We start from the raw sequence: 120393 nt of genomic DNA on the forward strand, positions 1-120393 counted from the left end.
TGGCTTGCTTCAGCTACTCGTCACCCACAGCAACTTTGGTGTCATAAATGATCTGTTGCAAACCAGGCCGTGGTGGCGCACTAATCCCAGCACTCGGGAGGCAGAGGCAGGTGGATCTCTGAGTTCGAGGCCAGCCTGGTCTACAGAGCGAGTTCCAGGACAGCCTCCAAAACAATACAGAGAAACCCTGTCTCAAAAAACAAATAACAAAAAAGCCATCTGCTGTAAGGACAGTAGTAACTTTCCCCGAGTTCCTGATGGTGTCATTGGTGTAGAGTCATGCTTCTGCTGCCGTGGTCACTAAAAGTACATTATGGACAAAGTAGTAGAGTCAGCTGCTGGACCTCATCGTGTATTCTGACACAGAACAGGGAGTGACTTGCCAAGGTCACACTGCTGAGGAGGGCCATCCCTAAGCTTTTACTTCATACTCCACACCCCAGCTATTGTTACCTGTCCTCTCCAAGGTCCCTCTATGCCCACTTCCCTGACATGGTGACTGCCTTCCCTAAAAAGCTGTCTTGCTGAGGATGGGGCTCCATGGTGCTCACCCAGAGTGCACAAAGCCCTCCATTCCATCCCAACATTACCCAAACGGGCATGGGGAATTCTAGCACTCGAGTGGTGGTGGCGGCGGCGGCACAGAAAATTTCCAGGCCATCTTCAGCTACACAATGACTTCAAAGACTGCCTGGGCTACCAGACAGTATCAAAAGGGGTGGGAGGGGACAGGTAAATAGTAAAGTGTTTGCTATATAAACGAGGAACTGAGTTTATATTCGCACTGGGCTCACTCACCACCCAGCCTGTCTCCATCAGTGAAGATTATAAACATTCTACCATGCCTGACTTTTTATGTGGGTTATAAATGTCACTGGACATTGACCTCTGGCCGGCCACACACACACACACACACACACACACACACACACACACACACACACACACACACACACACACACAGAGTGGGGTCTGGGAAAGATGTCATCAGGCACCAGATCTGAACCACGGGGACATTTGCTTGAGGTGCTGAGGCGGGACAGTGAATCTGAAACCAGCATGGGTTATGCTGAAAAGCCATGTTTAAAGGCTGGCGCATCAAATGACTTAGCAGTCCAGAGTACTTGTATCTCAAAAAAAAAAGGGGGGGCGGGGAGGTTTAGAGACTGGAGAGACAGAGACAACTCATTAAGAATGTGTATCTCCCAAGGAAAAAAAAAAAAAGGCAGCCAGGCTTTGGTGGCGCACGCCTTTAATCCCAGCACTCGGGAGGCAGAGGCAGGTGGATCTCTGAGTTCGAGGCCAGGCTGGTCTACAGAGTGAGTTCCAGGACAGCCTCCAAAACAATACAGAGAAACCCTGTCTCGAAAAACCAAAAAAAAAAAAAAAAAAAAAAGAATGTGTATCTCAGCCGGGTGGACCATGGTGGTGCATGCCTTTGATCCCAGCACTAGGGAGGCAGAGGCAGGGGGATCTCTGTGAGTTCGAGGCCAGCCTGGTCTACAGAGCGAGTTCCAGGACAGAGAAACCGTCTCGGAAAAAAAAAAAAGAGTACTTGCAGTGTAATCATGGGGGTCACAAGCCTATACCCCCAGTTGGGAGGAGGGCAGACAGGATTACTGGGGCTTGTTGGTTTTGGCCTAGTTAAGAAACTACAAGCCACAGCTTCAGGGAGCCAGAGCCCGTCTCACGTAGGTAGACGGCGAGAGGACACCAGATGTCCTCACGTCCTCTTCTGACTTCAGTGGGAGCCTACAGGTATGCCTATCTGCACACGTGTATACCATTCACATTCAAATCGTTTTTTGTTGTTGTTGTTATTGTTTTTCGAGAGTTTCCCTGTGTAGACCAGGCTGGCCTCGTGCTGGAACTAAAGGCGTGCACCACCACTGCCCAGCCCAAATGATCTTTAAAAAACAAAACTCTGCTTGCTGTTATGACCTGTCGTCATCCCTACACATTCCTCCCAAGTAATGACACCGATGTTCCAGCCCTCATTTTACTTAAGCAGCCAGAAGCAGATTTGAAGCAACCGTGAAGGGGCGGGTGGGGAGGGGAGGCCAGGCCTGGGGAGGGGAAGACGGGATGTATGTTGTTGGGTTGGGGGTCTGGAATCCACAGCCAGAAAGCCGGGGAAAGGCAGCTTGATCTCAGTGGTAGATTCCAAATTTCTGCCAACGGTGTACAGATGTTTCAAGATGGCCACGTATCTGCAGGCACACGACCGGAGGCATCCGCTTGCCAGGCTGGGTCGATGTGAAAAGCCCAGGTACTCGGGCCAGGGACCCTGGGCTGCCTGGGTCCTGCATTAGTTGGTTTTGAGCCCTGGGTTCCTGAGGGCTGACAGGGCGAGGCAGAGCTGGGCTGCATAGTAGGTGGTCATGGTCACTTGGCGGGCAAAACCCAAGGGTTGGATGAAAGCGTTCCAGGCCAGCACACTATCGGAGATGGTGAAGAGCGTACCGCCCCAGGCGGCACTCCCACCCCGGGCAAGGCTGCGCCACAGCATGGAGAACAGGATGAGCCCATAGGCCGACACCGGGAGGACCATGCCTGACTCGAGGTGGGGCAGGAGGAAGCTACCGTAGACCAGAGCGCAGGGGATGACGGACGCCAGGACTCCGGGCCGCAGGGGGGACAGGCCAAAAGCCCACACGTAGAGCACGTGGGTGGCAAAGAAGGCGGCCATGCCTGATGGAGAGAGGGATGGGGACCCAGTGAGCTTCTCACTGCTGCCTTGACCACCACCAGACCCAAAGGGACAGCGTCCCCAAAGCACCTGCTCCTCCCGCCCCGGCACTATCATATTCTACTGAGGTTTTCAATTTCTCTCCGCCCTTGGTTGTTCTCAGTTCCCAGAGCAATGAGCATGACCTTAAAATTCATACCGTGTCATGTGCTTGCTCTGTTCAAGTATCCACCAACTCCAAATGGCGTTCTGGGAAACCCTATGCCCTCGTATAACCAAACACTCTACTCCAGGCGCGGGCAACCCAGGTCCCCACACACTGTTCCCGTACCCAGGATGGACACGCTCCCCGCTTGCACACACATCCTTGAAACTATGCCTCAACGTCAGGTGTGCTAGGGAAATTTCTGTATACTCCTGCAATCCTAGCACTTGGGAAAGCTAAGGCAGGGGGACCAAGTTTGAGGCCATTCAAAGCAACCTGGACTACACAAATGTCTCAGAAGCAACATCTGCGGGCCCTGGTAGCTACACTGCAAGTTTCACTTTTCTCCACACCATCCCTTCCAACCACAGCCTGACCCTAAAGCCCTCGGAAACCGTGAGCTGCCCACCGGGCATCACTGCCTCCTGGCGTCTCAGGATCAGCCTGGTTCAGCCCAGTGGATTCTAGGGGAATCTCCCTATAACCCAAAGTTGTGTCCCGGCACTGGCTGACACCACAAGGGCCCTGGATGCCTCCTCACAGGGTCCCTGCTCACCATAAAGGAAAGCCCCAGGCCAGATGAGGCAGGCGTCTCCCACAGCAGAACACACTAGACCTCCCTGGAGGAGCCAGGGGTAGCTCCCACCAGGGGTCACAGCCCACAGGAACACAACCAGACACAGGATAGGCAGGCACTTCACCAGAGCACTGAACCAGGAGGGCTGGTCCTCGGGAATCCAGAGGACGAAGTAGACGACGCAGGAGACGAAGAAGGGGATCAGCCACCTGCGGACCTGTGGGTGCTTCGGGAGAGGAAGCTGCTCAGCCTCCCACCCTCAAGCCCGTCCTCAGGTAGGGGGTCACAGCAAGGACGACGGGAAATGGGACAGGACGACACTGGGCTCGAGACCAGTCTACGATACATAGTGAGGGCCTATTTTAACACCTGTCCCCCATACCACCCCGTGCCAGGACCCAAGGTGTACCCAGGTTGGACTTCGGGGACCAGGATCTGTAGCCACTTTGGTAATTTTGTCACTCAGGACAAGACCACAGTCCCTTATAGGACCCAGAGTCCTGGAAGGGACAGGGGATCCCAACCAACCCACCACACAGGGACTCACAGACCCTAGGGCTGCCCACGCTGCCAGGCCTGAACCCACGCCCTCCTCATAGGCTCTCACTTGGTCTGAGAAGAGTATCTTCAGAAGCAGCCCCTCTTTTCCAGGATCCATGCTGAGTGGTGTCTATTTAGGAACCAGTAGCTTCAGAGGGCACAGGGGAAGCCTTTTAAGGTTACACATTAATCCAAGTGTCCTGTGGACTCTGGGACCGATAACAGGGCTCACCCAAGGCCTGTTCTTCTCTGGCACTTGCTGATAAAGTGCCCATCAAGTCTCAAGGGTCCCTCCACCCTCCACAGCCCCTCCCCCGCGTATAGAAGCCTGGCCACCTCCTCCTCTTATAGGCCAGCCTGGGTGGACCGCCCATTGTCCTGTGACAAGCCAATCAGAAGGGATAATGCAGGGTTCCACAGAGGGCTACCTACCCGTCCAACCAACCACAGAGAACAGCAGGCAGGAAAGACTCCAGAGAAGAATCCTGCCACAAACACTGTTGAACAAACCCTGCCCTGTGCTTGATGTCATATTTCTCACAAAGATGATCACTCTCCACTGTACGGTTGCTGTTCTATAGCCTTCACATGCAGAAGATAGGTACCTACTTGGTGCCAAGTGCCCAGCTTACTACTAGGTTCCTTAATAGGGCTACTTCAATGTGTGCCTACTCCCAAGGCAGCTGCCTGCCTCCTGTCCCACCTTTTTGGTTTTTTAAGACAGCATTTCTCTGTGTAGTCCCATCTGTACCAGAACTCCCTTTGTAGACCAGGCCGGCCTCCAACTCATGTAAATGCGCCTGCCTCTGCCTCCTGAGTGCTGAGACTAAAGGCGTGTGCCACCATGCCCAGCGTTTCCCATCCCCTAATGGCAGAGAGCCCAGCTACAAGGTCCAGGGACCTCTAGTTCTTCCTCAGCTAAAGGAGGACAGAGGGAGGGGCTGTGAGCTGACAACACGGCTCTTACCCTGATCTGCATCTCAAAACAGGGCCAAGGGAGTTTTCCTAACGTTCTGCCTGGTGAGCATAATAAACACCCCCACTCCACTACACACACACACACACAGATACACACACAGACACGCACAGACACACACAGACACACACACAGATACCCACACACACCACCCCACACTCACCAGTGCTATCCCAAGAAAACGTGGTTCTGTCTAGGCCATGTGGAGCATATTCCCAGAACTCAAGGTCTGACACCAGGATTCTTCAGCTGTCTTCCTTTATTTGTATTTGCAGTATGAAACACAATCCCTGCACACGTACTTGCACACTCACGCCAGCCTGGGGGAAGGAGCTGGGACAAGGCCACTTGGCAGCAGTGCTGGAACCCTCAGGGCACTGGGCACCCAGAATCTCCGGTTCTGGCCCTCTAGGGATGTTGCCAGGGAAGCCCTGCTCTCCACGGCCAGGTCAAAGTGCAAGGTCTGAACAAATGCATGGCCATCCGGGCCTAATGCCCTCTGTTACACCCCAAGGTGGTCCTGAGTGAAAGGCTGGATGTGAGCATCTGCACCAGAGCCCGGGCCAGCAGCCTCAAAGCCCAGCGCCGGTCCCCGCTCGACAGACGGGAGGTTGTGCTTCAGAGCCGCTGACCCAGCTATAGTCCTGGCTTCCTTTCTGACTCCTCCCTCTCTGTCTCTCACTCACTCTCTCTCTCTCTCTCTCTCTCTATATATATATATATAATATATAATATACCTCTCTCTCTCCTTTCTCTCTATGTGACTCTCTATCTTTATTCTAGGAGACAAAGCTCCATAGTTTCTCTTCTCAGTGCAAATGGGGTGGGTGAGGGCATCTCCCTGGCACCAGCCTCCAAACTTTGGAGTCCAGAGGAGAGAATGCAGGATATGGGGTAACGGGGGAGAGGGCCACCAAAGGACCCATCCTGCCCCACCGGGGGATTCCATGGGGAAGAAAGAGGATTTGGCCACCACTGCCACCAGGCAGCTACCTGGAAACAGAGGGAGACACGTGTAAGGGAGGGTCCGCGACCCCACCCTGCCCGCGACACCAGGCTGCGGCTCACTCACTGGGAACCCGACGAGACAGACCCTGCTGGGGTCGAGCCATTGGGCATGTCAAGGGCCTGGGCACTGTTAGGGGAGAGAGGAGAACTGGAGTTACTTCCTACCCCATCAGCCCGCCCACCCCACACCTCCCGGACAGCCTAACTCACCTCTGGCTTTGGGGAAGCCCCAAAGGTTCTGGGTTCTTTCCCCCCTCCACGGTCTGGGGGGACTGCTGGGCCTCAAAGGCTGGGACAGAGGTAGAGGGGTCTCTGGTTGCACTGTAGGAGAGACCACATTGACTACTGTTAGATGCTTGCCTGCCGAGGCCACCGTCAATGGAAGGGCTTCCTCACAGCAGGGAAGCCTCTGAGAGCATGGTGGGGCTGCAGAGCTGCAGGCAGGGAGAGCCATGCCTCCTCAGCCTCCACCTGACAGCTCTCAGTGGCCACCCCCCTCCAGGACATGCCTGTGGTGCCAGGCACACTCCTGCCACTGTCCAAAACATTTCATTACTAAAAGGAACAGCCAGCGATAGGGGCAGAGGAGCTCAAGGTAGAGCCGGCCGGGTGCTGAGGACAACTAGGGACAAGAGCCCAGCACCCACTTCCGCGGGGAGGCTGGGCTTCCCCTTCCCCACCTCCCGCAAGCAGCTCAGGTAGGACACTAACGGTCACCTGTCCAAGGAGCTGGGGGCAGAGCGCATCCCATGCAGAGTGGCCTGGACATCCGCAACACTAACCAAGGCCTGGCAGGGGGCTGTGGAAGGAGAGATGGGCCGTATCTCAGCAAGCTGAGACACGGCCTTACTGCTGTCTTCACAACCCAGGTGGGCCTGAGGCAGAGCCCAGTGCCCTGATGGGAAAGGTATGGCCTGGCTCACCCAAGGGCTCTGCTACTTTGCTGCTATCTGTGACTTCCTGAGGTGCTGAGGGGGGTGTGGGGTCCTGAGACCTAGAAGGTAAGACACAAACTTGAAGGTGTGGCCATGGTCAGCACCCAAGCCTATGAGAGGACTAGGACGCAGGAGTGCCTCCCAGATGAGAGTCATGGCCGCCTGCCCTGCCCATCCATACCTGAGCTGTGGGGCACTGTGGGCTGGAGGGCTGGTCAGGATCTGGGTGGAGGACATGTCTGTCTCCTTGGAAACTGAGGGTCCTGTTGGGGCATCCGTAGGCACTGGTTCAAAGGTGGCTGTCCAACTTGGGCCTGTGGGAGGCGAGAGCATGGACAGAGGGTGAGCTTCAAGCAGGCAGACGCTGCACGCGTACCTGAGTACAAGCCACCACACACTTACCAGGAGGCTGAGGGCCTGGACTGGGGAAAGGGGCAGGGCTGGTCCTTCCGCAGGCTGCCGGGCCAGCCCCCTCGTCCTCATCCTCTTCCTCCTCGTCCTCCTCGTCCTCCTCGCTGTCTGTGCTGCCTCCGCTCCTGCCCCAGATACCAACTCATTAGGAGGCCGTGTAGGAGCGGCTACTGACCCACCTCCCCAGCCACAGTCCAGAGCCACAGAGCGGAGGACGGCCAAAGACGATGGGGACAGAGGCTTCCAGGGAGGTCCAGGGAACCCAGGGGGGTGAAGACGCTGGAGAAGCCAGCAAACAAGGGGAGTCTCAGCCACAACCACAAGAAGAAATGAGGCACCGACTCTCAAGTCACTGCCGTTACCAGTGTCAAATACACCCAGGTCTTTCCTCCTGACAACCATCCCCAAATAAAAGATTTACTTTGCTTTTTTTCTCCAGCTATAAATGCCAGGAAACACAGTTGCCATATTATGAGAACACCACCTAGCACCCTTGGCTGCTCTAAAAATAGTCTGAATAGCCGGGCGTTGGTGGCGCACGCCTTTAATCCCAGCACTCGGGAGGCAGAGGCAGGCGGATCTCTGTGAGTTCGAGACCAGCCTGGACTACCAAGCGAGTTCCAAGACAGCCTCCAAAGCCACAGAGAAACCCTGTCTCAAAAAAAGAAAAAAAAAACCCCAAACACAACAACAAAAAAAGTAGGTTGCAAATCTTTCTATTTTTGCCTAGTCTCAAATCTATCATAGTTTGTCTTGTTCACCCCATGGCAGACAAGTGAATTCAGTATTCTGGGTACTGAAGTACCAAGAACATAAAATAAAGTAAGTGACAGCAGTAAGTGTAAAACCCTACGTGATTTGCCAGTGCCTCAGAACAGCCACTGAGACGTAGCGTGAGGACTGGGCGACTTCTTAAATCAGCCGTGTAAGGCTTTGACTTGTGAGTTCATTAGAATAAAGTGAAGAGAAGGATAAACAAGGTGTGGTGGTACATGCTTGTAATCCCAGGACTCAGGAGGATGAGCCGTTCAAGGGCACCTCAGTTACAGAGCAAGTTTAAGCCAGCCTGGGCTATGTGATGATAGGTCTCAACAAAGCAACAAAACAAAAATATCCAGGGGAAAAAGAGAGGGATCTCTTTAAAAACTAACGCTAGATCTGCTACACTCTGTCACGTGGCTCTGGGTATACACATCAGGAGTCTGAGTCAGCAGAGAACAAAGGCACCTGCACAATTGTTTATGACAAAACTATCCACAATGCCAAGTTATAACATCAGCCTCAGTGACCATCAACAGAGGACTAGACAAAACATGATCTATATACAAAAAGAGGTTTGAGTTTCACTTAGCAATAAAGAATGAAATTTCGCCATTTGCAGGATAACAGACCACCATGTTAAGGGGAATAAGCTAGAACTTACAAAGACACAAAAACACGGCAGTTAGTTGGGAAGAGGGGACGGGGAGTAACAGGGCTAGAAGGGTTAATAACACATATTAAAATGTCATAAAAATCTACCATTTTGCACAGTCTCTCCAAACTTGTGTGTGTGTACACACACATACACACAGGCACACACACACACTCCCGCACACTCAAGCCAGTAGCATGGCTTAGTGAATAGCGGTGCCTGACGCCAAGTCCGACCACCTGAATTCAGCCTCTGGGACCCACACTGCGGAAGGAGAGAACCGAACCCTGGGGGTTCTCTTTTGACATTCCCAACCACACTAAGGCACTCGTGCACTCACACAATAAATAATCGTAAAAAGAAAACCACAGTAAAAGTCTGGGCTGTGTCACAAACCGGTAATCCTAGGGTCAGGAGGCTGCCTCAACAGTCTAGCGACAAAGAGTCTCAGATACAGAACCCTTCCCTACAGGGTGATTATAAAGATGTCAGCCACACTGCTGCCCATGGCAGGGAGGACAGGAGCCATGTGGGGTACAGAGGGAGTGGTCCTGATGCTGACTGGGAGCTGCTATCTGCCTACAGACACAGGGTCCGCACACTCATCTGTATGCATGCTACTCATCAATTACAAAATTTACACAAGCCAGAGGCGGTGGTGGCTCACGCCTTTAATCCCAGCACTCGGGAGGCAGAGGAAGGAGGATCTCTGTGAGTTCCAGGCCAGCCTGGTCTACAGAGAGAGTGCCAGGACAGGCTCCGAAGCTACACAGAGAAACCCTGCTTGAAAAACGATAAAAACAAATCAATTAACACAAATAACTTCTTCAAATCAAATCATGAGGTAACAGTTGGAGCTACAGGTCATACACAAGGTGGTTTTCATCTCAGCAAAAATCCTGACATGAATTAGTTTGATCACATTGAGTATCAATCTAAAAAAATAAAAAGGAGGGTGATCTATACAGAGCTGACGGACAGTCTGAGGTTTCATCTTCTCTCCCTCCAGGAGGAGGGGGGAGGGAAACCTGTGCGGCCCTACCTGAACTCAGGAGCACAGCTAAGTGACAGCCTTGTTCACTGTGTGTCCAAGTTGATTACTTTAACTGAGTCTCTACCGCTAGTGACCGAAACCACCCAACTAACATACAACACAGCTGGATTTTTCTCAGTCGCTTCAGCCTCAGGCCGGCACATTTATAGACCTCTGCATCTGGTGAGTGTGAGTGTGCACTCACCCTCAGGCATGTGTCTAAGTGTACGAACTTCCCCTGGCGGGGGAACTTACGAGGCAGGAGGGAGGAGGGAGACTCACCGCACCCCAGGGGGCTGGCCTGCATGGGATGCCCTCGCTGGCTGGCTGCCCTGCCAGGCACCGTATTCTCCATCTGACTCTGCTGAGCCTTGGCCCTCTTCCTCCTCCTCCTCCTCATCGTCGAACTGCTGGATCCGGTCCTTGTAGCATATCTCAAGCAGGTTGGCATTGGGCTGCGGGGCAGGGCAGGGGATGTGCTGCACAGCCTGCGTGACCTCCTCCCCCGCCCCCATCCCCATCCCCGGCCCCGGCCCCGGCGGCACTCACGTTCTCATCGTCAGCGTTTAAGGAGAAGGTGATGTTGGCAGTCTTGTCAAAGGGTGCACTGGGAGAAAAGAGAGGCACTGAGACGGGTTCGCCCGCACTTTGCTCACACGACAGACACACAGCAGCCCTCACTGCCATCAAGGTCACCTCCTCCCTAAGGCATCGTAGCCCTAACCCCAGCGCTCACGGACCGCTAAGGTCACAGAAGGTAGAGAAGGGAGTCGCTAGCTCATTCTCGCACACTGCACTTGGTTCTTTCTCACAATCGCAAAGGAAAGTGTCCTCATGTCTTCCCTAAGGCATACAAACACGGCTTCTGGGGCTGGAGGGGTGGCTCAGGCGTCAAACACACTTGGTGCCCTTGCAGAGGACCTGGGCTCGGTCCCCAGCAACCAAGTGGTGGTCCATGAACATCCATAACTCCCATTCCTGGGGACTCTGTGTCCTCTTCTAGACTCCACGGGCACCGTATGCATGTGGGGCACGCGCGCACGCGCACACACACACACACGCGCGCGCGCGCGCGCGCGTGCACACACACACAGAAAATACAACATAGCCTCCTTCAGATGCTCAGAGTCATGCAGGGGGCTCATGTAGGGTGCATAGACACACACACACAGACACGCACCCATACACACAGCGCGTGCGCAGGCACACTCACACACAGAAAATACAACACAGCCTCCTTCAGACACTCTGCAGGACGGTCTGAATCCTAGTATGTGAAGTAGCCTCAGAGACTCACGAGGCACTTCTAAATCTCACTTTGTCATCTGTAACATCAAGAAAACATCATCTACTTTGAAGGGTGTTTTTAAGGATTTACTGACAGTCTAGGTAAGAGTTTACACATCCATCCATGTTTCCTGATAACGACAGCTCTGGGGTACCAATCTGCTGTTCTTCACAAAGCAAATTGCTCAAATGCTAACCATGTCAACATGTCACGTCTGGAGACGAAATAGCATTGCTGCCAGGGTCCCACCGCTCCAACCATGAGGGTGGGACACCAGGAAGACTTAACTGCCTGAACTACCCAGGAGGTGCTGGCGGCGGGGGGCGCCTCACGGTGGGCACATGGCAAGCTCTCCATGTCTACCCCACAGTCACTTAGCACTAAGTCTCTTCCAGACAGCCCCACAGAAATGAAGTGAAACCTGCATATCTGAAATAGCCACATGCTCTCCCAAAGAACTGACCAGCTCACTCTCCTCCTAGCCGAGCCTGTGCTTTTCCAAGAATCGCCTGCAGACTGTTGCCTGTTACCCATCTTTTCAAGTTGTTTGACATAGTGTCCCATGTAGCCTACCTAGACTAGCCTTGAACTCACTATGTATCTGAGATGACCTTAGACTCCTAATTCTCCTGCCTCTGCCTCCCGAGTGTCGGGCTTACAAGAATGTGCCACCGCAACTGGCTTTATTTTTCTACCCTTACATGGTAACACGGATCACCTTGGATACAAAGGTTGGGGTTATTTCCCAAGGGGCTGGCAGTCTTAAGTTCATGAGATACCCAGCAGCAATATGGCCCATTCTTTTTTGTAATTTTTAAAAAGATTTATTTATTTATTATGTATAAAGTGTTCAGTCTGCACGCATGCCTGCAGACCAGAAAAGGGCACCAGATCCCACTACAGATGGTTGTGAGCCACTATGTAATTGCTGGGAATTGAATTCAGAACCTCTGGAAGAGCAGTCAGTGCTCTTAACCACTGAGCTATCTTTCCAGTCCAATATAGTCCATTGTTACAACCACTACACCAGGGAAGTGTCCTTAATTCCCCAAAACAAGAAACTAAGGCTCTCAGCGAGTCAGGAGTAGAGCAGCCCAGCCAACTGCTACACAGCATCGTCCCCTCGCTGACTTGACGTCCCCCAGCAGCACTGCAGGACACCTTCCCAACACTGCTGACACCCTAACTCTTATCTTGGTGGGAAAGCAGGAACAGAGCGCTGTCTTACAAGCACTAGTCACCCTACGCTCCATCCACCAAGAAAGCAGACACATCAAGACTCCACCGAGACCGTCACCTGTCACTCTGGCGACGCCCTCACCGTGAGGAGCATTGGTGTTCCGCCCCGTGACCTCCAGCGTGGGAGGGTCTTAGTCTAGCACAGGCGAACATTCAAGAGCACAGATGGGCTATGCCTGGAACACGGGCTCTGGCTGGGCCGTGGCGCACTGCGACCTCACACGGGGACACCCGCAGGCAGGCCGGGCACGTGCAGTCACGCGGCGGAGCCCCAACTCCACATGAGAGACACTCACTTCACACTTTCCTCCTGCTCCCCAAACTCCTCGTCGTTAAAACCAAAGTGGTCAATGAAGGCTGAGGTCATGCGTTGCATCTGGAAGTCCATGAAGGCCTACAGGGGACATGGGGGTCAGGGCCGGAGGGGGGCAGCCCTTCCAGACTCCTCCCACCTCCGCAGGCCCCGCCCACCTGCTGCAGCACGGCCTCCTCGGGGAAGTTGAACTCCTTGAGACGGTCGTCCTCGTCATCACTGGAGGAGTGCAGGTGGTGAGTGTTCACCTGGGCGGGGGCGACAGGACTCAGACAAGGGAGAGAGACAGAGAGAGAGAGAGAGAGAGAGAGAGAGAGAGAGAGAGAGAGAGAGAGAGAGAGAGAGAGAGAGAGAGAGAGAGAGAGAGACAGACAGACAGACAGACAGACAGACAGACAGACAGACAGACAGACACAGAGAGACAGGCAGAGAGACAGGCAGAGAGACAGACAGAGAGAGAGACAGAGAGAGAGACAGAGTGAGACAGACAGACAGAGAGACAGAGAGACAGAGAGAGAGAGAGAGAGAGAGAGAGAGAGAGAGAGAGAGAGAGAGAGAGAGAGAGAGAGACAGAGAGAAGGGGACACACACACACAGAGACAGAGAGAGACAGACAGAGAGAGACGGGGGGGACACGGGGAACAGAGAGACAGAGAGAAGGGGACACACAGAGACAGACAGACAGACAGACAGACAGACAGACAGACAGACAGACAGAGAAAAGAGGACACACACACACAGACAGAGAGACAGAGAGACAGACAGACAGAGAGAAGGGGACACATATACACAGAGAGACAGAGAGACAGACAGAGACAGAGAGAAGGGGACACACACAGAGACAGACAGACAGACAGACAGACAGAGAGAAGGGGACACACACACACACACAGAGACAGAGAGACAGAGAGACAGAGAGACAGACAGACAGAGACAGAGAGAAGGGGACACACACACACACACAGAGAGAGAGAGAGAGAGAGAGAGAGAGAGAGAGAGAGAGAGAGAGAGAGAGAGAGAGAGAGAGAGAGAGAGAGACAGACAGACAGACAGACAGACAGACAGACAGACAGACAGACAAGACAGACGCCGGATCGGGCCTCACCAGATCCACCGTGTTCTTCTTGTTGGTCTCGGCCAGGGGTCCCGACACGAACGCTTCCCACCGCTGCTGCTGATCTTCGGGCAGCTCTGAGAGCATGGACGGAGCGTGTGAGGCGGGTGGGCGGGCGGGTGAGCCTCTGACACCCCGCCTCCGAGCTGCACCCCCAGCCAGCCCCGTGCCTCACCCTTTAGCAGCTGGCCCAGTTGTTCGGCATTGGGCCCCTGCTCTGTGTTCTGCACCACGGCATTGGCCACCCGCGTCAGGTGGCCCATGTAGCCTTTCCGCGGGCCCCCTCCAGACCTGGTGGGAAGCGGAGGTCAGGGCTGGGTGACACCCCACAGCCATCCTCCCATGGCCCCAGGTGTCCCACGGGGAGGCAGCAAGTACTGACTGTGCGTGCTCGTTCTCCTCCCAGGAGGTCAGGATGCGCTCCACCAGGCGGCAGTGCTGAAGGAGCTGAGGAGAGCAGAGAGGAGTCGGCCCGGGGAGCAGCTCCGCTGAGCCCAGCAGCGGGGAGGGGCCCTCACCTAGCAGGCGCTGCACCAGGCCCCAACCTGTGAGCACCGGAAGAAGGGTGGAAGCCAGGGCTTCTCCCAAGTGCATCAGCACACCTGCTTTGTTATGTGGTGCGGGGACCGTCCCTAATGCATGATAGGCAAGCACCAACCGAGAGAGCTACATCCCAAGCCCCCACCCCTTTTTCCCTGAGACAGGGTCTCACTATGTAGCCTAAGCTAGACACAAAAGTTGGCATCCGCCGGGCGTTGGTGGCGCACGCCTTTAATCCCAGCACTCGGGAGGCAGAGGCAGGTGGATCTCTGTGAGTTCGAGGCCAGCCTGGTCTACAGAGCGAGTTCCAGGACAGCCTCCAAAGCTACAGAGAAACCCTGTCTCGAAAAACAAAAAACAAAAAACGAAAAAGTTGGCATCCTCCTCTCCTGGACTGGGATTGAGGTGTGGGCCAGCAACGGCCGACCTTAGCCTGAGTTTTTGACGTCTCACGTGGAATACACACCCCCACACCCACACGGCTCCCCCTCACTTGTCCCTAGTGTCCCCACTCTCCGCCGCCGAGTCACAGCCTTTCACTGGCCCTCAGCACAAACCCGTCTTCCCCAACTGTGTATCCCACGCCCGCCCTGGGTACGGACACTTCCAAGTGGGAGGCCTCAGGGAGGGTATGTCCCCAGGTACCAGGTCCCCAGAGGGAGGGGAGCGGGGGGCCCCAGCTTACGTGTTTCAAGATAGGGTTTGGGACGGGTGTCTCACAGCTGCTGTCTGCAGGGGGCCCGGAGCTCAGCATGGCACTCACGCACACCTCCACTTGGGCGTGCAGGAAGTTGTTGAATACGTAGTGGAAGAAGAGGTCCTGAGGGATGGGGGACACAGGCTGACGTCACGACTGCTCCGCCCACACCGCCACCGCCCTGGCCCCCCGGTGGCCCCCGCCCCTCCCGCGTACCAGCAAGGTGTTGGGCACGTCCAGCACCAGGAGCTCCTGCGTCAGGGCGGCAGCGTTGGTGCTCAGAGCGCTGGCCAGGAGCTTCACCACCTGCAGCCTCGTGTTACCCAGGGGCGGGGCCAGGCGGCCCCACGTCATCTGCAGAGGCTCCAGCTGCAGGGACACGGAGCGCTCAGTGCACACAGGGATGCTCCCGTCGCCCCCCCGGCCCCCCTCTGGAACCCCAGCCACCTGACTCCCACCTTGGGAGGCTCAAGCAGGAGCTGATGGAAGCGGGCAAGCCGGGGACGCAGGGCATGCAAGGCACCCATACTGGAGAGCGCATTATCCAGCGTCCCCTGGGCCAGGAGCTCCAACTGTCCGTCCACGCTGCTGAAGAAGTTGTTCATGGTCACGGCGTCAGACCTGCAGAGAGAGCAGGACAAAGGCATAGTGAGCCGCCCCGGCCACCAGGACGGGCCAGAGGGACACACCCCACAGCTGCGTGCGTGCCCTCAACACCTGGGGCTCTCTGCCAGGGCAGATGAGCAGGGCAGCGCCACCTCAGGCTGGCACACCCACCTTGGCCTCCTCGGCTCCAGGAGGGTCAGCAGCACCTGGATGCCACTGACAATCACAGACTGGCACTGCTCTCCCTCGAACATGTTACTCAGGAGCTGCTCGATGGTCTCCTGCCTGAGGAAAGGGGGTCAGAGTGAGGGGCCGAGGGCCAGGGCTCCCGCGGGACGGGTCCCTCCCTAGGCCTCAGCACTGGTCCTGCAAACGCACTTCTCCAAGGTGGCCAGCAGCTGGTCTGGCTCCGGGCTGTCCTGGCCTTGGATCATCTGCTCCCGGCTGAGGCGGATGATGTCACACAGGGACTGGGATGCATTGGAATGTTGCTGGGGAGTGGAAACAAGTAAGGATGTACCACAGGCTACCCGTCTGCTCCCGGCCCCTTTCAGAGAAAGGAGCCGTCACGTCACGCAGACACGGGGACACATGCTATAATGAGGAAGCCGGTGCCCGCGGCCTCCAGAAAGGAGGCCTCCACGTGTCCACATGCTATAATGAGGAAGCCGGTGCCCGCAGCCTCCAGAAAGGAGGCCTCCACGTGTCCACATGCTATAATGAGGAAGCCGGTGCCCGCAGCCTCCAGAAAGGAGGCCTCCACGTGTCCACATGCTATAATGAGGAAGCCGGTGCCCGCAGCCTCCAGAAAGGAGGCCTCCACGTGTCCACATGACGCAAAGCTCAAGCACACACTCGTTAACTGCCGAATGGAGAACAGAGCATGGTACAGCGACGACGCGAGGTGTTTGTTAGTCAGCCATGAGAAGGAGTGAGGCCCTGACCCATGCTACAGTAACAACCACCACCCCCACCTGCCAAGACACAGTCTCATGTAGCCCAGGCTACCCCCAAACTTTCCAAGAAGCAGAGAATGAGCTTGAACTGCTGCTGCTGCTGCTGCCTCCAGTTCCAGAGGACTGAGATTATGGGTGTGGCCACTATGCCTGGTTCGTGTTCATGTGATTCCCAGGGCTTCCGGGATCCTAAGCAAGCACTTTACCAGCTAAGCCCTCAGGCCCCTGCCCATCTTGTAAGGCACAAAGGGGATGTGGAGTTTGCAGACGTCGGCTGGCACTCACATTGTCATCCTTCGATGGGTGGATCTGCTCAATTAGCCGCTGGACAATCTTTTCTTCGTTGAGCCACTGAAGGAAGAGGGTAAGTTCCTAAGCCACACGCCAGCCCATCCCGCCCCGCCACCCCCACTCCCGAGTAGGCTCCTCACATTGAAGACGTCCTGCCGCAACTGCGGCCGCTCCACGCAAGTGAGCAGGCGCAGCAGGAGGTCCATGATGGCCGAGGTGCCGATGTGCCGCAGCAACAGGTCCACGAAGTCATCTTTCTTGCGCAGGAAGGACACAAGCTAGGGGCACAAGCTGTGTCAAGGCCCAGGGTCCTGACACCCGCCCGCCCGCCCGCCCTACGCCTCACCCCCGGGTCGGGAGCAGCGGGCACCTGGTCTGTCTTGCGATTGATGAGAATGCCCATGACCTTGCTGAAAAAGCTTGCAAGCAGTGGGTTGAGGCTGTCACCACTCTGCAGGAAGCCATAGAGCCGGTTCAGGAGGGACTCGTCTGCACCCAAGGCATCGTTGATCTGGGGCACGTCAGAGGTCAGGATCTCGCAGGCTACGCTGGGGTACCTGGGAAGTGAGTGCAGGGTGGGTGTGGGTGCAGAGAGAAGGTGGACACCCCACTTCAGCCCCACATCCAGCACGGGGCTTGGGGGAGGGGGGTCCTATGCCCAGGAAGGGGATCTTCAATTTCTTTTTTTGTGTTGTTTTTATGTCTATTTATTTCTATTTTATTACATTGGCGTTTTGCCATGGATGGCAGGTCCCCTAGAACTGGAGTTATAGACAGTTGTGAGCTGCCGTGTGGGTGCTGGGAATTGAACCCAGGACCCCTAGAAGAGCAGTCAGTGCTCTTCACCACCGAGCCATCTCTCCAGCCCTATCCCCGTCAATTTCTGCACCCTCCCTAGGCTTCCTTACGAACCCACTGAGGGGTCAGGAGGTACAGCTCAGGGCCAAGAGCAGCTGCTGCTATTGCAGAGGGCCTGGCTGCGATGCCCAGCACCTATACAGCAGCTCCCAACCAACTGTAGCTGTGAGTCCAGTCCAAGGGATCCAACAGCCTTTCCTGGCTTCCACCAGGACCAAGCATGCACCCTACACATCTGGTGACTCAGACGCACATGCACCCAAAACACCCATACACATGAAATAAATGCAAAACATTAGCCAGGTGGTGGTGGTGCACACCTTTAATCCCAGCACTGGGAGTGGGGGAGCACAGACAGGTGGATCTCTGTGAGTTCAAGGCCAAGCTGGTCTATAGAACCAGTTCCAGAACATCCAAGGTTACCCAAAGAAACCCTGTGCTCGAAAAACAAAAACAAAAACAAAAATAAAAAGCAGCCAGGCATGGTATCACACACCTTTTATCGCAGCATTCAGGAGGCAGAAGGAAGAGGATCTTTATGAGTTAGAGGCCAGCCTGGTCTACAGAGCGAGGTATGGGACAGCCAGGGTTATATAGAGAAACCCTGTCTCAAAAAATTAAGGAGGGCTGGAGAGATGGCTCAGCAGTTAAAAGCACTGTCTGTTCTTCCAGGTCTTCAATTCCCAGCAGCCACATGCTGGCTCACAACTATCTATACTGGGATCTGATGCCCTCTTCTGGCATAAAGTCATACATGCAGATAGCACTCATATACATAAAATAAACAAACTTTTAAAAATAAACTAAAATAAGCCGGGCGTTGGTGGCGCACGCCTTTAATCCCAGCACTTGGGAGGCAGAGGCAGGCGGATCTCTGTGAGTTCGAGGCCAGCCTAGTCTACATCATGAGTTCCAAGACAGCCAGAGCTACACAGAGAGACGTTATCTTAAACAAACAAACAAACAATCCACTGGGGCCCCCAGTCCCACAGCACATGTGCTCCAGCTCAGGCCAACTCTCTCCTTACCGTCCAAGCTAGCCCGGTGTCCCCTCCCTGCCCTCCACCCTCGCCTCCTCTTCTAAGACACGCTTGCGTTCTCGACACTCAGAGAGCTTCATTCACTGCTACGGGGGCCACCCAAGGCCCCGTGAGGACACAACTGCTCCAAGTCTAGCCCAAAACCATCGGGGAGCTGAGCCAAGAGCCCCGCCACAGCCAGCAGGGATGCCCCTCTATCAACCGCTCTCTATGCTGAATCTAGATCACAGCCCACTAGACGCAGAGGGAAGAGAGAAGACACGTGACAGACACCAGGAAGCAGGGGACACCCTACTGTCACAGACGCTGTCCCCGAGAAGTGCTATCAGAAGCAGCAAGACCAGACAGGCCATGGCTCTCCAGCGGACACCGCCTTGCTGCAGCCCTCATTGTCGGCTGTCTGGCTCAAGGTTTCCAGGATGGGAAGACAGAGCAGGGCAGAGGACAGCACAGCCAACAGGTCGGACGCAGGAGGCGGGGGTGAGAGACCAGGGAAGGGTCTCGTGTGAGCAGCAGCCGAGGAAGAGCACTCAACGCTGGGCCCGGACGCTGTGCGGTGTGCCTGCTCCTGCCTCACCACCGGGTGCTGCTCCCTGTGCCCACGCAGGGGGCACACACGCCTCCTCCCCTACAGAGCTCTCCATGCCATGGGCTGTGCCAGGCACCAAGAATGGGTCAGACAGGTGCAGACCCTGCCCTCCTGAAGCTCAAAATGTAAAAGGAAATTAATAATAACAAAACCCCAGATGCTCCTGCTACTCTAGACCAAAGAAAAGACACCTTTTCTCCGGGGCTTCAGTCAACCTCCAGGAAGCAATACTGAGAGGAGCCAATGACACACTAGGTAAAGGCAGGGCAGACTTGTGAAGGAGGCAGCGTGTTACGAGAGACTAGGAATCTGTGGTGATGGAGGTGCTCAGGGTGCTGCTGTGGTTCACACACACACACACACAAGTCAGGTCAGGGCGAGGCAAGTATCAGGTGAGCTATGTCCATGCCACTAGCCAGGATGAAACCCTACAGAGTCAGGCAAAACGTCGCCAGTTGGGAAAACAGCAACATATACCTGGGATCACTCAACTACTTCTTACAGCTGTGTTCAAGTCTACATCATCCTGACAAAAGACTGAACTGATTAAAAACACCAGGAAGGAGACTGAAGAGAAGGCCAGTAGTTACGCACGTTTAAGACTTTGAGGGGATGGTGGTGGTGCACACCTTTGACCCCAGCACTTGAGAGGCAAAGGCAGGCAGATCTCTGAGTTCGAGGCCAGCCTGGTCTACAGAGCCAGTCCCAAAACAGACAGAAACTCTGTCTCAAAAAAAAAAAAAAAAAGTGAAACAAAGCCTTGCAGAGGACTAGGTTTAGTTACCAGCACCAACATTAGATGGCTCACAACCTCCTGTACCTCCAGCTCCTGGGTATCCAACATCCACTGAGCTCCTTTGAAACCTACATGCATGTGGTACACAGACTCCACAGGCACACACACATAAGCACACACAGACTCCACAGGCACACACACATAAGCACACAGACTCCACAGGCACACATAAGCACAGACTCCAGATTAGGAATTCAAAGTGATCCTCAACACAGGAAGTTCAAGGTCATTCTGGGCTACATGAGACCCTATCTCAAAAAAAACAAGAAAATAAGACAACAACAAACAAGAAGAAAGTTTAACAATGAAACCAAAGTGACGGGGGGGGGGGGGGGGGGATGGGGAGGGGCGATGGACCCGGCTCCTCGTTGAGGTTAAAGGGTGAATGGGACTTATCCCAAGGCCTTGGATTTGGTATGTCTAGAGAATCTTTTTTTTTTCCGAGACAAGGTTTTTCTGTATTGTTTTGGAGGATGTCCTGGAACTAGCTCTGTAGACCAGGCTGGCCTCGAACTCACAGAGATCCGCCTGCCTCTGCCTCCCGAGTGCTGGGATTAAAGGCGTAAGGCGTGCATCACCAACACCTGGCATGTCTAGAGAATCTTATCACGCAAAGCTTTTACGAGAACTGGACCATGGAGGGTATTCACTGGGTGAGCTGTGACCCTGTACAGGGCCTGACCCTCCCTGCCTCACATGCTCGTCCCCAAAGCTCCATCACTGAGTGGAGAGAGAGAAGGACTCACTTGTAGCGTAGCCGCTCCTCACCACTGGCTGGGGGCTCCTGGGTGACCCAGGCCACCATGGCCTGCAAGTGGGAAGGCTGCAGCAGGAAGTCCAGGAGCTTCCGGTTGACCACCTTGCACTCCTGCAACACGTCCTCCTCGTCCAGAAGCTCGGGCAGGCTCAGGTCCTCCTTCTCCAGCAGCGTGTCCAGGTGAGAGCTCGGGTGCAGGTCAAACTTCCAAAACATGGCGCCCTGCGAGCAGGGGCGTATCAATCTGTCACACACACATCCCTTGCTGGATGAGACACAGCCGCAGTGACCAAGCACAGACACCCCTTCCAGGCCGCAGACACAGATCCCACACAGGCCTGCCTTGCACAGGAGCTCCACGGTACAACGCCTGTGCTCAACTGTGAGCGGCACCCGATCCCGCCAGGGAGCCCACCGTCTCAGCCTCCAAACTGCTCCCCACCCCCCACCCCGCCTCCGGCAGTGTAAGAAGCCACTTTATCATTCTCAGCTTGAGTGTGGGCCATCCAGGGCCTGTGAGGAAAAGCTACACAGCCTGCAGTGACCTTGGCCCCTCCCCACGAGCCTGTATCCACTGTCCAGTATCTGGGCAAGGACATCATCTGAACTTCTGGGTTCAGATTCGGTTTATTTGCTGAACAAATTCAAATGCTCCCGTGACCTCTAGTGCACAGCTGCTGCCCATCCCAGCAAATCCCCCAAGGCCGCCTGGTGAGGTGTGGGGTGGTGGCAGCCGGGAGAGAGGAAGTATGCTCATCTCGAGGCTGTGGCTGTTGCCTGGACACCACACACACAAACACAGCCCGGCTCTGCTCTCATCACCCCACACCCAGGCCTGGGACAGGAAAGAGGAAAACTTGGGGCTGGGGCTCCTAGAACAGGACAGTCACTAAGCAGGGCTCAAAGAAACCCATGATGGTAAACAGTTCAGCGGGAGAATGGAGTAGCTATGACTCCAGAAACCAGCTAAGACCAGAAGACCCTGGTCAGCATTGTCCCAAGTCCCGGACCTGCATCAATGCCTGCTCCTCTCAAGACGAGAAAGCTCCAGACACCATCAACAGAGCCAGCCTGTGCTACCAGCTACATGCACTGGATACACAGATCCAAGGCACTGCCACAGAAGCTGCCGTCACATCCCCCAGGATGGAAATAACTGGACCCCAGTAAGGCATGAGGCATCCCAGGACCTCAGGGGCCATCTGGCCCAGGGACAGCATCTGTGGGACTCTTGCTACAATGAAGGTCTGACCACAACTTCTGCTCTGCACTGTCTCCTTGCTGGCCTGCCAGCCACCCGAGCCAGCGAGCGAGCGAGAGAGGCCACTGCTGCCCCAGGCCACCCTGGATGAAGCCGTCCTAGCCAGGAGTGCCTACCGCTTAGCAAACAGACCCCAGACCCTCTCTCCTAACTGGCTTCCTCTTGCACAGACCTCATTATTTCCCCAGACCTCTGATTCGCAATCTGAGTGTGGTCCTAGGGAGAAGACCTCCTCCACCACAGCCAGCCAGAGTTTTCTGAAGAGATGGTCAGGGCCCCAGCGGACTGCAGCTGCTCTCAAGCACTGCCTGGAAGCCTACCCACTCTTGTAGCCTCCTTCTGGCGCATTCTTCACTCACCCCGGGCACGCCCCACTTTCTGTTTCCTAAACATGCTAAGTGTTAGGCTGCCTCGGCGGCCCTGTTCCAGCAGCTACCTCTCCTCATTCAGGGTCTCTTACTATGCTTCTTCCTTGCACAGGGGCTTTCCCAACCATCGAGGCTGGCCCAGTCAGCTCCCTGGCCCAGCCTTGGCTCACTTGCTAGAACCTGTACAGAGCTCACCTACTGCTATCCAGAAAGATTACCACACAACGATACACTTGTGGCTACATGTTCTCACAACAGACTGCCGGGGCTGGGGACAACTCAGTAGTTTAGACCACTTGCTCTTCCAGAGGACTCGGGGTTCAATTCCTAGCACCCACACGGCAGCTCACAACTGTCTGCGAACTTCAGTTCCTGGGGACCCAATGCCCTCTTCCGGCCTCCTCGGGCATGAGGCACACATGTGGTGCGCAGACATCATACGCCCACACACATAAAACGTAAAACCATGAAGACTACTCCTCTAAAACCTTCCTAGACTACTAAGAGCACACAGGATACCACCTAGCACAGACTCCTAGCCTTTAGCTGTGGATGCTCGCAAATGCTGGCTGAGCGACAGACAAGCTGCCAAACCGTGTGGTTACCAAGTTCCAGCCCCCGAGGCAGGAGACTGCCAGTCTGGGATTGATAAAATCCCTCCCACCCCTTGGCCCCATGCCATCCAAGCCAAAGGGAGGAAGTCCAGGGAGAAGGAGGCGCAAGGTCGCTCGAGGCAGCCTGGGAAGGGACAGGCTAGTCCCAGGGCCAATGCAGGTGCTGGGGGGCCATCCTAGAAGTGGGGTAGGACAAAGGCACCCCTGCTTCACAAGAAACACACGCTGTGTAGACCTCAAGGGACCCTTCCCACTTCCTCACTTACTGGCAGTCTCACAGGCCAACCAAGCACGTGTCACAGAAAACAGTCACTACAGAGCCCGGAAGAACTGACAGACAGACGGCAGGGGTGAGGCAGGCAGGTTTCCTGATCTGCGTATACCTACGACTAGAATCATCTCGAGGGGCAACCGCCACATTAATCATGACTTTACTGATTTCCGGCTGAAGACCACGTGTTGTGAAGCGGCAAGAGGTTGGGCTTGGTGATCGGGGAGCCTCTCTCCCACGGCAGTGAGGAGACACTAGGAAGGGTCCAGAAGAGACGAACATCCACCGTGACAGAAAGGACGCTGTGAGTTTTAAGGAACTAGAGGAACTGGAAATAACTTTTTAAGGGGACAGCTTCCTTTTGAGGTGATTTTTTTTCTAAATGTTTTAGCACTGAGCCAGGCACAATGGTGCATACAGTAATGTGAGCACTTGAGAGGCTGGGGAAGGAGGATCTAGGTGTTTAAAACCAGTTTTGACTACATAACGAGTTCAACGCCAGCCTCCGTAACCTTGTCTCTTTGAGGAAAAAAATAGCATAAAATACAATTAATCATGGGTGTGGGTACACTCGGAGCCACTGACTTGTGCTCTTTAAACAGATAAACTGGACGGCAATATGTCAACAAAACCGTTAATGAAGAAGCCAAAAGTGCCTGCTGACCTAGGAGAAGGAAGCTCGCCAAAGCTCTCATCCCTCACTACCGCCATTCTGGAGATAAGAGCGCCCCCTTGTTAAGCCTGCATGAGGCAGAGCATGAGGAGCCTTAATGGAGTCACACTGAATGGGCATGAGACAGAGGCCTTCCTCAGGGCCAGTAGGCTTACACTCTGGGCCCACCTAGGCCTGCAGCACACCCCTCACTGGGGACTGCCTGTCTCACAGCTACCAGTCAAGTCCTGGGCCAGGCCTGGCTGGAGAAGGGTCACAGAACAGAGAACGCATACGTGTGAGAGTTGACGGGGAGCCCAGAGCCGGGTGGACTCTTAGCAGTAGGGTTACTGGGAAGTGTGGAAGAGTTCCTCTGAGTATAGTGATGAAGGCCTTTGTCAGTGTGACCAGCAGAACGCCTGCCATGCAGAGGACGGTGGGCAGATTCACTAGCATGTGCTAGTAACGCTCTGCCCGTTTTAATAAAGTGGGGCCCGGCGCTGGGGAGACGGCTGAACAGGAAAAGGCACCTCAATGCCAAATCTGACGATGGGAGTTCTAGCCTGAGTCCCACGTGTGGAAAGAGAAGCGACTTTGCCAAGTGTCCTCTGATGTCTGTCTATGCACACGCTGCGGTAAAAGTGCGTGTGCACACACACACACAATAAATAAGTGCGATAAAGTGGAGCTGCTTGGAGAACCCCAAAACCTTCCTCCACAGTGGGCGACAGGTCAGGGGCCAGGCCAGGCCGTCATCTCCAGTCAATCCCAGGACCTACTCTTTCAGGGTTGTCTTCACACCAAGGCGGAAGGGGGAAGAGTCGCTGTCAGTTCCATTTGACCAGAGAATCCTACTTAGAAAAGGGACCCAAAGGAAGAGAACCACACAGCTACCAAGGGACAGACCAGAATCCATACGACATGGCCCGTCTCTTGACAGACACTCAGCACTCGCTTCTAAGACACCGAGCTGGAGGGCCCAGTTTACAGTCCCTCACGATCCCCAGCCCTGCTCCAACCTTACCAACCACCACCCTGTGAATAGGCTGGGACTCTCTCCCCAAGCTGGCTTCCCAGACAACTGGGCAGGGCGCCGCTGGAACGAGCCTAGAGGTAATGGTTGGCACGACGATCTTGCAGTGTCCAGTAGCCTCCATAGGAGTCTGGAAACCCAGATTATCAGGGAGGGACGCTGGTCGCAGGCAGGTCCTAAGGTAGCAGAGCAAAGCCTTCCACAGGCTGTCCTGAGACCAAGAGAGGTCTCAGGCAGTCACTACACCAAGGGTGACAGAAAAGCAGGGACTCTCAGCTTCTGCCCAAGTGTCTTAAGCACTTTCCTCAGATCATTCAGATACTCAGCACCACACACTCCGCCACCCCCACCCTGTGGAACTTTCAGCAACTCAAGAAAACGGAAGTGACAACCACTGGTTTTAGAGACGGTTTGAAAACCAAGACTGGCTGCTAACGGAAGGAAGGGAAATTATAAATGAGAAAGGAAGCCATTAGAAACGAAAGTCGCTGTCTCCGCCAGCTCTAACAGCTCTCTCTAGCTTCGTGCTCTCCGGGGTTGTTCTAAGGTCTCTGACAGTAGCTGTCCCTCTCAGGGGCCCCCCAGGCCCTGCACCTTGTCCTTGCCTGGCCCAGACAGGACCTTAGGGTGGTCCCCATCCTGTGCCCACTGCTGCTGCAGTCACCCCCGGAGCTGCAAAGCCTGCCCACCGGGAAACCATGGGCAGCTCCGGATCTGCCAGGCCTCCCAGACTTGCAGCACCCACCCGACCCTCCGCCTCGGGAGACGAGGGCAGAGAGCCCTTTGGGAGGGCCTTCAGGAGAGCCTGCATCAGGACAGACCCTCGGGCCACTGGAGAAAGGAAGCCGTGCTACCAGCAGCAGGCCTGCTAGCTCCTTAAAAGGCTGGGTGCATCATGCCTCTACTTTCTGGTGCCACAGCCAGCTCCTGGCCAAATCTGGAAGAGGGGCTTGGGACACTTAATACCGGGGATGAGAGGCAATAACAGCAAGCTAACCACCTCTGGGCAGGATCTTCAACGCGGCCTTCAGAGCACACCGGCACCCTGGCAAAGCAGGCACGGGGCTGCCATTCCGAGAAGGAGCCACGGCTAGAGGGGCCTGGCCACACGGGACAGGGAGCTGGGACTTCTCCAGGCTGAGGAAAGCCTGGAGGCTTCTGAGGGAGAGAACCCTCAGATCTCAGAACCACCCTCCCCGAGGAAACAAAACTCTGACCCAACCCCAGAGGAGGAGTAGTCAGAAAACAGTCTAAGGATGCTCGGCCAAGGCCTGGGGAGGAGACTTGAAAGCTTATGCTCAACACTCATCTCCTGGAGTGGTCACAGTTTAGAGGGAAAACCAGGACTTGGGAAGCTGACATTAGCCTGGGCTATATATAAAGCAAGACCCTACCTCAAAACTAAACTGAAAGTAAACTGTCAAAGACCTAGGTTCAAGTCTCCACGTGTGTGTCCACACTGGCCTCAGACTCCCAAGCTCAATTGATCCTCCTGCCTCAGAGTCCTAAGTAGCTAAGATTATAGGAGCATACCACTGCACCTGACCAGGGTTGGAATTTTCTCTCTCCAAAATGAAAACCAAGGAGCTAATTCCACTGAGTCTCAGTCTCCCCATTTGAGAAATGTCTTACAGATGAGATTACTGTAAGGCAGCCCTTCCTCGAGGAGAACTCACGAAACTAATGTGCACAGAGAAAACCTGGGTCTGGCATGGGTGTGTCCCCACTAAGCCAGCGCTGGGCACTAACTCTAGGCACCCAGGCCTCTTACCTCTCTCCTGCAGCAAGTCTAATGGCAGAAGCATTCAACAGTTGTGCCAAATTGGCTGCTCTCAGGATGGGGGCTGTGCCCTCCACCTGCCCTACAAGCTCTGAGTCTGACTACGTCCTCCTGAGACTGTCAGGCCTCTACAGTGACACCACTTCCTCCAACAAGCCGCCGCCGGCAAGCCTCCTTCCAAAGCACCCCCGTGGTCCCTCCATGAGAGCACACAAGCCTCAGCTGCGTGGAAAAGACAGGTCTGTCCAAGCACCTGCCGCTCTCGAGAGAAGCCACCTAGGATTGAACACGCTGCCAGACAGGGGGTTGGGGATACAATTCATTTGCCAAGGGGTCTGTCCAGCATGCACAAGGCCCTGAGTTAGAGTCCCAACGGTGGACCCCCACTGCCATCCTAACACTTGGGAAGTGGAGGCAGGAGGATCAGAAATAAGTCGCCCTTGGCTACACAGTGAGTTTGAGGCCAGGTGGATCTACATGAGACTCTGGTTCGGAATAAAAAGCAAAAGTACTTGTTGGATTAGTGGAAACTGAAGCCAGAGAAGGGAAAGTGATCTCTGAAGGTCACTTGGCCAGAGATCCCAAAGCAGAAAAAAAGGGGGGTGGGGAGGGGAATGAGGGTGCTCTCCATCCCAACAAAAGCAAGCAACCACAGAGGATGAACAGAACGGAAAATACACAGCAGTCCACATCACATAGAAGCTCAAAGTACACAAGATACTGGAGCTTTAAATAAAGCGGAGAAGCAGCGTTTCCTCGCGGTCTCCTATCAGCACCAATGGCATTTGGCCGGGACAGCCACTTGTGGTGAGGTCGCCCTGTATATTGAAAGACAAGTGAAAGATGGCTTCCTTGGGAGGGATATACACACACTGGATGTGGGAACCATACCCCCTCCTACCCCTCCTACCAAAGGGTCTCCAAGCGTTGCCAAATGTCCCCTAGGACACACCATACCTACTGAGAACCACTAAGACATTGACAATCAGATTATCATCTAAGAGCTACTGATGTGGGGCACTTGCTGGGCCTTACACTCTGTGGCAGGCATCTACAAACATTCCCTCATCCCCAGGAACGCCCTACACAGAGAGCCCCTTATACCAGAGAAACAGGTTCGTTCAGAGCACTCACGTAACTTCTCCAAGGACTCACCTACCACGTGAAAAGGCAAGAGCCAGGACTCGAACCCAGGTCTAACTCACAAAAGATCCTGCTCTAAATAATTTCTCATTATCCCAATCCGGAAGACTAGAGGGCCTGAGTCACTGAACTTGGGAAATTGATTCGAATTAGGCAAAGGTTACCAGAAAATAAACAACGAAAACCCCACAGGAGAAGCAATTTGAAACAGCTCAAGACAACTCCACCTGCATGAGTGTGGCAGAATACGGCAAACTCTCCCGTGTAAACTGTCCACATTAGGGATACAAAATGCACATACAGGCAGCTCCTACAGTGTTGTTCAAGCAATCAGTCCCTGCAACCTTGGCTGCTGACAGAACCTCTCCTCCAGGATTCGAGCAATCCTGTTGCAGTTTTACAGCCCTCAACCCCACACCACATCTGGCATGCAATGCAGCTTCCTTCCCAGAAACATCTTGCCTTCCAGGTAGGTGGTCACCGTTATGTGTCCACAAGAAGTTGCCTCTGCAAATTCAGAGTGATCAAGCCGGGCATTGGTGGCGCACGCCTTTAATCCCAGCACTCGGGAGGCAGAGGCAGGCGGATCTCTGTGAGTTCGAGACCAGCCTGGACTACCAAGAGAGTTCCAGGACAGCCTCCAAAGCAATACAGAGAAACCCTGTCTAGAAAAACAAAAAAGAGTGATCAAGAAGGACCCTAACCACCCTGGCCTGGCAGCATAAACGTAGAGAAGACTGAGACGGGACTGTTGAAGTCAATATCCTACTGGCTCTGCCGAGTGGGTTCAAAGCAAGTCTAAATAACCTAGTAAGACGCTGTCCGTGTGGTAGCTCAGAGCTGTCTTCCCAGCAGCAGGAGACCCAGGGTTTGAGCCCCTGCACCACCACTGAAGGGAGGAGAAGGAAGGGACCACCAGCCGGGTCCCTGAAGGCCCTGTGCCCTTTGACCTCTCACCCACTTCATCCGGGGCCCCTGACTCCTTCCGCGCCCGCCCACCTTGACATATTTGCACGCGCTGTTCCTTCCACCTGGGAAGCCCTTTTTCCCACTCTCCATCTCAGCAACTCCTCAGCCTTCCTCGAGAGAAAAGCCACCCATCCGGCCGGTCTCACCAGTCACCCTCCCACTCTGTGGCCCGCTGCCACGGCACCCCGGGTTAGCAACCATCATCACAGCACACGGTAATTGTGACTGTCCCGCTCCGGCCCTCGGCTGCCTCCCACCGCACCCCGGGGAGAAGACACAAGTGCCCGGGCCTTCTGCTGAGCACTCCCTCCCGGACCCAGCACACACCGGGACCCCGGGGGTGCACCGAAGAACAGTGGTTCCCAGGTGGCCCGCCCGCCACAGGAAGCCAGGGACAGCCAGGGACAGGACAGCCACAGCCAAGGTGACGAGAAACCTGCTTCATCTTGCCTTCCGAAAGGCCAAACAGCCCATGAGGCTGATGGGGGTGGGGGGGGGTGAAGAGGGGAGACGGGCAGGGGTGACAACAGAAAAGGGAGGCGGGAGGAGGAAAAGAGGAAGGCGCTCGCTCGAGTGGGGACCGAGGAGTCCCCGAGGGAGCTGAGTCAGAATGACAGGTGGAGGTGATGTCGATCCCTGTGGGGGGAGAGTTGGGGGGTGGTGGGCTGCAGGAAGGAAGGAAGGAAGGAAGGAAGGAAGGAAGGAAGGAAGGAAGGAAGGAAGGAAGGAAGGGACTTCGAGAGGACCCTCGGGGGACGAGGACGGCGGGGTGGGATGGATGACAGCGCGCCCGGCGACAGGAAATAAAGACTCGGACGACACTGACAAGCGGCCGGGAGACTTGGGAGGATACGCCGCGAGCCCCGGCGCCGCTCCGGGGGGGACGGAGGGGAAAGAAGCCGGAGTGAGAGCGGGGCGTCCGCGGTGCTCACCTGCGCGGGGGGGCGGCGGCTCCTCGCACTCGGGGCTCATCGGGGCGCCCCCGCCCGCCCCGCCGCCGGCGGCTCCGGCCCAGCCGAGGGGCCGGCTAAGGAGGGGCGGGGGTCGGGGCCGGGGGGTCGGGGTGTTGCTCGCGCAGGCGCCTGGGGCCGGAGCTCGCGGGCCCGCGCAAGCGCCGTCCGGTCGCAGGGGGAGATCCCCCTGCCTCACCGCCGATCGCCGACGAGTCCCGGGCTTCGCCACAAAAGTAGGCGCGCTCGTGCCACAGCCGGGCGCCGAGGCAGACGCGAGGCCCGCGCAGGCGCCTCCGGAGGAAGCGGGGGGGGGGGGGGGGTGACGGCGGGGACGGGGGAGTCGCCGCGGGTTACACGCACACGGGCAGACGCGGACGCGCCGGCGCCCGCGCGGCGGGAGGAGGAGGAGGAGGAGGAGGGAAAAGAGGCTCCGCGGCCCCAGCGGGTGCAGGGCTACCCCGAGAGCCGCCGCCCGTCTCCTCGGCCTCCGCGTCACCCCTGAAGCGGCTGGGTGTCCCCGGCCCCGCCGTCCAAGCCCAGGGGCCTCCAACGCACAGCCAGCTCCGCCACCGTCCCACAATGCCCCGAGCGCGGGAGGCCCCAAGAAGACAGGCTCCGCCCTCTCGCGGTCGCTCGCGGTGCGCAGGTGCGCGGCGGGCCGCGGGCGGGGCGGGGGGCGGGGAGACGCTTGCGCACTGGGGCCCGGCGCCCAGGCCCCGCCCACTCCGGAAGTCCGCCGCTGCCCGTGCCCGCCGTTGCCAGAGTTCTTCCTGAATAAAACCCCGGTGCGCCCAGCGCGCAGGCGCCGCTGCACCCAGAACCCCGTTTTCTGTGACTGCGTTCGGAAGCCCGCGCGAATGGTCTGTTTCGGGATCTCTCTCGCCCTGACCACTTGCCGCTCCGTGTCCTCCAGCCATACTGCTGCCTTGACTCTGGTGTCTACTCCCGAGGGATCCGTTCCGACTCTTTCTTGGTCCCCACCCGAAGCTGGCTGACCTCAGTTCCCCACTTAGGCGGCAGATGCCTAAGCGGCTTCCTCTTGTACCTGGGCGGTGGTGGCGCACGCCTTTAATCCCAGCATTCGGGAGGCAGAGACCGGCAAATCTCTGGGTTCAAGGCCAGCCTGGTCTACAGAGCAAGTTCCAAGACAGCCAGGGATACACAGAGGAACCCTGTCTTGCAAGGGATAAAAGGTTCCCTCTTGAAGAACAAAAATAGACATCCAGTTTACTGTTGCCAGTTGCTACACAAAGCTTTCTCTCTGTAACAACCGGGAGGAACCCCTAACGCCGCGATCCAGTCACTTAAGGGTTTTTTTCTAGCTCTTGAGCATCAGTTTACCCCAGTTTTCAAGCCCCCCTTCCGTGCCCATTTTAGACAGTCAGCTGTTAGGGACTAAATAAGTGCATGTAAAAAAGCCTACTTTTCCTTCCTAAAAGCGGCAGATTGGCACCTTGTATTTCGGGGAAGTTATGTTTGTGTGTATTGTCTTTCCGGGGACCTAGTTTTTTCCATCCCTTAATTCCCAAATGGCTTTAATGAACTTCTTTCACGGATTAAAACCTGTCAGTAATTTTTTTTTCTGTCTTGTCTCTTCGGGGCTGTGTGCTCTTTCTAATTTGTTGCTGGTGGTGTTCGTTTGATCCTTGTAGTTCTGTGTAACAGACCGTCACCTGCACATAAATTGTTAACACTAGTCCTGCTCCCTGTGTCTCCTTTTGAGTCTAGGACCCTAGCCCGTTGGACACTGTTACCCATATTCAGAGTGGGTCTCCTCCCAACTAAACCTTTCTGGAAACAGTCTCATAGGCACACTGGAGATGTGTTTCCATGGTGTTTCTAAATCCAGGCAACTTGACAGTGAAGACTAAGCTTCACATAAAACTTCCTCTAGGGATGGTGAGCTGCTTCCATGGGTAAAGGTGCTTATTGTGAAAGCCTCATGACCTGACAACTTAGAGCTGATTGCCAATATCCACGTGGTGGAACGGAAGACTCTACTCCCCACATGTTCTCTGACCCCCACCCTTACACACTCAAACAAACTCGTTTTGTTTTTTTAATTACATGCTGAAAAAGACAGGATGCTCTCAACACAGCAAAGGCAGCAAGATACAAGGAGACAACAGTTCTGAGGACAAGAGCAACACTTTTATTATCCCTTTGGTGACACCCTCCCCCAAGTCCTCTAGGCTCAGCCCTCCTACCTTCCATAAGAAGGTTCCAGAAAACAAAGCAAGACAATACGGGGGAAGGGGAAGAGGAGAAATACTTTTATTGGAAGAGCGATGTGGACGTGAGAGAAAGGGTGACACAAACAAGGGAGGAGAATCCAAAGGGCCAGCACCTTTCTCGGACCCTCCAGGGGGCTGCCCAGAGATGGGCTGGCAGGCCCAGGCCCGGGCCTGAACCAGGCCTGGCAATCCCTTGGGAGAGGGCGCCTGGGAAGGAGGGAGGCAGGAGGCCTGGGATTCCCACGGAGACAATGCAAGAAGCCAGCTGGTCTCACCGATCCATGCTGTCGTCCGTAGGGCTGGAGAAACAGGTCTGTAACAACTTTTCACAGAACTCCAGCTCCTCCTGGGTCAGGAGGAGAGAGAGATCCTGAGCACAGGGGCCCACCTGCCTCTAGGACATTCCGCAGCCGGAACGGCCCTCTCTACTGCCCTCTACCTGCCCACTCCAGGAGCCACTGGGCTTTCCTGGTGACCACTGCTCAGATGGAGCTCACTTGCCCTCCCTGATCATGGGTTCCTGAGCTTTGGAGAGAGAGCCTGGGGCCTCCCAAACTGGTCTGTCCTGGAATCAGCCCTGTGACTCTCATATACCCACCCCAGGTAAAGGTGCTGACCACCAAGCCTGAGGATCTGAGTTCAATTCCTACAACCCATGCTGTGGAAGTTAAGAACTGACTCCCACAAATTGTCCTGTGTTCCAGAACAGCCAGGGCTGTTACACAGAGAAACCCTGTCTCAAAAAACTAAAATAAAATAATAAATGAATGTAAACATTTTTGGTTTTCAAGATAGAGTTTCTACATAGCTTTGGTGCCTGTCCTGGAACTCACTCTGTAGACCAGGCTGCCTCAAACTCACAGAGATCCACCTGTCTCTGTCTCCTGAGTGCTGGGATTAAAGGTGTGCACCACCACCAATCAAATGTAAACATTTTAAAGCCGTATTTTTTATGGGGATATGTGAGGAATGTTTGTTATATGTCAGTATGTGTACACGCATGTGCATGCATGTGTGAAAACCAGAGGTTCCCAGAAGCCATCCACCCCGCTTTTGTGTGTGCACAGGTGTGCAGGTACGAATGCATGTGTGTGCACATGGGAGTAGACATCAGAGGTTAACAAGGGTGGCCCTCACCCACTTCCATCTCTTCCTCTTTTCTTTTTGAGGGAAGGTGTCACAATGTAGCCCTGGGTTGGCCTGGAACTCACTACAGGTCAAGTTGGCCTCAGACTCACAGAGATCAGCCTGCTTCTGCCTGCCTTCCCAGTGCGACGATTCAAGGTGTGCGCCATCTTCCTTAATTTTTGAGACACAGTTTCTCACTGAACCTGGAGTTCACTGATTCTACTGAACTTGCTGCACACAAGCCCCAAGGAATCTTCTCTCTTTGGCTCCTGAGTGCTGGGATTTTAAGTGTATACCTGGGATTTGAGCACTATGCCAACTGAGCCATGTCCCCTGCCTTAAAAACCTGTTCTTACGGCAGTGTTTGTAGTAGTGAGAAACTGGGGACAACCCACACCTCCTTTATGAGGCAGCCATCTCAGGATTTCAAGTTGGAGACTACTTTGAGCTAACACAGTGAGAACCTACCTAAAAACTAAGTAAAAAGGAGGCAGTTAAATTCGTGAGGCCAGGAAGCCATCCATGCAATAGAGCTATAATGGAAGAGAAAACCTCTAACACCAGGAGTCAAACCTTCCCTGCTGGGCAGAGTGGTGGGGGACGCCTTTCATCCCAGCACCAGGCCTGGAGAGATCTCTATATGCCAGGCTGGCCTCTACCCACAGAGATCCGCCTGTCTCTGCCTCAGTGCTAACCCTGCTTTTATTTCTGAGGAAAGAATATCCAGCCTTGTCTTTATTTTTGAGAAAAGTTTGTTTTGTTTTTTTTTTGTTTTCAAGACAGGGTTTCTCTGTAGCTTTGGAGGCTGTCCTGGAACTCCCTTTGTAGTCGAGGCTGACCTTGAACTCACAGAGATCCGCCTGCCTCTGCCTCCGGAGTGCTGGGATTAAAGGCGTGGGCCTTCTTATCTACTTAATTTATTCACATATTTAACTTGATATTTAAGGATGCTCATCATTTTTGTGGCACATAGTAACTAGTCAGTTTATCACTTTTAGCCAGTTTATAAAACAGTTCTTGCCGGGCGTTGGTGGCGCACGCCTTTAATCCCAGCACTCGGGAGGCAGAGGCAGGCGAATCTCTGTGAGTTCGAGACCAGCCTGCCTGGACTACCAAGCGAGTTCCAGGACAGCCTCCAAAGCCACAGAGAAACCATGTCTCGAAAAAAAAAAAAAAAAAAAAAACAGTTCTCACTTCCCGACTGACGTAGCACGAGGCCCACAGTGCTTGCTAATAGGAGACACACAGTGAGAGAAGGCAGGGCCAGGTGGAGCCCACCCCCCACCGCTTCTACCTGGTACTCCTCATGCTGCTGCAGCAGCTGGCAGCGGTGACGGAGCAGCTCCTCCAGGCCCAGCTCAGGCTCCCGACATTCTCGCACACCCTGGGGAAAGTCCGTCACTAGGCTGCAGGAGGACATGAGAGCAGACCTTAGGACCCCATCTGCAACAAAGACCACAGCCCAGCTCCAAGCCCCCCACCCCCCACCGCTCCTGCGGGAGCCGAGGTATGCCAGGGCCGATAGCGGTCTTGGCTGCCCATCTGGGAAACTCCAGCTGCGGCACATCACTGCGGTGAATACAGACTTCAGATGGTGCCTGCCATGATGTCTATGCTGGCTTCCTCAGGCTCCGGTGTGCCTGACCTTTGGACGCTGTGACATAATGCTGCCCTCTATGAAGTTCATGCTGGAGAATGGTGTGGGTGAGTTATTCTAAGAAATCTTACAGTGTGTTAAGTGCACTGACAACTCTCTACTGGGCAGCATTCACAGACAACCTCGGCGTGTTGAAAAAGCCCAGAACCCTAATTGGCTTCCCCTGTGTGCACCGTCAGAAGGGGCTCGCCCTCCCAAGCACTGTGGGGAAATGCACTGTGTGATCCCTGCTCCTCTCTGACCTGACCTCTTCATCTAGTGTTCTAGTACAGCAGTGAGCCAGGGCCCTGCTGCTCTTGCTGTGCGGACGCCATCCCAGGCCCCCTCCTCCTGGGGCCCCAGTGTACCTGCACAGGGCCCCAAGCACATGCTCGTGGAAAGGGCTGTGTTCTGTCCTCACAAGGGCCACCAGCTGCTGGACCATCCCCATAGAGCACAGGGTTCCTGGGGGGAGAGCTGTGGGAGTGAAGAGGAAGGCTCCCGTACACCCCCGCCCCACACGCCCTCTCAGGCAGCCGGCTCACCTTTGTGCTCGGGGTGGCCCACCAGCAGGTTCTGCAGCAGGAAGGCCGACTTGACCTTGAGCTTCTGCACCTGCTGCTGCATAGCCCGCATCAGCACAGAGAACCCATCCAGGCGGAGGAACTGCAGCAGCCCAGCCTCTTGCTCTCGGACGAGACCTGGAGGGAGGAGCAGAGCTCTGCGGTCCCAGTCACCATGGCCTCCACCACCAACACCACCACCAGCCATGACCATCACCACCATCGCGGTTACGACAACTACCAACAGCGTCCGTCACTAGCCGTTGGGGAATAATCTTTTTGTACACTGTGAAGATGTGTCTCTGCCGAGGCTCCTTCTGATCGGTTTACTAGAACTACATGACCACTAGCTAGGCAGGAGGCACAGGTGGGATTTCCAGGGAGAGAAAGGAAGAGAAAGAGGAACCTAGGCGTGCAGGAGAAGCAAGACACATGGAAGAAAGCAGGACAGGCAGTACGGAGGTAAGGCAAAAAGCCACAAGACAAAACACAGATTAATACAATCAGGCTAATTTACATTATAAGAGCTATTGGGACAAGCCAAAGCTAAGGCTGAGCTTTCATAATTAATACTAAGTCTCTGTGCCATTATTTGGGAGTTGGCTGGCAGGACAAAGACTTGTTACAACTATTATGATTGGCACCACCATCATCACTATGACCATCACCAACACCACCATCTTCACTATGACCATCATCAACACCATCTTCACTATGACCATCATCATCAACACCACCATCATCACTATGACCATCATCAACACCACCATCTTCACTATGACCATCATCATTAACACCACCATCATCACTATGACCATCATCAACACCACCATCTTCACTATGACCATCATCATTAACACCACCATCATCACTATGACCATCATCAACACCACCATCATCACTATGACCATCATCAACACCATGATCATCACTATGACCATCACCAACACCACCATCATCACTATGACCATCATCAACACCACCATGTTCACTATGACCATCACCACCACCACCATCTTCACTATGACCATCATCAACACCACCATCTTCACTAGACCATCATCAACACCACCATCTTCACTATGACCAAAATCAACACCACCATCTTCACTATGACCATCATCAACACCACCATCTTCACTATGACCATCATCACCACCACCATCTTCACTATGACCATCATCAACACCATGACCATCACTATAACCATCATCAACACCACCATCATCACTATGACCAAAATCAACACCACCATCATCACTATGACCATCATCATCACCACCATCTTCACTATGACCATCATCATCACCACCATCTTCACTATGACCATCACTACCATTTCCATCACCACTACTATCACCATTACTACAGCCATCAACAACAATACCATCACCACCATATCACTATTACCATCACCGCCAGCAATACCATTCCTAACATACTCACCACGACAACTGTCACCCGGCACCACCACCATTGCCATTACCATCACCACTACCATCACTTCCACCTTGAGTGCTATTGCGCCACGATCACTACCATCACGATGCATCATCATCACATCACAATAACCACCATCCTCACTACCATCACAGAGTTCATCATAACCATGTAGTTTACCCTCTTAATGCGTACAACTCAGCGGTTTTTAGAATGTTCACTAAGCAACCATCACCATCATTTAACTCCAGAACATTTACTTCACGCTCGTACCCACTCCCAGTTTCCCTTCTCCAGCCTCTGCAAAAAGGGTCTACTTTCTCTCGCTATGGATTTGCCTACCCTGGATACCTCAAATGAATGAACTCACACAATATGGGCCCTTTTATTTCTTACATTGTTCATTCAACCAAATGTTTAAGGCCCATCCATGTTATAAATTCTGTAAGTACTTAATTTCGTCTTACAATAGAGCAGTATTCTGTTGTAGGTATATACCACATTTTATGCATTATTAATTTTGACTTTTTACAAGTACTTTACAGATACAGGTGCTCTTGGGTTCCCATTTTACCTCTTTACTCATCCATCCATCCATCCATCACTTATTTTGGTCTTTTTGTTTGTGTACATGACCCATATGTATACATGTGTGTTCTTGTGTGTACGTGTGCATGCATGTGGAGGCCAGAGGTCATGTTGGATGCTGTCCAGAACCACTACCCACCTTCTTTTTTGAAACAGGGTTTCTCATTAAACCTGTAGCTTCCCCAGTTAGAGTAGGCTGGATGGCTAAGGAGTTCCAGGGACCAACTGATGTCTGGGATTACAGCCACAAGTCTCCATGCTTTTTACATGGATACTGGAGATCCGAACTCAGGTTCTCATGCTTCCAAGCATTTTACCACCGAATTGTTTCCCCAGACCTTATTTAGGTCTTAAGATTTCATACGTCTCAGTCTGGCCTCCAACTTCACATACTCAGCCACAGATGACCCTGAACTCTTATTAGTCTGGCTGTCTCCACCTTCAAAGTGCAGAAATTAGAGGTATACACCACCACACATGGCTTAAATTCCCATTTTACGGACAAGAAACCCAAGCCACATTCCACGAACCCTGGATGGGCCCCTATCTCTTCTCTGCATCACGAGGAAGCCAGAATGGCTGCCACTGCTCTCAACTGACAGCTGAGGTCATCGCCATGGGACACACTACTCCGGTAAAAAGCTACACTTAACTCTGCTGTAAGGAAATGAGCTGACAAGACAGGAAGGTTGAGACACACTGCTACATAACAGACCAACTAGAAAAGCTCCACGCTGGGTTCCAACTGCGTGGTGGCCCCCATAGGCTCAATGGGAACGGCACTATTAGGAGGTGTGGCCTTGGAGTAGGTGTGGTCTTGCTGGAGGAAGCGTGTCACTTTGGGGCATGGGCTTTGAGGTTTCAAATGCTCATGCAAGAATCAGTGACACTCTCTCTTCCTGCTGGCTGAGGATCCAGATGTACAACTCTCAGCTCCTTCTCCAGCACCATGTCTGCCTGCCTGCACACCACCATACTTCCGGCCATGACGATAATGACTAGACCTCTGAAACAGTAAGCCAGCTCTAATTAATTAAAATGCTTTCCTTAGTAAGAGTTGTCGTGGTCATGGTGTCTCTTCACAGCAATGGGAACCCTGAGACAGTGGCATTCTAGAAAGGTCAAACTACAGATCGGGGGGGTGCTGTCCAGGCAAAGCAGAGAGGATCTGGGCAGTGAGGTGACTGATGGTTCCATAATGATGGGCATACGTCACTAGATGTCTATCCAAACCATAGACTGCATGGCCCTGTGTGAACAATGTGCTTGTTCAACTTAAGAAAGGCGGGACTAGGATGATACAGGTTCATTTTATTCAGGGAGAAATCACATGAGAAACCGATAAGCCAGGATCAACACCCTGCTGCTCTCCGTGACCCGACAGGAACCGCAAGTCTGTCCCTGACCCAAGATTAAATCCCACAGGGTCACGTATGCACCTGAGACCATGCCTAAAAGGGCGTGGTCAGCACTGCAGGTGTATGTGGTAGATTTCTCACTACAGAACCCAATTTGAGCTACAGAACCTAGGCAACGACGATGTGGGTTATCAGCTGGAACAATGTACGTCTCGGTTGGAGCACTGATAAGGAAGGGGGCTACTCCTCCGTTTTGCTATGAATCTAAAACTGCTCTAAGCCTGGGGATACAGCTCAGTAATATAGTATTTGCAGGGCATGTATGTGTCCTGGGTTTGAAACCCACCAAGTTGGGCATTTCCATGCATGCCTGTAGTTTCAGCTAGAGAGAGGCTGAGGCAGGAGACCAGGAGGTCAAGGTCATCCTTGGCTACCTAGCCAGTTCAAGGCTATGCTAGCTCACGTGAGACCCTGTCTTATAAACAAAAGAAACAGGGGCTGGAGAGATGGCTTAGTTGGTTAAGAGTCTTTGCTGTATTTCCAGAGTATCTGAGTTCGGTTCTCAGACCCTACAACAAGCACTTCACAACCACCTGTAATTACGGCTCCAGGGAATCTGATGCCCTCTTCTGGACTCTATAGGTACCTGCCCTCCCAGGAACACACGCATGCATATACACATAATTAACAATAAAACAGCAGGATTGCTGCAAGTCTGAGGCCTGCGTGGGCTATATAGGGAGTTACACAGTGAATTCCAGTGTATTAATGGGCTACCAAGAAGGCTCAGCAGGTAAAGGCACCAGCCATCAAGGCTGATAAGCTGAGTCCAATCCCAGGAGCCCACTGTTGGAAGTGAGAACCAACGCCCACAAGTTGCCTTTAGTCCACCATACTTGTACAATGGCACACATGACCCTATACAAATGTGGTTTCTTTTCTTGGTTTGTATTTGTTTTGCTTTTTCCGAGACAAGGTATCTCTGTGGCTTTGGAGGCTGTCCTGGAACTGGCACTTGCAGACCAGGCTGGCCTCCGAACTCACAGAGATCCGCCTGCCTCTGCCTGGGATTAAAGGTATGCACCACCAACGCCCAGTCAAATGCTTTGTTTTGTTTTAAAAAAGGATCCTGAAAATCCAAAAGCAAGAGCCAGATGTGATAGCACACACTTGTAATCTAAGTATCTTGGAGGTGGAGTCAGGAGGATCACAAGGCCACCCTTGGCTACACAGCAAGTTCGAGAGTTCGAGGTCAGTCTGGCATACATAAGGCCCTGTCTGAGAGCGAGAGGAGACAAGACAGTGAGCCCGCTCAGAGGGTCAGAGCACCTGCTGCACAACAGGCTGGCCTGAGGTTAATCCTCTGGTTAGAAACAGAGAGCTGACTCCACAGTGAGGGCAATGGCACTCACCACCTCCTTCCCCATTAACACTGAGGCTTGTTTTTGTTTGTTTTGTTTTGTTTCTTGATAAGCAGCAGACAAGAGGATCTCTGAGTTCAAGGCCAGTCTGGTCTACAGAGCGAGAGGGACACAGAGAAATCCCATGGGGGGGAGGGGCGGGGGGAGCAGGGATCAAGTCAACAGAGGTGCAAGTGTGTCTCTCCACCCTTCCGAGTCCCCTCCCCCACCCCAGGCCCGCGCACACGCAGGACTGCAAGTGGCCCATCGCCGAGTCCTTCTGAAACCCTTTCTCTGAGGAAACAAAGAACCACTCACAAAAGTGAAGTGACAAGGCAACCAAGTCTGTGCCCTCACGAGAGAGGGCAGGAATGCAGTCACGTCCCTGCCTCGGGCAGTAGGAGCCCACGTGACCAAGCCCTACTGGTTCCTAGCACAGAGCCCTCGGAAGCAGTCACACAACACCATACTATAAAGCCACCCGAAGAGGGGCTGACACTGCTTGGCTCTACGCTTTAAAGCGGTTACGTGAACGCCACTTCAGGGTAAAATGGCAGTGTCGTTCCGGCAGCTCCCCCATATCATCTGCAGAGCCCACCACGCTGTGAGGCCACCAAGCCACGTGAAGCTTCTTGCCTCAGTCCTCAAATGCTTTGTGCAGCAGTGGCCACCTTGGAGACAGATAGCCAATAGCAGAAGACGTACGTGGGCTCAGAGACAGTATCACTGTCATAGTTCACTGCCCTGATGACCAGGACCTCATAAAGGACTACTGGAGTAGGATGCTCTTGAACCACGACCCTCAGAAATGGTGAAGAAAGAGAGCCAAGGCAGTCTAGTGTGCTGCGCAGAACCATCCGGGTGGTCAGTTACCAGGTACATACACACGGGCAGAGGAAGAGAGGCTTCGTGTGCATGTCTGCACATTACATGCACATGCACACACATAAAACACCATAGACCATACACAACACATACATCATACATCCACAACCCACACAAGACACCCATACCAAACACATCACGCCAACACACATTCTCATTCTCTCTCTCTCTCTCTCTCTCTCTCTCTCTCTCTCTCTCTCTCTCTCTCTCTCACACACACACACACACACACACACACCATGTACAAGAATGTAACCAGAGAGGCAGTGGTGGTACGCACCTTTAGTCCCAGCACTCGGGAGGCAGGTGGATCTCTGTGAGTTCGAGAACAGCCTGTTCTACAGAGTTAGTTCCACAATAACCAGAGTTACACAAAGAAACCCTGTTTCAAAAAAACAAAAAAACAGGGCTGGAGAGATGGCTCAGAGGTTAAGAGCACTGGCTGCTGTTCCTGAGGTCCTGAGTTCAATTCCCAGCAACCACATGGTGGTTCACAACCATCTATGAGATCTGGTGCCCTCTTCTGGCCTGCATGCATACAGGCAGGCAGAACACTGTACACACAAAAAATAAACCAACCTTTAAAAACACACACAAGTAAAATAGGGACTGAAAGCTGGCTCAGCAGCTGAGAGCAGTTACTGTTCTTTTTTTTTTTTTTTTTTTTTTTTTGGTTTTTCGAGACAGGGTTTCTCTGTGACTTTGGAGACTGTCCTGGAACTCGTTCAGTAGACCAGGCTGGTCTCGAACTCACAGAGATCCGCCTGCCTCTGCCTCCCGAGTGCTCGGATTAAAGGCATGCGCCACCAACGCCCGGCTGGAATTACTGTTCTTATAGAGAAGACTTAGATTCAGTTCCCATTACCCACATGGCAGCTCAAATCCACCTGTAAACTTGAGTTCCAGAAGATACCATACCCTTGGCTGGCCTCCTCGGGCACTGTGCACATACAGTGTATGTACACGCAGGCAAAAAACTCATGCACATAAAAAAAAATACAAGAAATAAATCTTATAATAAGTAGATAAAACTTACTAGCAGAACGCTTTTCAAGTCCCTCCGCACACAGCCCCAGGTCAGGCTGTAGCAGAGCTGGGGCACAAAGTCCTTTTTCTTACCCTGGGGCTGGGCTATCCTGTCTGGGCCATTAAGGCTGCCCTGCTCCAGACCCTCTCCCTCTCCAGGAAGGACTAAATGCTTCCTCCCTGCTGAAAGCCTGCCCTACCCAAGGCCCCCCTGCTCTCCCACCAGCCTCGGTGCCCCAGGAGCATCTGCCCTCCTGCTGTGAGGAAGCCACTGAAGACCAGAGCACAAGATGCAGGAGTGGGCACAGGCTCCTCCCACTTTCTCCTCTCTCTTTGTCTCTACCTCCCCAGCCCCCTCCCCTCCTCTCCACAGTCTAGCTTTGTGGCAATCCTACATCCTGAGATTACAGTCCACCCCTAGGATTGGCTTTACACATCCCGTTTCAAAGTCACCGTGTAACCGCTAGAGGTAAGGACCAGTGGGACCGGGGTGTTGGTCAGCTGGTGGTAGGATGCTTCCCTAGCATTCACGAAGCCCTGGGTTCGATTCCCTGCAGCTCACACCCAAGCATGGTGGTGCGTGCCTACAATCCCAGAGCCCTGGAAAGATACAGGCAGGAGAACGAGAAGGTAACGGTCGTTTTCTGGTACAGAGAGAGTTCAAGGCCAACCTGGTAAACGTGAGATTCCCATCCCAAAAATGGAAAGGAGCCAGGAGTGGTGCCACACACATTTCATCCCAGCACCCAGGAGCAGAGGCAGGAGAATCTCTGCGTTCAATGCTAGCTAGCTCAAGGACACCCGGGGCTACACAGAGAAAACCTGTCTTAGAAGAAAAGAAACAGTCGTCCTTGCAGAGATAAACAAGGAGGCGCTGTGTGTCCTTGCAAGCCCACTCCCAGATACATACCCTAAGAAAGGGAACATGTCGACAGGCAAGGCTTGTAACCCCTGCTCACAGCAGCAGCGCCCAAGGGGCTGAGACAACCCAGGCTCCCGCTGGCAGATGGACAGATAAACAAAATGTGCCGTGTTGATGCGCTGGAATGTCATTCAGCCATAAAAAGGAATGAAGTGCTGACGCATGCCACCACAAGGATGAGCACTATGCTCAGTGACAGAATCCAGACACAAGGGGCCACATGGGGCCCACAGCTCTGTTTACAGGGAATGTCACGGACAGGCAAACCCTCTGCAAGAGCTGAAGTTAGGGACATGGGGAGGGCCCGCTGCTTGCCGACAGCGTCCAGCTGGAGGTGACAAATGTTACAAAGTCGAAAGGGGGAGCACAACCTTGCAAATGCACTAAAAAATACTGCACCGTGTTCTCTAAAGGATGGATTTAGCTGTGCCTGGAGGCATGAGCTCTCATCTAAGCTACATGGAATATGGAGGGAGGAGGATGACAAGTCCCAGGCTTGCTTGGACTGTAGAGTGAGTGAGTTCAAGGCCAACCCAGGAAAAGTTAGCAAGATCCTACCTCAAAACAGAAAGGTAACGAGAGCCCGGGCGTACTCCAGAATGCTTGCCTGTCATACACAAAGCCCTGGGGTTTGACACCCAGAACCCCATAAACTAAGCATGGTGGTACATGTTTGCAATGTCAGCACTCCAGAAGTGGGGGCAGGAGAATCAAATCACATGACTTTAGGGGAGGCACTCATAAGGCCCCACCCCGCCAAGATACTCTAGTCCATGGGAGGAGCGGGTAGGAGGAACCATACTCCTCAGTGCTGTGGCCACTGCTAAACTGCCCTGGCTTGGGTAAATAAGCACCCAATGGAGCTCGTGAGAACGGCCCTAGTTAAATGCAGTGGAGGGGACTTCTTGGTAGATGAATCTCTGTGAGTTCAAGACCAGCCTGGTCTATGTGGCGAGTTCTGTGGCAAGTTCTAGGCCAGCCAAAGCTACACAGTGATAGTATCTTGAAAATAAATAAATAAAATTAAAAATAAACACACACAGGCTGGAGAGATGGCTCAGAGGTTAAGAGCACTGACTGTTCTTCCAGAGGTCCTGAGTTCAATTCCCAGCAACCACATGGTGGCTCACAACCATCTATAATGAGATCTGGTGCCCTGTTCTGTCATGCAGGCACACATGCAGACAGAACACTGTATACATAATAAATAAAATTTAAAAACATAAATAAATAAAATAAGAAAAATACACACACACACAAAATAGAACAGAGCTTGTGACATAGCTCAGCAGATACAGACATTTGCCACCAACCTGAGAACCTGAATTCAACCCCTGAAGCCCACATGGTAGTAGCAGACACATACACCGAATACATACATTATTAAAAACAAAGCCAGCATTAAACAAGTGCTCCCACAGTGCTGGTTTTCTTTCTGTGCCCACGCTGGCACCTACGTCTGAGCTAAACTTCTCTGTCCACGCTTTGGCTCCCTTGCTTCACAGGCTGTGAGGGTTGACAGCATTCCTTCAGAGTGTAGAGACACCTACTGAGGGACACTGTCCTGTCTGGAGAAGCAGTGGTTGTTGTAACCGGGGAAGGCCCCAGTGTCTCCAGCCCGTCAGCTCGGTATCCTACAGCAAAGGCATGGTCTCCAAGGCAGCAAATAAACTGACCCCAGATGGACAGAGGTTCTGATATGTGTGAGGTGCTCAAGTTGCACACAAGGTTACCCACCACCACTGCCCAGGTGCTCTTGGTCTCTGGCTCTGACAGAGGTTCTGATATGTGTGAGGTGCTCAAGCTGCACACAAGGTTACCCACCACCACTGCCCAGGTGCTCTTGGTCTCTGGCTCTGACTTCACTTCTCTGGCACCCCACACGGAGCCCCAACAAAAACGGGAGTCAAAGAATAAAGGTAAAGGAAGCACCCAACCCGTTATTCCCTGTGGCTCTAGCAAGCCCCAGCCCCTCCCCCAGCAAGCCTGGACACTCACAGGAGATGGCGAAGAGGGCCTTGACGCGTACCGTGTCGCAGGAGTCCCGGTCGAGCAGTCGAAGCAGCTTGCGGAGGGCACCCAAGCCCAACACCTGCTCCTGGATGGCTGCAACGTTCTGACTGCACGTACCGATGAGCTGTGCGGCCCTCCAGCGCAGCCCAGCAGCCCCGGCCTCTAGGTATCGGCCCACCAGCAGGTGCATGCCTGACAGCTGGCAGAAATCTGGAGACAGGAGAAGACAGAAAACTGTCCAAGGCCCCAGTTCACAGGCTGACCTATTTAGAAATAGCGTGTGAGAGCAAGGGCTGATTAACAGTGTTTCTGCAAGTGAAACAGGTCTGGGGCGAACTGAGGCTGTAGCTCAGTTGGCAGAGTGCTTGTCTAGCTCTCATGAAGTCCTGGGTTTGAGTCTCAGCACACGCAGCACTCAGGAGGCAGTAAGGTCACAAGTTCTAGGTCATCCTCGGCTACATAGGAAGTTTAAGGCCAGCCTGGGATACATAAGACTGTCACAAGCTGGGCAGTAGTGGTGCAGTCCTTTAATCCCAGCACTCAGGGAGGAAGGCTGATCTCTGTGAGTTCAAGGCCAGCCTGGTCTACAGAGTTAGTTCCAAGACAGCCTGAACTGTTACACAGAGAAACTCTGTCTCAAGAAAATGGGTCACAAAACAGATGGGGAGGAACAGGGGGGCACATGTTGGGAAATGTCATTCTGTAAATATGTGTCTGATTGGTTTGAATAAAGTACTGTTGGCCAATAGGGAAGCAAGATAGGTGGGACTAGGAGTTGAGGAGGATTCTGGGAAAGAGAGACAAATGCAGACACAATGTAGGCCACCAGTGGAGTAAGAGGTCCGGACCCTTTTCTCTGGTAAGAGAAATACGTAGATTAACAATTATGGATTAAATACATAAGTCAGAGCTAGTCAGTAAGAAACCAAGCAAACGGCCAACGGCTTCATAATATAGTGTCCTGTGTTATTTGGAGGTTCAGACAGTGCGGCAGGGCCCAGGCGACTGGTAGGGAAAACTACACTCTACAGGAGCATGCCTATAATCTTCTGAGACAGGAGGATGAAAAGTTCTGTGTGGGCTACAGAGGGAGTTCGAGGCCAGCCTCAAAATGCCAAATGAAAAGAGGGCTAGGAATGTAGTTCGGGAGCAGTATGCTTGCTTTACATGCTCGAGATCCTGCGTTCTGTCCTTATACCACACACGAAAAGCGTTCCGGCAGGGGACAGTCACACAGATATCATGAGTATTCTGAAAGCTACCCGGTATGCTGGTGAAAGCCTGAATTCCAGCACTTACAAGACAGAAACAGGAGGACTGCTACAAGTTCAAGATCAGCTAGGATATCATAGAAAGACTGCCTCAAAAAAAAGAAAAAAATCAGTAAAATAAAACAAAATGAATGAATGCACTTCAGAACAGAATTATACACTTGAAATGGTTACTTCTGCTTTGTGACTTTTTTTTTTTGGTTTTACGAGACAGGGTTTCTCTGTTTTGGAGGCTGTCGTCCAGCCTAGCCTCGAACTCACAGAGATCCGCCTGCCTCTGCCTCCCGAGTGCTGGGATTAAAGGCATGCACCACCAACGCCCGGCCCTTTGTGACTTTTTTACATTTACTCACTTATGGGGGGAGGGGGATACGTATGTCATGGTTCCATTCTGGGAGTGGTTCTCTCCTTTCACTATGTGAGTTCCAGGAATGGAACTTGGGTCACTTGGTGACACTGGACTCCCAGCACTGAGGTGGTAATGTAAGGAAGATCAGGAGTTCAAAGTCAACCCCAGTTACGCAGCAAGCTTCAGGGTAACCTGAACTGACTGAGAATTTGTCTCAACAATAATAACTAAAAGAATACAGGGGGGCTGGAGAGATGGCTCAGCGGTTAAGAGCACTGACTGCTCTTCCAGAGGACCCGGGTTCAAATCAGCACCCACAGGGCAGCTCACAACTGTTTATAACTCCAGGATCTAACACTCTCACACAGATACACACGCAGGCAAAACACCAATGCTCTTACACATGTGTACACACATGCAGAGTGCAATAAATTAAAAAAAGAAAGAAGAATATGGGGCTTGAAAAATGGCTCAGTTGGTTAAGAACGTATTGTTTGTTCTTGTAGAGGACACTGGTTCAGTTAACACCCACAAATAGGTGGGTAACTCCAGTTTCAGGGGATCCACAGCCATCTTCTAGCCTTCCAGGGCACCAGATATGCATGCATGGGGCATACATGTATACATACATGCAGACACTCACACATACAGACACAATAAAAATGCATAGCTCATGCCTTTAATCCTAGACCTTGGGAAGCAGAAGCAGGTAGATATCTGTGAGCCTCAGGACAGCCTGGCCTACAGAGTTCCAAGCCAGCTAGGGCTACATGGTGAGATCTTGCCTCATTGAATGAATAAACAAACAAATAAATAAATAAATAGGAGCCAGGCATGGTGGCGCTCACCTTTAATTCCACTCAGGAGGCAGAGGCAGGTGAATTTCTATGAGTTTGAGGTCAGCCTGATCTACAAAGTCAGTTCCAGAACAGCCAAGGCTGTTCCACAGAGAAACTCTGTGCCAAAAAAAAATAATAAAGATAAATAAATAAACAAAAATAAGTATGTTTAAAATAATAATAATAAAAGAATGTGACCTATGACCTGTGCCATGTCCCGCCCTAGAACCACAGACGTAGGATTCCTTTCTGTTCTGACCAGGATAGCACAATACTACCCCAGGACCACTCCTTGAACGCTTCTCAAATCAGGCGTAATCCCAACACACACTTCCGTCTCCGGTCGGTGCCGTACTTCAAGGTGGCCTCGTTTTATCACCCGACCCCAACTCCTCCCTTCCTATCTTCTACAGAGCGGCAGGAGATGGCCGGCAGATCAGTCTCGGGACTTCTCGGGAAGTGGCAGAACACACCTGCCACCAGTGACTTGGGGGGTAACTGTGGGGGGGGGGAGAGGCTGGGAGGAGCTGGTGTGCCATCCAGGAGGGGGCGTGGGGCGCCCAGGCCGGGGAGGGCGTGGGGTGGGGGGACACGGGGGACGGCACTGGGGTACCTGCTGCATTGTCCATGTTCTCGCACAGGTCTGCCAGCAGCTCTAGCGCCCCTTCACGCTCCTGCTGGTCGGTGGCCAGCTCCGCTTCGCCAGCAGTTGGGGGTGTGGCCTGGGACAGCACCCGGAGACAGCTCTTCATCTGCTCCACCTCCTCGCGCTGGCCCCGGAAGGCAGCCGACATGGCTTCCTGCAGCCACTGGCGTCTCTAGGGGAGGAGGAGAAGGGGTGGGGAGAGAGGCAGAGGTCTCTCAGTGACTACCCAGGCAGTGACATTAATACAGCGCATTGGAGAAGGCATAGTGGCCTCATTCTGTAGTGCAGTCTGGCTTCCGACTCACAGCAGTCTCCCTGCCGTGGCCTCCCATCGCTGGGGCTAAAAGCATGTGCTATGGCCGGGCGGTGGCGGCGCGTGCGCCTTTAATCCCAGCACTCGGGAGACAGAGGCAGGGGGATCTCTGTGAGTTCGAGGCCGGGCTGATCTACAGAGCGAGTTCCAGGACAGCCTCCAAAACAATACAGAGAAACCCTGTCTCAAAAAACAAACAACAACAACAACAAAAAAAGACTCTATTGTGGTTATTTGGGAAGCAGCCGCCAGGACTGGAAAACTGTCTACAAACACCCCAGAAGAGCGGGTTGGATCTTACAGGTAGTTGAAAAGGCCTAGCTCTAAATGAGGTTGGCAGAGCTACAAAAGTTCTTAGCAGAGAGGGAGAGACAAGGACTGAGAAGTGTAAAACTAGAGACAAGAAGGCTTAGTAGGAGACTAAGTGGTCCACGGAAGAGAAAGGTGATGGAGCTGATCGCGTCAGCATGTCCTTGTAACCCCAGCACTGGGGAGGTGGAGGCAGGAGGATCGGAAGTTCCAGAACAATCTCAACCATGTACGGATGTGAGAAACGGACAGACCCTGGGCTGTGAACAGAGAACGAACTGAACAGCTAAGGTGTAAGACGAGAAAGAGGAGTCAGAATGATGCTGGGACTTTGTCCTGACCAACTGGCAACAGAGGGGAGGGGGGACACAGACGTCAGCTCTGAGGATCTGCTAACACCCGGGGAAAACACTGAGAAGATGCCCTCACGGTTGGGGCAGAGGTCCTGGCACGCTCGCTCTACCAACACCCTGAGCGGGATGGTTCTGCATCGGGACGAGTGTCCTGAGAGCTACAGGAGGTAGCATCCCTGGCATGCACTTTCCTCCAAGTTGTGACACGAATGGCTCTACCCAGACGGGTGTGGCGCACACCTTTAATCCCACCCAGCACTGGGGGGGCAGAGGCAGGCGGATCTCTGTGAGGCTACCCAGGTCTACAAGATCCAGGTTAGCTAAGGCTGCTGTTACACAGAGAAACACTGGGGGGGGGGGAGTGAGGGAAGGAGGGGGAGAGAAAGGGAGGGAGGAAGGAAGGAAGGAAGGAGGGAAGGAGGGAGGGAAGGAAGGAAGGAAGGAAGGAAGGAAGGAAGGAAGGAAGGAAGGCTGACTCTACCTATTGCTAAATGTCCTCTGGAAAATTGAAAAAATTAAAGATAAACCAATAGAAAGTATGGAGAATGAAGAGAAATCAACAAAGGGCACAGACAAGGACAAGTCCCAAAGAGGCTGAAATGCCAGGCACACACCTATAATCCCAGTACTTTGGAGGTGGAGGCCGGAAGACCAGGAGGACAAGGTCATTTTGGCTAACCTGATCTGTATGAGACCTCAATGTCGAAAAAAGAAAGAAAGCGTGGGGGGGGGCAAAGCTTTGTAACTATGCTCCCTGATAAATTTGGGCAAGCTGTCTCATTATTCTGTGCCTGTTTCTCCTGGCGCTGTGAAGGTCTAATGATACAATGTATACAAATTATTCTACAACTTAACTGAATTGCTACACTGTTTCTACGTAGAGTAACTATCAGCTAAAAAAAGAAAATTACATGTAAATTTCCTATCAACCTTCAAGTCAACTGTCAAGTTTTTATTATGGCTATACTGAATACACTGACTTAAAAAAAAAGATCTGAGGAACGGAAAGGATGTGACTTGCCCAACCAAGGTCATGGTTGGCTACTGGCAAATCCCAACCGTACAGTATGTTGAGTACAGCCCAGTCTAAGCTGGGACGTCAAAAGTGCCATATGAAACACTGTCGTTACTAGTATTATCACCATCAATTCAAAAAACGAATGAAAACGCGAGGGCTGGGAAGACCCAATAATATACCCAAGGTCACACTAGTGGGGACAAGGCTGAACCCAGGTCTGCCTCATACCACTAGCTCACTCTCGCTCTCTGTCTATCGCTCTGTCTGTCTCTCTGTCTCTCTTCTCTGTGTCTCTGTCTCTCTGTCTCTGTCTTTCTCTCTCTCTCTTTCTCTCTGTCTCTCTTTCTCTCTGTGTCTCTGTCTCTGTCTGTCTTTCTCTCTCTCTGTCTCTCTGTCTGTCTGTCTCTGTCTCTCTTTTTCTGTCTCTGTCTCTCTGTCTCTCTCTGTCTCTCTCTCTCTCTGGCTCTGTTTCTGTCTGTCTCTGTCTCTCTCCTCTCTCTCTCTCCCCCCATCATCACGAGACAAGCCTGCGTTCAGTCACTTGGCCGCTGACCTTCAGCCATCCACGATGCCACATTCGGAATTTTGCTCCAGGACACTTTTCGTCCACCTCCCCAGGCCCCCCTCGCTCTCGCCCCAGTCCCTTGGGTCCTCGCACTTTTTACCTCCTCGCTCATGGGTTCTGGCGGGGGGTCAGGCTCCTCGGAGCCCGCAGTGATAGCCATCTGTAGCAGGCCTTGGAGGTTCCGCGGAGGCCGGGGATTGCCGGCGCCCCCCCGCCGAGGAGCCGCTGCCCCCTGACGAGCAGCCCTGGGAGGCCGGGGGCAGCGCGAGCGGGAGGCGACTGCCCCCGGAGCCTTGGTCTGCCATGGACCTTTTTTTTCTTTATTGCAGGGAGAATGTGTCGGAGGAAGACGACGGTCACCGCCGAGGCAGCTCCGGCATCCGAGGGGTCCACGCTGGAGGGTCTGCCGAGAAGGTGGCGTTTGGGGAGCGTTAGGAGCCTCCCCGCGGCCCCAGGCCATTGTGGCTGCACCCACCTCACTCACAGCCCCCTTTCCCTCCCTCCGTACCAACGGGACCCTTCCCAAATCCAGACGCCCCTCCTCCCTCCCTAGCAACAGGCCCCACCCACCCTCCCTGGCAACGAGCTCCCCCCAACCCACCCTCACCCAGGCTCCACATTTTGCGTGCTCGTCTCTTAGCAACTCCCACCGGCCCGCCTCCAAGGCAGCGAGCCTTCCCTCTGTCTCCTTAGCAACAAGTCGCCTCCCTCGCCTTGGAAGAGGGGTGCCCCAACGGGGCCGATCTCACCTTCCCGGGTCGGGAGCCGCCACCACGCCTAAAGACAGGCTCGCCGGCACCTGACTCCGGTGGGCGCCGCCATCTTCACCGGAACTACGCACGGCCTCGCTCGGAAGTGCCCCCACGCCAGGCCGTAGGGGGTTCGAAGCGGCCCCTATGGGCGGGAACGGCGCTGAAGCTCCGCCTCTCCCGACCAGGCCTCCGCCCCAGTTTGCCACGCCCCCACCCGCGCTTTGGTTATAAGCCCCGCCCCCCCGGCCCCCTTTTAGCGCCTTAGGAAACGCGGGACTCTCATTGGAAACGCAAGCTCCTCCCCTTCCAGGCACGGGCCCCGCCTACGCCCATATTTCCCCGCCTCTGTTCTAGGCCTTTCCCAAATCTCAAGTCCCGCCTCTTTCCTAAGGACCTGGATCGTGGGCGTGTCTCGTTTGACCACGCCCTTAAGCAGGCCACGCCCATTCCCTGCTGTCCATCAGGCCGATTTGTCTGAGTCTCTAAACTGATTCGGAAACTAGTTTCCGCTGGAGTCTTGGGATACCGCCCCTAGAGCCATGAGACTCACTCACCTCCTTTCTGGGCCTCAGTTTCCCCATTTGTTTCCAGCTTCAGCGTGGACCACTCTTTGTGTGAGCAGTATATGTATGTCTTTGTGTGGCTAACGTGGCGTGTGTGGGAGGCAGTGGACCTCAGATGTCTTTCTCCGTCGATGTCCACCTCTTTTTTTTTTTTTTTTTTTTTTTTTTTTTTTTTGGTTTTTCGAGACAGGGTTTCTCTGTATTGTTTTGGAGGCTGTCAGTCCAGCCCGAGCCTCGAACTCACAGAGATCCGCCTGCCTCTGCCTCCCGAGTGCTGGGATTAAAGGCGTGCGCCACCACCGCCCGGCTTTTTTTAATGTTTTTAGAAATTTCATTTAAAGATTTGTTTTTATTATTTTTGGTTTTTACGAGACAGGGTTTCTCTGTATTGTTTTGGAGGCTGTCGGTCCAGCCCGAGCCTCGAACTCACAGAGATCCGCCTGCCTCTGCCTCCCGGGTGCTGGGATTAAAGGCGTGCGCCACCACGGAGGTGATGGCACATGCATGCATTTAATCCCAGCACCCGGGAGGCAGAGACAAGTGGACCTCTGACTTCGGGACCAGCCTGGTCTACAGAGTGAGTTCCAGGGCAGCCGAGACTGATTCACAGAGAAACCCTGTCTTGAAAAAAACCAAACAAACAAACAAAAAAGCCAGAAGTTTATTTCGAATTATTTAGATGGGGGGGGGACGCAGGTTCCTATGGGGACAGAGACATAGGATCCCATTATGGGTGCTTGGAGCCAAGCTCAGGTCCTCTCCAAGATGCTGAGCCATCTCTCTAGCCCCTCAAATTATTATTATTATTGGTTTTTTAATGTTTTAGATTTATCTATTTACCATTTGATTTTTGGGGGCAGGTTTGCTGGTTTGTTTTGTTTTTGAATTTTTTGAAACTGGTTTTCTCTGTGTAGCTTTGAAGCCCAGGCTGGTCTTGAACTCACAGAGATCCGCCAGCCTCTGCCTCCCGAGTGCTGGGATCAAAGGCGTGCACCACGCTCTACTTACCATCCGTGTGTGAGTGTTTTGCCTACATACATGTGTGTGCACCGTATGCTTGGATTGCCTGGACCTGGGGTTAGGGGTAGTTGTAAGCCATTATATGAACCTGTCTTTAGCAATACACATAAAGCAACAAGGGTTCCCAATCGCTGAGGTTTCTCTGTCTCCTGACCACACCCCTTTTGTTATTGTTTTGGGATTTGATTGGTTTTTTTGTTGTTGTTTTGTTTTGAGGCAAGATCTCACTATGTAGCCTTGGCTGGTCTGGAGCTCATGTGACCCTCCAACTCATAAATATCCACAAGCCTCAGCATCCTGAGTGCTGGCATTAAAGGTGTGGGGGGACATGCCTGCCTTATTTTATTCATTTTTATTTTATGTATGAGTGTACTATACATATGCATCATCTGCATGCTTGGTGCTCTTGTGGGTCAGAAGATCAGATCTGTTCCTGGAACAACTCATATATATATATATATATATATATATATCTTTGCTTTATGTGCATTGGTGTGAAGTTGTCAGGTCCCCTGTAACCGGAGTTACAGACAGTTGTGAGCTGCCATGTACTTGCTGGGAATTGAACCTGGGTCCTCTGGAAGAGCAAGCAGCCAGTGCTCTGAACAGCCGAGCCATTTCTCCAGCGCCCCCCCCCTTTTTAAAGATTTATTTATTACGTATAGTGTTCTATCTGCCCATATCCCTACATGCCAGAAGAGGGCACCAGGTCTCATTATGGATGGTTGTGAGCCACCAAGTGGTTACTGGGAATTGAACTCAGGACCTCTGGAAGAGCAACCGGTGCTCTTAACCTCAGAGCCATCTCTCCAGCCCTCCCTTACTACTGCTGTTCACAGATATCTTTGTAGTGATATTTTGTTTGTAATCTAACAAATAAAGCTTGCCTGAAGATCAGAGTGCTGAGCTAAGTCACTAGTTAACCACACACACACACACACACACTAAGCCACTAGTTAGCCATAGAGGACACACAGTGGTGCCCACACCTTTAACCCCAGCACTCAGAAGACAGAGGCAGATGGATCTCGGTGAGTTCAAAGCCACCATGGGCTACATGAGAGCAAATCAGTCTAAAAGCAACAGAGCTCACACTTTGACCCCAGCACTAGAGAGGAATACAAGGCAGGAGCTCAGTGCAGTCTCGGGTTTGGAGGAGAGCCTTGTAGTCCGTAATCACACTGAGGACACTATCACCCCTCTTTGGTCTTAGCCTTGGTAAAGGTAAGAACTCTAATGGCTTGGCTGCTTTGATTTTCTGATCTGTAACTTGAACACCAGTGATCTGTCTCTGGGTTTTTATTATTTGTGCTACATACCTTGATGACTTAAAACAGCACGCATTTTTATATTGCAGTTGTGAAAGGCAGACGTCTAAAATGACTATTTCTGAGCTAAAATCAAGGTGAGGACAGGAGTCCTTCTTCAGGCCTCCTAAAAGCTACCCCAATTTCTCCACCTGTGGCCCACATCCCTTTGGCCTCTGCTGGCATCTTCTCCTCTAGTTGCCTGACTCTCATCCTCCTTCTCCAGAAGGATCTTGTGTGTATGAGGGACCCACACCCACCAGGATGCACCAGGATGTTCTCTTCACCTAAAGATCCTTAACAGAGAGCAGGGTATGGTGGCACACCCTTTAAACTCAGCACTGGGAATGCAAATGCAGTCAAACTTGTGTGAGTTTGGGGATAGCCTCATCTATTTATAGCAAGTCCCAAGCCAACCAAGGCCCCCTCCCCTCCAAAAATCCTTAACTGAATCTCATCTTCAAAGTTTCTTTTGGCATATAAGGTCACATATTCACAGGTTCTGGGAATTAGAATTTGAACTAGAATGCATGGGTCTATGTATTTAATATATGTATGTATGTATGTATAATGATATATGATGTCACATAGTATAAATGTACATATAACATATTTGTATGTATGTATGAATATTATACACACACACACACACACACACACACACACACACACACACACACACACACGCATCATGCTGGTGGCCCAGATGAAAGCTCCCATGCATTCTATGAAAGGCTACAGTATGATACATAGCTATCCCGTAAAAGCATTACAATAAACTATACGGAATGAAGTCATATAGCTTTGCCATTTCTACTGAAGCATTCCAAAGTAAAAGCGGTCCTGTTCATAATAACATATACCTGTAATCTCAGTACTTGAGACAAAAGGGAGTCCAAGGCCAGGCCCAGCTATATAGGAAGTTCAAGAACATCCTGAGCCACATGAGATCCTGTTTTGAAAAAAAAAAAAAAAAGCACCCACAGGGTGGGTAATACATGCTCGTAATCCCAGTGGAGGAGAGGTGGAGACCCGGATCAGCCGTATAACTTAACTGGCAAATTAGTGCTGAACTTGCTCAGCAGTTAGGAACACTAACTGCTCTTCCAGAGACCTGAGTTCAATTCCCAGCAACCACACGGTGGGTCACAGTCACCTATAATGTAGGAAGCTCCATTCTTCTGGAATGCGCTTACTCATGCAGAGCACTCATACGTTAAAAAAAATTTAACCAAAAATCAGTCCTAGTGGTGACAACACACGCCTTTAGTCCCAGCACTCGGGAGGCAGTGACAGGTGGATCTCTGAGTTCCAGACCAGCCTGGTTTACACAGAGAAACTCTGTCTCAAAAAATAAACGAATACACAAATCTTAAAAAAAAAAAAAAAGGGCTGGAGAGATGGCTCAGTGGTTAAGAGCGCTGACTGCTCTTCCAGGAGACCGGGGTTCAATCCCCAGCAACCATATAGCAGCTCACAACTGTCTGTAACTCCAGCTCCTGGGGGCCACGCCCATGGCAAAACACCAATGTACATAAAATAAAAATGAAAAACAAACAAGGACAGCTGAGGAATGACACTACACTAAAGGCTGACGTTTGGCCTCTGCAAGCATTATGCACACATGTGTACCCACATTTGCACACACACACACACACACACACAAGTAAGAGACAACAGATGTGCGGAGCATAACCAGAATATATTATATACATGTATGAAATTTTCAAACAGCAATTCATATTTTTAAAAGAGATGAAAACTTATAGACTACCAGGCATAAAGCAAAGACATATGACAGCCAGTTTCCAAAAGCCCTCCCACTTGCCTCTGCTCACTCATCTCTGGACACTCTGCCCTCTTCGGTGTCATAGGATACCTGCCTCAGGACCGCTACACTTGCCCTTTCTCTGCCTAGACTACTCCTGTCTCTTTTTTTTTTTTCCAGACAGGGTTTCTCTGTATTGTTTTGGAGGCTGTTCTGGAACTCACTTTGTAGACCAGGCTGGCCTCGAACTCACAGAGATCCACCTGCCTCTGCCTCCCGAGTGCTGGGATTAAAGGCGTGAGTCACCAACAGCCCGGCGACTACTCCTATCTTTTGTCTGTATGATTCATTTTACTTCCTAGCCATCTTATCTAAATTCGTACCTATTTCTAGAAACACTTCCTAGGAGAAATGGTTCAGTGATCAAGAGCACTTGTTCCTCAAAGACCAGAGTTCATGAGCAGGGTGGTGGTGGTGCATTCTGTAATTCCAGCACTCGGGAGGCAGAGGCAGGCAGATCTCTGGGAGTTCAAGGCCAGCCTGGTCTACACAGTATGTTCCAGGACAGCCAGGGCTGTTACACAGAGAAACCCTGCTCAAACACCCAAACACAACACACACCCACACACACAATTCTAAGCACTCCCTTACCCTTAGACATGTCTTCAGCACAAACAATGACTATCTAAAATAGCTAACAACTTCTTTGCCTTGTGTCCTCTCTGCTATCATCGGAGCCCTATAGAGCAAAGACTTTTGTTGACTTAGCGCCCTGTCATTGCCTTACTATTCAGAACAGTATGTGACTTAGACTTGCTAGTCTATAAAGATTGCTAACATGAAGGTAGCTGGAGAGGCTTGTCATTTCAAGGGAGCATCAAGTTTCACAGGTATACCCTACGAGAAACTTGGGGATTAAATGGGTGCCTAATAGCTTTGGGAACCCGACATAGAGAAGGCTGTGGGTTGGGTGGATCTAACAGAGACTAGATTCAACAAGGTAGAATGCAGATCTATGGTGCGCCCACTGGGGCCTGGGTGAAGGTTAGGTCGTAACCACAAGCACAGACTACAAGCACAAAGTCCATCTGCATCCATCTGCCTACCTACCTAGGTATACAAAACACTAAAGCTAGCCGGGTGTTGGTGGCGCAAGCCTTTAATCCCAGCACTCGGGAGGCAGAGGCAGGTGGATCTCTGTGAGTTCAAGGCCAGCCTGGTCTACAGAGTGAGTTCCAGGACAGCCTCCAAAACAATCCAGAGACACCCTGCCTTGAAAAACAAAAAACAAAAAAAATATTTGTTTTATGTGTGTGCGTGTTTGGCTGTGAGTACCACGTGTGTACTTGGTGTCCCCGAAGCCAGAGTCCCCTGGAATTGGAGTTTCATGTGGCCATGTGGGTGCTGAGAATCAACCCTGGGTCCTCTGGAAAAGCTGACTGGTGCCCTTTAACTGCTGAATCATCTCTCCAGGCCTGTAGTCCCACGCTTGAGAGGCAGAGGCAGGAGGACCAGAAGTTCAAGGTCGTCTTCAACCACAAAATTTGAGGTCATTCCGGGCTAGACATTGTCTGAAAACGCAGGATGTGGAGCCCTGATAATGGTGGGAACATAGATTTTGCCCAAGGAGTACAGAGTGTTGACCTCAGAGGACACAGAGAACTAGATCACCCTCGGGTCTACAACTGAGGTCTGTTCCCATCTAAGCCCAGCCGTCACGCCTCCTCCTGTGAATATCTGGACCCACAGGAGTCCACGTTTCTCTGTGTCCCCCTATCTCCTCATCCCATCTGGCTATTTGTTTTGGTCCTCAGTGTCTCCTAGCCCTGCCTGCCTTTTCCAGCTCTTTTTTTTCCCGGGGGGTGGGGGCTGTCCTTAATCTCACTATATACCTGGGATGGCCTTGAACTCCTAATCCTCCCACCCTCCTTTTCGCTTTCTGCCCCTCTCTCTTCCGCCCCGACTCTGCTACCCTGTATCTTCCCATCTATTAATGTATGTCAGACTTCTCTTTGTGTCTCCATCTCTGCCTGCCTACTGGTTACTGTATCTCTCTCCATCCTTGCCGGCATCCGTCTCTCCTCCAGCATCCCTCCACCCGTTCCTACATCCCTCCACCCATCCCTGCATTTTCCCACCCTCCTCTCCATCAGTCCAGCTTCCAGGCCCGCCCCCTGCCACTCCCCCTCCCCTCTCCGAAAGGGTTAACTGTGGGGAAGGGCCGGGAGTCCCCGGATGGTGATGTCAGCGTGCCGGAGAGAAAGGACGAGGTGGCGGGGGGAGGCGGAGAGGAGGAGGAGGCGGAGGAGAGAGGGCGCGTGGGGGGGCCGGGGGGATCTCGGCCTGCAGCATCCGCCGGCCCCGCGCTTCAGACCCCCCCTGCAGGGGGAGGCACAGGAAGGGGGGGCCGGCCAGGGTCGGGCTGGGGAGGGGGGGCCGCGCAGCCCCCCCCGGCCATGCTGACTCCAGGGGCCTGACCCCCCCGGCAGCCCCCCCTCCCCCAGCTCAGCGGCCCACCGACTGGGGGGGCCAGCCCAGCCCCCTGGGGACCCCCGGAGAAGTGGGGAGCAACCGGGGGGGCCGGGACGGAGGTGTCGCCGGCCCCCACCGGAGGAACGGGGCCACGGGCCGCAGGGGGGGCGGCCGGGGGACCGGTCGGGCCGGGACCAAGGGCACCATGTCGTCCGGGTCCAAGGAGGGTGGCGGGGGCTCCCCCGCCTACCACCTCCCACACCCACACCCACACCCACCCCAGCACGCCCAATATGTGGGCCCCTATCGGCTGGAGAAGACGCTGGGCAAAGGACAGACAGGTGAGCCTAGAATCTACGCGGACACCTGGGGCGGGGGCGGGGTGCAGGAGGGGGCAGAGGGCGGGACCACGGGTATTTAAAGGGCAGACACCTGGGTCCCTGATCGAAAAGGGGCTTGGGTCCTAAGTTCCAAGTGTCCACGGTGTACGGATGTAGGGACTCTGACTCTGGGGCCTCGAGAGGGCAGGGGTCTGGGACTTCTGGGTCCGAGGGAGAAGTAGGGGGGTCTGGACTCCTAGGGCTCAAACAACCCTGTCGGGGCAGACGTTGGAGGGGCTCCAGGAGCAGTGGGGAAGCAGGCCCGTTGCGGGTGTGGGGCCCCGGCTGATTCTGCAAGCTGAGGCAGGCGGGTGCTGCAGTACAGCCGCAAGCGGGGTGGAGGTGCGGGCAGGGAGGAGGTGCGCCCATCCTGAGAGAGGCTGCTTCCCTGCCCCTCTTCCCAAGCTCAAAGGGGGCCACCTGCACCCCGGGCAGCAAGCTGGAGCCCTAGGGTGTGAGGTCGACCGCATTCTCCCCATTCTGCACAGTGTGCAAACAGGATGGAGAGGCGGGCTCTAGGAAGCTCGGCTCCCAAGAGTGGCCCTGGAAAGCTGGGTTATAGCTGATTGTTGCTAAGTGCGGCCACAACCGTCTCCTTCTGGGCAAGCCGGTGGAGGTGACCTGGGAGCTGACCTCTAGTGTTGCAGGCTGTGGGTCCCAAGTCCCTATGAAGCTGAGCTCCAGGCCTGAGATAAGAAAGGGAAGTCAGACTTTACATTCTGATAGGAAGAGCGTGAAGTGTTGTTGACCTCAATTCGTGAACTATGGAAGAAGTGGACGGGAGCCTGGACTCCTGGGGTCTGGGGGAGGATGGCTGAGGTCTGGATTCCTGGGACTGAGAAGGGGGTAAATGTCTGAAGTCTGGGTGAGTTAAGAAGGACTCTGAGGAACAGGCAGGGATCCCTGAGTGGGGGGCCCTTGGAATTTGCGCTCTGGTGACCATGGCAGCTATTTTGCAAGAGTTTAAAAAAAAAAGATAATTGAAGGGTTGGGGTTTGGAAGGAGGTGAGGACGGGAGGCTTGGGAAAGAACTTGAGAGTGTATTATTTGTGAGATTGTGGCGCTTCTGAAATCTGAAAGGCAGAAAATTCAAGGGAGTGATGGTTGGTTGACAGAGCAAGGGGACAGACTGGGAGAAAGAAAATCTGGCAAGATGAAGTTGGACAGACGTAGCAAAAGGTCAGAGAGTCAGAGTGAAAGCCCAGGGTGTGGGTCGGGGCAGAGGGTGGGCGATCGGAAGGAAGAGAAGAGGGCAACGGGAATGGGAAGGGAGATGTGCTTTGTAGGAATGGCAGCTGTCAGCCCCCAGTTCAGACGCAGGAGATTCAGGAGAGAAGAAAAAGATAAACTAACCCCGGGTGATGGGGGGATGGGGGTGTCTGGTAACTTAAGAGCTGGGGAGAGATCCAGGAGAACACCCCATACTCATTTCAAATCCGACCTCCAGGGCTGGTTAAACTTGGGGTCCACTGCATCACGGGTCAGAAGGTTGCTGTCAAGATCGTGAACAGGGAGAAATTATCGGAATCGGTGCTGATGAAGGTACGTGTGTGTGTGTGTGTGTGTGTGTGTGTGTGTGTGTCGGCGCACGCAGTATGTGTGTAGCAGGAATGCCCTTTGGTGCCGAAGGTAAGGTAGGGAGGTCATGCTGACCCCTTCTCTTGTGTCCCTGGCCCCTCAGGTGGAGCGGGAGATCGCCATCCTGAAGCTCATCGAACACCCTCACGTACTCAAGCTCCACGACGTCTACGAGAACAAGAAATATTTGTAGGTATTTATAGCCGCCCAGCCCCCCTCCGCCCTCCCTCCCCATGTTATTACTCCAGAAGCGGGACCTGGCAAAACTCAAGCCTGTAGCTCAGTGGGGTAGAGTGCTTCTTCTGTAGAATGCAGGAAGGCCCAGGGTTCCAATCCCAGCACCCCTGGATGTGGCAGCACACCCGTGTAATAATCTCTCTAGTGAGGTGAGGCACAAGTATCAGAAGTCCAAGGTCATCCTCCGGACACATAGCTGTGTTGGAGGCCAGTGGAGCTGCGCAGGACCTGGTCCCGTCCCTTCCCTTAGTTACAGGAACACGGGACCGATGCTATTGACAGTACAGCAAGATCAGAGTGGTCCTCAGCGGAGGACAGAGGCTGAGTCTCTTGCTGCTGCTGCTGTCTTTCTGCGTCAGCCTCCTGGGTAAATGGGATTACCAGCCCGTAGCTAGCCCAGCTAACTGCCTGCCTCTTCCTCCCTAAGGCAGTTAGGGTTAGTGTTGGCCTAGTAAAACATGAAGGATCCTTCCAGATTCCCACTTTGGGACATCTGAGGTCTCTCCTATCCCGGCATCACTTCCGATGCCAGGGCTGGCCACCCCAACAATGGGCCTCCTCTGGAGTCCTGAGTCAGTATCACAAAGTCCATTACGGTCCCGTTAAGATGGGGGTGGGAGTCAGCTGTCTGGGCGTCAGAGAATGACTCTTTGTCCGGATTCTGCTGGCCCAGAGAACAGACAACAGGAGAGGGGACAGGGCTCACGTTCCTCCCACCCCCCCAACCCCCCAGGATGTAGTATGAAGCCACTCCAACATCCATCAGATTGGTGGGGCAGGTTTCCCCAGGCTGGAAGCTGTGCCCAGCCCCAGGTTCTCATGGGAGTTGTAGTTCTTAGGCTTCCCAGATGTGGAAGCAAGAAGTCATTGTCTACAAAGTTGATGGTTACCACTTCCAACTCCACCATCAGGGCTGAGAGAGGGCTCGTGAGAGATTGTGCTTCACAGGAGAATCTAGCCTGCCAATAGCTCAGAAACCGAGTTTTTTGTTTCCTCTGGGAGCCGATAGGAACTGGAGGTTTAATCTTTCAGAGCCTGATGGGATTTGGAGTCTCTAGAATCCAGGTGGCTGATGGGAATTGGGACTCTCTATATCCCAGAGGCTTGTGGGAAGTGGGAGGGGGTTTTGTTTTGTTTTGTTGTTTTTACAAACTTCTTTGAATTGATGGGAGTTGTAGTTTCTCTTTGGCGTGTACCGTAATTGTGACTTGCCCAGCAATGAATGAGACCATGGGTTTATTCGAGTCACAGGCCTGGGTGGGGGTGGGGGAGACTGTGCAATAGGAGTAGGGTCTTTGGTTCCCTGAGTTCGTGGGAATTGTGGTTTCTGACCTCAGGTGCCAATGGAGTTTGTTTTGCCTCCAAAAACAACCAAGAGTTTCCTTGGGAGTCTATGCTACCCAGGGACTAGTGGGAATTGAGTTTTGGTTTCCTAGAGACGGGTGGATACTGGAGTCACTTCTCCTGGAGGCTGGTGGCAATTGGAGTCTGTTTCCCAGGGCTCGTAACAGGTGATATTTCTTCCTTGCAGAGAAGTCGGGGAGTTGGGGCTTCGCTGCCTCATCCTTCCAGCCCTCTGCCCCGTCTGTGTCTTCCAGATACCTAGTTCTGGAGCATGTTTCTGGTGGTGAGCTGTTTGACTACCTGGTAAAAAAAGGGAGGCTGACGCCCAAAGAGGCCCGGAAGTTCTTCCGACAGATCGTGTCAGCGCTGGACTTCTGCCATAGCTACTCCATCTGGTGAGGGGACAGCTGGGGGGTGGGAGACGGCTGAAGGTGGTCCAGGAGGCAGGTCCCTGCAGCCACACGGAGGGCCAGGCAGAAACCAGTGTGGTCAGCCCTCAGCCCTAACCTTTTTAAAGCTCCCAGGATTGTAACTCAGGCCATACCGTTTGCATCTCTTGGAAAAGTGTGCAATTCGGTGGTTTTAAATACACTTTCAGTCTTGTGAGTGGTTGCTATGTAATTTTAAGACTTTTTTTAAAAAAATATATTTTTTTTTTAATGTGTGTGGTTTGGGGCTTATGCTTGCTGGCCGAGAACTACATTTGTCATATGTCCCCAGCCTTTTTCTTTTCTTTCTTTTTTATTTTTTTCTTTGTGTGTGTGAGAGAGAAACCAGGTTTCTTTTGTTTGTTTGTTTGTTTGAGACAGGGTTTCTCTGTGGCTTTGAAGGCTGTCCTGGCACTAGCTCTTGTAGACCAGGCTGGTCTTGAACTCACAGAGATCCGCCTGCCTCCACCTCCAGAGTGCTGGGATTAAAGTGGTGCATCACTACCGCCCAGCTCAAAACCAGGTTTCTTATACTCCCTCTGTATGTAAACTCTATGTAGAATAGCCTGCCCTTAAACTCATTGCAATCCTCCCATCTCAGGCTCCTGCATGCTAAGATCACAGGTGTGGACTACCACATGCAGCTCTATATTTGGTTTGTTTTTTTAATCTTTTTGTTTTGTTTTGTTGTTGTTGTTGTTTCAAGACAGGGTTTCTCTGTGTAGCCCTGGCTGTCCTGGAACTCACTTTGTAGACCAGGCTGGCCTCGAACTCACAGAGATCCACCTGCCTCTGCCTCCCGAGTGCTGGGATTAAAGTCGTGAGCCGCCGCCACCCAGCCAATTCCATCTCTTGCATTTGATCCTGGGCTCTCTTTCAAGTTAATAACTGTGTTTGAGGGCTGGAGAGATGGCTCAGCCGTTAAAGGCTAGGCTCACAACCAAAAATAACTGTGTTTGATGTGAGGTACGAGTTGCAGTTCATGTTTTTGATGCATGAATATCCCTGCAAAAAGTAATTGCTTTTCCTCAATGACTTTAGCCTAGACAAAGATATGATGGCGTGTAGCATTTAGGGTAAGGAGCACATACCTGTAATCCTAGCACTCAGGAGACAGAGGCAGGAGCATCACGGAAGAGTTCAACGCCCTCCTGGGCGACATAGAACGACCCTCTCTTGCCAGGCACCGTGGCGCACCCCTTCAACCCCATCATTCGGGAGGCAGAGGCAGGCAGATGTCTGTGAGTTTGAGGCCAGCCTGGTCTACAGAGCGAGTTCCAGGACAGCCAGGACTATTAGAGAGAGAAACCCTGTCTTGAAACACACCTGCCCCACCACACACACAAAAAGAAAGATCCTGTTTTTAAAAGCAAGCTAAAGATATTACTCAATGGTTAACGCTCTTAGACAGGATCCAAGTTCAAGTTCCACCATCCATAACTAAAGTCTCACAACTGCCTGTAACGCTAGCTCCAGAAAGACGGGATGCCTCTGGCTTCATCTGCAATCACACACACACATTCACGCGTGTGTACACACACACACACTTGAAAGTTGATTTAAAAAAAAAAAACAACTAAATGCAGCCAGGGTATCAAGTTCTGGCAATGAAAACTGTAGCCTGTAGGGGGCACTATTCAACATGTGTGTGACCCACTTACTGACTGCTCCAAATAGAAACGGCAGAATTCTACAGCCACAGCTCCCTCCAGATTTGACCCTTAAATCTTGAGGAGTTTGGTCCAGGAGTAGAAAGGTCCTGAGGAAAGGAACCAGTTGTCTACTTTGAATGGCACCTTTTTTCTCTCTAACTACTGTGTTGGTGATATACATCTTTAGTCCCAGCACTCAGGAGGCAGAGGCAGGTGGATTTCTTGAGTTCCAGGACAGCCAGACTGCATAGAGAGACCTGGTCTCAAAAAAAGTTAAAAAAATTGCTTGATGTGCTCCTAAATAATGCTAACAATAACAGCAATAAAAATAATTTATTATAATAGCTGGGTGTGGTGGCACATGCCTTTAATCACAGCACTTGGGAGACAGGTAGATCTCTGTGAGTTCTAGGCCACCCTGGTCTATAGTATGAGTTCCAAGATAGCCAAACTTACACAGAGAAACCCTGTTTCAAAAAAAAACTCACTTGGCCAGGCGTTGGTGGCGCACGCCTCTAATCCCAGCACTCGGGAGGCAGAGGCAGGCGGATCTCTGTGAGTTCGAAACCAACCTGGACTACCAAGCGAGTTCCAGGACAGCCTCCAAAGCCACAGAAAAACCCTGTCTCAAAAAAAAACCAAAAAAAAAAAACTCACTTGATGTGGAAGTATTTTTATTTTATTTATTTATTGGGGATATTAAGTAAGACAGAGTGTCATAGTGTAGCCCAGGTTTGACTGGACCTCATGTCAATCCTTCTGCCTTGTCATCCAGAGTGCCAGAATTACAGACATGACACACCATACTTCACTGTATGTTTTTTTCTTTTTCTTCTCAAGAGAGGGTTTCTCTAGCCAGGCGTTGGTGGTGCATGCCTTTAATCCCAGCACTCGGGAGGATCTCTGTGAGTTCGAGGCCAGGCTGGTCTACATGAGCTAGTTCCAGGACAGCCTCTAAGACAATACAGAGAAACCCTGTCTCGAAAGAGAGAGAGAGAGAGAGAGAGAGAGAGAGAGAGAGAGAGAGAGAGAGAGAGAGAGAGAGAGAGAGAGAGAGAGGGTTTCTCTGTGTAACAGCCCTGGCTGTCCTGGAACTTACACTTTAAAGGCGTGGACCACCAATGTGAGGACACCTAGCTGTCTTTTTATAATTCTCTTATTTTCAAAAACATTTATTTGTTTGATCATTTGGAGGAGGCACAAGTGCCATGACCCACATGTCGAAGTCAAAAGACAACTTTCGGTTCTTCCTTCATGTGGCTTCTAGAGATCAAACTCAGGTCACTAGGATTGACAGCAAGGGCCATTACCCGAACTATCTCAGTGGCTCGATTTTTATATTTCTAATAACCAGTTCAGTGTGGGTGTGGTGGTACATACCTCTGGAGGCAGAAACAGGTAGATCTCTGGGAGTTCCAGGCCGACCCAGGGCAACAATAGTGAGACCCTGTCTCAATAAATGGAAAAGTAAAATTCTAAGTCAGGGCTATAGAGATGGATGGATAAGTGATTATGAGCACTGGCTGCTCTTCCATAAGACCTGGTTCCAACTTCCCCCACTACGTGGTAGCTCACAATCATCCACACTCTAATTCCAAAGGATCCAACATCTACTTCTGACTTCTTCAGGCACCAGACATTCACAAGGTACCAACACATACATGCAGGCAAAACACTCTCGTTGCTGGTATTTCTTGGCCCACCAGGTCCGCCGCCCTTCTCAGCCCCAGGTAAACACACGGACACTATATTAATTATAAAACTGTTGGCCAATGGCTAGGGCTTCCTGTTGGCTAGCTCTGTCTTAATTATTAACCCATTTCTATAAATCTGTGTATTTCTTCATGGCCTTATCTTACCAGAGAATGCCTGGTACATCCTATCTTCCTGGTCTCTGCGTGGCATTCCCCCCCATCCCCCCCGCCTCTTCTTATAGTCCCTCTCTGTCTACCTTTCCCAGAATCCTCCTCGTCTCCTAGTCCTGCCTATCTTCCTGCCTCTATTGGCCAAACAGTGTTTTATTCATCAACCAATAAGAGAAACATAAATACAGAAGGACATCCCCATCACACTCTTATAAGGAGCTGTATAGATGGCTCAGTGGGTACCAGAGCTTGCAACATGGCAAGCTCAGTGCTTGAGAGGCAGGAACAGAAAGTTCCCTGGCATTAGCTGGGCAGCTAGCTAGTCTAGCCATACTGATGAGCTCCACATAAAGTGAGAGACCAGCCGGGCGTTGGTGACGCACGCCTTTAATCCCAGCACTCGGGAGGCAGAGGCAGGCGGATCTCTGTAAGTTCGAGACCAGCCTGGACTACCAAGGGACAGCCAGGACAGCCTCCAAAGCCACAGAGAAACCCTGTCTGGAAAAAACCAAAAAAATTAAAAAATAAAGTGAGAGACCCTGTCTCAAAAAACACAGTGGAGAGCAAGGAAGAAAAAGCTAGATGTCAACTTCCCGCTTCCACATGCGTGCACATACGTGTGTACATGCCCATACACAGTAAGGCATGATGGATCTGGCGCAGCGATATACCCCTATAATCCCGGTACCTGAGAGAGTAAGGCAGAAAGACCGATTCAAATTTGAGGTCAACTTAGTGCACAGATCAAGACGTTGTAGCATAGCTCACACCCCTTCCCTCCCTCCCTCCCTCCCCCTCCCCCCACGCACGCACAGAATCGGTCTCGAGGGCACATGTTTGTAACCGTAGAGCATGGGAGATAGAGACAAGAAGACCAGGATTTCAAGCCCATCCTCAACTATATATATATCGTCAGTGTGAGGCTAGCCTGAGCCACGCCATACCTTCCTTGTCTTTAAGAAAATACTAGAAGTGTCTCACTGAAAGAGGGAGTAAATGAGGACTGGAGAGATGGCTCAGAGGTTAAGAGCACTGGCTGCTCTTCCAGAGGACCCGGGTTCAATCCCCAGCACCCACATGGCAGCTCACAACTGTCTGTCTTTAGCTCCAGTTACAGGGGATTTGACACCTTCAAACGAATGCACATAAAACAGAGATTAAACAAACAAAAAAGAGGGAGGGAGGATGGGAGGGAGGGAGGCAGGGAGGCAGGGAGGGAGGATGGGCTTCCTGGGGGCAGCGAGGCTGAGCTCCGCCTGTCTGTCTCAGTCACAGAGACCTGAAGCCAGAGAACCTGCTGCTGGACGAGAAGAACAACATTCGGATCGCAGACTTCGGCATGGCGTCCCTGCAGGTGGGGGACAGCCTCCTGGAGACCAGCTGCGGGTGAGTGGGAGGCCCGGCCCCTCCCCGGACTTCCTGGCAAGGGGAAGATGCCGGCCAGGGCTCACACACTCATCCACTCTCTTTCCCTCCCTTCCTCCAGGTCCCCCCACTACGCATGTCCAGAGGTGATCAAGGTGCGTGAGGGCCAAGGGGGGTTAGGGGAGCTGGACAGAGTGGCGACAGACAGGCAGTAAAATGACACCTTTTGCCTTGCAGGGGGAGAAGTATGATGGCCGCCGGGCAGACATGTGGAGCTGTGGGGTCATCCTGTTCGCCCTGCTTGTGGTAAGGTGCCTTTTGCTGCTGCCGCCGTATATCTGTATTTCTAGAACAGTGGCACACGTGTCCTCAACTCCTAGAGACTGGGTGTCTGTGTGACCTCCCAAATATTTGTATGCGTGTGTGACTGGATGTGTGCACATGTGGAGTGTGTGTGAGCTCTTGAATTATGTTAAGCGTTTATGAGGGGGTTCTCGAAAATATATGTATGATCTCCCGTGTGTGTGATCTCTTAAATATATGTATGTGTGGGTGATCGAGTGTGAGTGTGTGTGTGTGTGTATGTATGTGTGTGATCTCGCAAATATATGTGTGTGATCTCTCAAATATATGTATGTGTGGGTGATCGTGTGTGTGAGTGTGTGTGTTTGTGTGTGTATTTATAGAGACAGCAGTGGTTCCCAGCATTCCTAATGCTGAGGCCTTTTAATACAGGATATAGTAAGGAAGAGAAACAATTGAGGTAGTGGTTCTCAACCTTCCTAATGCCTGGACCTTTTAATACAGGTCCTCGTATTGTGGTGACCCCCCCAACCATAAAATTGTTTTTGTTGCACTTCATAACTGTAGTTTTGCTACTGTTAGGAATCGTAATGTAAATACCTGTGTTTTCCGATGGTCTTAGGCTACCCCTGTGAAAGGGTCCTTCGGCTCCCCTCTCCCCAAAAAAAGGGTCCTGTCTCCCAGGCTGAGAACCACTGGTATAGAGACACAAACAGTGTCTTATATCTTCCAGGCTAGCCTTGAACTCATAAGTAGGCAAGAATGGCTTTGAACTCCTGATTCTTCAGCCTCCACCCACCCCCCATGCTCAGATCATGGGTGTGTGTGTACCACCGTACTTGGTTTGTGCACTGTTAGGGATTGAACCCAGAACTGTGCGTGCTAGGTATACAACAAACATCCCTGCGTCCCTGCTAGTCCTGTGTTTCACCTAGTGACTATCCTCAGCCCCGTGGTCCTTTCTCCCAGAAACTCCCCAGGGCCTCGCTCTGCCCTCCCATGGCCCCCTCCCTTGGTTGGATCTTGCAGTAAGTGCTCCTCTTCGTGGCCATCCACGGTCAGGGTTGTCATTATGCGTTTTGCTGCGTGATTTTTCAAGCCTTACCTCCCTTCCTTGTCTGCCATAAGTTCCTAGAGGTTGGGACCGTATCGGTGGCTTCCATCCTTGTGCATTTATTTGTTCACTTGACTGGTCTTTGAAGACCCAGGGCTGGCCTGTCGTGAACCTCCTAATGTAGAATGAATTAATAACTAACTCAAGGCAGACTTTCTCTTGAGCATTTTTTTAAGGTTTATTTTTTTACTTCTGTGCATCTGTGTATGTACATGGGTGTCAGATCCCCTGGAGCTGGAGTTTATAGGTGGTTCTACGCCTTTTAGTGTGGCTGTTGGGTCCTCTGGAAGAGCAAGCAATATGTGATCTGAACCCCTGGGCCATCTCACTAGCTCCCTGAGCGAGTTTTTTTGTTTCTGTTTTTGTTTAAGACTTTTTTTTTGTTTGTTTGAGATACTGTTTCTCTGTGTAGCCCTGACTGTCCTGGAACTCGCTCTGTAGACCAGGCTGGTCTAGAACTCAGAGATCCACCGACCTCTGCATCCTGAGTGGTGGGATTAAAGTCCTGTGCCACCAGTGCCCGGCTGAGATTTGTTTATTTTTATCTTATGTATATGAGTGTTTTGCCTGCATGTATATCTGTGAACTGTGCTTGTCTGGTGTCTGCGGATGCCAGAAGAGCAGTCTTAAGCCCCCTGGAACTGGAATTACAATTATGAGACACCATGTTGACGCTGGGGACCAAGCCCAGGTCCTCTGCAAGAGCAGCAAGTCATCTTAGCTGCTAAACCATCCCTGCAGACCCAGCTTCTAGGGGTTTTGAGACAGTTTCGTGTAGCCCAGGCTAACCTCAAACTCACTATGAGCTTCCTTGAATCCTCCTTCTACCCACCGGCCACGCCACGGGGACACACAGTGCTGGAGGTTGAACCCGGGGCTTTGTGTATGCTGGGCAAGCTCTCCACCAACTGGGCCAGATCTCAAGACCCTCTCCTCGTTTTTTTTGTTGTCAAATGGGGGGAAAAAACAGAGTTCAAATGTCTACTTCCTTGTCTTGGACAAGTAAATCTCTTTCTGTAAGCCTCAGTCTCCCTACGGATATATTGCGAATAATTACAGTACTAAGCAGGCGGTGGCACACTTCTTTAATCCCAGCACTCGGGAGGCAGAGGCAGGCGGATCTCTGTGAGTTCGAGGCCAGCCTGGTCTACAAAGTGAGTTCCAGGACAGCCAGGACCGTTACACAGAGAAACCCTGTCCCCCCCCAAAAAAACAAACAAACAAACAAAAACAAATGAATACAGTGCCAACAATTGTGAAGATTAAATTAAATGTGATATCCAGTACTGTAAAACAGACAAGCAACAAAAAGCACATTAAAAAAAAAAAAAACGCAGGTGCCGGGCGTTGGTGGCGCACGCCTTTAATCCCAGGACTCGGGAGGCAGAGGCAGGCGGATCTCTGTGAGTTCGAGGCCAGCCTGGTCTACAGAGTGAGTTCCAGGACAGCCTCCAAAGCTACAGAGAAACCCTGTCTCGAAAAACCAAAAAAAAAAAAAAAACAAAAAAACGCAGAGTAATGGTTGCTTGACCTTGATAAAAAAAAAAAAAAAGGGTGTGAGCAGGGTTTAGAAGGAACCTAGCTGGTTTTCACCCAGATGCAATAATTCACTATTGCAGTACTCACTAACTCACTGTTCACAGGGATTATAGAAAGCGGAGCTTCTGAGAGTAATGAGGACCAGCTGTGCTGTGGCTGATGTTTTTAATCTGTCCCGTAGCCTTTCCCAGTAAGAACCTTACATCCCTTCCATAGAGGCTCGGAGCTGAGGCTCCAGAGCCAAAGGTGGGCTTCTTGACTCCCAAGTCCAGCGGTGAGGTGCCCTCTCCCCATCTTCCTCCACCCTGCATTCTGTCCGTGCCCCTTAGACACAAGGGACAACCGTTCAGAACCCTTGGAAAGGCCCGGAGACTCACAATGCTGTGTCTTCCCCAGAGCCCTCCTCCAGCGCCTTAGGTCAAACCAGACTCCCTTCTTCCCCGCCCTCAGGCCTGATGCTCACAGTGCCCCATTCCACCCTGTATTTCTTCCCCTCTGTTTCTCCTTTTTTTTTCTTTAGGTTTATTTACTTTCGTATTTTATGTGCATTGGTGTTTTGCCTGAAGGTAAGCCTGTGTGAGGGGGTCAGATCCTGGAGTTACAGATGGTTGTGAGCTGCCGTGTGGGTGCTGGGATTTGAACCACGGGCCTTTGTTTGGGAAGGCAGTCAGTGCCCTTGGCTGCTGAGCTATCTTTCCAGCCCCTTCTCTTACTTTTGCGATTTTTAAGCATTTATTTATGTGTTCATTTGGGGTCAGAGGACAAACTAGCAGGAGGCCATTCCTCCCCTCACCCTGTGGGTGCCAGGGATCAGACTCTGTTGGACAGGCTTGGCGGCCCCGGCCTTTACCCAGTGAGTCATTTCACAGCCCTATTGAGACAGCTTCTCATGTATCCCAGGCTGGCCTTGGCCCCGTTAGGTAACTGGAGATGACCTTGAACGTGCTTCCGCCTCCTCCTGATGCTAGGTGTTAAGAGAAGCTTTCCTTGAGAGGAGCCTTCCCGCCAACCTGGTTCCAGAGCCGCTTCAATCCCAAATAAACACACAAGAGGCTATATTCATTATGAAGCTGTTGGCCTTGCTTGTCTCTTACTGGCTAGCTCTGCTTTAAGTAATTACCCCATAATTGTTAATCTAAGTATGTCTCTTACCGGAGAATAGTTCTGGGCTCCTACCCCCATGGCGGTTACATGTTGACTCTCTTGTCTTTCTCTTTCCCAGAATCCTCCTCGACTCCTAGTCCCTCCTATCTAGGTTTTCTATAGGCTCAACAGTACTTTATTGACAAATAACAGGACTTCCCCAACATCTCCTCTTTTCTGTTTAAACAAAAGAAAGGTCTTAATTTTAACATAGTCAAATTGTATATAACAGAACAGTTATCAAATAAGAACATAGTTACAATATTTTAGCAAGATTTAAAGAAAATATCATCTACCTCTTTCTTGTGAATCCAAAGTCCTATATGTAGCTTATCTCTTATCATAACTAAGGTAAACTATAATTATAGCTATCTGTCTTCAACTCTATCAAAGACCACAGAAGGATAATATATAAACACTAGGATTGACAGAGATATCTTACTGCCTGGACAGTCACCCGAAGTTCCTCTGTAACGTTGGGGCATCCATCTTCAGCCCATAGGCCACAATGTATCTGGAACACTTCTCAGCAAAGCAGGAAATTTCAAACTGTCCATCTGCATCAGCAGTCTGTCAGTCATTTTTCTGTGTCCTGCAGAAAGTCCCGTAGACTCTTTCATGCAGCAGGAACCCTGTAAGACTGAGTTCAGCAGTCACATCCCTATGGGTCCTGCATGTCCAGATTATACAACAATAGTCAAACAGTCTAGGCAAGAGCAGTTTCTTGCCCAAATGGCTAATCTTGCCATGTTGAAAGCAAACTCCATAACAAGTTTCTTCGATGCCCATCTTCCTCTCAGACGTAATTGGTGCTTCCAGGAGCAGACATTTCTCATTGTCCAGAAAAACCCTAAACCATTTTAAATGCCATGTTCTGAAGGTCTTTGAGAGGTTTGAAGACTGTCTATGTATCTCAAATATATTTCTGTATATCTAGAACACCTAACTTACCTAACTATAAATTCTATTATAAGTAACTATCTATAGTCTTATTCAATTATGCATTACATTTTAAAAGATCAGTATAAGCACAATACTTAATCAAGAGGAGAAATATAAGCATCACAAAATTGACCTTGAATTTGTATCAATAAATTAAAAACAATACCCATAACATAATTCCCCTTTTTACCATTAAAAGGAGATTGGCTGTGATCATTAGCCAATTATAAACAATCCCATTTAAATGAAAACAAAGATTTATAAACAAGATGGGAATTGGGACGTCGCTCATTCCAAACTGCTTCCTGCTGGAAGGGGGCGCTGTTTATACCATGGGGATCATGAAAAAACTCAGAAACCTGTATAAGTCCTTATTTTTATGGTCTGTAGAGCTGTATCATCTTAGCTGTCTCAGTCGTTGAAACACCTGGTCCACTGCTTCCGGGGGTCTTGGTTCGTGAAACCACAGAAGCCTGGAAGGAATTCTCAGCTTTTCATTTTCTGTAGAAACATAAATAAAATCTCCTTTTCCGAGTAACATATCCTTATACTTAAATTTTGAAGTCAAGGCATTTTCAAAAGATATAAGTTGAATTAATTTAGCAGCATTTATAATCAAGTGTACTTTAGCAGCTGTTCCTTCCTGAGCAATTATAAAACTGAAAAACACAATAGTGTACAGTATCCAGACTCTCTGTGTATTTTCCATCTTTGTGTGGCTTATTTATTTATCTATTATTATTATTACTCTATTTCTTTCACTTTTGTTTATTTTTCTCTGAGACAGGGTTTCTCTTCGGAAACCTGCCTGCCTCTGCCTCTGGGGCAATTCCTACCGGCGTGCACCACCACAGCCGGCTTTTGCATTTATTTACCACTTTGCCGTTTCATTTTCTCTCTCAATCTCACGTATATTTTTAAACACACTGTAAACCTTTAGAGGTTTTTCTTTATCCAAGTCTGACTTTACTGTAAATCTTTATGTTTTTCTGGCCACGTGACTTATCTGTAAAACCGCGGCTGTTTTAAACTGCCGGTTTTTCCGTCAAGATGGTGGGCGTAAGCGTGACTCCAGCTTACCGCCTCAGTCCATGCTGACATCCAGCAAAAGCTGCCACTTCCAGCTGTACGTACACACCTTTCAATCGTTAGCAGAGTCTCTTAAAACAACCTTGTTGGTTTTTTTTTTCTTTTTCTTTTTCTTTTTATGCCGAGTCAGGAAGACTCCAGTAAGTGAGCCGCGTGAATCTCGGCTTGTCGCTAGCAAAACAGAGCACACCTGAGAAAAATGCTGCTACCAAAAATCTGTGCTTCTCTCCGTTCTTCTGTTTCTAAAATTCCTTTAAAGCTTTTGTCATTCTGCGTGGAAATTCATGATCCCACTCCTGATCACCATTATGTTAAAAGAAGCTTTCCTTGAGAGGAGCCTTCCCGCCAACCTGGTTCCAGAGCCGCTTCAATCCCAAATAAACACACAAGAGGCTATATTCATTATGAAGCTGTTGGCCTTGCTTGTCTCTTACTGGCTAGCTCTGCTTTAAGTAATTACCCCATAATTGTTAATCTAAGTATGTCTCTTACCGGAGAATAGTTCTGGGCTCCTACCCCCATGGCGGTTACATGTTGACTCTCTTGTCTTTCTCTTTCCCAGAATCCTCCTCGACTCCTAGTCCCTCCTATCTAGGTTTTCTATAGGCTCAACAGTACTTTATTGACAAATAACAGGACTTCCCCAACACTAGGGTTACAGGAGTCAACCCCGTGTGCCGCTGATGCAGCACTGGGGATCCTGCACAGCTCGGCGCATGTCAGACAAGCACGCTGCTGCTGCTGCAGAACCACAGCATGTCAGACAAGCAGGCTGCAGCAGCAGCAGAACAACAGCATGTCAGACAAGCAGACTGCTGCAGAACCACAGCATGTCAGACAAGCAGGCTGCTGCAGCAGAACAACCGCATGTCAGACAAGCAGGCTGCAGCAGCAGCAGAACCACAGCATGTCAGACAAGCAGGCTGCTGCAGAACCACAGCATGTCAGACAAGCAGGCTGCTGCAGAACCACAGCATGTCAGACAAGCAGGCTGCAGCAGCAGCAGAACAACCGCATGTCAGACAAGCAGGCTGCTGCAGCAGAACCACATCCTCAAACCTTTTATTTTTCCTCGCCTCCTTTGTTTGTTTATTCGTTTGGTGGTAGTGTTTGTTTCAGACACGGTCTTTCTATGTAGTCCAGGCTGGTCTCGAACCACCGGAGGTTGCCTGCCCACATCTACAAAGTTCTGGGCATAAAAATGTGTACCACTACACCAAGCCCCTTTTGTTAGCTTGTCTGTGTGTTTTGAGACAGGGTCTCACTGGTAGCCCTGGCTGGCCTAGAACTCACTAAGTAGACAAGGCTAGCCTTGAACCCACAGAGATCCAGCTGCCTATGCCTCCTGAGTGTTATAATGGCACCACGGCAAAGCCCTGTCACTTACTTTATTGCTATGCTTATTTATGTATTATTTATATATGCTGAGATTAAAGGTATGTGCCACCACGAGGTAATGGCAGTGGTGGAGGTGGCATCTACTCTGTCACCTTTACTCTCATCTCTGGTGTGTCTCTCCTGAGGAGATCTCTAAATAGGATTATCAGCACAGGACGGCAGCAAGAAAAGGAATCCGCATGGAATGTGCTGATTCTCTGAGGCCCCTCCCCCGCATGCTTTCTTTCCCCAGGGGCGTGTATGATGAGAAATTATTTCATGGGTATCAGTAATCACTCATTTTAAAAAAGATTTATTTTATGCATGAGTGCTCTATCTGCATGTACACCTGCAGGCCAGAAGAGGGCATCAGATCCCACTATAGATGGCTGTGAGCCTCCTTGTGGTTGCTAGGAATTGAACTCAGAACCTCTGGAAGATGGGGCTTAACCTCTGAGCTGTCTCTCCAGCCCTGTTTTGTTTATTTTAAAGACACACTTCCCCCTTGCAAATCTCTATCACATATTACACACTGGACAGCCCTTTAGATAATTGCTGAGCTTCTTGTGTCTTAATTTCCCCATCAAAAGAGAGGATCATGGGCTGCAGAGGGGGGCTCAGTGGCTGAGAGCACTGACTGCTCTTCCAGAAGTCCTGAGTTCAAGTCCCACATCCACATCAGACAGCTCACGACTGTCTGTAACTCCAGCTCTAAGGGATCTGACTTCCAAAAGCCTCCCCGCCACACACACCTAAATAAAAAAAAATTTCTTTTTTTTTGGTTTTTCAAGACAGGGTTTCTCTGTGGCTTTGGAGGCTGTCCTGGAACTCACTCAGTAGACCAGGCTGGTCTCGAACTCACAGAGAAAAATAATTTTTTAAAAGTGAGGATTATTGCTGGGCAGTGGTGGTACACGCCTTTAATCGCAGCACTTGGGAGGCAGAGGCAGACAGATCTCTGTGAGTTGGATCCAGACCAGCCTGGTCTACAAGAACTAGTTCCAGGACAGCCTCCAAAGCCACAGAGAAACCCTGTCTCGAAAAACAAACAAACAAACAAAAAAACCAAGTGAGGGTTATTTTGATCTTGAGGTACTTTTGTTTTGTTTCCGTTTTTTTTTTTAATGTGGTTTTTGTTTGTGGTGGTGTGTTATGTCACCCAAGCTGTCCCTGAACTCACTATGTAGCTGACAATGACCTTGAACTCCTGATCCTCCAGCGACTACCTCCCAAATTGGGGAATTGTAGGCATGCGTGTGCCACTACACTGGTCCTGGGGATGGAACGCAGGGCTTGGTGAATGTTAGGCAGGCACTCCACCCGATGAATTCCATCCGCAGCCTTGTAGGTGAAGATATCAAGAGTGTCCTCCCTGCTTCTAGTGCTGTGGAACCACGCCTGGCCAATCTTACACTCCACCCAAGGCAGCGGTTCTCAGCCTCCCTAACACTGTCACCCTTTAACACAGCTCCTTCCACTTGTTGTGGGGACCCCAGCCCCACCATAAAATCTGGTCGTCGCTACTCCATAACTCTAATTTTGCTGCTGTTAAAAATCATAATGTAGCCGGGCGTTGGTGGCGCACGCCTTTAATCCCAGCACTTGGGAGGCAGAGGCAGGCGGATCTCTGTTAGTTGGAGGCCAGCCTGGTCTACAGAGAGAGTTCCAGGACAGCCTCCAAAACAATACAGAGAAACCCTGTCTCGAAAAACCAAAAAAAAAAAAAAAAGAGAGAGAGAGAGAGAGAATCATAATGTAAAATATTTTCTCCAACGGTCTTAAGGGACCCCCCACCCGTGAAAGAATCGTTTGACCCCCCTTCTCTCCAAAGGGTCTGTGGCCCACAGGCTGCGAACCATTGGCCTGAGGGCTCGTGGTGATGTCTCGCACAGGGGGCGTTGCCCTTCGATGACGACAACCTGCGCCAGCTGCTGGAGAAGGTGAAACGCGGAGTGTTCCACATGCCGCACTTCATCCCTCCCGACTGCCAGAGCCTCCTGAGGGGGATGATCGAAGTGGAGCCCGAGAAGAGGCTCAGTGTGAGTTGCTCGCCCGCTCGGGACTGGCAGGAGAGGAATGGCGCCGGGGGCGACAGAACCCCCAAGGGGGTCGTGGGATTGGTTTCCAGAGCCTGCCTGTAAATCCTCCGATGGTCACTTAAGACCGCCGGGAAAACAAGCCCAGGGTCCAGAAAAGCCTCAGACTGACCTCACAAACAGGAGAGTAAACAGTCCAGGGTGGGACCAGGGAGTCCCGGGCCTCGGGGATGGCACACGGTGGCATTGGCAGGGGTTGAGAAGGATGGTTTGGGCGGGGCGGGGGTGGGGTGGGGATGGGGACTGACCCCCGCGGGGGCAGGGGGTCTGAAAGTGGTCACTCTGTAGGTGCCCGCAACAGTGTGTTTCACTGGCACCACAGGGAGGCGTGATATGTCATCCTGCCCCTGGTTGGGGATTGATGGGGTCAGCTCTAATCGATTTTATTTAATTGCTCTCCCTCCGTGTGTATATGACCTAATTTCTGCTTCTCTGTGACCCACCCCTGCACAGCTGGAGCAAATTCAGAAACATCCCTGGTATCTGTGAGTAAGAGGGAATCCAACAGTTGGGTGCTCGAGGGAGGGACGGAGGGATGGAGGGACGGAGGGATGGATGGAGGGAGGCAGGGTTGCATTGGGGCCCCGGAGCAGAGGTGGAGAGTGGAATGCTGTGTTGTTGATGGGTGGGGCGCGATGGGGGAAGTCCAGTCTCAAACTTAGGAGTCTTGGCAGAAGAGACCAAAGCTGAAGCAATAGCGTCAGACCAGAGGAAGGCGGGAGCTAGGGGTCCAGGACTCTTGAGTCACAGAGAGAGAGAACTAGGGTCTGGACCCGCTGGTCTGAGGGAGGACGGCTGGGGTCTCGACTCCTGGTCTGAGGGAGGAGGGCTGAATCCTGATTGCCTGGGTCTGAGGAAGTCAAGCCTAGGATCCCGATTCCCCAGGTCCTAGGAGGAGTGGCCTGGACCTAAGCCTAGGATGATAAAGGCTCTATTACGGATGCTGGTTTCTCCAAAGCATTCGTATTCTGCACCTTTCCAGGGGCGGGAAACACGAGCCAGACCCTTGCCTGGAGCCAGCCCCGGGCCGCAGGGTCGCCATGCGGAGCCTGCCTTCCAATGGAGAGCTGGACCCTGACGTGTTGGAGAGCATGGCGTCTCTGGGATGCTTCAGAGACCGCGAGCGGCTGCACCGAGAACTGCGAAGCGAGGAGTAAGAGCTCCCAAGACCCTTTCACGGGCACACCCCTTCACAGGTCGAGCGTGTTGTGGCAGTTCCCTAGACTGCCTGAAGGGGACGTACCACGTCCAGGTTTAGGGAGCCAACAGTCTAGAGGCATGGCTTAGAGCTGGTGTGCGCAGGAGCAGTTGTGATCTGGAGAGAAATGCGCTGAGTAGGCATGGATGATGTCTGCGTTTAGTAAGTGCCCAGGTGGCAGCTACTGTCACTGCCATGGTTTACTTTGTAAACCAGGCTGGCCTCGAACTCACAGAGATCCGCCTGCCTCTGCTGGGATTAAAGGCGTGCACTGCCACCGTGGCCACCACCCCCCAGCTACATACTTTATTATTATTTATTATTATTGCTACATTTATTTACATGTGTGAGGAGGGGGCGTGTGTGCCAAGGCGCGTTTGTGAAGAACGGAGGATAACTTGGTTCAGTTCTTTCTTTCCACCGCGTGGGTCCCAGGGATCCAACTCGGGTCATCCAACTAAAGGGCAGAGCACCTTGGTCCATCTCTCCATCCGAGGGCAGGGATTTCTGACTTCAGGTCTCCCTTAACCGCCTCCCTCGTCCCCGTCTCAGGGAAAACCAAGAAAAGATGATCTATTACTTACTTTTGGATCGGAAAGAACGGTATCCCAGCTGTGAAGACCAGGACCTGCCTCCGCGGAATGACGTTGGTGAGAATATCAGACCCCAGGGTTCCCGAGGGAGGGGGATGCTGTAGGCCCTGGGAGTCTGTGTATACACAGCTAGCCGGGTATGAGCAGCTCTGCTCTGGGCCTCGGTTGGCCCACGGAGGGGAGGGGGGGCTGACACTGTCTCCCTTCAGACCCACCTCGGAAGCGTGTGGATTCTCCCATGCTGAGCAGACACGGGAAGCGCAGGCCGGAGAGGAAGTCCATGGAGGTCCTGAGCATCACAGATGCTGGCAGTGGCGGCTCCCCGGTGCCCACCAGACGGGCCTTGGAGATGGCCCAGCATAGTCAGAGGTGAGAGCAAGCCTGCCCCATCTGGAAGGATCTTCAGCCCCAGAATGCAGGGCAAGCAGAGCGATCTAGACCCTGCTCAACCTCAAACGTGGTGTTTGTACATTCCCCGGGGCAAATCACTCCCCTGCTGGGCCCTCATTCCTTCAATCTGGGAGGACATGAAAATGAAGGAACGTCTGAACCCTTTAAAACAGTCAGAAATCTTCTTTTAATCCTGTAAACAGATCCCGCAGCGTCAGCGGAGCCTCCACTGGTCTGTCCTCCAGCCCTCTGAGCAGCCCAAGGGTAAGGCTAGACCCTCAGTTATTTGAGATAGGTACGGAAAAGTCAGAAAAGATTAAACAGAAAACACAGTTCCATGAGGCGTTCTTACCACCACCACCCCCAGAAATGTCAAAGACCTCATTTCTGTGTTCTTAGGCTTGGATTTGTAGCATATCCGAGAGGTTTAAATATCTATCATAAGTTCTTTGAGTACATTCGGTGGTGTGCCATTCTCTGCTTAGGTGGCGGCTTGGAGACAGTGCCTGCGTGGGTGGGACTGACTGGACTACAATTCCCAGCATGTCTCGCAGCCCTGCCCAGCGAGTCTGAGCAAGTAGTACTTCCAATGCCTCCTGGAAGTTGTAGTCCAAACTCTTAACCAGGTCCTTGCTCTTCCACAGAGTCCGGTCTTTTCCTTCTCGCCGGAGCCAGGCGCTGGAGATGAGGCTAGAGGCGGAGGCTCTCCAACTTCCAAAACACAGACGCTGCCTTCTCGGGGCCCCAGAGGCGGGGGCGCTGGGGAGCAGCCACCGCCCCCCAGTGCCCGTTCCACACCCTTGCCCGGACCACCCGGCTCCCCGCGCTCCTCCGGCGGAACCCCCTTGCACTCACCTCTGCACACGCCTCGAGCCAGCCCTACTGGGACCCCAGGAACGACACCACCTCCCAGCCCAGGCGGTGGCGTCGGGGGAGCCGCCTGGAGAAGCCGTCTCAACTCCATCCGCAACAGTTTCCTGGGCTCCCCTCGCTTCCACCGGCGCAAGATGCAGGGTAGGGAGGGTCTCAGCAGACAGATGCAAGGCTAAAGTGGCCAACTGCTGGATTCTAATGTGGGAAGGAGGGGGGGGCTAAACGTCTTGTCTTCTGGGCAGTCTCCATGGGGGGAAAGAGAGCCATCTTCTCAAGTCCCAAGACAAATGGAGGTGATAAGGTTTGGAGAGAGAGAGATTTTCTCTTTTGGAGATAAGGGTTTCGGGAAAGCGGAGATGAGGACAGGTCCTGTACGATGTGCTCTGGATTGCCTACTCATCGGTCCATGGGACCTGAGCCCCACCCTGAGGGGTGTGGTCTAAGCATTCTGCCTTTCCTGAAGGGGCCCGGATCAGACTTTCCGGGTGAGGGTTATCCATTTGAGAGGTGCCGGCACCCAAAGGGGCCCTGGGTGATAAATAATAAATGTTGGCTACTTTCCCTCCCCCTCCCTGACCAGTCCCCACCGCTGAGGAGATGTCCAGTTTGACACCAGAATCATCTCCCGAGTGAGTTCGACAAGGGAAGGCACTGAGTGGGAACGGAGGGGATTTGTCTCTTAGCGTCATCCTGATCCTGCTTCTTCTGTCCCCTTCCACCCAGGCTGGCAAAACGCTCCTGGTTCGGGAACTTCATCTCCTTGGACAAAGAAGAACAAATATTCCTCGTGCTAAAGGACAAGCCTCTCAGCAGCATCAAAGCGGACATTGTCCATGCCTTTCTGTCGGTGAGAGCCCAGGCGTCCCTATAGACCACTGAGCTAGACCCCGCCCACCCCCCCACTCCTCCCACTCCCGCCGCCCACCCTACTCTCCCACTCCCCCCACCCCCGCTGCCCTGCCACTCTATGCCTGGACTGACTTCCCTCTGGGACTCATGGGCAGGGAGACGGGAACAAACTGTTGGGGCCCAAAGCCTCAAAATGCTGAGCTAAGGCCCTGTATAATAACAGTTTCCTGAGTACCGGTGGAAGGTGAGTGCGTTGCCACAAGATCTGAGGGTGGTACAAGGTATAGACCTTTCTCAGTGGACCTTAACGCTTCCTGCTTTCTCCAGTCCCGTGGTTCTTTGCTGTAGGGCTGATGATGGGATTTGCGATTACATGTGACTTGTGGAGGAAGGGGAAAGTGTATTTCATAGGGTTTAGAAGTATATTTCATAGGATTGTAACTATCCCATAGAGAGCAGAGACCCGCATGAATTTAGAATTCGTTCTTCTATTTTTTAAAGATTTCTTTATTATGTATACAGTGTTCTGCCCGCTTGTATCCCTGCAGGCCAGCAGAGGGCACCAGATCCCATTACAGATGGTTATGAGCCACCATGTGGTTGCTGGGAATTGAACTCGGAACCTCTGGAAAAACAGCCAGTGTTCTTAACCTCTGAGCCACTCTCTAGCCCCTAGAATTCATTCTTCTAAATGTAGGCCGGGAAGAGTTTCAGGCACCAGTGGGCACTGGTCCTCACAAGGCTTGTCTGTGGTTCTTTAACCCAGTGGCTGATGGACTTGTTCCTTGTCAGAGCCAGGTGTAGGATGGTGAGCTGTCCCTTAGACTCACCCGGTCCCTATATGCTTACCCTCTAGATCCCCAGCCTGAGTCACAGTGTGCTGTCACAGACCAGCTTCAGGGCCGAATACAAAGCCAGCGGTGGCCCCTCCGTCTTCCAGAAGCCTGTCCGCTTCCAGGTGGACATCAGCTCCTCCGAGGGTCCAGAACCCTCACCCCGGAGAGATGGCAGCGGTGGAGGTGGCATCTACTCCGTCACCTTTACTCTCATCTCCGGTATGTCTCTCCTGACGAGCCTGGGGTGTTCCGAGACCTCTAAGTGGGATTACCAGCACAGTAGGGCAGCAGGAAAAGGAAATCATAATCCCAGCACTCGGGGATTATGTAGATCCCAAAACACCAAAGAGAGACAGACAGACGGAAGAAAGAAAAGGAAATCAGCATGGAATGTGCTGATTCTCTGAGGCCCCTCCCCCAATGCTTTCTTCCCCCCCAGGGGCGTGTATGATGAGAAATTATTTCATGGTTATCAGTAATCACTCATTTTTCTTTTCTAAGATTTACTTTATGTATGAGTGCTCCATCTGCATGTATGCCTTTACGCCACAAGAGGGCATTCCATCTCACTACAGATGGTTGTGAGCCACCCTGTGGTTGCTGGGAATTGAACTCGGGACCTCTGGAAGAGCAGCCAGTACTCTTAACCTCTGAGCCATCTCTCCAGCCCCTCACTTATTTTTCTTCTTCATATCCTTAAGGAAAGTTAAGTGAGCAACAACATATATTTCAATAGAAACCAATACCTGTCATTATATTAAAATGAAGGTGTCAGCTGGGCAGTGGGGCGCATGCCTTTAATCCCAGCACCGGTGAGGCAGAGGCAGGCAGGTCCCTGTGAGTTCGAGACCAGCCTGGTCTACAAGAGGTAGTTCCAAGACAGCCTCCAAAGCCATAGAGAAACCCTGCCTCAAAAAACCAAAAAACAAAAAGGGGCGGGGAGGGGGGACGGTCTTGCTTGATGGAGGGACCTACCTGCCTCCACTGAGTCCCTATTTGCCCATCACCCCCTAGGTCCCAGCCGTCGGTTCAAGAGAGTGGTAGAAACCATCCAGGCACAGCTGCTCAGCACTCATGACCAGCCCTCTGTACAGGCCCTAGCAGGTAGGTGACAGAGTTGCCGGGGTGGGCGGGGAGGGGGGAGCCTCCAGGGGGAGCAGGCGTGGGCGGGGAGGGGGAGCATCCAGGGGGAGCAGGTGTGGGCGGGGAGGGGGAGCAGGCGTGGGCGGGGAGGGGGAGCCTCCAGGATGAGCAGGTGTGGACGGGGAGGGGGAGCAGGCGCGGGCGGGGAGGGGGAGCATCCAGGGGGAGCAGGCGCGGGCGGGGAGGGGGAGCATCCAGGGGGGGCAGGCGCGGGCGGGGAGGGGGAGCCTCCAGGATGAGCAGGCGCCAGCTCTGCTGCTCTTGCTTTGGAGCAGTCCAACGTCCCACTTCTTAGATTGGTGGCCAGTGCCTTCTGAGGCCTCCCCTGCACTATTGGGAATAGATTTTCCCAGGAGACTCTGGGGTCTGGGAAGGGACTCCTCGGCATCCTGGGGGCCCTCAGAGGACCGCGGCCTCCATGTTGGGAGCAGAGGAGCGCAGTCCCACGGAGCTGTGGAACCCGGCTGTGTAGATTCATCAGCCAACCCGGTGTGCCTGGGACTGGGGCAGGGCATGGCCTTTAGGGAAAACCAGGACAGTGTAGGACATATTAGTGGCTCACTTTACAGGACCCGGATGTCCCCGGATGTCACTGGAACTGAACCACGTAGTTCTCGTCTGACATCCAGGGGGGCAGGGCAGAGGCCAGGCCTCAGGGAGAGGTTGTAATTCGTCCAGGTTTCCACGAGAGAATAACAGAGACTGGCCAGGGTTAGCGTAGACTGTTTGCCTAGGTCCTGGGTTCAATCCCCAATAGAGACCAAAAAAAGCAAAACAAAAACATGATCTGGGCCGGGCATTGGTGGCGCACGCCTTTAATCCCAGCACTCGGGAGGCAGAGGCAGGCGGATCTCTGTGAGTTCGAGACCAGCCTGGTCTACCGAGCGAGTTCCAGGACAGCCTCCAAAGCCACAGAGAAACCCTGTCTCGAAAAAAACAAAAAAAAAAAAAAAAAAAAAGCAAAACAAAAACATGATCTGGGTGGCTTTCTAACCAATAGGAAGCCAGGTATGGAAATGCATGCCAGTAGTACCAGCATTCAGGAAGCTGAGGCGGGAAGATTGCCACGAACTCAAGGCCATCCTGAGTACCAGCCTGGTCTACAAAGTGAGTTCCAGGACAGCCTCCAAAGCTACAGAGAAACCCTGTCTCGAAAAACCAAAAAAAAAAAAAAGCAAAAGATGATGATGACCTCAAAAGTGTCCCTACAACAATACAGGCTTTTCATCCTGCTGTCCTGGGCGTGAGGCACACAGGCTGGCATCCTGTTGTCCTGAGAGCTGTCCTCTCTGGCTCTGCAGCTCCTCCCTTCGCCTGTGGCCACACCCTCCAGAGCCAGTATCCGCCCTTGAAGTGACTGGGTCATTTAAGGGCTTTTATGACTAAAGTGGGTCTACTCAGATAATCCCAGGTATTCTCCCCCCACACAGGGATTACCCTGAGTCACAACACATGAGCTCAACGTTTTCACGGGTCCCCAGCTTTTAATGATGTGAGCATCTGTGGGGGGCGGCATGATTCAGCCTACCACAGCCTCTCCGGGGAGCTGCTTGGCAGTGCGTGGAGTGCCTGCGTGGACAGCAGAAGTCATTGGCATCATGTGGGCGGGGGCCAGGGACGCTGAGAAACCCTGTAGCTCACAGAGAACCTCTCACAACAAGGTTATTCAGGCCTCGGTGTCCCTGCCCAGGAGGATTAGCTAAACGACTGGTTGCCGGACAAAGGCAACTTCAGGTAGTGGGGACTGGCAAGAGAGCTCAAGGCCTAAAGGTGCTTGCAACTAAGCCTGACAGCCTAAGTTAGGTCCCCACGCCCCACGTGGGGGGAGGGAGAACAAATCCTGCAACTACTCTGACCTCCACACCCGAACTCTTTTTTTTATTTTTTTGGTTTTTCGAGACAGGGTTTCTCTGTGGCTTTGGAGGCTGTCCTGGAACTCGCTCTGTAGACCAAGCTGGTCTCGAACTCACAGAGATCCGCCTGCCTCTGCCTCCCGAGTGCTGGGAACTCTTTTTTTTTTTTTTTGGTTTTTCGAGACAGGGTTTCTCTGTATTGCTTTGGAGGCTGTCCTGGGACTCGATCTGTAGACCAGGCTGGCCCCCATCGGTTATGCTAGTCCAGACCACCACTTGGGAGGCTCAGGTGTTCAAGGTCACCCTCTGCTGCAGAGTGAGTTCACGGCCGACCTGAGCTATGTGAGAGCCTATCTCCAGAGAAATCAAAAAGACGGGGGGGGGGAGGTGCTAGAGAGATGACCCAGCAGTCGAGAACACTTGCGCTTGCAGAAGACCCTCAGCACTCACTCGATGACTCGTAACCCTCCAGAACTCCAGTTCTAGGAGACCTGATGTTCTCTTCTGAACTCAGTGGTCACCAGGCACGCACTGGTACACACATGCCGGAAGCCACTCATAAAATAAGTCACATCTCTAAAAGGGGCTCAGGTGCAGAGAAATAAATGGCTTAGTAGGTATATTGCTGGATGTGCAAGCGTGAAACCCTGAGTTTCCTCCCCAGAAGCCGTGTGAAAAAGCTACTGGCTTAGGCTCAGTGACAGACTACTTGCCTAGCAAGGCCGGGTCCTATTCTTAGCTGGGGGGGGGGCAGGGACACGACACAGAGCCAGCCCTGTAATGCCAGCACTAGGAGGCAGGGGAACCCTAACCAGTCCAGGGTCAGTGAAAGAACCAAGTCCCCCAAACTGTCCTCTGACCTCCACTTATGGGTTGTGGCATGTGTGTCCCCACGCAAAATAAATACTTCAGATGTAAGAAATAAGATAAAACCGGGCGACGGGGCCACACATCTTTAGTCCCGAGTCGGGAGACAGAGGCAGGCGGATCTCTGTACATTTGAACACAGCCTGGTCTATATAGACTTCTGATGTTGTATGCATGCGTACAAAGTGTGGCTTTCCTCAGGTCGGCAGAACCTGAAGGGTCTGAGACCCCAGAACAGTTGGCTACACTGTGAGTCCCATCCCTGTACAAATGCCCGGTTGTAGATAAGGGTACTGCAGTTGCCTGTGGTTGCCTCTGAGACTGAGAATTTCTTGGGGTGGGCTGGCCTGGACCTCAGACAAACTGGGCAGGTTTTTTTCTAAGCTACAAGGCACTTACGGGCCCCCTGTAGGAGATGTGTTTCTGTGGAATTGAAGTCTCACAAATGGTGAATTTGGTCTCTATTATGATTGCTGGTTTGTTTTTTTTTAAAGATTTTTATTTATTATGCATACAGTATTCTGCCTGTATGTCTACAGGCCAGAAGGGGGCACCAGATCTCATTACAGATGGTTGTGAGCCACCATGTGGTCACTGGGAATTGAACTCAGGTCCTCTGGAAGAGCAGCCAGTGCTCTTAACCTCTGAGCCATCTCTCCAGCCCCATGATTGCTGTTGTTACTATTGCATTTGTTTATTTGTGTGTGAGGGAGGTCGGTCACTCCTCTCTCTCCTCTTCCTTCTGCGTGGGTCCCAGGGATCAAACTTAGGCCACCAAGCTTGGTGACAAACACCTTTACCCACTGGGCCATCCTGCCAGCCAACTTTGGTTTTCTCGGGGCTACTGAGATCAACACGCTCAAGCTGGTTTCAGCTGCCCGACTGCCTGTACAAGTTACTTCTTCCTCCGCAGACGAGAAGAACGGAGCGCAGACCCGGCCTGCTGGTACCCCACCCCGAAGCCTGCAGCCCCCACCAGGCCGCCCTGACCCTGATCTGAGCAGCTATCCCCGCCGAGGACCCCCCAAGGACAAGAAGCTCCTGGCCACCAATGGAACCCCTCTACCCTGACCCCAGGGGGCCAGGGAAGGAGGGGAGCCCCCTCCACCCCCCTTCCCTGCCCCCCTACTGTGAATCTGTATATAAGGCCCAAGGCGTATGTTGGGAGGGGGGACATAAAACTTGGCCTTGCCCTGCAGGGATAGGGCTCCAGGGGCCGTGCCCAATGGGGGGGAGGGTCTAGGGCAAAAAGGGGTGGGAGCTGTTTCTATTTATTTATTAATTTATTATTTTATTTATTGATCAATCTTTGCGGGTGGGGTGGGGGAGGCATGGGAGCTGGTTGGGGGTGGCTTAGCAGATCCGGACAGGGTCCTCTGTCTCTGTGTCATCCCCAGCCCCCACTCCCCTTCCTGGGCCCCTGCTCTCCCACCCCCACCAGGTCCTTCTCCCTTCCCGTTCCAACCTTCTGTACGGATTTGCTCTCCCCGGAAGGAATTCTGGTTACGCGTGACCCTGCCTGCGTCTGTGTCTGATTCCGCCGGCAGCGGCGGCAACAACAAAACTAATAAATAGCCTTGATCAGGGACAGCTGGCTGGCCCTCTCCTCTCAGTTCCCGGGCGCTTCCGATCACAGGGACCGGTGGGGACCACGATGCTGGCCCTCTCGAGTGGCGAGCATCACTCCACTCCGCCGTTCGTCCATCGGGCTGTCCAGCCCAGCCTCTAGTTCATCGTTGGGTGAGCCTAGGTTGACCCCATCCTCCTCCTAGTCAGAGCGCCTGTGACATCTGTAGGTTCGGAGACCCAGAGGTAGCCTGTGGGTGGCTGGCGTCCAGTTTGGGTTGTAAGTGGAGGACGCAACCGCGCAAGCTGGAGAAGTCCACGGCCAAGAGGCCAAACAGCATAAAGAGCAGCATGGCCACTGCCCACTCGCAGGCAGCAGAGGCGGAGCGCATCCGCTGGGAGTACAGGACGATCACTTCACGCCGGTGTCAAGGATCCACGCCACATGCGAAAGGCCCAACCACCCATCTCAGACGCTGTGGCCACTTTGGGCCGGGAGAAATGCATCTTAGGTCATCTGAGGTGTTCCCTGGTGTAACTGGCATGCCCTTTCTCACCCCCATCCCTTCTGAGGAACCCTAGGTGTTATCCCCCGTGCCCTCCAAAGCCTGCCCTTTCTCCATCTGTTCCGGTCTGTCCGCCCACGTGACTCTGATTAGGCGCGGAGTGCCCAATGCTCCAAGCCCACTTTCCAATCTGCGGATGCTTCCTGATCCCAAGATGAGGAACCCGGTTGTTTTCCTAACAAGTCCAAGAAAAATGCTATTTCTGCTACCTCCAGCTGTATTGCTGCTTGGGGTTTTATTTTTCCCCTTTGTCTGGGCTTTTTTTTGAGACAGGCCATCTCAAGGACGGCCTTGAATTTGAGATGTAACTGAAGGTGACCTTGAAATTCCAGCCCTGTGTGGATCTCTGTGAGTTCGAGGCTAGCCTGCCTGGTCTACAGATCGAGTTCCAGGACAGGCTCCAAAACAATACAGAGAAACCCAGTCTCGAAAAAAGAAAAAAGAAATCCCAGCCCTGTATCCACTTCCCAAATGATGGGGTTCTAGGCGAGTGCCACTACAACCTATGTATTCAGTACTGGGGGTGGACCTAGAGCCTGCTGTATACCAGGCAAGCGTTCTACCTACTTACCCAGGTAAGCAGTTTCTTAAAGACATCCCCGGCGCGACCCACAGCCTCTTCCACTTTAGCTCCTTAGCAGGACTGAATCTCCCGTGCCCCAAACCTGCTCCTCTTTCCAAGGGACACACACACACACACACACACACACACACACACACACACACACACACGCACGCACGCACGCACGCACGCACGCACGCACGCTGCTTTAGCTTGGTTCACTGACTCCTTAAAACTTTGCTGGTGGTGGTGCCTCGTGCAGAGACAAGTAGATCTCTGATCTCTGTGAGTTTGAAGCCAGCCTGGTTTACATAGTGAGTTCCAGGCCAGCCAGGGTTACATAGTGAGACCCTGTGTCAAGAGAGAGAAAGGAGGGAGGGAAGGAGGAAGGGAGAGAGAGATAGAGAGGAGAGAAAAAAAACTTTTTTTGTCAGCTTACCTTTCTTTCTAGAACTCCCATGCCCCTCCCCTCTCGTGTCATCTTCTATCAAGTTAAACATCTTTTCATTAAGCTCTTTTACGCATTCTTCTTGATGTTGTTTTCTCGTGGATCTGTAAGTCTTTCTCTGAAAACCCTCCCAGAGCTGCTTCTGAAGAACAGTTTTTTTGGAGGGAGACTAGCTACGGAGCCCAGCACCTTCCCTAGGCAAGCTGTGGACCACAAAGCTTTCGCTTCTTCAGATGATCTCCCTGGCACAGAGGTGATCCTCCTGCCTCAGCATTCCTGGTGAATTACAAGTGTTCCCACAGTCTAGCTTCACTCATGGATTGCAGAGCTTCTTAAAAGTGGCAGTTTCCGCCGGGCGTTGGTGGCGCACGCCTTTAATCCCAGCACTCGGGAGGCAGAGGCAGGCGGATCTCTGTGAGTTCGAGGCTGGGCTGGTCTACAAGAGCTAGTTCCAGGACAGCCTCCAAAACAATACAGAGAAACCCTGTCTCGTAAAAAACAAAAAAAAAAAAAAAAAAAAAGGCAGTTTCCGGATGGGTGGTGGCGGCGGCACACCCCTTAAATTCCAGCACTTGGGGAGGCAGAGACAGTCGAATGGGTGTGAGTTTGAGTCCAGCCTGGCGTACAGAGCGAGGTCCAGTGCAGCCAAAGCTACACACAAGAGAAACCCTGTCTGGGGGAGGGTGGGGTGTTGGAGATGGCAGTCAGGGACTGGTGGCTCAGTGGTTAGGGGCGCAGACTGCTCTTGCAGAGGACCTGGGTTTGATTCCCAGCGCCCACGTGGTGGCTCACAGCCATTCACAACTCTAATTCCAAGGGATCCAACACCTTCTGATCTCTTCAGGTACCAGGCATGTAGATGCCATATGTACATGTATGCAAAATACTTACACCCTCCAAGTGAAATAAATAAATCTGAAAGACAGAAGGGAGGGAGAGAGAGAGAGAGAGAGAGAGAGAGAGAGAGAGAGAGAGAGAGAGAGAGAGAGAGAGAGAGAGAGAGAGAGAAGTCATGGTCGCCCACACCCTAGAATCTCAGCACTTAGAAGGTAAGGGCAGGACCGTCAAAAGTTCAAGGTGATCTTTGGCTATACAGCAAGTTTTAGGCCAGTCTAGACTACATTGCTAGCCTGACATTCTCTCCCTTCATGTCTGCCTCTCTCTCTCTCTCTGTCTCTCTCCTCTCTGTCTCTCTCTCTCTCTCTCACACACACACACACACACACACACACACACACACACACACACACACACACACGCACACACGCACACACACACCTGACTGGCTCTAGTTAGTAGCGTATCTAATTATTCAGGGCAAATACTCCTTCCCTTAAGGCCATTTCAGGTCAGTTATCAGAACACTCAGGTTGGGAGATGATGGTTGAGCCGCTGGTCCTGTGGAGCTGTACAGGTCATCGGCAGCCCGTCACTAATTCCAGCCAGGACTTTCACCTCAGCCAAGAGACTTCCCCTGTCTGAGTCTGGGTGCGGCTCTACAGCACCCAGGATGCTTGACACACCTGGCTGGTGCCCCTGGCAGCGAGTTATTAACAGAACGCCCGTCTGCCACAAGCTTCTCACCGCGCGTGGTTCTTCCTCACAACACTTGTTAACTATCTGCAGGGTTTCTCTGTGGCTTTGGAGGCTGTCCTGGAACTCGCTCTGTAGACCAGGCTGGCCTGGAACTCACAGAGATCCGCCTGCCTCTGCCTCCCGAGTGCTGGGATTAAAAGTATGCACCACCACCACCCGGTAGCCTGCATTTTCTTTAGGACAGGTCTCACTAAGTAGCCCAGGCTAGCTTCAGCTCATGGTGATCCTTTTGCCTTATTCTCAATCACCTGTATTTGATAAGAGAGGAAACTGAGGCACTTGGGGATATAAGAGACCAGAAATTTGGCTGGAGAAATGGCTCAGAGGTTAAGAGCACTGACTTCTCTTCCGGAGGTTCTGAGTTCAATTCCCAGCAACCACATGGTGGCTCACAACCATCTGTAATGAGATCCGGCACTCTCTTCTGGCCTGCAGGCATACATGCAGACAGAATACTGTATATATAATAAATATATAATAAATAAATAAACCTTTAAAAAAAAAGAAAAGAAACCAGAAGTTCCTCTTGGAGAAAGTGACGTTCCTAGGCAACCAAACTGACCTCCGAAAGGCAATGCTATCTGTTACATTTGTTTTGCTTTTGAGACCAAGTCCTACCACGTAGCCCAGGCTGGCCTCGAACTCACAATCCTCCCTCCCAGTGTTAGGACCACAGGCTTGTGCCACCATGCCTGGTTTCCGAGTTCCGCACCATGAAGGGAAACCCACAGCAAACAGCAAGGGGACAAGCCCACAGAAAAGGCGCCTTTACCCAGTCCTACTCCCCGAAAAGGATACTGGCCACGATGAGGATGGTGGAGAAGATGCAGAAACTCAGGCGGACAGGCCTAAGCCAGCGGGGCCCCGGTTGGGGCAGGCCCTTCACCAGCCAGGACAGAAGGAACTGTAGCCAGAAGTACAGGTTGCCCAGGATGAAGGCCAGAAAGGCCCCTGCCAAGTGTGCCGGCTTCTGGTTCTTCTCCTGGGGGAAGGGAGGAGAATTGGAAATGAGTTTATGGTGGGGGAGGAAAACGACAGGAAGTAGAGGCTTTGAAGCAGTCCAACAGATGTCATTGGAAACCCCAACCCCAGGGCTGGTTCGATGGTTCCTCGAGTAAATGCTTTCAGGTTACCTATGCAGAGGACAAATAGAAGCAACCCCTAGCCGGGCGGTGGTGGCGCACGCCTTTAATCCCGGCACTCAGGAGGCAGAGGCAGGCGGATCTCTGTGAGTTCAAGGCCGGGCTGGTCTACAGAGCGAGTTCCAGGACAGCCTCCAAAACAATACAGAGAAACCCTGTCTTGAAAAACCAAATTAAAAAAAATTTTTTTGTCCTCTGGCCTCTACCCACATGTTGCAGGATGCAAGTACTTACACACACACATACACACACACACACACACACACACTTACACACACGCAGCACCTGCTACCCTATCACCAACTATCAGACTCCACAAAGCAGTTACCAGTTATTTGGTTTTGTTTTGGTTTTGGTTTTTGGTTTTCCCGAGTACCGGGCTTAGAGGCATGTGCCACCAACGCCCAGCTTATCAGTTTTTTTTTTGTACATATGTGCATGCCACACATCTGAAGGTCGAAAGCAGATACCAGAGCCACTGAAGTTGGAATTGCAAATAATGATGAATGCTTAGGGCCAAATTTGGGTCCTCCAGACACTGAACCATTTAAACTGAAATTTACTGCTAGGTCCTCAACACTCAGTGCCAACAACAGCACATCCCACGAAGCAGCTGTTCAAGAAACAGGAGTAGAATCAATCTCGTGTTCTCAAAGGGTGGAGAGGGAAATGTACCCCGGGTCGTCCTTGAACTTGACGCATATAACCTTGAACTCCTGGTCCTCCTCCTTCCACCTCCCAAGTGCCAGGAGAGCAGGTTTGTAACCACCATTCCCAGAAACCACCACCCCCAAAAATATTGGAGGTTAAAAAAATTATTGGAAGCCAGGCGTTGGTGGCCCACGCTTTTAATCCCAGCACTAGGGAGGCAGAGGCAGGCGGATCTCTGTGAGTTCCAGGACAGCCTGGTCTACAGAGCGAGTTCCAGGACAGCCTCTAAAACAATACAGAGAAGCCCTATCTCTAAAAACAAACAAAAAAACTATATATATATATATATATATATATATATATATATATATATATATATAGTGAGTTTGAGGATGGCCAGGGCTCCATGCAAAAAAATTGTGTCTCAAAACAAAAACAACAACAAAAATTGAACTTATTTTGTGGGAAGAAGGAGAGCCCACGTGGAGGTCAGAGGTCACGGTACAAGGGTTAGTTCTTTCCTATTGTGTGAGTCCTGAGGCTTTAGCTGGGCTCACCAGGTTTGATGCCTTCACATGCTAAAGCGTCTGCATGGCTCCCAAATTTTAATACTTGACAAGGGAAGGTTTCATAGATATGATAAAGGTTTGTGATTTACAGAAATACACGTTTAAAATGTATATAAGCATTTCTTTTAATAAGGCCGGATGTAATCTTAACTGAAGCAGGATCCTATCTTGGCTACATAGTAAGTTCCAGGGCTGCCTGAGCTAGAAAGAGACCTTGTTTCAAAAACAAAAAACAAAAAAAATCATGAAAGATCAGGGTGGTGGCACTGCCCTATAACCCCAGCAAGGTCAACACACATGAACAATGAGACTCTCCCATATAACAAACAGTCAAGGGAGAAGACTGGAGAAAAGCCCAGGAAGCTCCTTAGAAAGGCAATAAAAAGGACTAGGGGCTGGGAAGGCAGCTCAGTCCAGGGGACTTGCGTGGGTTTGGTTCCCTGTGTCCACGCAACAGGAGTGTGGCTCACCTGGAATCCCAGGACTCATGAGGTGGTGGCGGGAGGATCTGGGAGAATTCAAACCCAGTACATACTGAGTTCCAGGCTGGCCTGGGCTACTTTAGATCCTCAACAACAACTTAAAAAGTGGCTGTTTGTTTGCTTGGTTGGTTGGTTGATTTTTTGAGACAAAGTTTCTCTGTAACAGCCCAGGCTGTCCTGGAACTCACTCTGTAGACCACGTTTACCTGGAACTCAGAAATCAGCCTGCTGGGATTAAAGGTGCATGCCACTACCGCCAGACCAAAAAAAAAAAATGTTCTTTTGGTTTGTTTTGATTTTGTTTTTGGAGACAGTATTTCTCCATGTAGCTTTGTAGAACAGGCTGGCCTCGAACTCACAGAAATCCACCTGCCTCTACCTCCCAAGTGATGGGATTAAAAGCGTGCACTACCGGACTGGAGAGATGGCTCAGAGGTTAAGAGCACTGACTGCTCTTCCAGAGGTCCTGAGTTCAATTCCCAGCAACCACACATGGCGACTCACAACCATCAGTAATGAGGTCTGGCAGGCAGAACACTGTATACATAATAATAATAAATAAATCTTTAAAAAAAAAGCGTGCACTACCACAGCCCGACTTAGAAAAAAAATGTTCTTAAAGAAGGAATATAATAACAATAACATAGTAGTAGGTTGAGGAACATAGGCGTAAATGAGCAAGCAAATAAATTGTTAAGCAAATGACGAGTGGAGGCGTTCTGAACATCCTGTGGTCTCTCACCCACCCTGCACCTCACCAGCCTTCCGCTGGAGGCTGGATATAGCAGAGACAGGACATAAAATGCAGCAACAAAATAAACCTGTGAGATTTTTCCTGTCCTTTGTCTATTCATTCTACAGCTTCATGAATGCCGGAACTAGAGTCTGTGAATCCCGGCTCGTTTCTGACCACCCACAGGCAAGCTGCTTGCTCTTTTAGGGTACAGCCAAGGGGACTGAATAGAATTCTGTGGCGATTCTGTATCGAGAGAAACCTCAACCATTGTACCGACCGCAATAATTTCATGATTAAATGGAACGGAGATTGGTGGCTGCAATAAAATTCTCCCAGCCTCCGAGGGAGGTTCCACACGGTTCTGGGTACATAGCCTAGCCTTTGCTTTCCCTACAAAACCCCTTACGCGCCAGCGTGGTCCAAGAGTAACAAGAACTACAAGTCCCAGAAAGCCTTGCGAGCCCACTCCGTAGAAGGAGTCCCTAGAAGCCGCGGGGAAACAGAAGGAATTGTAGTCCGGTTTCCGGAGGCTGACCCCAGATTGGCTCTCAGCGCTTCTCACCTGGAAATTGCCTACTATGGAAGTTCCCAGGGCACAGAGGAGTCCCGACCACAGAACCAACTGGTTGTGCCACGTTTTGACGCCCCAATCCCGGAGTTGATGATACCGCACAATGCAGATCCAAACAGCTAGGAAAACATAGGCAAGAGTCAGACTCACTACAGGGTTCCCAGCTGAAGGGGACGACTGGGAACGGGAAGAGACTGAGGTCGGGGATCAGGGCAGGAGAAGGGGAGAAGGGATTGGGAGGTACAGCGCTTTGGGGTCTAAGGGAAGGGGGCTGGGGCCCGAACCTTGGGTCAGAGGGAAGAGGGCTGGGAGGTGGTGGACTCCTAACTTTGGGGGACAGGGGGAGAGGGGCTAGTTGTCCCGATCTGGGGTTAGGAAGAGCTAGGGGCCCTTGAGACAGCTTTGGGCTGGCAGTAAAAGGAAAAGCCTGGAAATACTTACCTAGAGCAGCTCCCGTATTGAGGATTTGGCCGAAAATACAGCTCTGGGGAGCATAAGACCCACAGTTACTGCAGAAGATTAACAGCGTCATCCTTTGGCTCCTCCGAGATAAGACCCTCCGTTTTTCCTCCCCCACTACCCCCTCAGCCACAACAACCTGATAAAGGGGAAGTCCTTCTGGAGGTCCACGCTCCTGTTAACCACGGCGATTGCAAAGCTGAGGTGGAGAGGATACAGGAAGTCAGTAAGGGGCTCTTAGGGATAGCTCTCCCTCCAGTTCACCAAACAAAACACATCACTTCGTTGACAGACTTGTGGCCCCCGTCCTCAGTCACACAGGCGTCTAACAGCCAGCCTGCCCTCCTCCCTCCAGGAGTCTAATCTCCAGCCCTCCATCAAGCCCAAGAGTCCAGATCCCCAGCCCTGGTCCCTCAGACCCAAGCATCCTTTGGGCTTCCGCGGCTTACACGATCCAGATGCCAGCGATAGCCCACAGAGCTAGGAAGACGGGCAGGAAGGACAGGTAGCTCCACATGCTGGGCTCTGGAGAAGCGGAGAGGCTGGGTCTCGCAGGTCACAAAGCAGTCCTCAGATATATGGGATTGGAGGTATCTGCTGTGGCCTCATTCGCTGGAAAACTGGTTGAGACGACCAGCCTTTGCTCCGGGCAGTTTTCCGTATCTTCCTCACCTCTGATCAACTGATGTCTGTCTGTTTCCCTGGGTTCCTTGCCTCTGACACCTCCACCTCTCAGTCTCTGGGTTCCCCTAGGACCTCACCTCTCCAGGTTCCCTCAAGGTCTCTTGACGCTCTTGATACGTTTATGTCTGGGTGACAGTATCAGGAAAGACGGGCTTTGATTCCAGGTGTGGCCGAGGGAAGGCTGGCCTCCACATTCCCACAGAGGCAAAGTCCAGGCTGAGTGTATATGCGATACTAAGCCTTGGGTCTAATCAGTCACTATCTATAGGACACGCAAACTACCACTTCCTGTCTCGGATGTGTAAAAGTGTCGCCCTAGCTTCAGGGAGCCCCTCACTTCCTTCCTACAGCTTTGTGGGTTCAACCTCCGAGTTCCCCAGCATTTCAACACCCCCCCCCCCACGCACACACACACGCACACACGATACAACCTCCCAGAATGCATGCAGATGTGTCCCTTCTGGAGTCGAGCTGCCTTTACCTACTCACAAATGCAGGTTTCTTAGCTCTGGATTCTGCTGCAGCCCAGGCTGACTTGAATTTGTTGTCTTCGGTCTCCGGGGTGGCTGGAAGTATAGTCCTGTACCACCAGGTCAGTTGTTGGTTCTGGGTGTCTGCTTTCTGGGTGCAGGTGGTCCGTTCGGGTTGCTTGATCTGGGATCCTGGTGACCCAGCTCTCAGCCTTTCTTTTCCTGTTCCAACAGAGGTCCCCCAAACGGGCAGGGTGCGGATGGGGAAGGTCGGAGTACTGATGAGCTCCGCCTGAAATCCCCGCCCCCACAAGCAGTTGGTCACGCTTCGTTTCTTTGTCTTCTGAGGTAGGACCTAATATGTCTCTGAGGCTGGCCTCAAAAGCAAGATCCTCCTGCCTCAGCCTTCCTCGTTCGAGGATTAAGGCCCGGAGAGACAGCTCAGTGGATAAAAGCCTTGTCATTCAAGCACAAGAATTTGGGTTGGAATACTCGGCACCCACCACACCGGCTTGGCTGTTTGTGCCCATATCTATTGTACAGAGCCCAGCCTACCCTGAAGGATGACAAACTTCCCTTCCAATTAACACACCCTGAAGGGTGGATCTCTGCGAGTTCCAGGCCAGCCTGGTCTACAGAGCGAGTTCCAGGACAGCCTCCAAACCAATACAGAGGAAACCCTGTCTCAAAAAAAACAAAAAAAAAAAAAACCATACCCTGAAGGGAAAAAAACGATGGCAAAGAACTCACGTGACGTCTCTGGCTTCGGCTTGCACGCATGCTCTGACATGGTGGTTCACGGTCACACATGCGTGTGCACGCACTCGCGCGCGCGCGCACACACACACACACACACACAGAGCTTCACACACCAGACAGACAAGGGTGATGATAAAAATAATGAAATGGTCACTGAGATGGCGGCACAGAAGGACAGCTGCGGCCGTGTCTGAGTTCAGGGTCTGGGACACACATGACGCACAGGTCTGACTCCCACAAGGTATCTCCTGTCATGGCACTTGCAAAATAAATAAATAAAAGCAATAACTAGCAGCAATCATTAAAGAGCCAGCTGCTGTTTTCCTTCTCAAGCTCGTCCCCTCTTTGTGCCCTCATGTTTGGGTAATCGCTTCACCTTTCTCTGAGGAATCGGAAGTCTAGACCCTAATCCCCTTCTCCCTCAGCAACTCCTTTTCTTTTCTTCTTCTTTTTTTTTTTTTTTTTTTTTTTTGGTTTTTCGAGACAGGTTTTCTCTGTAGCTTTGGAGCTGTCCTGGAACTCCCTCTGTAGACCAGGCTGGCCTCGAACTCACAGAGATCCGCCTGCCTCTGCCTCCCGAGTGCTGGGATTAGAGATGCGTGATGATAACTAGCTACTTGATTACTCGATATGGGGGGGGGCACATGTGCGCATTGTCGTGTTTGCATAGGTCAAAGGGTGACATCTTGTAGAAGTCTGTCCTTGCCTACCAGGTGGATTCCAGGGACTGAACTCAAGTCCTCATATATGGTGGCAGGCACCTCTATCTGCTGAGTCACCCCACTGGCTTCTTTCTTTTCAATTCTCTGTCAGGTGACACCTAACAGAGACTTAACCCCTTGGAGGCCAGAAAAAGATGTCAGATACCCTAAGGCCTGGAATGACAGCTGGTTGTGAGTGACCTAACATGGATGCCAGGAACCAAACTCAGGTCCTTTGGAAGAGCAGCAACTGCTCTTAACTTCTGAGCCTTCTTTTTTATTTATTTATTTGAGACAGGGTTTCTTTGTGTAACAGCCGCTGGCTGTCCTGGCACTGGCTCTGTAGACCAGGCTGACCTGGAACTCACAGAGATCTATCTGCCTCTGCCTCCCCAGTGCTGGGGTTAAAGGCCTCTGCCCTCATGCCCAACCTTGTACTTATTCTTGAGGTTCATGTGCTTGTCATGAGCTGTTATCAGTGGTAGAGCAATTTACCAGTCTGTGCAAGGACCTGAGTCAATCCTCTGTAGTGGTAAACATTGATTGGAACTCTGCTCCTAAGGAGGTATTAATACATTGACTTTAACCCCAGTACTCAGGAGGCAGAGGCAGAGGCAGGCAGATCTCTGTGAGTTCAAGACCAGCTAGTTCTAGCACAGCCTCCAAAGCCACAGAGAAACCCTGTCTCAAAAAAAAAAAAAGAATGTAAAGAATGTATTGATACGCATTGCCATGGGGCTGGAGAAATGGCTCAGTGGTCACATCACTAGCTGCTCTTGCAGAGGATCTGGGTTCAATTCCCAGCACCCACAGGGCAGCTCACAACTGTCTGTAACTCCAGTTCCAGGGGACCCGTCACCCTTACACTGACACACATGCAGGCAAAACACCAATGTACATAAAAATAAATAAAATATTTAATAGTAAAAGAAAAAGACACTTAAGCTGGGCGTTGGTGGCACACGCCTTTAATCCCAGCACTGGGGAGGCAGAGGCAGGTGGACCTCTGTGAGTTCGAGGCCAGCCTGGTCTACAAGAGCTAGTTCCAGGACAACCTCCAAAGCCACAGAGAAACCCTGTCTGGAAAAACCAAAAAGAAAAAAAGAAAAGAAAAAAAAAAAAAGAAAAGAAAAAGACACTTGCCATGTAAGCCTGGCAACCCAAGCTCAATTCTTGGAACCCGGGTGAAGATAGGAGACAGCTCACACACACACCACAAAGCCAACCTCTGACCTCTTCAAACACACACACCATGGCATAAGTACTCCACCCGAAACACACACAATACCTATGCATTTTATTTATTGTTGGTTTGTTGGTTTGTTTATTGGTGTTTTGCCTGTGTAAGGATGTCAGGTCCTCTGGAACTGGAGTTACAGACAGTTTATGAGCTGCCATGTAGGTGCTGGGAATTGAACCCCGATCCTTTCAAAGAACAGTCGGTGCTCTTAACTGCTGAGCCATCTCTCCAGCCCCTATTTATTTATTTATTTATTTATCGAGACAGTGCCTCTCTGTAGCTCTGGCTGGCCTGGAACTCACAGAGACCCACCTGCTTCTACCTCCTGGATGCTGGGATTAAAGGCTTAGGCCACTACACCCAGCTAATTGTTTTTTTAATTTAATAGATAGCCACACAAAAATCCCAGAACTGAGAAAAGGCAGTAGACACAAAGTCCCTTGCTAACCAAGAAGCCATTTGCCATTGATCCCTCCTGAGAAAGGCAAAATCAGTTTTCCCCAATGGAGCGCCATGGATTTATCAACCACAGTCCAAGGAGGGGCCCCATGCCCATGAGTAGTTGGCAGGTACAAAATGGACTCCAGCTGGGCACTCAGAAGGCGGATCTCTGTGAGTTCGAGGCCAGCCTGGTCTACGGAGCGAGTTCCAGGACAGCCTCCGAAACAATACAGAGAAACCCTGTCTCGAAGAAAAACAAAACAAAGCAAAACTGGCCTTAGTGGCTTGCCAGTCTTCCCAATGTCAGAGAATCTGGTGGGGCTCATTGGCCAGGCCAGCATAGTCTACTTCCTAAGTGCGGGGCTGGTTCCAGACTCTATATCGAAATTCAAGGTGGGTGGTCCCCGAGAAAGGACACCTGAAGCGGTCCCACGGCTTCCACATACATGAGCATATACAGGAATACACTCTAGCACATGTAGCTGCGCCTCTCCCAAACGAGAACACATAAATAGATGGGGTGGGGGGCGGGAGCAACGATGGCCAACCAGCAACTGTAGCCGGTGTTTGTGGGAATCGGGGAGGCGGGATGAAAGCTCACAGAGAAGTGTCCATAGCTTAGAAAGAGGATGTGCGAGAATCTGCTGAGTCGGGGCCATCCCAAAACCTGCGGTGTGGAAGTGCAGGTCAGAGAGGGGCAGCCAGAAGAAACAAAACAAAACAAAACACAGTAAAGCCCAAAGATCTAGGATGCCACCAAGACTTGGGATGGTTTCCTGTGGTACTGGGAAATCTTGTGAGGTCTTCGGACCAGGAAGGAGAAAAAGATGCTAAGTATCAGCAAGCTAATAATAAAGTTTGGGTGTGCCTGGCGGTGCTGACAGCACGCCTTTAACCTCAGCATTCAGGAGGCAGAGGCAGGCGGATCTTTGTGAATTTGAAGCCAGTTCTGCTCTAGAGAGTGAGTTCGGGACCAGCCAGGGCTGCATAGTGAGACCCAAGAAAGAACCAGACACACACTGTCACACACAGACACACACACACACTCACTCACACACACACACACACACACACACACAGAGACACAGACAGACAGACAGACAGACAGACAGACACACACACACACTATGTTTATGCATGCCTGTCAGCCCAGCCCAAGTTCTCAGGAAGCAGAGATAAGAGGACTGCAGCAAGTTTAAGGCTAGCTCAGTGTATACAGAAAGTTCCAGGCCTGTCAGAGGTCGGCAGTGAGACTCTGTATCAAAAAAACAAAATCATAGCCAGGCGTTGGTGGCGCACGCCTTTAATCCCAGCACTCGGGAGGCAGAGGCAGGCGGATCTCTGTGAGTTCGAGGCCAGCCTGGTCTGCAGAGTGAGTTCCAGGACAGCCTCCTCAGAGACTCTAGTCACAAATAAACAGGGCTATGGCTGTAGCTCAGTTGGTAGAGCGCTTGCCTAGAATTCATAGAGGCCGGGTTTCTGCCCCCAGCACCACCTTAACCGGATGTGGAATTGCACACCTGCGGAGGTGGAGCAGGAGGAGCAGAAATTCACGGGAATTTGAGTTCATCCGGGGATACACGAGACCCTGTGTCACAGACATGGAGGGAGATGGGCAAAGAGAGAGAGGGAGGCAGCCATGAAAACAATGGGCAAAGAGACAGAGGGAGGCAGCCATGAAAACGCCCGCAGCGTCTGGCACGAATATTCTCCGTCTGTGTCTCTTTTCTCTCTCTCTGCCTCTCTCCTCCTCTCTGTCTGCTCTTCCTCTCTTTCCAGGCTCCTCCAGGCTCAGCTCACACATCCTTCCTGCCTCATCCTCCAATGACTGGCATTGCAGACATGCCGCACCACACCCCGAGGACAATCAGTTTCTCGACTCGTTGACGACTCCTAAACACACACACAGCCCTGTAGGGAGAGATTTTACGTATCTGATAACGAAATACCTGGAATAATCTCAAACTGCATAGATTCAAGAGACTCTGGAATGCTGTAGAGGGAGACTGTTTGCCGGGCACGGGCCCTGGGTCCTGTCCTAGCACTGAAAGAGAAAAAGACTATGACACCCAGCTCCCCCTAAAAAAAAAAATGCCTTAAGATTCCAGCTCAGAAAGGTTTGAGTTCAGATGTCATCTCTAACACAAAAATAGTAGGAGTGGTTATCTGAGATTGCAGCAAGAAGTCCAGACTTGGCTTGTTTGGTTCCTTCCCAGAGGCTCCAGACCAGAATCCACTTGCTGACATTTTAAAAATTATTACATTTAGCCGGGCGTTGGTGGCGCGTGCCTTTAATCCCAGCACTCAGGAGGCAGAGGCAGGTGGATCTCTGTGAGTTCGAGACCAGCCTGGACTACCGAGCGAGTTCCAGGACAGCATCCAAAGCCACAGAGAAACCGTGTCTCGAAAAACCAAAAAAAAACATTTATTACATTTTTATTGTGTGTGTGTCTATGTGTGTGTGTGCATCTGTGTGTGCCTGTGTGTGTTCGTGTACATGTGCTTGTGTATGTATGTTTGTGTGTCTCTGAGTGTATCTGTGTGTGTACCTGTGTCTCTGTGTGTTTACCTGTGTATGTTGGTGTGTCCCTGAGTGTGTGTCTCTGTGTGAGCGTTTGTGTGTATCTGTGTGTGTGTGTGTCTGTGTGTGTCTTTGTGTGTCCCTGAGTGTGTGTCTGTGTGTGTGTTCGTCTGTGTGTGTGTCTATGTGTATGTCTGTGTGTGTCTCTCAGTGTGTGTTTGTCTATGTGTGTGTCTGTGTGTGTGTTTGTGTTTCCGTGTGTGTCTGTGTGTCTGTGTGTCTGTGTGTGTCTTTGTGTTTGTCTGTGTGTGTCTGTGTGTGTGTGTGTGCTGGTGTGTTATACACACTGGACCTGAGAAGAGCAGGAGTGAGTCAGTTTTCTTCTCCTAGCCTGTGGGTTCTGGAGACTGACCCCTGCTTGTCAGGCACAGCAGCAAGCACCTTGAACCAGTGAGCATGGGGAGATAGAGTTTCTCACATAGCCCTGTCTGGTCTCAATTTCCCGCTGCCAAAGATGATTATGAATTTCTTCTCCTCCAGAATGCTCGAATTACAAATGCTCCATCACTCACTGCCTTGTTATCTCTGTGAGACTTGTGACCTCTGTGTCCCTCTGTCCCTCCCTGCCTCCCTCCCTCCTTCTTTCCTTCCCTCCCTCAAGTTCACCTTCGGACTCACAACAGCATTTTCTCCCCTCCCTTTCTCCTTCTGACCCTTGAGGGTATGGGGCTCAGTTGGTAAAGCAATTGCTTCCCTGCCTGAAGGCCCAAGTTCTTTTTTTTTTTTTTTTTTTTTTTTTTTGGTTTGGTTTTTTTCGAGACAGGGTTTCTCTGTGGCTTTGGAGGCTGTCCTGGAACTCACTTGGTAGTCCAGGCTGGTCTCGAACTCACAGAGATCCGCCTGCCTCTGCCTCCCGAGTGCTGGGATTAAAGGCGTGGGCCACCAACGCCCGGCGTGAAGGCCCAAGTTCTATCTCCTGTGCCCATGTTAAAAAATAAATAGGACTGGAGAGATGACCTAGCAGGTCAGAGCACTTGCTGCTCCTGCAAAGAACCTGGGTTCCCAGTACTACACAACATCTGACACACTCCTCTGGCTTCTTCTAAAACCATGCCACCCCCCCCACACAGGGGTGTGTGGTGTGTGTGTGTGTTTGTGTCTGCTGAACACTGGTGAACACAAAATAACATTATAGACTGGAGATGGTGGCACTCTCATTTAATCCCAGCACTTGGGAGGCAAAGACAGGTGGATCTCTGTGGGTTCAAAGCCAGCCTGGTCTACAGATCAAGTTCCAGGACAGCCAGGGATACACAGGGAAATCCTGTCTCAACAAAACAAAACAATTTAAAAATAGAATATATGTCTTCTGAGGAGTAGCACTAAAAAGGATTATCTCTGGCATTCATATACACACCCACACATACGTAAACACACACACACACACACACACACGAGCCCACATGTAGCATAATTGCAAGCAAAATTCATAGTCCCCTGTCTTCAGCTACACAGCAAGTCCAGATCCTCCCTGAGCTACAAAGACACTGTCTCAAAATAAGAACAATGACAGCAATAAACATACACACACACAGCACTCGGAAGGCAGAGGCAGGCGGATCTCTATGAGTTCGAGACCAACCTGGTCTACAGAGTGAGTTCCAGGGCAGCCTCCAAAACAATACAGAGAAACCCAGTCTCGAAAAACCAAAAAAAAAAAACAAAAAACAAAAAAACCACACAATAAACAAACAACAAATAAATCAAAGGCTTGGGCAGGGCTGGGTGTAGCTCAGTTGGTAGCGTGCTTGCCTAGCATGTACAAAACCCTGTTGGCTCCAGCCCCAACACCCACAAACCGAATAAAGTGGCCCAAACTGTAATCCTAGCCCTCGAGAAAAGGTGGGGTGACCAATGTTAGCCTCAGCTACAGTCTGTAGGATGTTGGAAGGCAGCCTGGGCTGCAAGACCCCTTGTCTCAAGGGGAAAAAAAAGTTAATTAATTGTTCTTCCTTTTTGTTTGTTTGTTTTGCTTTTCCAGACTGGGTTTCTCTGTGTAACAGCCCTGGCTATTCTGGAACTAGCTCTGTAGACAAGGCTGGCCTCAAGCTCAGCTATTGGCGTGCCTTCGCCTCCTGAGTGCTGGGGTGGAAGGCATGCCCCACCACCCATCAACCTACAATTTAAACACTGCAGAGAAGTAATAACACCGTGAGGGGCTGGAGAGATGGCTCTGTGGTGAAGAGCACTGGCTGCTCTTGCAGAGGACCCGGGTTCAATTCTCAGCACCCACACAGCGGCTCACAGCCATCTGTAATTCCAGTCCCAGGGAATCACACATTCTTTTCTGGTCTTCTTGGACACTGTGCGCGTATGTACGGGCAAGGAACACACCCTGACACATAAAATGAAAATAAAGGGAAAAATAAACACGGAATTAAAATTTAAAAAAACTGGCAGGGTGTGGCCTTGCGTCCCTTAAATGCCAGCACTTGGGAAGGAAAGCTCTAGATCCTTGGGAGTTTGAGGCTAAACTGGTCTGCATAGTGAGCTCTAGGCCAGCCAGGGCTGCCTAGAGAGACCCTCGTCTCGAAATAAAAAATAATAAATAAATAATTGCGTTTGCATTCACTTATTTTATGTGTGTATTTGAGTTGGAGTGGGGCACAAAGCCAAGGTGCCCGTGTGATTGGAGGTGAACTCGAAGAGGTGGCTTTTCTTTTTCTGCTACAGACATCATGGGGATTGAATTCAGTGCACTAGTCCTGACACTGGAGTAAATTTAAAATTTAGAAAAAAACTGGGCGAGCCGGGCGTTGGTGGCGCACGCCTTTAATCCCAGCACTCGGGAGGCAGAGGCAGGTGGATCTCTGTGAGTTCAAGGCCAGCCTGGTCTACAGAGTGAGTTCCAGGATAGCCAGGGCTACACAGAGAAATCCTGTCTCAAAAAACAAAAAGGAGGGGAAAAAGTCAGCTGAGAATTTTCTGGGCAGTCCCATTCTCTCTCCTTCTCTTCCCCCTTCCCCCTGCTCTTTCATCTCCATCCCTCTCCAGTTTTGGTAGTGCGAGTTATTAATCTCTTCTTTCTTTCCTTCCTTCCTTCCTTCTTCCTCCTTCCTTCCTTCCTTCTTCCTCCTTCCTTCCTCCTTCCTTCCTTCCTTCTTCTTCCTTCCTCCTTCCTTCCTTCCTTCCTTCTTTCTTTTTGAGACAAAGTTTTATGTAGCCCAAGCTGTTCTTGGCCTCTTGATCCTCCTGTCTCGGGCCCCCAAATTCAGGAATTGCAGGTATTAACCACTACGCCCAGCTTCCAGACTGTTTCTTCACTAATGACAGGTTAATAGCTTTAGAGAAAGCCCAGAGACATTCTCTTTGGCTGTAGCCTTCTGTCTAGCTTAGCGTATAAGTCCTGCTCCTGCTTTGGGGTGCAGGGATCCTCCTACGTTGTCTCTCAAGACATACTTCTGGGGCTGAAGAGATGGCTCAGCGGTTAAGCCCCCCCCCACTACTCTCCCAGAGCACCCGGGTTCAATTCCCGGCACCCACATGTAGTTCTTCAACACCTTCTTCTTCTGGTGGCCCATTCTCACGGTTTTCCAAACCCCTGGCTTTGCAGCATCTGGTAACTGGAGCCCTGAAAAGCAGCCGGCTGGGTGGCTGGGTGGCTTGGTTCTTGCAGACAACACAAAGATTCCCACATGATGGGTGAAAGAGCCCAGAAGACGGGCTGTGATAAAGGTGGATCTGACAGGGAAAAGGAAGGAAGGAGGCAGAGAGAGCCTCAGATCCCAGAGCCTTTCTGAGACAGCCTGAAGAGTCACTGAGAGTCCTCCCAGGCAAATACACGGAGCTAGGCAGCCGGTGAGAGGAGGCAAGTGATGGGGGAAGGGAGAAACATCGTAATTGCGTAGCGGGTTCGAGGTTTCCTTCGGGAGTGATGGGGACCCTTTAGAACTAGTTAGAGGTAACAGTCGTGTTGTCACTGGACCGTTAGCTTTATTTATTGCCTGGTGGCGCACGCCTTTAATCCCAGCACTCGGGAGGCAGAGGCAGGCGGATCTCTGTGAGTTCGAGGCCAGGCTGGACCTCCAAAACAATACAGAGAAACCCTGTCTCGAAAAACCAAAAAAAAAAAAAAAAAAAAAGAAAGAAAGAAAGAAAATAGGAAGAAAACAACCACACCTTATATTTTTTTTGCTTTTGTATTTATTCCGGGTGTGTGTGTGTGTGTGTGTGTGTGTGTGTGTGTGTGTGTGCGCAAACACTTTTATTTGTGTATGTGTGTGGACATGCTGGGATCACAGCGTGCTCACGAAAGTCGGAAAAAACAACTGCCTGACAGTGAATAACAGTTTTCTTTCAACCTATATTTTTTTCCCTTACTTCATTCTTTTTTTTTTTGAAAGTTTTTTTTGCCAGGCTGTGTTGCACAAGCCTTTAATCCCAGCACTTGGGAGGCAAAGGCACAGGCAGGCAGTTCTCTGTGAGTTCAAGGCCAGCCTGGCTGCATAGCCAGTTCTGGTTCAGGCAGGGCTATTATACAAAGAAACCCTGTCTCGGAAAAAGAAAATATTTTATGTGCTTTGATGTTTTGCCTGCATGTATGTCTGTGTGAGGGGTCAGATCTTGGAGTTACAGACAGTTGTGAGCTGCCATGTGGGTGCTGAGAATCGAACCTGGGTCCTCTAGGAAGAACAGTCAGTGCTCTTAACCACTGAGCCATCTTTCTAGGCCCTCTCCTTATTTCTTTTTTTTTTTTTCTTTTCTTTTTTTTTTCTTTTTTCTTTTGGTTTTTCGAGACAGGGTTTCTCTGTATTGTTTTGGAGGCTGTCCTGGAACTCTCTTTGTAGACCAGGCTGGCCTCGAACTCACAGAGATCCACCTGCCTCTGCCTCCCAAGTGCTGGGATTAAAGGCGTGCACCACCAACGCCCGGCTCCTCTCCTTATTTCTTAGGTGGTTCATATTATTATGTCCTTCAGTCAATCAATATTATGTTTATTTAGTGTGTGTGTGTGTGTGTGAGAGAGAGAGAGAGAGACAGAGACAGAGACAGAGACAGAGACAGAGACAGAGACAGAGACTCGGATACAAGCGCCTTTACCTAGTGAGTCAACTGACGGGCCCCAGCAAATCTTTTTATCAAAGGACAATGATAGACACATGTGATCCCAGCTCTGCGGAGGTAAAGCAAGGTAAGAGGGGCCACTTCAAGGACAATTTGTGCGCAAATTAGAGAGCAATACCCGTGACACTATCTCAAACAAACAAACCAAAAAAAGAAAAAAAACCCAACCGGATTTGACATTTCTCAGGGAGGTTGACCGGATTGATACAAACTGAACCGATGGGGAAATAGATATGGTGAGATTACCGGGAAGTCACAGGGAAGGGGAACCATTTACGACTGGAGTGGTTGGTATGCACGTGTAGGGTAAGGGGTGTGCCTTATTAGGAAGTCAGATTTCAATCTAGGAATGTGTTAACTACAGCAACATCAGACCTAAGAAGCACTCAGCATCGCCCAAATTTCTGCTTGCTTGTTTCTTTTTTCTTTCTTTCTCTTTCTTTCTTTCTTTCTTTCTTTCTTTCTTTCTTTCTTTTTCTTTCTTTCTTTCTTTCTTTCTTTCTTTCTTTCTTTCTTTCATGCTTCCTTTTTTTAAGATAAGTTTTCTCTGTGTAACAGCTCTAGCTGTCCAGAAACTCCATTTGTAGACCAGGCTGGCCTGGAACTCACAGACATCCAAGCACCTCTGCCTGCTGAGTGCAGGCGATTAAAGGTGTACACCACCACATTTCTGTCTTTAAGAGGGGATTTGCTGCTATGTGACCCTGGCTTTGTCGAGAGGTCTTGGTGTGCGCATTGGTGTTTGGCCTGCGTGTATGTCTGTATGAGGGTGCCAGATCCCCTGGAACTAGAATGATAGACAAATTTGAGCTGCCGTGTAGCTGCTGAGAATCAAACCTATAAAAGTCTGTAGTAGCCTTCCAGTGACTACACTGAGTGTTTGGGATCCTAGTGTAGCACTGAGATTTTCTCAGAGGGAGCTTTTTTGTTGTTGTTGGTTTTTGGAGACAGGGTTTCTCTGTGTAGCTTTGGAGGCTGTCCTGGAACTCATTCTGTAGACCAGGCAGGCCCCAAACTCATAGAGACCACCTGTCTCTGCCTCCCGAGTGCTGTGATTAAAGGCATGCGCCACCACTGCCCTGCCTGGCTTCAGGGTGAGGTTTTTTTTTTTTTTGCCTGCATGTATGTCTGTGTGAAGGGTCAGATCTTGGAGTTACAGACAGTTGTGAGCTGCCAGGTGGTTGCTGGGAATTGAACCTGGGTCCTCTGGAAGTGCAGTCAGTGCTCCTAACCGTTGAGTCATCTCTCCAGCCTCCCAGGGTGAGCTTTTAAGCTCAGAAACTGTACCTTGGCTTGACATATTTTAGTTAACAAGAACAGTCAGCCAGAAGCAGAACTCCAGAAGCCAAAAAGCAAGGTTAGTAGTACATTTACAGACTTTCCCAGAACTGTGGACTTAATGGGATTTTCGAGTTTTGGTCTCATTTTAACAGGTGTTGCTGCCTATGTGCTGGGTTCTAAGGCCTAAATGGTACTTCCATCATGGCATGGGCTGTGCTAAGGTCTGGGGGCCCCGTCACAGCTTACTTCTGCTTGTGGGGTGATAGTCAACATGAACACCAAAGTCAGGCGAGGTGGTTCAAGCCTGTAATCCCCACACTCTGGATTCTCGGGCAGGAAGATTCTTGGATTTAAGGACAGACTGAGCTTCATAGTGACTTCAGGCCAGCTGGGGGCTATAGGAAACCATCTCTGAAAACCACCAAGAGTGACAGGGGCCGAGTGGGGGTGGGGGAATTAGTGGTACACTCCTTTGATCCCAGCACTCTGGAGGCAGAGGCAAGTGGGTCTCTAATTTTGAGACCAGCCTGGTCTATGGAGTGAGTTCGGGGACAGCCAGGGCTACACGGAGAAACCCTGTTTCGGAAAACAAGCAAAATCGCCGGGGATACAATTTGGTTGGTAGAGCTCTTCTTGGCTGGTATGAAGACCTGGGTTTAACCCAGCACCAAGTGAACTAAGCATGGTGAGGCAGTGATACATGCATCTGAAGAAAGAAAGACGAAAGGTTAGGAATTCAAGGTCACAGAGAAGAGCCTCGGATATGTGAGCTCCTGTCCCAACTTCTACAAGGAGTGTACCTGTTTAATCCCAACACTGGGGAGGCAGAGGCAGGCAGATCTCTGTGAGTTTGAGACCAGACTGGTCTACCAGAGCTAGTTCCAGGACAGCCTCCAAAGCCACAGAGAAAGCCTGTCTCAAAAAACCAAAAACAAACAAACAAACAAAAAAAAAGAGTGTACCTGTCCCGTGTGTCCTTCCCACCCCCTGCCCAGGATGACAGCACAAGGCCTTGGTTGTTTGCCATGTACGAGCCTCTTTTTCTTCCAACATAAAGATCAGCCACAAAGCCTCACCCCGGTGCCTGCCCTGTGACCACAAGCTACACCCTTATCCTGGAATCTACTTCAACAATGTTCTGGAAGTGACTTTGTGTTTGTTTTTTCCTTTTTTTTAAATTTTTTCTTACTAGTTATTGGAAAACCTCATACGATGATTCTTTCTTTCTTTAAATTATTTCTATTTTATTTGAAACATATATGTGTTTTGCCTACTCATTTAGATGTACACATGTGCATGCCTGGTGCCTGTACCGGTGCCTGTGGAGGCCAGAAGAGGGCATTGTCTCCCCTGGAACTGGAGTTATAGACCATTGTGAGCTGCCATGTCGTGCATTCTGGGACTTGAACCTGGGTCCTCTGGAAGAGCAGCCCGTGCTCTTTTTTTTTTTTTTTTTTTTTTTTTTTTTTTGGTTTTTTTGAGACAGGATTTCTCTGTATTGTTTTGGAGGCTGTCCTGGGACTCGCTCTGTAGACTGGGCTGGCCTCGAACTCACAGAGATCCGCCTGCCTCTGTCTCCCGAGTGCTGGGATTAAAGGCGAGCGCCACCACCTGGTCACGACCATGGCAACTCTTATAAAGGAAAACATTCCATTGGGGCTGGCTTACAGTTTCAGAGATTTAGTCTACTATCATCTTGGGAGGACACAGCAGCGTGCAGGCAGACAAGGAGTTGGGGAGGGAGCTGAGAGATCTACATCCGGATCTGCAGGCCGCAGAGAAAGAAACTCTCGAGGAGTACTTTGAGTATTCACGAGACCTCAGAGGCTGCCCACACAGAGACACACTTTCCCCAGGAAGGCCACACCTACTCCAACAAAGGCCACACCTCCTCTCCATGGGCCAAGCGTTCCAGCCGGAGTCATTGGAATCCAAATGGGAGCCATTGGTATCCAAAGCAGCACAGCTACTGTTGCTGTGACATTCTCCCATACCTAGCTCTTGCAGTCCTAAGCGAATTACCAAAGTGGTCACAGCAGGGGTCACTCTGTTAGGGGCTGCCAAAGTCCAATACCCAGGCCTGATTCTCTCTGTCAGCACTAGATTTGGTTAATGTGATGGCATCTAAAGATGTTGTTACCTTTACCTGGAGAGTTGCTAAAGTTAGAAGGTATCCTGGGACCCAAGAGGGATAAGGGTGGTGTAGCATGGACCCTTCGAAGCTTGAAAGTGCACCCGTGTGTGCTGTTTGTTTTGGAGACAGAACCATCAAGCTGAGAGATGGCAAAAACACTTCCCCAAGGTCACAGAGTAGTGCAAAACCTTCAGTCGGGCATAGTGGCGCACACCTTTAATTCCAGCACTTTGGAGCAGAGGCAGGAGGATAGCTCGAGGCCAGCATGGTCTACATAGTGATTTGCAGGGGAGTCAGAGCTGTATATTGTCTCAAAAAAAATAAATCATTATATCTTTTTTAAAATTAATTTTTATTTTATGGGCATTGGCATTTTGCATACATATCCCTGTGTGAAGGTGTCAGAACTCCCGGAGCTGGAGCTACAGACAGTTGTGAGTCTTCACGTGGGTGCTGGGAATTGAACTCAGGTCCGTCTGGAAGAGCAGCCACTGCTCGTAACCGCTGAGCCATGTTCCGGGACCCGAAGCTATGACATCTTAACCGCTTTATTTTGTGTGTATGCGTCTGTGGGTCCATGGGGTGGGAGGGTCAGAGGACAACCTCCAGGAGTCTGTGCTGCCAGGCCTGGGGGCAGACGCCTTTACCCCGCTTTACTCTCTCGCTTGAGGCCGCTGGTCCTCCAGTTCTGGGAGGTAGGCATTGTTCTTTTTTTTTTTTTTTTTTCTTTTTTTTGGTTTTTCGAGACAGGGTTTCTCTGTGGCTTTGGAGGCTGTCCTGGAACTCGCTCTGTAGACCAGGCTGGCCTCGAACTCACAAAGATCCTCCTGCCTCTGCCTCCCGAGTGCGGTAGGCATTGTTCTAACCCTCCGAATAGATTCACTCCCGGAAAACAAAAACAAAGACTCGCCCGCTCCGTGCACGGAGCTTACTTGTTTGGACGTCATTACGACACGCTGCTAATTATATTTGCAGGGCTGGAGAGGGGGGGGGGTGATATCCTAATTACAGGGGTTTCCCCATGGGAGCGCCCCATGAGTCAGAGCCTGTCTCCAAAGTCCCCAACTTCTCAGCGTCCCCTCTTACCGACCTGTCCGGACGCAGGGCAAGAAAACTTTGCAGAGTTCTTGCAGGTGCAATTGCCAAAACGATTAAGGTGCATTGGGGGAGCGGGAGAAAGGAAGGCCTTCTTGCCAAGCAGGGCTGGCAGTGAAGTTCAGTTGCCACGGCAACCAATGGTCTCCCGGGGCGAGGGCAGTGGTGGCGCGCGCGCGCGCGCATTCACCTCTCCCCTTCCTGGTTCGCCCTGAGATTTTTACCCTCCTGAAGCTGAAAGAAAGGGAATAGAGCTCGGGGGGTGGGGGGGGGGAGCGGGGGGCCTCTGGGGTGATGGACGGAGGCCTTAGCTAATGGGAACATGGGCCCGGGAAAGGCCAACCAATAACATGCGAGGTTTGGATCCGGCAGAGCCCGCCCTCCCTCCACTTGGACCCGAATAACCTGACCCAGCCTGAGTTTCTCTGGGAGCGACGGCGCTTTAAGCCAATGAGAGCATTGATTTGGGGCGGGGCGGAAGGAGGGGCGGGCCCCATCCCTATGGCGACGGCTGAAGGACAGGGACGCGAGCCATTAGTGGCAGTCCGCTGGGTTTATTGACAGCGTGGGCGTGGCGGGGTTTTGTCGGGGCACCGACCGGAGGGGGGGGGGACCAGGAGAGAGAGCCGCGAGATCCAGCCAATAAGAGCGGCGCGGGTTTCGTAGCAACGGAGGAGTGACGGCGAGCTGGGCCAATGGGAGGTGGCGTCGGCCGTCAACCCGGGCGAGGGGCGGCGCGGCGGCCGAGAGCCGGAGGAGGCGGTGGGAGGTGGTGGTGGTGGTGGCGGCGGCGGCAGCGCGGGCGCCGGAGGAGAAGGAGGAGGAGGAGGAGGAGAAGCGGGTGAGGGGCGGCGCGGGGCCCGACCTCTGAGCCCCCTCTCGGCCCCCGCCCCGCGCCGCCCGGCCTCCCAGTCACCCCCGGGCCCTTCCTCGAGCCTTGCCGCCCAAGTCTCCAGCCCCGCGGGTCCTCGCGCTCCTCACTCGTAGCCTTCCCTGCACCCCCGGAGCCCGTGCAGGCTGCTCTCCCGCTCCCAGGTCTTTGCTTGCACCGTAGGGGCTTCCCGCTGCACCGCCGGGGCCCGTCCCCCGACACCCTTTGCCTGCCTGTCACTCTCGGGGCCACTTCCTGACTCCTGTCTCCACCGTCCTGGCCTTGGAGGCCCTTACCGTGGCCTCCGCTGCTTCCCCCCCAGAACCTTCCACAGCCTTGCCAGGCTCCACTTAGCTCCCCTAGTTCCCTCCTCGAACCCCTAGGGTCTTCCATGTTCCTCCCCATCACTTCAGATCCCCCCAAACCCTACTTGGGACCGCTGGCCCTTTCTCAGACCCGGGACCCCATACCCACCTTCTGGACGCCGTGAGCTCCCCCTGCACCCCGTAGGTGCCACCCCCACCCCCGGCTCGTCCTCGTGACCCCCCCTCCGTGTGTGAGCCCTCCTCTCCTGCACACCATACCCCCTGTACCTGGCTTTATTTGTCTTTTTCTCACAAGCTCCTCCCGGGCTTCAGGCTTTTTCTTAGCCCTCCCCCCCCCATTCAACCCAGACTTATTGTTTTGTTTGTTTTTCTCCAGATCTTTCTCCCAGTTCTTGGAGCTTCTCGTGTCTCTCAGCCCACCCTCCTTGCTTTCTTGTTCTTACATCGCTCTCTCCCAGGGCGCGCGTCTGTCAGACGCACCACGATGAGGGGTGCCCGGTCCCTCTGTTCCTCGTTTGATTTGGTTTTCTGAGTCTAATTTTTTTTTACCCCTCCTGCCTCCTTCCCTTTTGTTTGACTCGTTTTTTTTTCTCTCCATTCTGTTTATTCTCTCTGGTTTGTGTCCCCTTGAGAGATACCCCTTTGCTGGAATTCTCAGTCAGGGAGCTGGTACTGGGGATTGTTTTTTCCCCTCCAGGGTGCCTGGGCCCCACCCACAGCCTTTGGACCACACCCAGAAAAGGGTGACCTTGGAGGGAGGTGGTGAAGACAGACCCAGCCCAGCGAGGGTCACCAAAGGCAGGCTGGGAGCTCAGAAACATTGGGTTCATTTTTTCACCTCTCCCTTGCTGAGGCCCCGCTGTCCCGGCTCTCTCCTGCAATGCTAAGCCTTCGGAGTTATCTCAGATTGCCAATTAACCTGCCTTCCCCCGGGGGTACAAGGGGACTTACCTCCTCAATGTGGGCTTGGCAAGGTGGTCTGTGTGTGCACGCGACAGTGTGCGCGTCCTGGGGAGGTCGTGTGTGTGTGTGTGTGTGTGTGTGTGTGTGTGTGTGTGTGTGTGTGTGTGAGTGACTGGGGGCCCTGCAGCTGGTTAGCAGGAGGGGAGGGCAGAGCTCGGTGCACAGGGGACAGTGTTTCTCACTGGGTGTCATTCTTGCTTAGAGCCCTGTGGAGCCAATATTGATACCCCGCCCCCCCTCACCCTGTGCTCTCCTACAGATAAGCAGGTCGTGGGGCCCACAGACTCCTCACACAGCTGAGGGCCCCCGAGCACATCCCTGTGCCCTGCTCTGTGCCAGAAGCAGCATGGTCTTCAGAGCACCATGGGGCCTGACAGAGTAACAGCCCGTGAACTGTGTGAGAACGATGACCTGGCCACCAGCCTTGTTCTTGACCCCTACCTCGGCTTCCGCACCCATAAGATGAATGTCAGGTGAGGGGGTTTGCGGGTTAATGGCAGGCCCGGGCCCTTTCTCTTGTATATTTAGTAACTCCCACCCTGGCCTCCCTGGAGCTTCAGGTGGGGGGGGGGGGAGGTCAGGGTCCTGGAAGTCCCCGGAGCTGAGGCACATCCTTTCTCCCAGCCCCGTGCCCGCCCTGCGGCGACAGCACCACCTTCGCTCAGCACTGGAAGCCTTCCTAAGACAGCAAGACCTGGAGGCCACATACAGGGCCCTGACCCTGGGAAGCTGGATGACCCACTACTTCCAGAGCCGGGCCCCTCGGCAGAAGGCTGCCTTCAAGACCCACGTGAGGGAGCCTATGCCCTGCTCTGTACTCCCCCCTTTAGCTGGCACAATCTCTTAGGAGAGCAGGCCCCAGGCCGCCTTGCCCCTGGAGACTGCCTGCAAGGCTCAGAATCTTAGAAGAATTAGGGGCTGGTGAGCTTCGAGATGAGTCCAGCCTCCTCTTCCTTTGACTGATGAGGACACCTAGACCCAGGGAGGACCCTGGCCGCACAGCCAGTGACAAAGTAGACCTGGTCCAAGAGCAAGGGGCCCCTGGCATCGGCCCTGCCCAACTTTCCCTCCCTCTTGTCTCCTCTCAGATTTTTTGCTACCTCCGCGCCTTCTTGCCCGAGAGCGGCTTCACCATTCTGCCCTGCACCCGCTACTCCATGGAGACCAATGGGGCCAAGATCGTGTCCACCCGTGCTTGGTAAGGGGGCTGCGGGGCCGCACAGACTCGGTCCCCGCGGCGGGAGGGCCGCCAGGGCCTGGCGGATGAGGGAGTGGAGAAAGCAGTGGCCGGCCCCGCCCCCTCGGCGGGCGCCCTGACTCCCCGGGCATCCCGCCGCCGCCGGGGAGGCGCTGGCTCATCCCCAGCGAGGACCGGGAGGCCTAGAGCACAGGCTGTCAGCAGGAAGAAGAACGAGAAGCTGGGGCTGCTGGTGGGCTGCATCGCAGAGCTCCGCGAAGAGGACGAGGACCTGCTCAGGGCCGGGGAGAACGACTTCAGCATCATGTACTCCACCCGGAAGAGGAGTGCGCAGCTGTGGCTGGGCCCCGCCGCCTTCATCAACCACGGTGAGGGCCGGGCTGGCCGGGGGGGAGGGGCGAGGCTGTGAGACGGGTAAGGGGTCGCCTTCTCTTGCTCACACGATGTTCTCTTTTCTTCTCTCGTCGTCCACCCAACCGGCGACAGACTGCAAACCCAACTGCAAGGTGAGGCCTGCGGCGTCTGAGAAGGGCGCGCACGGGGAGGGACGTTCTGGGACTCTCCCACAAAGTGGTTTCTTTCTGGGTTTTCCAGACAGGGTTCTCTGTGGCTTTGGAGGCTGTCCTGGGATTCACTCTGTAGACCAGGCTGGCCTCGAACTCACAGAGATCCGCCTGCCTCTGCCTCCCGAGTGCTGGGATTAGAGGCGTGCACCACCACGGCCCGGCCTAAAGCGGTTTCTTCCCCTTGATATCAAGTCCATTGTGGCGGGTGGCAGCACCTGGAGTGGGCAGCATGGGAAGGCAGGTGTCCCCCAGGCTATAGAGGGGAGGAAGGGACAGCAGGGTGTTTGCACTGCTGTACCAGAACCTGGGCTACTGACTAAAACGGAGCCTCGGGTGTGATGGGGAGACAGGTTAGCAGGTGGCCAGTCTCACCCAGGCAGCATTGGTGGCACCAGCAGGCGAGAGGCGGGGACAATGCAGGAGACCAAGGACCTCTACTAGGAGCCATGGGTGGAGCAGCAGAGTACGGAGGGAGGAGATAACTGGCTAGCACCTGTCGCAAAGGCCTACTGGGATGTGGTGATGTGTCCTGTCATCCCAGCATCTTGGGAGATTGAGGCAGGGAAATTCTAAGTGCCAGGCTAATCTGGGCAACTTCAGTTAAACTACATTTCAAAAGGGCCAGACATACGCATAGCTCAGGGTAGAGTGCTTCCTTAGCATATGAATGGTCCAAGTTCAAACCACAGGACCAGCAGGAGCTAAGCAGAGTTTTAGCTGAGCACTCTGACTTTGTACCTGTGACGTCAGTGTTTGGGGATAGAGGCAGGAGGATTGATGCAAATTAGAAGCCAGCTTGGTCTACAAAGTGAGTTTCAAGTCACTTAGGATGACTAAGTAACAAGATTCTGTCTTCAAAAACTAAAAAGAAACCAAGTAATAATAATAATAAACAATGGGCCAGGCATTGGTGATTTACGCCTTTAATCCCAGCACTCAGGAGGCAGACGCAGGCGGATCTCTACAGAGATCCCAGTCTACAGAGCGAGTTCCAGGACAGGCTCCAAAGCTGCAGAGAGAAACCCTGTCTCGAAACAACAATAATACTAATACTGTAAGGGCATCCCTGGGAAGCCCCGGCCCATTGTGTCCTGTTAGGACCCAGACCTCTGTGGGAGCCCCCAAGGCATAAGTAAGGGTCAAAGCTCAGCTTCCTGACTAAGGACTGCGAAGAGTTAGGCCTGTTCTGTCTGGCCTCAGGTTTGTCCTGCGACGCCCCTAAGACAGCTGTCGGGTCAGGTGGTGGACATCTGACACTGGGCAGACTTGTCCCATGTGCCAGAGGCTCTCAGGATGAATGACACACAGCTGCCACTGCCCCTGCACGCAGACACTGGGTGGGACAGAAAGTGATCTGGAACCAGCGGGCTTTGGGGCATCAGAGGTTTCCTAAGCGTTGAAGGAAACCCGGGGCGCAAGAGGGCAAGACATTTCACGTCATAGGGTAAGGCCTGTAATGAGGTAAAGATGGCGACGGCCAGTGCCCAGAGAGGGTGGGCTCCCCGACTCTCCTCCCAGACGCATGGGGGAGGTTTGGGTGCTAGGTGGCAGTTTGCAGGAGGCCCAGTGGGAAGCAAAGGACTGTAGGGAGCCAGGGTGACTGTAGGGGCCGGGCGGGTGATGGGCTGGAGGAGAGGAGGACTAGGATGGGGGGCACACGCGGGAGCACTGGCCGCCGGGCCTGGACCGTCAGGCAAGGAGGCATCTTGGGTGTCCGCTGTGGCTGGCTGACTAATAGCGAGGATGCCCATGTCCTCGCTATTGTACTCCAGATAGGGAGTACAGAGGCGGGTGCAGATCCGAGAGGGAGACAGGAACGGGGAGTCATCCCCGAGGCAGGGCTTCCGAGTGGGCACGAGCCTTCCTTGGGAGAGGGGGAGGTGGCCACAGAGGGACGGTGCCAGGGGCAGGTGGGTGTGAGGTGTGGAGCTTGGCGCTGACCGCAAGTCGGGAAGAGCACAAGCAGAGGTCCCTAGGCACCCGCACTGCTGGCGGTCGCAGCCTGCAGGGAGGGGTAAGACACGGGGCACAGGCTGCATCCGGGGACCCGCCAATGACTGGTGGCATGGCAGTGGAGTTCCTCGGCTGAGAGCAGTGTGCTGCCCCGGGGCTGGGACACTGAGCGGGCATGGCTTCAGTTTGTGCCCTCAGATGGGAACACTGCCTGCGTGAAGGTGCTCCGGGACATTGAGCCGGGGGACGAGGTGACATGCTTCTATGGCGAGGGCTTCTTCGGCGAGAAGAACGAGCACTGTGAGTGCTACACCTGTGAGAGGTAGGCGTGGCCGATGCCCGGGGCAGGGCGGCCGAGGGTCCCCGGGCTGGGGTGCAGCTTCCCGGGTTCACTGTGCCGCCCGCCCGACCCCGCGCCCGCCTCTGCCGTTTTCCCCTCCTGCAGGAAGGGCGAAGGAGCTTTCAGGCTTCAGCCCAGGGGCCCGGAGCAGCGGCCGCAGCCCCCGGACAAGTACGAGCTTCGAGAAACAAAGCGCCGTCTGCAGCAGGGCCTGGACAGCAGCCTGCAGAGCCCGCTGGGCCCGGGGGCCTGCTCGCACCTGTCCCCGCTGCGCCGCCGCCGCCTCCTCGACCCGTTGTGCGGTGAGCTCGCCCGCCCGAGGTCGCCAGCCCTTGGGTCACTTCTTTGCCGACCTGCCCAGCGGAGGGGGGCTGTTCGGGCCCCGCTGACGGGCTCTTCTCTCTTCCCTGACTACCACAGCTGCCTGCCAACCCCCATGCCTGCTGCCTCCCAGCCCCCACCTGGACTACCTGCCCCTGTGGCTCCAGAGGATGCCTCAGCCCCAGCCCAGAGTCCGTCCCCGGAAAGCGCCGCCGCCGCCGCCCCAGGATGCGCCGGGCTGCGCCGTCCCCTGCCCCCCCTGCCCTCCCTGCCGTCCGCGTCTCCTTACACCAGTGGGGAGGCTGTGGTCCCCACTGCCGGCTGCGGGCCGAGGCCATGGTGGTCCTGCCCCCTCTTCCCCAGACCCGCTGGACTCCACAACAGGACTGGTACTGGGCCCGGCGCTACGGGCTGCCTTCTGTGGTGCGCGTTCACCTTACCCGCCTCCCCCCAGCCCTGCCAGCTGCCCCCCGCCCCTGCTGGGAGCCCAGCCCCTGTCCCCACCCCCGACCTCGTCCCTAAGCAGGCCCTTGCCTTTGCTCCCTTCTGCCCACCGAAGCGCCTCCGGCTAGTGGTCAGTCACGGCTCCATTGATCTGGACATCGACAGTGGTGAGCCGTGATGGGCAGCCTGCAGGGAGCCCGGACCGGAGAGCAGTCTCTGGTCTGTCTTGGGACTCCTCCAGAAGGGAAGGAAGGAGTTGACCCTTGCCCCAGGTCTGATCCCGGGATTGTGTTGCTTAGGACATCCCTAGGGAGTTGATCCTTGTTGCTCTGTGACTGCTGACCCCTGAGCCAACCCCACCCAGGCAAGGAACCCTGGCCATTTGATGTTCCGTCCCCACCCCTGCCCCCACCTCACAACTGTAGGAGCCGTCCTCCTCCCTCAGCCTCTTCCTCCCCGGGGAGCAAAGCCATAAGGGGTGGGGGCCACTCCATGGCGACTCCCTAGAACTGTGCTCAGGCCTCAGGAGGTGGAAGTGACTTGGGGGTGTGCCCTCCCAAGCCACCCCGCAACAGGGAGCGGGCTGGCTCTCAGCTCTGCAGTTGGAGGCGGGAGCAGTCAGATGGGGTGGGTGGTACCCAGGGGCGCATCCTTGGCCCTGCCCCGCGGGTCTCAGGGAGGCCAGGTGTGACCTCATCTTTCTCACGGTGCTATCCCTGGTGCTACTGGGGTGTGGGGGAGGCTCCCTCTCCTCCCCACACCAGAATGGGGTATGATGGGGGATTGGAAGAACTTGAACTTTTTATTAAAACCTTTTAAGCCCTTAGGAGGTTTTATGTTTTAGGGGGATGTTAAGAGGGAGGGCGAATCCTGTACAGAAAAGAAAAGAAATAATAAGGGAGAAGTAAAGAGAGCCAGTGTGGACACTGGTGCCGCCTCAGTGGGGCTGCCCCAACCCTGTTTCTCCCCTCGAACCCTGGAGGTTGACCAGATGACCCCAGGAGCCGTGGGACCCTGTAGGGAGAGCCGGTGTCTGGAAATGAAGCGTGGCCCTGAGGACGCAGCAGGAAGAGCAGCAGAGGTGTTGTGACCTCTGCCCAGGAAGGAAAGGGTTTCTGAGGAAACTACCGAGCTAGAGGGAAGAGGAGGACAGGACGGTTGGTCTCGCATCCTCCAGCCAGGGGAGGCCTCTAGGAGCCCAGTGCAGCCCTGGGATCTTGGGGAACTGTCCCAGTGGGTGGAGGTGGGGAACACTAGCTGAGGGGCCTACAGAGGGCCAGCCGCTGAGAGTCTGTGGTGGCATGGTTCGCACACAGGCTACGGGCAGGGTGTGGTGTGGCTTCTCACAAAGCATGGGCAAAGTTGGCCCGGAGTGAGGCCCGGGATGGTGGCACACCTGTAATTCCAACACTCGGAAAGAGGATGGAGAGTCTGAAGCCAGTCTGGCCTTTAGACGTGTTGGAAGGAGGCAGGAAGCAGCCGGGCACACAGCACTCAGGAGGCAGAGGCAGGCAGATCTCTGTGAGTTCGAGACCAGCCTGGTCTACAGAGCGAGTTCCAGGACAGCCTCCAAAACAATACAAAGAAACCCTGCCTTAAAACTCCCCCCCTCAAAAAAAATAAAAATAAAAGAGACAGGAAGTAATCAGGTGACGGTGGCAAGGAGGACAATGGACCTGGAAAGGAAAAAGGTAGAGGGAAGCTGGACGCTTCGAGAAAACAGACTCCAGACCCACGTTTCTGGGCAGGACAAAGGTAGCCACCTAACTGGGTGACATCATTAAGTCCTCAGGCAGCATTTGACCTCTCCCGTCACAGAGCTGTCGAGTGACCAATCAGCCTTGTCCTCAGCATACCCGCTCATGTGTGTGTGTGTGTGTGTGTGTGTGTGCGCGTGTGTGTGCG

General features: G+C 52.4%; 6 protein-coding genes and 1 long non-coding RNA gene across 11 annotated transcripts; 3 read left to right on the plus strand and 4 right to left on the minus strand.

Annotated features, from left to right (window-relative positions):
* Positions 1-1985: 1985 nt before the first annotated feature.
* On the minus strand, positions 1986-5084 carry Tmem86b (transmembrane protein 86B). The gene is made up of 3 exons (XM_005084127.4): positions 4079-5084; positions 3451-3697; positions 1986-2691 (listed from the first exon to the last, which is right to left on the minus strand). The coding sequence occupies exons 1-3, from the start codon at positions 4127-4129 to the stop codon at positions 2309-2311; spliced, it is 681 nt and encodes a 226-aa protein (XP_005084184.1). The 5' UTR covers positions 4130-5084; the 3' UTR covers positions 1986-2308.
* Positions 5085-5228: 144 nt separating this feature from the next.
* Ppp6r1 (protein phosphatase 6 regulatory subunit 1) lies at positions 5229-30017 on the minus strand. 4 transcript variants are annotated; one of them, XM_005084126.4, is made up of 24 exons: positions 29896-30017; positions 20862-21094; positions 17203-17389; positions 16973-17110; positions 16827-16892; positions 15964-16076; positions 15757-15870; positions 15438-15600; positions 15196-15348; positions 14968-15102; positions 14125-14189; positions 13918-14033; positions 13734-13819; positions 12787-12876; positions 12612-12709; positions 10338-10395; positions 10071-10243; positions 7333-7466; positions 7112-7244; positions 6919-6989; positions 6713-6794; positions 6206-6316; positions 6060-6122; positions 5229-5980 (listed from the first exon to the last, which is right to left on the minus strand). In XM_005084126.4, the coding sequence occupies exons 2-24, from the start codon at positions 21086-21088 to the stop codon at positions 5977-5979; spliced, it is 2580 nt and encodes an 859-aa protein (XP_005084183.1). In that variant the 5' UTR covers positions 21089-21094; positions 29896-30017; the 3' UTR covers positions 5229-5976. The 4 variants fall into 4 exon arrangements, with proteins under 4 accessions (XP_005084183.1, XP_040590077.1, XP_040590078.1 ...); XM_040734143.1 differs by lacking the exon at positions 29896-30017 and adding an exon at positions 28994-29086; XM_040734144.1 differs by lacking the exon at positions 29896-30017 and adding an exon at positions 22306-22322.
* A 2028-nt stretch (positions 30018-32045) lies between these two features.
* On the minus strand, positions 32046-51515 carry Hspbp1 (HSPA (Hsp70) binding protein 1). Its single transcript, XM_013123728.3, is given in 9 exon segments — positions 32046-32496; positions 34573-34684; positions 35283-35379; positions 35460-35615; positions 45095-45319; positions 48182-48386; positions 50873-50983; positions 50985-51175; positions 51380-51515. Coding segments are annotated over 8 exon segments (1074 nt in total). The 5' UTR covers positions 51078-51175; positions 51380-51515; the 3' UTR covers positions 32046-32421.
* A 7140-nt stretch (positions 51516-58655) lies between these two features.
* Brsk1 (BR serine/threonine kinase 1) lies at positions 58656-87296 on the plus strand. 2 transcript variants are annotated; one of them, XM_013123725.3, is made up of 19 exons: positions 58656-58995; positions 60482-60576; positions 60716-60801; positions 62448-62588; positions 67408-67524; positions 67625-67658; positions 67741-67809; positions 76903-77049; positions 77560-77591; positions 78089-78259; positions 78857-78954; positions 79107-79266; positions 79491-79551; positions 79932-80301; positions 80741-80789; positions 80884-81007; positions 81866-82064; positions 82860-82949; positions 86622-87296. In XM_013123725.3, exons 1-19 carry the CDS (start codon positions 58860-58862, stop codon positions 86777-86779), a joined length of 2337 nt encoding a protein of 778 aa, XP_012979179.2. In that variant the 5' UTR covers positions 58656-58859; the 3' UTR covers positions 86780-87296. The 2 variants fall into 2 exon arrangements, with proteins under 2 accessions (XP_012979179.2, XP_040589970.1); XM_040734036.1 differs by lacking the exons at positions 58656-58995; positions 60482-60576; positions 60716-60801 and adding an exon at positions 61104-61216.
* Tmem150b (transmembrane protein 150B) lies at positions 86979-96054 on the minus strand. Its single transcript, XM_005084163.4, has 6 exons — positions 95506-96054; positions 95196-95255; positions 95039-95106; positions 94589-94716; positions 91245-91428; positions 86979-87689 (listed from the first exon to the last, which is right to left on the minus strand). Exons 1-6 carry the CDS (start codon positions 95571-95573, stop codon positions 87481-87483), a joined length of 717 nt encoding a protein of 238 aa, XP_005084220.1. The 5' UTR covers positions 95574-96054; the 3' UTR covers positions 86979-87480.
* A 46-nt stretch (positions 96055-96100) lies between these two features.
* On the plus strand, positions 96101-97267 carry LOC121135367. The gene is made up of 2 exons (XR_005872512.1): positions 96101-96332; positions 96445-97267. It is a non-coding gene; the product is annotated as an uncharacterized LOC121135367 (long non-coding RNA).
* Positions 97268-112358: 15091 nt separating this feature from the next.
* Kmt5c (lysine methyltransferase 5C) lies at positions 112359-119314 on the plus strand. Its single transcript, XM_040734092.1, is given in 10 exon segments — positions 112359-114139; positions 114291-114456; positions 114755-114864; positions 115069-115232; positions 115351-115370; positions 117569-117705; positions 117829-118025; positions 118144-118250; positions 118252-118512; positions 118514-119314. Coding segments are annotated over 10 exon segments (1425 nt in total). The 5' UTR covers positions 112359-114029; the 3' UTR covers positions 118667-119314.
* The last annotated feature ends 1079 nt before the right edge of the window (positions 119315-120393 follow it).

Source organism: Mesocricetus auratus, unplaced genomic scaffold, assembly GCF_017639785.1.
Source record: "Mesocricetus auratus isolate SY011 unplaced genomic scaffold, BCM_Maur_2.0 Super-Scaffold_100037, whole genome shotgun sequence".
NCBI lineage: Eukaryota > Metazoa > Chordata > Mammalia > Rodentia > Cricetidae > Mesocricetus > Mesocricetus auratus.

Excerpts from the sequence above, each read along its gene's own strand:
- Tmem86b (XM_005084127.4), bottom strand. The coding sequence starts at position 4,129 with ATGGATCCTGGAAAAGAGGGGCTGCTTCTGAAGATACTCTTCTCAGAC. Across the intron at positions 3,698-4,078 it reads AGATACTCTTCTCAGACCAA|CACCCACAGGTCCGCAGGTG; the intron begins GTGAGAGCCTAT and ends CCTCTCCCGAAG. Across the intron at positions 2,692-3,450 it reads GCCTGGGGCTTTCCTTTATG|GCATGGCCGCCTTCTTTGCC; the intron begins GTGAGCAGGGAC and ends TCTCTCCATCAG.
- Ppp6r1 (XM_040734143.1), bottom strand. The coding sequence starts at position 29,053 with ATGGAGAGTGGGAAAAAGGGCTTCCCAGGTGGAAGGAACAGCGCGTGC. Across the intron at positions 16,893-16,972 it reads TGCGGCAGGACGTCTTCAAT|TGGCTCAACGAAGAAAAGAT; the intron begins GTGAGGAGCCTA and ends CTCTTCCTTCAG. Across the intron at positions 14,034-14,124 it reads GAGGAGAACGAGCACGCACA|GTCTGGAGGGGGCCCGCGGA; the intron begins GTCAGTACTTGC and ends GCTTCCCACCAG.
- Brsk1 (XM_013123725.3), top strand. The coding sequence starts at position 58,860 with ATGTCGTCCGGGTCCAAGGAGGGTGGCGGGGGCTCCCCCGCCTACCAC. Across the intron at positions 77,050-77,559 it reads AGCCCGAGAAGAGGCTCAGT|CTGGAGCAAATTCAGAAACA; the intron begins GTGAGTTGCTCG and ends ACCCCTGCACAG. Across the intron at positions 78,955-79,106 it reads GCCTCCGCGGAATGACGTTG|ACCCACCTCGGAAGCGTGTG; the intron begins GTGAGAATATCA and ends GTCTCCCTTCAG.
- Tmem150b (XM_005084163.4), bottom strand. The coding sequence starts at position 95,573 with ATGTGGAGCTACCTGTCCTTCCTGCCCGTCTTCCTAGCTCTGTGGGCT. Across the intron at positions 94,717-95,038 it reads CAATACGGGAGCTGCTCTAG|CTGTTTGGATCTGCATTGTG; the intron begins GTAAGTATTTCC and ends ATGTTTTCCTAG. Across the intron at positions 87,690-91,244 it reads CACCATCCTCATCGTGGCCA|TGATCGTCCTGTACTCCCAG; the intron begins GTATCCTTTTCG and ends ACCGGCGTGAAG.